Source organism: Mustela putorius, unplaced genomic scaffold, assembly GCF_011764305.1.
Source record: "Mustela putorius furo isolate JIRA1106 unplaced genomic scaffold, ASM1176430v1.1 tig00000129_pilon_pilon_pilon, whole genome shotgun sequence".
In the NCBI taxonomy this organism is placed as follows: domain Eukaryota; kingdom Metazoa; phylum Chordata; class Mammalia; order Carnivora; family Mustelidae; genus Mustela; species Mustela putorius.
In genome coordinates, this window is record NW_025421290.1 from 52412692 (window position 1) to 52534587 (window position 121896).

Here is a 121896-nt window from a genome sequence, read left to right on the forward strand (position 1 = left end):
CCGAACCCCCCGGTGCCCCTGCGGCTTCTACACCTGGTTCCTCCTCCAGTGCTGGGCGCCGGCGACAACAGAAGACCCGGCCGCTGAGACCGGACCTCCACAGGCGGGCCATGCCCTGCGCCCCACCTGAGGGTAGCTGGGTCCTGCACGACGGACGGTTTCACACTGAGAAGGTTTCACACTGAGAACGCGCGGCGGCTGTGGCGTCCGTGCTGCGAGCCGGGCTGCTGCCGACGACCCCCCCGGGTCCCGCAGGGGCTCGCAGGAGCCTGTCGACGGGCAGAGTGAGTCTGTGCCCTCCGGAGAGAGGAGGTATGTGAGGTGAGCCCCGTGTCTGCCTCTTCTCTTTCTCGAGTTCCTTCTGAGCTGCGGAGAGACGGAGCCAAAGCAGGGTCGGCGGCCTCGCGGGCTGCGTGGGGCTCAGCGTAGAGCCCGCCACTTCCCCCGCTCCCTCCGGCTCTGCCACTCTGTCTCTCCAACGAGAAAAATGGTTTCCCGGGGATCCCAGTGGCCCCAGCGGGTGGAGTGTGGGCTCGCCAGACGACGTGCAAAATCAAACAAGTCTACAACAAACAAATACATACATTAGAAATCGTTGGAAACCCTTGTGAGAGCGGCCCGTTGGCTGTATGGGGCTTGACTTCAGTGAAGAAAACACGTGTCAGATCCCACCAGAGGCCTCTCCAGACACGGGCAGGTGTCTCCTGACCGCGGTCTTCCGACCGGTCCGCACGACGCCGCGCGCCAGGCCCGCGTGGATCCAGAGCACGAGTCCTTCAGGTGCTTTTTGGTCCCGATCACCAACGTTTCGGTGCTGGCGTTCACGAGGCTGGTCTGTGATCTCACATCCTCAGGGGACGAACCGCGATACTTTGCACAGCAGTGGCGCCGCCCTTTCCCCGAAATGTAAGGATCCCTCAGGACACCGGAGGACCGATGGCTTTGTTTGAAAAATGGTCTGTTACATGGTGCACTCAGATTTTTCAAAAAAATTTTCTAAGGCTCTACACCCGGCATGAAGTCCAGGAAGGGGCTTGAACTCAGGACCCTGAGATCAGGACGTGAGCCGAGATCCAGTCAAACACTGAACCGACTGAACCAGCCGGGCGCCCAGTGCACCGACATCTCCTTGGGTCTCTGTTACAATCATGATGATTAATCATTTTCTTAGAAAATCATGTGTTCCAACCTTGATGCGCTGGCTTAGCGCTCATCAGAACGGCTCCTTAACACACAAACCACGCTCCGTCTCTCTGTTGGCTCTTCTCTTCCCCCCTTCCTGTGCATTTTAAACTTTCTTCTTTTCTTGATGAGGACTTCTGATTCTTTCTCTACTTCGTTGTGATTTTTGTCCCCAAAGAATTAGCTCTTACGATAATTTCTTGGTCCCAACCATCTTCTCCTGTTCAAATCCGTTTTGTCTTTACTTGTGACTCTTTAAAATCTGTCCAGCATCAGCATCGCGTCGGCCCCGCCCCAGACGACAGCCCCCCGCCCCAGGTCACCAGCCTTTGTCCCCTGTGCCCCTCGGGGCCTCGCCAATGGCAGGGAGCTCAGGGTCTTCGTGGGACCCCGTCGGGAGACCAGTGACGTCTTCCTCCCTTAGGGGGGCTCCGGCCTGCACCACGCCCGGCCCTCCAGCTGCACGGCCTCGCCGGTGGGGCTGGCTGGGCTCAGGTTGCGTCAAGCACCCCGGGAGAAAGCGCACGCACCTCCCGCTCCTGAGTTCCGAACCTCTTGGAACCACCTCACACGCCCCGAGTCACCTGACAACAGAAGTGACAAATCTTGCCAATCTTTTGATGGGTCAGCCTTCTTTTCCCAAGTCAGGTGTGTAGTCCTCCCCCCGGGGAGGATCTGATGTTAACTGTAGGTTTGGAAGCAGCGCGGATGAGAACCGTCACCTGCTTGCAAAGGAACCGCATCAGGCGAGGTCTCAGGAGTCTTCAGAGGAGGCAGGACCGGCCCCATCCGAGGGCAGGGAGGGGCGCGCCGATTCTGCGGCTGTGGCGGTCTGAGTCTCCCTCCCCTGCGTCCGCCTCCCGGCGCCGGGGTCCGGCTCCGTCCCATGAGGGCCCCAGGTTCCCAGAGAGACGCGGGGAGGTCAGCAGCCCTCCAGGTGAAGGTGCCTCTCCTTCGGGAGCACATCGACGCGACAGCCCGGAGAGGTCAGAGCCCTGGGGTGCTCTGCTCACGCTTGCTCTCCGACCGTGCCTTGAGCTCGAAACTCAAACAGCCTGACGGCGTCACGTGGCCTCCGTCACCCTGCGGTGCGGCCCTGAGCCCGGCCCACCGGCCCACGCCGCTGGCTCGCATCGCCCACGCACGCCCTTTGTGCCCGTCGCCGGTCCACTACGTGCCTGGGCCCCAGATGTCCCAGCACCCCGCGTGCCTGGATTCCCAGAGCGCAGTCCTGTGGACCGCCCCAGAGGCCCCCGAAGGTGTGTCGTCTGCACTTACGGTGGGCGTCGTCGATGTGGAGGTTGGAGGGAGGCATGAAGGGTGCAGGGACCTGGCTGCGGCGGTGACCTCGAGACCACAGCCCTCGCAGCTCCGCCAGGCAGGAGGGCCCGCTCCTGGCGTCGAGACCAGCCTGCAGACTGCTGTGGCTGACGGGCCGTCGAGGCGGTGTGCGACATCCGCTCTCACGCTCTTGGGGAGCGGGCGCCACGGGATAGGGAGCCCGAAGAAGAAGCCACACACCCGAGCCCAAGACCTGTCGGCTGCCAGGCCCTCGGATGAAGCGTCAGAACCGCCAACCCCGCTGGGCCCACGAGTCCCACAGACGCCTCCCTGGGGAACCTGGTCCTGGAGGTGTCCCTTCCAGCGAAGGACGCATTCCTAGGTGCCCGTGGGGTCCACGCATCCGACCACACCCTCCATGCAGCCGGACTCAACAAAGCACACACTGTCTTATCCACCAGCTGGACACGCAGGTTGCATTTGCTCCCAACTCTGGAGGGAAGAAAGGGCACGAAGTGGGCAGCCCCCGGGGCCATGGAGAGAAAAGCCAACAGACCCGACAACCTCTGACCACGGAAGAGCCACAGGCACACGCGGAAATGCTCCGTGCCACGCCTGCCCGAGGTGATGGACAGGGCTGACCACGTAGGATGAAAACTTACATCCAGCAAAAGGAACCACAGTCAGCCCTGAACCTGCAGAAATACTCACAATGTACATTGCGGAAGAATCAACAAATCTGGGGCGCTTGGGTGGCTCAGTGGGTTGAGCCTCTGCCTTCAGCTCAGGTCATGATCTCAGGGTCCTGGGATCGAGCCCCACATCGGGCTCTCTGCTCAGCAGGGGGCCTGCTTCCTCCTCTCTCTCTGCCTGCCTCTCTGCCTGCTTGTGATCTCTGCCTGTCAAATAAATAAATAAAATCTTTAAAAAAGAATCAACAGATTTAAGCCTGTAAAAGTAAAAGACTCTCATAGGGAAAGGTTCCACAGACAAGCCCACCAGGGCGAGCTGCCCTGCTCCTTGGGGCCTGCAGGAGTTCCTATATTTCTGCTCCGCCTGGGAGCCCCCCCAACTCACATTGTTGAGACCTCTCCTCGCGCCGGCCACTTTCCATGGGAGCACGGCCTCAGTGCCGAGCGGCTGCCTGCCCCGCTGTCGTCCCGAGCGTGTCCACTCCTGCCCTGATGCCCCCAGTGACACCGCCGACCTCCAGCACCGGGCCTGGCGGCTGAGCGGCGGGGCGCCCAGAGTACGCCGAGGGGCTGTGCTCTTCCGCCCCGGGGCCGCCGGCCATGCCAGGCGGGCGCTCGCGAGCTCAGGCTGAGCCACCGCCCAGCGTGCTCTGTCCCCGCCGCACGTGGAAGTGCTGAGCTTCCTGAAGGGCGACGAGGAGGCTCGGCCGGGAGGGAGGGAGTAACCGCACACATGTGGGCCTGGAGCCGCAGGCACCGGCCGTTGGCGCACGTCCCAGCACGTCCACAGGGGCTGGGGCTGGGTTCCAGGTGGTAGTGACCCACAGCCGCCGTGAGGGTCTAAGAGGGGGCACGGGTGCCAGGTGCAGTCCCTCCGACTGAGAGTCACACCCCTGACGGTGCTGGACGCTCTGGTCGCTCCGCCTGTTTTGTCCCCGGGGCCACTCCCGTAGAGACCGGATCCACGCTGAGGAGAGAAGCGCCAGCCTGGGGCCGTCCTCTCAGGACAGGCGGCCTGGCCAGTGCCATTGCCCTACAGCTCGTGCTGGCCCCAGGTCCTGGGCCGCTCCCTGACCGCTCTGGGCCTGGTTCCTTACCTGCGCCACGGGAACGGTGGCTGCACGCCCACACGGCCATAGCAGGTCATGGGGACGGGGATGGAGCACGAGTGAGTCCCTCCGTACAGGGTTTGGAAGGAGGACTTGCGACCGGTGAATTCCACTGAGCATCTGGGAAGTCACTGAACAAAGCTGGCCCGTCCCCTCGTGTCCGTGTCTGCGCTGGGCTCTGAGTCAGCCCCGTCTGGGAGGAGGGACGAGGCCACGAGGGGGGCGGGAGCCCAGGAGGGGCTGACAGCCCCCGCCCCCCAGTCCAGCCCTCCTCTCTGCACCCGCTGGGCACCGCAGACCCGCAGCCCAGCCCGCCAGGGGACTCTGACAAGGCAGCGGGCCTCGAGGACAGCAACCTGACCCAGCCGATGTCCCCCTCCATGGATGAGCGCCCCAGGCCAATGTCACCCTTCGACTGTGACCCCAGGCATGCCGGGGCCTGAGTTCTGAGTCCAGACAAACAAGGTGGGCTGGGGGCCTCAGGACAGGTCATCACAGGACGGTCGTGAATGCAGAGGGACAGACACAGGGCTCCCCCTGCCCACTTTGGACACAGCCCGGGGTCCCCGAGACCATCCTCGGATTTGATAGCTCACTTCCAGGGCTGGCGGAGCTCAGGAGAGCGGATGCCATCAGGGTTACCGCTCCGCCCGCGAGCAGACCCCAGCACACGCCAGCGAGGGGCGCAGGGCAGGGCTCCGATGGGGCCTCACCCACGTCCCACGGCCCGCCGGCCGGGGTCAGACACAGCGTCACTTTCCCGATGCGGACATGCGCGGGTCTGCTGTGCTGCTCGAAGGGCGGCCCGCCGAGCGCTGGTGTCTGGGGTCTTTGTGGGGGCTCCGAGGTTGGCTGACCCTCTGGGGACACACCGATCGAACGCTCCCCAAGGCCCCACCCTGCATCCCACTGGTAGACCAGCTGGGGTGGCCCCAAGCCCAGATAAGAAAAAGACCACCTTATCAGGCAGAACGTTCCTAGAGGCCAACCAGGGGCCAAGGGCAAGGCCGGACCTTCCCCAGGCGGCGCTAAACCGTCTCCCACACACAGGCCAGTCGAAGGACGGCGGGTCTACACAGACAGGAGGAGGCCCCGCTCAGCCGGCCAGAAGCCTGGTGATGGGCGCTCAGATCTCCTCAAGCCCACCTAACGCTCCCCCGGCCCCAGGCCCCCAGGCTCACGTGCACCAACACACCCGGCAGAGCTCGCGATTCCTCCTCCAGATGCCTGTGCCTCCTGGGGGCCGCCGTGGTCAGAAAGGCGGAGCGGCAGGCGCTGGCCAGGCGCGGACGGCCCGGGGCGGGAGCCTCGCCAGCTGCCAGCAGACACGCGAGACGGGCCGCAGGACGGCTGTGTCTTCCCGCGCGGCCGCACGGCCCTGCTCCAGGCATCCTCCCGAGGACAGGACGCGGCGCGACTGCCCTGGCTCCGCCCTGGAAACAGCCCCTCATCCACACAGGGGAGCGACACTCCACCGTCGTCCCCAAGACGTCCCCGTGACGCCCCGGTCTCAGCGGGGTTTTGAGAGGCCTTCTGAGCAACGACGTCCTGACGGGGCGGAGGCGGCCACACAGAGGGGACCGCGGGTGGCACGGGAAGGTCCAGAGAAGGCGAGTCTGCAGACCCAGAGGGAGATCAGCAGCGGCCGGGGGCCAGTCGGGACAGCACGTGACTGCTAGTGGGCACCAGCTTTCCTTCTGGGGTGATCACCGGCCGCTGTAAGTGCGAGAACTGACTCCCCGCACACGGAGGACGGAAGAGACACCTCCGAAAAGCTGATGAGGAAGACGCGGACAGGAAGCCCCAGCGTCTCGGCAACATCCCGCCCCTCGGCGGCAGCGGGAATGAGTCGGGGGCGTCTGCAGGGGCGGGACCTGCGGCCCAGCCGGTCCCAACACCGCGCCGGACGGTCCACCCCCCAGACGCGTATGGGACCATCCCCACCAGCCAGCCCTGGGGAGACCTGCCAGGGGAGCCCTGACCTCAGGAGCCGGAGCCGCGGTGGGCGGCAGCTCGTTACGCGGCCGGAGCCGATGGATACACAGCGACCGCGGCGGGGGGAGCGCAGGGAGGGGCTGTCCCATCCTGCCGGCGCTGGCACGAGGCCCTGAGGACCGCGGCCCCCCGCGGGCGGGAGAGCCAGGCCCAGAGCACGGTGAGGCGCCCGGCTCCCCGTCCTGGGTCTGGGAGCTGACTCCTTCCCCCAACCCTGTGCTCCCCGCACCCTCCTGCCCCCCCCTCCAGCCCCGCTCCCGGCCAGGCCTGTGACCTCCTGCTCTGAGCCCCCTACACTGGCACACTCCAGCCCATGTACTCACCCCAGTCCCGGCCCAACCCCAGTCACCAGCACAGCAGCCGTTGGGTCCCTCTGTGCCACGCACCCTCCTTGAGAAACATCGCCCTCAGCCACAGACGGGCCCGTACCCCTGGTGCCTGAACTCCTAACTGGCCACCGTCAGCCTATGCAGCTGACCCAGCGCCGGGGGTCTTCTCTTGGAAGAACTTGGGGGGCTTCACACTGAGTCGGCCTTCTGTGGGCTCTGGACATCTCCCACAGACAATGTGTACGGAGCACAGAGCCACCAGGACCCTGCAGGGCCAGTGTGCCCGCCACGGCAGCTGCCACAGCCGGAGCCGCTTCTGGGGAAGGGGCTGGGAGCGTGCGCTCCGACGTCTGGTCCCTGTGCTCGGGGAGTGGTCCCGGAGCCACCATCCCACCGACCCCTGGCCCTCCGGGCAGAAACACCAATGCAGCCCAGGAGAGAAGCGGCCACCCCAGAGGTCCCCACATCAGCTTCTGCGCGGGAGCACAGCGACTTCTCTCTGCAGACGCGGGATGCAGCGTGAGAGCTCCCACGACCTCGTTTTACAAAAACACCTGGTGGGGCGCCTGGGCGGCTCCGTCAGTGAAGCCTTTACCTTCGGCTCAGATCATGTTCCCGGGGTCCTGGGATCGAGTCCCCGGTCGTGTTCTCTGCTCGGCGGGGAGCCTGCTTCTCCCTCCGCCACTCCCCCTGCTTGTGTTCCTCTCTCGCTCGCTGACAAATAAATAAAATCTTCTTTAAAAAACCTGAAAACCCACGTGGTGCTGAAATTGAACAAGCGCAGAATTGGAGGCGTCCGGGGTGCCCGGGTCACCCGACTGGGCTCGGCCTCGGCCCAGCAGAGTGGGACCACACAACACGCTTCCGTTAAAGAGGGCCTGATATCTGCAGTCGTCCGAGACGTCCGACACACTGGCCCGTGTCCCACTGCGGGCAGAGCTTGGAGAAGCAGCCGCGGCGCCCGCTGTTCCGGAGCGGGGGCTCAGAGGCCGAGACACCACGGGCGATGCCGCTGTGGGTGCCTCGTGGGGCCGGGTGCCGTGGCGGGGGCTGAGCAGCGGCAGGGGCGGGGGTGCTGGGGCCGCATGAAAGCCTGAAGGGGAAGGGTGTTGGCTAGTGCAAAGGCCCTGCGCAGGCTGCGGGCAGCGGCGGGTGCGGCTTCGCGGGGAGAAGCAGGGGGTGACCCGGGCCGCTGTGGAGAGCCTGGAAGGACTGGCTTTTCTCAGGATGGCTGAGGTGGACGTGAGACCTCTCTCTCCTGCTTTTAGTAACTTCTTGGGAGTTTATAATTATTTCAAAATGAAAAGTCAAAAACCAAAACCCAATCCCAGCAGGCCTGGGGGGGGCGGTTTCTTGGTAGAAATTGACAAACTGATGTTAAAACTCATCCAGAAACACGAAGAGCCCAGAACTGCCCCAGCAACGCCGGAAGAGGAGGACGGAGGGGGACAGCTCAGCGACCTGACTTGAGGACGCCTCGATATAAAGCCACAGGAATCACAGGAAAATGTAGTTTCGGCCTAAAAGTGGACAAAACGTCCCCTGATTTCTAACAAGGGCGTAAAGGGGCGGCAGCGGAGAAAGCCTCGTCTCGGATGCGGGCAGGAGCCGCCGGCCGCGCTCGGGCAGGGGAGTGAGCCTCAGGCGACGTGTGTTCTTGCACGTAGGACAGTGACCCAGAACGGAGCGCAGCGGAGGCGAGGTCTGGCCCCACACAGGAGACCTTTCCGCCGTGGGGTTAGATGAAGAGTCCTCACTGACGGCATCAAAGGATGATTATCTCTGAAGCCAGGAACGGGGTCTCGCCATTCGCCGCGACGTGGCTGGAGCTGGAGGGGGTTGTCCTAAGAGAAACACTTCCGTCAGAGAAAGACCCGTGTCCTGTGACCTCCCCCCCGTGTGGAATTTAAGAAACAAAACAGAGGAGCATAGGGGACAGGAAGGACAAAGAAGATGAGATGAAACCAGAGATGGAGACGCCAGCAAACAGGCTGAGCTTGGGCCCTGGGGGCGGGGGCGGGGGCGGGGGCAGGGCACGGCCGGACCAGCGCGGGTGAACCACCGACCTCCACTTCTAGAACTAATGATCTTCTCTGGGTTAAGGAATTGAACTTAAATTTTTTAAAAATTAAACTTGGGGGCTCCGTGGGTTAAGCCTCTGCCTTTGGCTCAGGTCATGATCCAGGGTCCTGGGATCGAGCCCTGCATCGGGCTCTCTGCTCAGCAGGGGAGCCTGCTCCCCCCACCTCCGCCTGCCTCTCTGCCCACTTGTGATCTCTGTCTGTCAAATAAATAAATAAAATCTTAAAAACAAAAATAAAAATTTAAACTTAAAGAAATAAATGGGCCTCGAGGAGAAAGAGCATCCGCAGACGAAGAAACAACGGCTCATTGTGTGTCCGATAAAGGGCTTGTATCTCAAAAGTCAACAATTAAAATAAATAAATAAATAAAATAAATGGGCAACGATTTGAACAGACATTTCCCCCGAGAAAGCGTGCGACGGGCAGAAGACTCCCGACAAGATACGCAGCGCGGTTCGACCCCGGCGGACCTCGCAGGTGTTGGTGAGGACGTCGGTCCCCTCAGGCCGTCGGGAGAGTGTGGCAGTTTCTGTGAAGCCAAAGGCAGGACGCCCGCCTGACAGGCACACTCGCAGGGAGACCCCGAGGAGAGACAGACACGTCGTCGTGACGGTCGCCCACGGCTGCGGCTGGAGCGTCCACACGGGCGCCGAAGCACACGCCCACCGCGGGCCGTGAACCCACTCCCCTTGGCGGCCGTCCACGCGCCGGGACACGGGTCAGCGACGAGAAGGACGAGAGACCGACCCGAGAGACGCAGGTGGGTCTCGAGGCGATCAAAGCTGAGCGCGGGACGCCGTCTGCGGGGACGGAGGCGCCGGGGGAGCCCCTGGGCCCGGGGGCGAGCGCAGCCCTGTGAGGCCGTGCGTCCGAGCGAGGCGTGCCTGGCGGTCCCCGAACGTCATCCACACACGAGCGCGTGCTCGTTCCTTCTGTTCCGAGGGCTCCCCACACGGTTCCGACGGCGGAATCGTGTGGCTCCGAAGCGCGTGGTGTGTTGGCGTCCCCGGACCCTGAGCCGACGCTCCGCCCGTCCTCAACACGGCCCCATTCTGGGCCACGTCTCCGTTTGGGGCACGTGGAGGGAGGAGACGCACCGCCGCGTCCGGCAAAGCCTGCGGAGCCCCCAGCCCCTCCAGGCCTCGTGAAGGCCCGCAGCTGTGGCGGGGCCGGGCCTTGCCGTGCGACCCGCGACACCCGCGGCCCCGCAGTGGTCGTCGGCAGAGGCTCATTCACCTTCTGTCTGAAAGTGAGCTCGAGAGAGAAGGGAAGTGTGTCCAAACACCTTCGGGGGCTGGGTGGTTTACGATCCTCCACGCGTTCGTCAGCAGAAGGGAAGAGACAAGACACCCGGACTCTGAGGAAGGGAATGACTGAATGCGGTCTTCCGGGCGTGCGGGTCCACGGCACGGTCGGACGGGGTCAGAGGGCAAGCGACTTGTCCCCCCGTGATACCCCGCTCCTGAAACCAGAGTCACACCGTGCGGGAACGGGACTGGAATTAGAATTGTTGAAAGGATGAGCCGCCCTGGGACCCCACATGCCCTTCAGCCCAGCCGCGTAGAGCGGAGCGGAGGGCGGTGGGCAGGTCCCCAGAGCTCTGTGACCGCCACCACCTCCAGTATCAGACGGTTTCATCCCCCGGAAAGAAATCTACACCCGTTAGCGGTCGGTCCCCGTCTCTCCGTCCCCAGCCCCGGGTGGCCACGGCTCCGTCTCTTGTCTCCGTGGACTTGCCCGTCTGGACGTCGCCCGTGAAGAAGCCGTACGACATGCTGCCCTTTGTGGGTACCTTCTGTCACCGGTCACCTCTCAGGGTTCGTGCGCATCACCGTTCCTTTCTGCGGCGGGAGGAGCATCCCCGGGCACTGGGGAGCGTGTGTCAGCCCGTTCCCGGCCGACGGACGTCTGCGCAGCTCCCGGCGTGGACGATGAGGTGAGCCGCCATCAACATGTCCATAGGAGCGTTTTGTTTCTGTTTCTCCTGAGGAGACACCAGGGATGGGACCTTCAGGTCACCAGTAACGCCGTGCTCAGCCCTTTGAGAGACGGCCAGACTGTTCCCACCAACGGCACGCACGGCCCCGTCTTTCCACTTCCCCACCGCGCCCTGTTGTCCACCCTGATGCGCGTGAGTCCACCCGGGGCAGTTCCGACGCGCACGGCCCGGTGGGGAGGGCTGCTGGCGCCTGTCCGTGTGCTCCGGACCACCGGGACGTCCTCCCTGGGGGAACGTCTGCGCAGACACTCTGCCCATTTCTCAAGGCTGTGCTCCCAGGCGTTCTGCCTCCTCGTCACCTCTGATTGCACTGACGTCTTCCACCGATTCTGAGCGAGCCTCTGTCCACGGTGTGAGGTAGGGATCCAACCTCACTCTCGGACGTGCGGACGGCCACGGCCCCGGGACCCTCCTTTCCCCTGCACTGGCCGCACCCGCCTCGGACCCTGGCAGACGGTAAAGGTCAGCGTGTGTCGCGGGTGCCCAGCCCCGCGGTCCGTCCTCACACCGACACCACAGTCCTGATAACGGTCACTTTGTGGTGAGTCTTGAAATGATCACGTCTGTCTCCCCACATCATTCTTCTTCTTCTTCTTTTTTTAACTTTACTTATTTATTTGACAGAGAGAGGAGGAAGCAGGCTCCCCGCTGAGCAGAGAGCCCGATGCGGGACTCGATCCCAGGACCCTGGGATCATGATCTGAGCCGAAGGCAGAGGCTTTACCCACTGAGCCACCCAGGTGCCCCTTCATTCTTCTTTTTCAGGCTCCTTTTGGCCACTTGGGGGTCCTGTGCAAGTCCATGTACATTTGGGATCCGCTGGCCCCTCTCCGAGGGGAAAGCACATCTGGGATTTGGGCAGACTGTGTTGAACCTGCGGATCCACACGGGGAGTCTCGTCCCTTCCGAAGCATGAGGTCTTCCCACTCGGGAGCGCAGAGTGCCTTCCGCGGAGGACCTTCAGTTTCTCTCAGGGGACACCGGTCTTCTTAAATGGTCGGTTTTCCGTCTTTGAGGCACCCCCAATCCTCTCGTATTCTGTCCCGACCATTCCCGACTCTGTGGTTTCGTGTCTGCTTCTCTCCAGCTCCACGACTGTGCGAAAGTCCAAGTCCGTGCACACTCGAAGCCGGTCTTTCTCCCCGGCCTGGCCAGTCCAGCTTCCCCTCCAACCTCGTCCTCCCCCCGGACGCCCCCCGCCCCTTCACTGTGTCCTCCCCCTGGAACCTGGGTGCCCTTCTCCGTCTTGCGTCCGAGACTGTGAGGTCCCAGCTAACACACACGGGTGTGCGCGCACGTGGGACTCGCGCAGCCTGATTCCTCTCGAACAACCTGGATCGTCTCAGCGTTACTGGTCAGTAGAGAAGGAAAGCAGAACCACTCACACTCGAGAGGGGGCCGCTGGGCATAAAACACCAAGCAGGAGAGAGAACCATCAGCGTTGATGAGGTCGTGGAGAAATCAGAACCTTAAGCCTTGATGATGGGACGTAAAATGGTTCAGCCGCTGCGGAAGCCAGGACGGGGTCTCCTCAAAAAAACTGGACATAGAATAACCACGTGTCCGTGGGGCATTGATCTAAAAGGACGTCTGTGTGTCTTGACGCTCTGTCTATCCATGTTCACAGCCGCGTCGCTCCCGCGAGCCAAGAGCCAACGTGCGTCTGGATGTGCGTCTGGTGGGCGGACGCCGCGTGGTGCGTGCGTGTGGGACGGCACAGCCCACGGGAGGCCTGACCCCGCGACCACGGGGGTGGACCCTGACGACGTCACCCCAAGGACATGGCCGGTCACGGGAAGACACACGCTGCGGGATCCCACTCAACAGCCGCATCGACAGAAACAGAATGTCGACGGCGGCGGCCGGGGGCCGGGGCTGCGGGGGCGACGGGCAGTGGTTTCATGGACCGAGCTGCGGACTGCAGGGGAAGCTCTGGAGATCCGCTTGTCCGCTCTGTGGGTTTTACCCACAGCGGAAGTAAGAGTGAGTGAGGAGACCAGCCGGCAGCGGGACTGGGCTCCATCCCTGACCCGCCCGCTCCCCAGCCCTTGGGTGCTCAGTGACCTACGCAGCGCCACGGCCACAAAGGAGCAGATGAGGTAGCGACCCCTTTCCTGAGTCTCTCCAACCCAGCCGTCCGGGGACGTCTCCGTGGGTCTGCGGACCCTGGTGCTGGCGTGGCCCGCCGATGGCGGGGGTGGGGTCGGCTGTGTCCCCACAGGCCACGCGCACTCTGGCCTCAGGACTGCCCGCGGGGTGCTCCCACGCGCCAGCCCCGATGGGCTCATGTCCTAGAAATGCCAGCGGACACGGGGGGCTCTCCCCAGAGCCTCGCCTGCCCCCATGTCCTGGCGTCCTCCTGCCCAGGGCCCGCCCCACCCGCGCCCGCCGTGGGTCTGGTTCTGAGGGAGTCAGAGGGCTGTGGCACCGGCGCCTAAACCAGCAGGTGTCAGACGCTCCCGGAAGGTGTCGGCTCTCCCTGCGCCGGGGGCTCCCCACGGTGGCCAACAGCCAGAGGCTCCGTGGCCACGATGTACCCTTCTCCCTGTCCCAAGGGCGTGATCCCAGCACGGGTCCCACCGGGTGACAGTGGAGGTGAGGCAGGCTGTTGCTCCTGGCCGGAGGCTCTGGGAGACCCCGGACCCATCTCTCTGTCCCGCTGGAGGCTCTGGGCTCTCCTCCGTCTTCCTGGCCGGCCGTCGCGTCCGCCTCACCGCACGCAGGAGACGTTTCTCTAAGGCTTTGCGAGACCCCACGGGGTCGCTGCGCGGCCCAGGACCTCCTCCTCAGCGTCCCCCACCCACGGTTCCGGGTTCTTCACCCGTCCCCACGGTCCCCACAAGGCTGCTCCCGGCCGGGCTCCGGGAGTGTGGAGCGCGGAGTGACCCGCCGCGCTGTCTCCTTCGCTGCTCCCTGGAGAAGTCCTGGCGCTCGTCTTCCCCGGCGCTTCTGTGGGACGTTTGTCGTCTCCTTGCTGGATCGTGAAAGGCCCCGAGGACGGCTGTGCAGACTTTCCGTCCCCTTTCCTGCGGGCGGTCAGCCCTCGCGCCGTCCTCACGCTCTCCTGAGTGACGGCCTTCAAAGCCTCCGTCCCCTGCTCCTCGGGAGCCCTGTCCGCCGTCTCGTGCCCTGTGAGCAGGACTTTCCTGCTGTCCTGGGCACGCGCCACACAGGGGCCTGGGGTGCACCCTCTCCGGGCGATGAGCCTGGGGACCCCGTCCTGCTCAGGACCCTGAACAGCGCTGCCTTCCCCCGACCCTGCCTCCAGGCCGCAGCGCTGCTCCCTGCGGCTCCCTTCCTGCTGGTGACCGTCCAGCCGGCCCTCAAAGCCGTCACTCCCGCCCCAAGCCTGTCCCTCCCTCCAGTGCAGCTGGACAGTCGGCCGCAGGAGCAAGAGGGGGCGGCTGGTTCCTCTGCCTGTTCCCTACACCAGGGCCTCTGCCAAAAGGAAGGCCTTTGCTTGCTGCCCTGTGGGCCTCTCCTGACCGCGCCTGCCGGCCACTGCGCCATGATGGCTCTTGGGGGACACATTTGAGTTCCTTGGAGCCCCTACCCCAGGCATCACTGACTCAGCTCTCCATTCTCTCTGGCCCCCGGCCACTGGGACGCAGGGTCCTCCCCCAAAGTCCTGCCCCTTCAGGCTACGCGTCCGTCCATGAGGCCTGCCCACCCCCACCCCATCATCACGCTGTGGGTGTCAGCAGGGCTACTGCTGCCCGCCCTGCTCCCCCGGCCCGTGGCCCAGCCGCTCCCCGGTGCCCCACCTGACCCCACAACGTGGGTTCACCCCCGTGCCCTCTCCCTGTCCCCCGCCTCAGGGCTGTGCATCTGGCCTGTGAGGTCTGCAGCCAGGTCCCAGAGGGTGGGCTCCCCTCCAGATGCCCCCCCCCAGCACAGGGCCCAGCAGGGACGACCGCCTCCTCTCCCTGCTCCCCACGGCTCCCCACAGGGGCCTGTCGGGGTCGGCGGGGCAGGGGCCCTGTGTCTGGAGGCCCGCGGCCTCTCTGCAGGCGCGCAGGACAGGCGGCTGGAGAGAAGAGCTCTCCGGCTGCTTCTCCGGCGCCGTGGCTGCGGTCTCGGGCTCGTCCCAATGCTCCGGCCCTTCGGCTGTCTGTCCTTGTGGGGACATCTCCCTTCCGCCCCCCGCCCAAGTGTGTCCCGTCCACACTGGCAGCAGCCGGAGCCTGCAGGACCCGGCGTGGCCGAGTCAGAGAGTGACCACAGCCACCCCACTTGGCTCTCCCGGGTCCCGGACCCCGAGAAATGCCAGGAGATGAACAAGGTTCACCATTCCAACCCCTGCGTGGGGGGTCACGTGTCACCCCACAGCAGGTAGCCAGTGCTGGCGCTCAAGACCAGTCTGAGGGTCCCGTGTGCCCGTGGAGTGGCTGCCCGCCTTGGGCCTCGGCGGGCGGCCGGTCCCGCTCACCAGGTGCGTCGCGCCAGCCTCAGCAGGTGACGCGGGGAGCAGACCCGGCTCCACAAGCCCCCGCCCCGCCGACGCCCCTCCCTGTGCTCCTTCACCCACCGCAGCCCCCGCCCGCAAGGAGCTGCCGGCCGGCCGACGACGCCCACCGCAAAGCCCCTTTTCCTTTATCTATCAGCCTCGCTCGGCGCCTGATCCCGAGAACGCCCCCACCGCAAGCGCCCGAGAGCGTCTACGGCCGAGCGGCTCCCGTGGACTCGGGCTGTGGGTCCGGGTCACTGCTGCCCCATCCGCTCCTTGCGCTCCGGGAGCTCCTGGGGCCCCCGCGCACACTCCAGCTCCGCCGCGAGATCCGTCTCTCTTCCCTTGTGATCCTGGCTGCGGCGCTGACCCCCGCTCCTGCCGTCCTCGGCCGGACTGCTAGGATATCGTGTTTTCACCCCAGAAAGTCACTTTGTGCCACCCTTGGCCGCCTCTGACGCTCTGTCCCTGAGAACCAGCTCTGGGGCCGTGCTCTCCTGTGCCTCTGTCTCGGGGGGCAGGGGCTGGGGGTCCCGACCGAGCCACTTGCTGGCCACAGGGCCAGGCGGCTGTTGCTGGCCTCCTGGCTCCTGGGCCCCGGCATCCAGAGACCTGCGGGTGTGGAGGGCGCAGCCACCTCCCCACTCCCCCCGCCAGCACCGGAGGGCATCCAGAAGGGCACGGGGAGCTCAGGGCTGGGAGGCGAGGCTGTCCCCCCTGCAGGGACACACTCCCACACTCGCTCCTGACCCAACCCAGTCTCCTGACCCGGTCCAGAGGCCTGGCAGCCGCGCCGGCCCCCTTGCCGGTCTCAAGCCCCTCTGAATGGCCTCTGTGGACAGGGGAGGGGCCAGCCAGGCAGGGTCTTGGGATGGCCGGAGTCGGGCCACCACGAGGCCACCACCACCCACCTGTAGCCCGGCCCGCAGGGGTTAATGGGCCCAGCCGCCCCAGGGACACGTGCAGAACCCCAGCCCCCGCCCGACTCCCCAGGGCTGGTTTCTTCGGAGACTCGGCTGTCAGAGCTGTCTCCAGGCAGAGCCAGCTGGTGCGGTCCCCGGGGCCGAGTGCCAAGGACGCCGCCAGCAGCACCAGGGCGGCGGGCCCAGGAGGTGCTGGTTCTGGTCTGAGAGCTACTCACCGCACAGAGTAGGTCTCCTGCCAGGGCCCTGGGTCAGCCCGCTGGGGTGAGACGTGCCCCTCAGTGCGGGCCCTGCTCCCTGCTCAGACCCCGTGGGGACGGGAGGACTGTCGGGCCTAGAGGAAGCAGCATCAGCACGGGAGGCCAGCAAAGATGCCGGCTCTGCCCACGCCACAGACCCACATCCGTGGCCGCGGTGGATAGCCCACCCTCCAGCCAGTGGGGGCAGTGGGGCTCTCGGGGTCCCCTGCCCTCCGAGAGAGAGCCTGCCACCCGGGGCCGCCCCAGCTGCACAGCCTAGCCAGGCACCACCTGGGCCCTCACGCCGACCCCACCCCAGTGTGCACCGGAAGCCCCTTCCCTCCAGAGGCCTCCTGAGTCCTACCGCTGTGTCCTCTGCACTGCACAATGTCTGGATCCTCGGTGCAAATGAGGGAATACAAGACTCTGCTGGGCCCGTGCAACCTCCCCTGCCCCTGGCTGGGACCAAGTCCAAAGGCCCTGGCTGGGTTGTCAACTCAGGGTGGGTCATGTCCCCCGTGCCCGTGCCTCTGAGCCTTGTGCCCCAAAGTCCACTGTCCACCAGGTCTGGGAAGGCCCAGACCTCTCCTTAGTGACCGGCACCCCCAGAGACGGTGGAGGGCTTCCGCAGTCGAGCTCTCGGGCAAAGCCTCATGCCTCTCCACCTGGCTGTCCCAGAGCCGGCAGCCGGGAGGAGCAGAGCTCAGCAGGCTCAAGGGAAGGCAGCAGCACAGGGCACCCGGTGGCCAGGAGGGCCCCACTGGTCCTGCACTCCACCTCCTTCCGAGCGGCTGGGCCTTCCAGCGGCAGGATGGCTGACAGGGCCCACGGCTTCTTCCTGCTCAGCCGGAGGAGTCCCAGCACTGGGCTCCCACCCCGGGCCGGGTAACAGCAGGTGCCAGCGTCCGGGGCATCCGGAGTGTGTTTCCTCTCTGCGCACCTCCTAACAGCGGCTACCCCTCTGGGGGCTGAGCACCTGCCCAGCTTCCCCCACTCAGGAGAGCACAAGGTACAGGCCAGGGCAAGACAGGCGGCCCGAGGGTCTTGGCCTCAGTTCTTGGCCTCACTCTAAGCAGAGAGTGAGGCTGCCCGGGTAAGTGGCGTCCTGGGGTGTAGATGTGGCTCTGGAGTCCGCAGGGTGGGTGCGGGCCACATTCCCGGCCACGTTTCCAGCCACACCAAGAACAGGCCTGGAGAGAGGTGCGGAGCCCTGCTGGGCATCAGGTCTCCCAGCCAGGCCCAGCGGGGAAGGGCCTGGGGTAGGGGCGCTCAGGACCCCGGCAGCGGGGCCTGGGGTAGGGGCGCTCAGGACCCCGGCAGCGGGCTCAGGAGGGCTGGTGCACGCCCGCAGCACAGATGTGTCTGCGCGACCACTCACTCCTGTGACCGCCGCCTCCCCTGGGCCCGCAGCGTCCCGTGAGCCCCCGAGGCCCCGAGTCCAGCCCGCCCCTCAAGGTTCCGGGGTCCTCCTGCATCTCCGTCTCCTCCGACTGGGCTCTAAGCAGGCTCGGAACAGCCCACCCGGTCTTCTGCCTCCCGCCCCGCGGCTGACCCTCTTCCCACCGTCGGTGTCTCCCGACTGCATCCCGGGTCCTGGGCCTGTGCTCGGGTTTACGAGCTCTGCCCGCTGCAGGGCTCAGGCGGCCGTCCGCATCTTCGTCAGGGACGGCGTCACTCTGGAAGCCCACATGTTGTCTCAGATCTCCTCGGCGTTTCTCTTTTTTCTTTTCTTTTAATGCTGAGAGAGCATTTGTTTCGCTGTGTTCCCAGGAGTCTGGCCCCTAAGCTCAAATACCAACAAGGAGCCTTGGCCCTCCTGGCTGTGGCCGCTAGAGCAGTAGAGCCCGGGGACGAGGGCAGGGATGCCCCAGAGCCGGAAACCGCCAAGAGCAGCAAAAGGGTAGGAGACGGGAAGCGGGCACACACCCCGATCCCAGAGGCGCCACGGCCGGGGTCCCACCACCAGGCTGAAGGGGGGCCCAGCTGGCGTGCGCACCGGTGGGAGACGGGGAGGTCCAGTCCGCCCCAGTGCCCGCTGACCCGTCGGGGAAGGGGCCCAGGCCTTGCCGGCTTGTGAGGCCAGGTGGCCCGGGGAGAGCCAACACCGTCAGTCTGCGTGCCTCCTACGGGGAGGGTTTCCAAACTTCGGCACCGGTGCCTGCTTCCCTGGCCGCCGGCCCCTCCGAGGCTGGTGTGGAAGGCTCTGTGCGTCAGGAGCCAGGCCAGCGGCAGCCAGCTAGGGGCTGAGGGGGGGGGGGCTAGGTCCCGGCCCAGGCTCCAGTCTTGGCACAAGTGCCCATGGTCCTGCCCTGACAGCAGGGAGGGCAGGGACAGGTCGAGCAGCCACAGCCCGTCTCCCGGCGCAGCACGGCTAGCGCCCCGTGGAGACCGCGGACACAGCGCAGGCTGGGGGGCTGGCGGCAGGCTCTGCCCGCAGCAAAGCACGGCCCACTGGGGACGTGGAAGGTGCCGCTCAGCGGGCAGGTGGCTGGCTGTAGATGCGCCCCAGCTCCCTCCAGGAGCCGTCTGGGGCCACGGGGTAGTGTTGGGACCCAGCACCTCGGTGGAGGGTGGTCCACTCGTGGCCCTGCTGGCACACACGGCGATACTGGCTGCTTCCCTTCCACACTCCGTCCACAGGCCCAGGCCGTGCTTTGTTCCTTTCTTGACCGCGGGAGCACGTGTGGCTCCTGCCTGGGCCGACCCCTGACTACACCTGACGCGCCGGGCGGCTCCTTCTAATGGCTCTGCTCGCTGTGCCGGGCGCCCGGGCGTAGTCTGCTCCGTGGGCTCCCTGACCTTGAAATGTAACTTCCGATGCATTTAGAGATCTAGAACAAAACCACTCGCACAGACGTCGACCAGGCACCGAGGGGCCTGAGGTCCATGTCTGCAGGGGTCGGGCCAGAACCAGGCCTCCTCCGAGGCAGACGTTCCACCGGCTCATCCCACCCGAGCCGTGCGGGACGAGCCCCTGGAGGTGAGCGGGATGAGGGCTTGCCACTGCCCTGTCCCCGTCCAGAGAGCAGGATCTCCTGCAGAGCTGGCCTCGCACACGGCACGGGAGCAGACGGGCCGACTGGGTCTTCGAGAGACCGCTCCTCATGTGGCCCCTGGGGAACCGGGGACCGGACGGCTGTGGGACCCGTCCCCGTGCAGCAGGAAACACGCAGCCCCTCACAGTCCACTCCCGGGCCGTCCGCAGTCGTGTCCCCCCGCTGCGGCCCAACACCGGGTCTTGGCTCTGCCTCTCGGCTTGTGCCCACCCACTCCCTCGAGGGAGAGCAAACAGCGCGAGCTCGGTGCACGGTGGCATCTGGGTGGGTCTCCCACGGCCGCCGCCACGCCACCGGCCAGCCACGCCGACGCAGACCGACGGTGGCTGCCAGCCTCGTGTTTTCACTCTCTCGAGGCTTGACTTGGGAATTTCCTAAAACTTTAAGAGCTTTTAATGGATAAGCAACTTAAAATGGTTTTATAAAGCTTTTTTTTTTTTTAGCAGTTTTAGTGGGGACTGCAGAGCATCTCCTTGCCTCCGCTTCCCGGGAAGCTCCCCCCAAGCCCGAGTCGACCACACAGGACAGCGACATGTTCACGGCCTCAGGCGCCCGAGGGAACCACCTCCCTGCCTGTGGCCGCCACCGCCTGCGCCCGACACGCGAGCCGGAAAACACGTCCAGAAAACAAGCACCAAAGAGAACAAGGAAGGCCAAAACATTTAAGTTATTAAATCAAATATACAGAGTGATTCATTTAATATGTACATATTTACAAAAACGCACTTTCGCGAGGAGGGGGCCGGGGCCGGCAGGGGGGCAGCGGCCTGGAGCCCACGGACGCTGGCAGCCGCCAGGGGAGGGTCTGTGTGAAGGCACTTGTCGCGGGCTCCGTTCTGCCCCCGTGCCGGGGAGAACAGAGCAGCCGGGAAGGGCACTTCCGGAAACACAGTTGAAAGATCTCTACGGGCCCAGGCGGAAGCGGGCCAGGACGGCGCGGGGAAGGGGCTGCCAGCGAGCCAGCGAGCTGCCAGCGAGCCAGCCAGCGTCTGCCGTGGGCCCCTGCGAGGACCTCAAGCCCCACTGACCACCGCAGGTGCCGCCGACAGCCACTGGCCGTGCCACACAGCACAGGTCCCACCGAGAGCCTCGGGCCACACCGACGACCACAGGCCACACTGTCAACCACCGGTCCCACCGATGCCCCCGGCCACACCAGTAGCCTTGGGTTGTCCCACCAAACGCCACGGACCACACGGACACCACCGGTCCCACCGACGCCACCGGCCACACCAACGACCACAGGCCACTCCGTCAGCCATGGGTCCCACCTACGCCACGGGCCACGCCAACAGCCAAGGGTCCCACTGGCTCTTTGGCCTGGAGCCACTGAGACACCAAATGAGGAATAATAAGATTCTGTAAACAGTGCACCACCGTGGTAACAGACAACCTGGTGGGGACACAGACACCCTCTGCGCTCTCCTGCCACACAGCGCGTGCCACACACAGAAACGTTACAAAAATAGCAAGTATCCGAGAATACTCCACTGTTCTCCGCCGGACAGTCACCGAATAATTTATACAAGGTTAAAGAAACGTAGAAAATAAACATTTGTTTTTGGTTTTTGGTGTTTTTTTACACAAAATAAAGAAACTATGCACACGGCCTCGGCCTCCTACGGCTGCGGGTGGCCCTGGGCCCCGGCCCCGCTGCGGGCTGCCCTACTCCTTGCCCGCGCGGCGCGCGTCACTGGCGGCCCTGACCGCACGGTTGTCCACTTTGGGGCCTGAGGCCCAGGAGGCCGGCCTCGTGGGAGAGCAGCTGGGGTCTTTGGTGAATTGGTGCGAGAGGAACTTCTCGGCCTCCGGGCAGTCTCCCTCGCCGCGGCCGGGCTCCTCCTCCTCCTCCCCGACGTCCCCACGGCCCGCGGGCCCGGGCAGCGCCTCGCCCGCCCTACGCGGCGGGGGCGTGACGTTCTTGCAAGGGTAAAGCACGTCTTTGTGGCCCCCACACAGGCCGCCGCCGCCCCGCCGCTCGATGGGGTTGCGGATGGGGTTGAGGGGGGCCCACTGGTTGTTGGCGCTGCCCTCCCGCGGCAGCCGGCTCCTCTCCCGCTCTTTCCTGCGCTTGCGGGTCCACCACACGCAGACGGCCACACACGCCAGACACAGCACGCTGAACACGCCGCACAGCACCGGCACCAGCAGGCCTGGGGGGCACGAACAGGGTGGCCGGGTGCGGGGACCGGCACACGCCCAGGCCTGGGATGCCCGTCCTTTGGCTCCTGCCTGAGGGGGAGGGACCCAGGGGAGGGGCTTGGACAGCAGGTGCAGGGGCAGCCGGGGGGAGGGGGCGGGGCCCGGGAACTGGCAGCTCCCCCGCCCCCCCGCCACCTGCGCTCAGCCTGGCCCCGTCCCTCTGAACCACGTGTGTGGGACGAGTCCCACTAGGCCCAGGCCCCCTCGCTCACCCACAGAAGAGCTGCCCACGACGACCGTCTCCACTTTGACCTCGGTGACCGCCAAGAACAACGAGCTGTTGCCCCGCTGGGTGATGGCCGCCACGATGGCGTGCGCGGCGCTCTGGACCAGGCTGCTGTCCGGCAGGTCCCTCGCAGGGCTGAAGGACTGCGGGGAGGACACCACAGAGAGGCCCCGCTGGCCACAGGCGCCAGCACGGCCTGCCCGCCCCGTGCCCAGACCGGGGAACACCAAGGCTGGTGGCCAGCTGCCAAGAGGGGTGCAGGTGGCTGAGGGCCCCGGGGCTTCTTGGGGCACCGGCCGGAGGACAGGCCTGCAGCAGGCACGACCCCGACCACGTGGCTCCGAGGTGGCAGGTGTGGCCTCGCCTACCCTTCCTCCAGACCACCTGCATCGGGGACGAGCACAGGCAACCAGCCTTCCTTCCCCGGCAGGCAACTATCCCCACTGGCCGCACCCAAGGGCTCCAGGGTTCTGTCCACACATCCCTGGCCACAGTACCCGCCTCTGCCTCCGTGGCCCAACAAGCCAGTGGCGGCCAGCGGCCAGCGCCCTGAGGAGCCGCCCTGCCTTTTCTCCCCCCTTCCCTGCCACGCCCTACTACCGTCCACCCTGGACCCTGGACCCTGGGCTTCCCTCTCCGCGCTGCCCCTGAGCCTCAACCACAGACCCTGGGGGGCCCCCCACAGTTCCAGAGACCCCTGCTCAGAGCCCTGGCCTCCAGGGCCTCAGACCGAGTCCCGTGTCACAGCTACCACTCTGTCGACACTGCCTCCGAAATCCCCGGCCTGCGAGCCGGCCCTGGGTGACTCCTGGCACCTGCTCCTGCAGCTGAGCCTGGCCTCCGAGGACCCCGCCTCCCCGACCTTCCCTCCACGCCCCTCACCTGCAGATCAGCTTTCCCTGCTCTCTGTCTGCTGCTCCGGACCTGTCTTTCATTACGGCAGACGGGAGAGGTGACCCGACCCAGCCTGGCCCCGCCAGCCCGCAGTGAGGGCACAGAGTGTCCTGGACTCCCAAGGCACAGGCACACAGGAACAAAGTCCTGGGTCCATGAGTCACCTTTTGCCTTCAGCCACCTGGGGACAAGCCTGGCCTGGGCCTCTGTCCCCAGCACCTCCCAAGAAGAGAGACAGAACGGACTCTGGAGAAGGGACGCGGGCAGAAGTGACGAGCCGTTCGCCTAGTACTCACCACAGCCACCTCCACCGTGCTGGCCCCCGAGGACGGCCGGTCACAGAGCAGCACGAGCAGGCGGTCCCGGGCCACTGCCCTTGTGGCTGGCAGGGCACGGATCCCAGAGCAGATGGCGCCCACGGTGGTGCCCTGGGTGGGGACAAGCAGCACGTGAGCGGGGTCCCGGAGGCACGGACCCGAGGCGGCCCATCCTGCCGCTGGCCCCACAGGCACACGGCAGGTCACACCTTCGGGCCCATGAGGAGCAGGCCAGGGATCGGGGGTCCAGGAAGGAGCTGACTTCCCAGCCCGCCCAGCAAGCAGACCGCCAGCCCAAGTCGGGTCGGCTGAGGCCTGGTGGTGCCCCACGGCCCCGTCTTCCTTCCTTGCCGGAGGGGAGCGACCTGCAGGCCCGAGGCGGGCGGGGGCCTCACCTGGTCTCAGCCCTCCTCCCCTGACCCCGAGTGCACACGGGGCCCAACTCTCCCTCCTCTGGACCCCACAGGGCCCGACTCCCTGCGCGGCCCCTTGGGCCCTCCGAGAAAGGCTGGCGGCGCTGGGGGGCTGCAGCCGGTCAGTGTGCCCCTCCCGGGACCACTCACCTGGGGCACTTGGTCGCGGTTGAAGTGCAACGTGAGGCGGGCACAGTTGTTGTCCAGGTGGCTGGAGTGCGGCAGGCACAGGGTGCCGGGCAGCAGCGGCTCCTCGGTGCCACACTCCCCCCAGGCTGCACACGGCGGCTGCAGGCACTGGCCTGGGGCCTTCTCTTGGCACCGCTGCCCCGGCGGGCACTGGGCACTCAAGGTGTCAGGCCGGCCGGCCAGCAGGCAAGGCCTGCGCCCACACCACACCTGGGTCAGGCACGCACACAGGACGGACGCAGGCGTACGCAGACGAAGACCCCCAGACACACACGGACACCGTGCAGGAGAGAAAGACACGGCTGCGGTCAGCAAGTCCCAGGGTGCCCTGCCTCTCCACAGCCTCCCGGGACAGACTCAGAATAAGGACAGGCCTCCCCTGGAGCAGGGGGTGCCCCAAGAAGGAGGAGGCCAGTCAGGGCGCCCAGCTCTGTCTCCCCGTCTCCCCAGCTGCATGAGAGGAAGGGCCTGCCCCAGAGCATTCCTCCCGGCAGGCCCAGCGGAGGGAGTGGACGCGGCTCCCCACAGCCCCGCAGCGGCAGCCCTCGGGGCTCCCAGGCCAGGGGGAGGCTCCCAGGCGGCCCCCACACCTTGCTGCAGTCCTGGCGGCCGTCCACACAGCGGCAGCCGTTACAGTCCTCCACCCAGGAGCTCCCGTGCGCGAAGGGCACCCCCTGCGACCAGCAGGGCCTCCCAAATCCAATCACTGTGGGGAGAAGGAGTTGGGGGCGTCTGCAGCTGGGACCAGAGGCCAGGTCCTCCCCACGCCCCTGGTGGCATGGCCCCCCTGGGGCCGGTGCCCCCCGCCTACCATCCTGGCACCGTGGACCAGCCCTGCCCGGCGGGCAGCTGCAGTGATAGCCGTCGATCTCGTCCACGCACGTGGCCCCGTAGGCGCAAGGCGAGGACTGGCACTCATCGATGTCTGCGGAGGAAGTGGCCGGCTCAGGAGGCCGTGAGGGGGGCCAGTGCCCTCACGCGGGGCCCAGAAGGACGCTCGGGCCAGCACAGGAAGCCGTGCAAAGTGGCGGAGACCCTGCCAGCCCCAGTCTTGACGAGTGTGCCCCTTGGGGGCTCTGCCAGTGGTCAAGGGTATTGATGAGTGCCTGTCCCCGTCCTCCACACGCCTCTGGCATGGGACCTGCCAGGAGACCCTGGGGACCGCTGCTGTCACAGGGCCACCCCAGCTGAGCAGAGGGCACTGCTGGCAAGGCCCAGACATACAGGTGGGCTGGGCCTGGCGGCACCCCCCTCCCACCCCAGGACCCCCCCGGGGCCCCTCACCGATGTGGCAGTCGGGACCCACGGCACCCCCCCTCCCTGCCCAGGCCCCCCCGGGGCGCCTCACTGATGCGGCAGTCGGGACCCGCGAAGCCGGGGGCACACTCGCAGCGAAACCAGTTGATGCCGTCGACGCAGACGCCGCCGTTGTAGCTGCGGGGCAGAGAGCAGGTCTCAGGGAGGGCCCCCCGCAGGCCGAACTCCCCGGGGTCAGCCGGACTCCGGGGCTGCCACTCACCAAGGCAGGGGGTTGCAGTCATTCGTGTCTGTGCGCAAGAAGAGAGAGGAAGGTCGGCAACACCTCCACCGGCCCGCACCCCCAGGGCCAGGCCTGGACACCGGCCCGCACCCCCAGGTCCAGGCCTGGACACACTGCCTGTGCCAGCCCACTGACGCCGGACAGGGAGGCTGAGGGCGGCGGGGCCCAGGGCGGCTAGCTCCAGGAGGACCTGTCACTCGGGCAGACAGGGGCGAGGAGCAGGTCTAGGGGCCGGGCCATGAGGCCCAGGTTCCCACCCCCAGGCTACGGCCCACCCCCCGGGGCCTCCCTCTGCAGCCCCCAACCCACGAGCTCACTGTGCGTGCAGGTGCGGCCCTCCCAGCCGTCCCGGCAGATGCAGGAGAAGGAGTCCCCGCTGCCCACGCACGTGCCCCCGTTCTCACAGGGGTTGGGCAGGCAGCTGCTGTTCTGGGCTGTGAAGGGGAGAGGGGCGAAGAGAGCCGTACTGTCTGCCCGTGGACCTGCGCGGAGCCTCTGCTGCAGATCCCCAGGGGCCAGGGCAGACGCGACCAGGGGCAGGACCCGGCGGGTGGTCTGGGGCGCGGGTGGGGGAGTGTGGTGCCTGACCCCCGGCTCCCCCGCCTGGTCACCCACCGATGTTGCAAGTGCTGCCCTTCCAGCCCGGGGGGCAGGCGCAGCGGAAGGTGTCCCCGCTGTCGTAGCACGTGCCGCCGTTGCTGCAGGTGTAGGCGTCGCACTGGAACTCGCCTGTGGGCACACGGCTGCTCAGTGCGCATGCGCGCGGCGGCGCCCGTGCGCCAGGGGCCCAGGGGCACTCACGCGAGTGGCAGGTCTTGCCCTTCCAGCCGTCGTCGCACGCGCAGTAGAAGTCGTTGACCAGGTCGTAGCAGCGGCCGCGGCTGTGGCAGGGATCGGGAAGGCAGTCGTTGGGATCTGGGGGCGAGGACGCCGGTCAGCGGGGGTCGCCGGCGCTCAGGGGCGGTTGGGGGGTGGGGTGGGGTGGGGGCAGGGAGAGCAAGAGAGGCGGGACCAGAGACACCTGCAGGGCACCCCCCCCCCGCCCCGTCCAGGTCCCTTTGGGGCGCCAACTACCCAGAGCCGGGACCCACTGGGCACGGGACCACCGGGCGGCGCGGGCCACTCACTGGTGTCGCAGAGCTCGCCCTCCCAGCCGCTGGGGCAGAAGCAGCGGAAGGCGTCCACCTCGTCGATGCACGTGCCCCCGTTGCGGCAGGGCTGCCCCAGGCAGTCGTCGATGTCTGCGGGGCGGGGCGGGGCGGGGCGGGGTGAGCAGGGGGTCCCGGGGCCGTCCCGCCCCGCCCCGCCCCTCCCGGGCTACTCACTCTCATGGCAGTAGGCGCCCGTGAAGCCGCTGTCGCAGGCGCAGGAGAAGTTGCCCCCGGGCAGGCTCACGCAGCGCCCGTGCGGGCCGCACACGCCGGGGGCCAGGCCGGCCGCCCCGGGCCCCGCCTCCAGCCCGCAGCTGTCAATCACTGCGCACACCGGGGCGCGGTCAGGGCGCCCAGGACGCCCCACACCCGCCCCGACCCCACCCCAACGGCAGGGGTCGGGGCGCGGGCGCGACCCCGCCCCCGGACCCCAGCTCCGGCTGCAGGCCCCGCCCACCTCCCTCGGGCCCCGCCCACCTCTGCAGGCCCCGCCCGGGCACGGCTCCCGGGGCACCGAGCAGTTCTTGCCGCCCATGTCGTCGGGGCACGCGCAGTAATAGTCGCCCTCCAGGCTGTAGCAGCGGGCCCCGTTCTGGCAGGGGCTGGGCTCGCACAAGTCCGTGTCTACCTGTGGGGCGGGAGCAGCCGTGAGGGCCCAGGCCCCCGCCGCGCCGGCCGTCCCTGCGAGGACTCCCGGAGGCCCGGCCCCGGCGCACCCAGGCCTCTGCCGCCAGAGCCTGCAGGACCGCCCACCCGAGACGGTCCAGGCCCAGCAGCTGGACGGAAACACCTGCAGGTCACCAGGCCCCTCCCACCACCCTCCGCCGCGGCCGCTTCCTCTGGCTCACCAGGCAGCGTCCGGCCTTCGGCCCTCCTGCGGCAGGAAAGCCGGCTCCTCACCCCCTCCCCAGCCAGCACAGCCGCCCCGGGCCCAGCATGCGGGGCTTTCCCAAAAGTGTCACCACCAGCTCCACGGCTGGGGGAGGAACTTCTACCAAGGGCCCCAGAAAGCCTGTTGGTCAGGAGCCCTGCCCCTGGTGTCCTGTACCCCCAAAGGCTAGGGCAGGTCAGAAAAGGTGGGGCTGTGAGGCGCTAAGGAGGGACACAGGCACCCTCAGGCACCCCGTCCCCCCCAGGGCCCCTCTTTGACACTGCTCCCATGCTCGACTGCATCAAGACTGTTCCGGCCAACTGGCCAGCCAGCCCACCCTAGCAGGAGGCACTTGTCATGACGAGAGTGACCTTGTGGCCCTTCCCCAGCTCTGGGGCCAGGTCTCCATCCAGAACCAAGCCCAGGATGCCCTGTACGGCCAACCCCACCTGCAGGCTGTCCCGCTCACGGGGGCGGCCTGGGGATGACGGTGTGCCCTGCAGCTCCTGGGGCTGCGGCCTGGGCCTCACCTCGCACAGGGGCCCGGACTTGCCCTTGGGGCAGTGGCAGCGGAAGCCGTCCACCAGGTCTTCGCAGAGGCCTCCGTGGCAGGGGTCGCTGGCACACGCGTTGAGCCACACCTCGCAGTGCCGGCCGGCGAAGCCCCGCGGGCACACACACTGGTAGCCGGTGGTCAGGTCCTGGAGCAGGGGGAGGGAAGGCAGGGGACGGGGAAGGGGGCGGGGAGCAGGGGGTTGAGCTTCCCGAGGCCACCCCTCCCACCCCAGGGGCAGCACCGCCCCCTGGCCCTCCCCGACGCGCGCAGGGCAGGGGGACCACGTCTCACCTTGCAGGTGCCACCATGCTGACACTGCCCACGACAGTTACCGTTGATGTCTGGGGACAAGGGGCGGGGTCACAAGGGTCCTTGCGCCGCCGGCCCCGCCCCCGCCACCGCCCCCCAAACTGACGGATGTGGCAGTTGGCGCCCTTCCAGCCCGGAATGCAGTCACAGTAATAGCCACCAATCAGGTTTTTGCAAGAAAAAGCATTAAGGCACGGCTCCCCTTCACATTCATTGGCGTCTGCGGAGGAGAAGGGGGCCATGGGGCTCAGCGCCCCCTGCTCGCACACCTGGCGCCCGCAGCCCCGCAGCCCCAGCAGCAGCCGCCACACGCCCGCAGCACACAGGCCATGCACGCGCCAGCCCCGCGGGACCCTTACCCAGCTGGCAGGTGGCCCCCACCCACTGCTCAGGGCAGACGCACTCGAAGCCGTCCACCTGGTCCACGCAGGTGCCTCCCGCCGCACAGGGGTTGGAGGCGCACTCGTCGATGTCTGTGCAGGGACAGGGAGGGGCGTGGGGTTGGGCTGCGAGGAAGGCGGCCATGGGCCTGGCCCTCCACCCCAGGCTATCAGGCGTCAACCACCCTGCCCCATCCCGGCTCCCCGAGGCCAGTCCGGAGCCCCCATCTCACGCGAGCGGGCACTCACCGAGCGCACAGGTGGGCCCGCTCCAGCCTGACGGGCAGCGGCACTCGAACCCGGAGGGCGCCTCGTGACAGGAGCCCCCGTTAGCACACGGGTTGGAGACGCAGGCGTGCTCAGCTGCACGGGGACCAGAGGCGGGGCTGGGGTTGGGCATGTGGCAGCCCCGGCTCCTCACCTTCCCCGAGGCCCCAGGGTGTGGGTCTGGGAGGGCCTCCCACACCGAGAGGCCAGAGGCACCGGTCCCCCCACGCCAGGCCGGCCAGCCGCCAGCCCAACGCCAGCCGCCGGCGACCAACGTACCCCGCTCGCAGTTCTTGCCCGAGTAGCCGTCGGGGCAGGCGCAGTGGTACTGGTCGGGCTCGGCGTTGATGCACGTGCCCCCGTTGACACAAGGGTGGTGGCTGCCACAGTAGTTGAGGTCTGGGGGCAACACAGGGTCCTCAGAGGCCCGCCCGCCCCCCCCACCCGCCTTCCCCATGGGGCGTCGCGCTCTGGCCCCGCCGGCCGCCGCTACCTTTGTTACAGAGCAGGCCGCCCCAGTTGGTCTCACAGTTGCACTGCCAGGGGTCCACGCAGCTGCCGTGCACACAGCCGGGGTACGGGACACACTCGTCACAGAACCGCCCCTGCCAGCCGTAGCTGCACCTGCGGGAGGCCAGGAGCGTGAGGCTGGCCGGGGAGGCTCCAGGCTGGCTCCGGACGCAGGCGCAGAGTGTCACGGGCCGGCCCAGGGCTGGCGGCCGCAGCCTTTGAAGCGGAGCCGGCCCCGGGCCAGGCGGGGGTGACGGCACCCTCACGGGCACTTCCCGGCCGCTGGCCTCGGATGGCCGGCCGCAGCTGCCCAGCCACTCCTCCCTGAGCTATTTTGGGCCTCACCCTGGAGCAGGGCCCCAAGAGCGAGCGCCGAGAAAGACAGGCCCTGCCGGGACCCCAGGAACAGGCGTGCCAGCTCCAGCTCGCCAGGTGCCACCGGCCAGGTCACGCCCAGAGCCAGGCAGGCCGGTGGGACGTCAGCAGAGGGCTCTGGGCTCAGCCCCGGCTCTTGAGACCTCGGGCACCGTGTGCGACCTCACCTGGAACTCAAGGACAGGAACTGTCTCCCCATGGAGCCCCATCAGGGCCCGCCTCACAGATGGGGACACGGAGGCCCCAGCACGTGCCCCACACGGGGCCACTCCTGACCCAGGAAGAGTCACCTGTCCCTGGCAAATGGCCTAGACAGGCTTCTTGGCTCCAAAGCCACGACCCCAAGGCCTGGCCCTGCCTCCAGCGATGGGCCAAGACTCTCTCTGGGAAGTCCTTCAAGAGGAGAGACCGGCGGCTGGGGCACCAAGGGCACCAGGCCACTCATGCAGGCCCCACTCCCACTGGGGCAGGCCTTCCAAGGGCCCAGAGCTCAGCCTGACTCGGGGGCACTGCTGTCCATCGTCCTGCAGCGGACTCCCTGTGGACCAGGAGGCTGCCCTCCAGGCCCTGGACAGGACCCCCCTGGGGACCCCCTTCCTGGAACCGGAAGGTGCTGAGGAAAGCAACCCCCCTCTCGCAAAGTCCCTTCCGTGCCGCCTGCCGCGCGAGCTTCCTTCTGTGAGGAGGGAGCCAACAGCCCCTTCCTGGGCTGCCCCGAGCTCCACGGCCAAGGGCTGCTGCCAGGCTCGCGGCAGGCCACAGGGAAGCCCAGACTGGAACACGGGGCTCCAGTATCCCGCCCAGACGTGCCGGGAGGGCCCACAGGCACAAGAGCTGCACATCCCCCAGGGAACCTGCCCTCCAGGTGCTGTGAGGAACCCGCGCTGGGTCACCCACCAGGACACCAAGCACAGCACCCAGACCCCTGCGGGCCCTGAGGATGTGCTCTCAGCCCTGGGTGGGGCAGCCCTCACCAGCCGCAGTCGTCCCCCCCCCAGCTTCCCTGGCCTGTGGCTCCAGAAGCCCAGGGAGGAGGCGGCAGGAAGGCAGGCCCATCTCCGCAGCAGCATCCGGTGGGGGGTGTCCGGTCCTGAAACCTGAGCCCTGAGCCACCCGCGGCAGCTGGGCTGCCCCCACCGAGTGGGCGGGGCACACCTATGGCTCCTGGGGCCCTGAGCGGCAGGGTTAGGGGAGCCAGGAGGGCCGCCTCCCTCCCGCCGCCCTCCCGCCCTGGCTGCTTAGGCCCAGCATGAGGGTGGTGCAGGCACCCGGGGCAGCAGGCCACAGTGTGCCGCCCGGGACCCAGCCCCGCAGTGCTCACCGCCCGGGGTCCTGACCCCTGGCCCCAGCTGCCCAGCGTCCCCAGGCTCACGCCTGTGACACAGATCCGAGAGCGAGGCTGCAAGGTATGGCTCCGCTCCAGGCAGCTGGCCAGTCTGGTACCTCCTGTGCCACCCAGGGTTGGCGCCTGGTGTGCCCCCCAAGACAGGAAGCAGCCCTGGGCCAGGCTTCCACCCACCAGGGGCCCCTTACCCCGGCCGAGCTCCCCGCACCGCCCAGAGGCCCATTCCACGTGTCTGAGGTACATACGAAGGCCAAGTCGGGGCCCCCCCCCACGTCCAACCTCTGCCCTCGCAGGGAAGCCTCTGCCTCCCTGCCCTGGGGCTGGCCGGGCGGCTCCTCGTGCCACCTCCCGGCCAGAGCCATCACAGGACGCGCAGAGGGGTCCCCACCCCTCCCTTCCTGTCTCCTGAGCTGGCCAGCTGCCAAACCTGCACGAGCTTCCCCGGACAAGTTACTTGGGCTCACTGTCCTTGCCGGGGGACACTCAGGCCAGCAACCTGCCTCCCAGGGTGAGGTTCTGGGGCCCACGAGCCCCTGGCCGGGGCAGCGCTTCCCTCGCACCCCCCCCAGCTCGGCGACAGGGCACAGCCACTCCGAAGGACTCGCTAAGAGCCTCCCCCGGGTCCCCCGGTCCCCAGGCCGTCCTTGTCCATTCCTGGCGCCCACCCTGGCTTCCACACTGCCCGGCACCTCCAGCTGCCCTGCTGCCCTGTCCCCAACATGGGCAACAAGCTCACCCGCAGCTCCCGCTCCCCCCACTGCCCCCCACCCAGGCCCTGCTCGAGGTCCGCAGTTGTTCCCTGCCTACAGAAGACACCCAGACCTCTCCCTCTCAGGGTGCCCTGACCAGCACCCCATCCATCTTCCTCATGTCTGGATCCCTGCGACCCCCAGCCGGTCCCTGTCCTCTCCCCATGACCCTGCGACCCCCGGCCCATCCTGTGTCCTCTCCCGTGACCGCATGACCCCCGGCCCGGTCCACGTGTTTGGGTCACACCACTCCTCTTCTCTGGCGGTGTCTCCCCGGACCAGAGAGATGTCAGCGACGCCCCCACGCCCCCTCCCTTCCTCTGCGGCCTGCTCTGCCTCAGGCGATCTGGCCTGTCGTGGCAGCTCTGCTGTGCAGCGGTTCCGCAGCAGACTTGGGTTCCTCCGTGCCCCCAGCTCTCCTCCCCAGCCCTTCTTCAAGCCCACTCCAGGGGCGCCTGGGGGGCTCAGTGGGGTAAAGCCTCTGCCTTCAGCTCAGGTCATGGTCTCAGGGTCCTGGGCTCTCTGCTCAGCAGGGAGCTGCTTCCCCCTCTCTCTGCCTGCCTCTCTGCCTACTTGTGATCTCTGTCTGTCAAATAAATACATAAAATCTTTAAAAAAAACCCACTGCAGGATGCCTGTGGGGCCCACCCAGCTCCCCGTCTCCTGCTGGTCCTCACCCACCACTGCCCAGCCCTGCGGCAGCCTCCCCACTTGGCTCTCCCCACACAGCAGCTACCCTGGACCTTCTATCCAGCCCCACCCCACCCCATCCTGTGTCCTCCAGGGGACACAGCGCTGGGCCCCCCCAGCGCCCCTCTTCTTCCCCATGTCCCACTCCCACTCGGCCTCTCTCCATGCCCACCCATGCCCTCGGTGCTCCTGTGCTCTGGGCACCGGTCATGGGCCAGCTCCTGGCCCCAGAATGAGGTGGGCTCACCCTGGCCACCTCCCCGGCCCGTTGTCCCGCCATCCCGCAGAAGCACCCCATAGCCCCACGGCCACCGCCCAGGCACGACAACGGTTGTCAGCCCTGCGCTGACTACAAGTGACACGAGAGCAAGGCCCGGGTCCCTGCCGTCCCACTCAGCCATGAGGCCCAGGGCGCGTGGGGGGTGCAGGGGAGCCGGCTGGGGGACGCCCGAGGGCAGGATGGCCTGGAAGCCCGCAGGGCCCGGCTAAGGCTCCGGCTGGGGGACCGCCGAGGGCAGGAGGGCTACTCACCTGCACTCGCCGGGCACGGCACAGCCCCCGTGGAGCAGGTTGCACCCTTGCTTGCACACGGCTGGAACGGGGAGGAGCGCGTGAGGCCGCAGAGCCCCGGGGAGGGTGTGCCGGCCCCCGCCCCCCTCACGCTCCCCCGCCCCCCTCACGCCCCCCCCTCACCCCCCCCCCCCGGCCCGGCCGCCCCCCGCCCCGCCGGCCGCTCACCCTCTCTGCACTCCTTGCCCATCCAGCCGTCCATGCAGGCCCTGTTGCCGTACTGGTCGCAGGTGTAGTGGCCGAAGAAGTCGTGGCGCGGCCGGCAGAACTTGTTGCACGTGGCGCTGTAGTAGTTCTCGTCACAGCGCACGCGGATGCGCAGCTCCAGGTGGGCCACGTGGCCGCGCAAGTGCAGGCTCTTCCAGCGGTCCTCGGGGTTGATCATGCCCGCGTGCGACACCCGCTCGATCAGCAGCTCCTCTTGGGGGGGCGGCAGAGTCAGCCGGGCCGAGGCCGCCTGCCCGGGGGAGCTGGGGGCAGCAGGGACACTGGCCGGGCCGCCGGGGGGAGGGGGGCCGGGGCCGCAGCTCCGCGAGGCTGCCCACCCTCTCCCTGCGTCCGCAGGGTCGCCCCCAGCGGCGAGCGCGGCAGCCCCCCCCCCCCCCCCCCCCCCCCCCCCCGTCCCGGGACGGGCCTTCTCGCGCCCTGAGACGCGCCTGGGCCCGGAGCTCGAGCAGCCCGCCTCGAGGCAGAGGAACCCCCTGGGCCCGAAGGCCCCGAGCGGGGAGGTTGACCACCCTGGGCACAGCGGCTCATGAAAACCTGCTCCACAGCCCCGTACCGGTCTGCGCTGTGCCCCGCTCCACGGCCCAGGGATGCCGGGTGCATCGGCCTCCGCAGCCTCCGACATCGCCCGCTCCGGCCTCTCCGGACACGGCCTCACACCCTCCCCCTCCCCCAGAGCCCGTCTGGCCAAAGTGCCTGCCAGCCTGTCCCTGTACCCGCCTGGTGCCCTCTGAGCGCTGCCCCCGGCTCGGCCCCTCCAGGCCCCAGCGTCCTCATCAGCGGGGCCCGGGGCTCAGCCTGCCTCGGCACCCTGGTGACACTGCCCTCGACCCCAGAGCGGCCATCCCCACGGGGCCCCTCTCTGCTGCCAGCCCCCGCCCCAACCAAGGTCTAGCCCAGCAGCAAGCCCTGAGCCTCCACGTGGACTCCGCTGTGGCTAGAGGCCTGCTCCCCCCGAGGCCACCCCTGGGCCCAGCACCCCGCCACCTACGGGATTCACAGCCGCATCCACACCAGCCTCCATCCCAGGCTTCCAGTGCATCCTGTGTGCAGCAGCCCGAACCCTCCAACGTCCAGGGAAAAGCCAGCGTCCTCACGGTGGCCCACACAGCTTCCACCACCTGACCTGGCCTCACGAACCTCACCACTCCCTCACCACACGAGCCCATGCTGCTCACACACACGGCTCGCTGCCCTGCTCCTCCTGCTTTGTCCACGGACACAGCCCCTGCCCTGTCACCACAGGGCCCAAAGACTCCATGCGCGGGCTGGCCGGCTAGCACGTGAGCCTCAGGGAGGGGCCCTCAAGCCCCATCCAGGACAGGCAGGCAGAGAAGGGGCCACGGAGGCAGAGCGAGCCTCTCGGGAGCACTCAGGCCACCAGGTGCCTGACGTGGCCTCAGGAGAGCTCATCAGGAGAACAGCACGGACAAAACCAAGACAGAGGAGGACACGTGCACAGCTCTGCAGGTCGCACACGGCAGAGCTCCCTCGCAGCCAGGGCAAAGAGGAACACAGCGCACGAGATCCTGGGGGTGGGGCAGCCTTCCTGGGACCAGGGCCCTTCTCGCCAGCAGGCAAAGGACCAGGAATCTGGCCACAGGCATCTCTCTGGCTAATGCGGGTCAGCCTCCCTGTGCCCTGAGGGGCCCCACAGGCAGCCGCCGCCCAGCCTCCCGCTCCCGGCGAACTCACCGTCTGGGGTGGTGTCGTTGTCCCAGTCCCAGGCCTCCACAATGAGGGTGAAGGAGCGCTGCACACACGGAACGGCAGTGAGGGGCCGGCCGCACCCCTGCCCCGCAGCCCTGCCCCCTCCCTACCGCACCCAGCCTTGGCCACCGCACCCCCACCCGTGCCCCCAAGCCTGCCCCTGGCTCAGGGAGGGTCCGCCTCTGCGCCCACCGCCACCTCACCCCTCTGCCCCGAGCAGCAGCCTCATGCCATATCCCAAGAGACCCCGAAATGACCCGGAGGAGGTTCACGAAGGCTCTGGGGACTGAAGCTCCCGCCATCCCACAGCCCACACCCAGCCGGCCGGACCGGCTTGATCGGCACGGAGGAAAGGGAGAGGGACCTGGGCAGAGCGGTGGGCGGAGGCCTGGCACAGCCCAAGTGAGCGGCCCCAGACCAGGGTCCCCTTGGTACCCCCCCAGGGTCTGGGGGGAGCACCCCCAGGCCCCTTGCTGGGGCCTGTCACACATGAGGTCCTGCTGCTAGCAGAGGCCCAAGAGGAACAACGGCCTGTCACGACCCCAGCTTCCCCCCACCAGGCACTGGGGACGGAGGGCGGAGGGCACAGCCCCCGAAGAGCCCCCGGACTAGAGCAGGTGCCCAGTGCGACACACACAGGCCACAGGCCCACCTCCTCCTAAGGACAGAAGGAGCAGGGAGGGGCCCTGGCTGCACAGACGGGGAAACCGAGGTCCAGGACTGCCCACGGCTGCCCCCCACACCCCCTCCTCCCAGGATGATGAGGCGGGTTCGTGCCACCCGGCAACCTCAGAACCCACCTCCCCACAGAGTAGCCAGAGCCAGCAAGCGGCCCCACCCCGCTACCCCGGGCCACAAGCTCCGGCAGGAGGGGAGGCCCAGCTTGCCCGGCCAGGACCTTCCGGGGCTCCCCGACACGAGCCCTTCTGTACTTCCAGCCCAGCCGGGAACATGCTGGCCACCCCTCCAACCCTGATCCCCCGGTCTGGGGGCCCAAAGCACAGGGCCACCTCTGGGGTCCCAGGCTGGCTGGCCTCCCCCCAAAAGAAAGGACCGCACTGGCGAGGCCAGCCTCATCCCTGCCCTCGGTGCCCCTGTCTCCTGGGCCTGCAGTATGGCCATGCCAGGGAGAACGCGATTCACAGCCAAGCAACCGGGGCTATTCCCCTGACACGCGGACCCCAGCCTTTGGGTCCCACCCTTGGTACACAGCTGCCGCAGACAGGCCGTGCCCTCCCTCGACCCCGGCCTCGCTCCCACGGCCTCCCTGGACCCCGGCCCCACTCCCACGGCCGGCCGCATCAACCACACCCACCACCTCCGGATGCCAAGCACAGCCCTACTTTAGGGACCTTCTCCTTGCCCCCTCCACAGCCCTGTGACTGTTGCTGCAGCAAGACAGCGCCAGGACACACTGGCCCACCCACAGGGCTGTGTGCCTTATACACCCTCCTGACCCTGCCCTGAGCACAGCCCCCCAGACGCCCCAGGAAGATCCACAGGACCTCATGCCCACCCCGGAGCACAGACAGGAGCCCTGGTAGAACACTCCCCGCCATGTCGGGCTATCTCCAGGCTCTCGGTCCCACTTCTTGAGTCTCCCATAAATGCACTTGCCACGGCCACTGCCTGGCCAGCTCCCTGCAGCCCATGGCGCCTCCACACCCCTGCCCACGGGAGCCCCAACAACCCCCAGGGCTCTGTGTGTTCCCCAAGTTCCCGAACCCCCTCGGGGCTCCCCATGGCTCCCACCCTCCCTGCCGTCCCCCAACCCCTGCTGTGCCCGCATCTCAGCCTGCCCACCCTGCCCCAGGGCCTTTGCACACACGCTCCCTCCCTCTGCCAAGAATGCTACTCTCGGGCCAGCCTTCCCCGGGTCATTCCTAGTCCTGGTGACAGCTGGAGGGCCCGCCCAGCTCCTTCCCAGGCCCCACTCTGTCCATGCACTCTGGAGCAAGCACCAGGCATGGCTCTGTCACTAGCAGATAGGTCAGCAGGGACGGGGGGGGGGGCTGCTCTAAACAGGGGTGGGGCCAGCCTTGGAGAGGAAGAGCCTGAGATGGAGAAAGCACTCGGAACAGCACGGCAGGCCCGCGGGGCTGGAGGAGCATGGCACGAGGACACAGGGAGCGGGGTCGACTGGACGGCGCGCGGTCGCCGAGGCAGAGCTGAGCAGGGGCTGCTGGTGGGTCCGGGAGACCGGAGACCGGCCCCTGTGCAGAGTGGGCCGCGAGGGCGGGCGCGGAGGACGCCAGCAAGACAAGCACCTGGGCTCGAGCAGGGCGAGCAGGGAGCGCCTCACCAGCCGCTCAGGTAGGGTTACCACCGCCTCCGTCCGCGCCCCGGGCTCCAGTTACCTATGCCCCCACCCGCCCACCCAAAAGGGCCCCAGCGCCCGCCAGCTGGGCTCCCCACACTCGCACCGCAGGGATCATCCAGAGAGAACCTGAGCCGGCAGGTGTCCTCTCCCGGCACCGGGCCTCCGCCCCTCCTGCAGGCCAGGCCCCAGACTCAGTTTCCCCAACAGCGAGCTCTCCTCCCCGTGCTTACTGACTTGCGAGCCGCTGGCCAGGACAGGCTTTTGTCAACCCCACGTTCCCGGAGGGCTGGAGAGGCAACGGGCCTGGGCTGGAGGCCTCCTGGGTGCCCTGAGGCTCCAGGGCTGGGGCAGGGCAATGAGAGCCCGGCGGGGACAGCTGAGGACCTCCCCAGCAAGCGCGCGGAGCAGGCCCGGTTCCCCGCCTCCCCCGGGCCGCCTGCCTGATGCAGAGGGGCCCCCCTGCCAAACTGGCCTGAGTCCCTGGATGCCCAGCCACGCCCCTTCCGGAAAGACCGTCCTGACCCACCTGCACCTCGAGGGCAGACCCCCCAGCCCGACCACCTGACCACCTTCTCCCCAGCCCAGACCCCCCAGACCAGGTCCGCATGCTTCGTCTGATCCTACACAGGAACACGGGGCAGCAGCCCAAAGACACACAAATGGTCCTGGGCAGACCTGGATGGAGCTACGCTGCCCGTCCCAGGGCCCAGGAACTGCCATGGCCAAGGAGACCCAGCACAGCCCCCCGGGGCCACCGCCTGAGTCCATGGGCTCCAACCTGGTTTCCTCCCATGGCACCCCGCGTCCGCAGCCCAGCCCCCCGCGGGGCAGAGTGCGGTGCCGGCGCCAGGAGCTCTAAGCACAGATACATTTCCTGAAACCTGAGCCTTGGAGAAGCCCGGGCCTCGGCTGCCATTGTCCCCAGGGAGAGGGGAGGGGGCCACCTCTCCCCAAGGCTCAGCCAGAGGACGGGACCACAAGTCCACCCCACACAGGACCCCAGACACCCACACTCCACACCAGAGAACAGCCAGGGCCTTGCCGAGCGGTTCACCCCCAGCCCAGGGTCTCCTCACGCCTTGTCACGTGGGCCTTGTAGGACCCCTGGAGCAAAGCCCACAATCCGCTGGTACTACACAAACCTTCCTTACCCGGGGTCTGCTCACCTGGGGGTCTGGGGATGGGGACCCCAGCTCAACCTGGAGATTAGAGAGGCTTGTCACCCAGCCTGGCTCCCCCGAGAAGCCCTTCATTGGGCCAGACTGCCCCCCCGGCAACCCCATCTAGATGACCCCAGAACAGCTGAAGGAGACCTGAAAATCCGCAGTCCGTCCTGTGACGCCCCCACCACAGCCCCTCCCGCAGTGCTGTCCCACTGCAGCCTGCGTCCCCAAACCACTCCCTCAAAGCCTAAGGACAAAGCCTCCAGCCCGCAGGCCAGCGCTCCCCGGCCTGGACCGTCCTCCCGGCTCCGCCTGCTGTCCCCACGCCACAGCCACGAACGAGACTCCTGACACCAAGCGGGCGACGAGGTGCGGCGCGGCGCGTGGCCAGCCAGAACTCCCGGCCCCTCCCAGGGTGTGGGAAGGATACACGTGGGGAGCCCCAGCGTGCTCCGGGGTGGGCTGGGGTGGGGGCCAGTGGGGGCCAGGCCCACCCCAGCCCTGTGCTCCTCAGGAGGGACGGGGAGCACAGGCAGGATGGTGTCTCACCCCACCAAGGGCAGCTCAGGCACCCCTGGCCACAGACCCCAGCCCGTCCCGTCTTGGGGGGACACTCACAGCTGACAAGCTCCCACGGCCTCCAGGCACAACAGAGTCAGGCCCCGTGCTCAGTACCCACCAGACCCTCCCTAACTGGCCCACGACCCCACACGCAGCCCGAAGCACACTGCAGCCCCTCAGAGACCCTGGCCTCCCACGGGGCACTGCGCGGAGAGGAGATGCCGCAGGCCGGGGAGTCAGGCTGCAGGCTCCCCCAAGCCCGAGCCTGCACCCTGTGGCGCCATTCCCTTCATGAGATCCCCTCATGGCCCTATTTCACAGATGGGAAAGCGGGGCCCCAGAACCTGCTGTGTGGCCTGAGATCTCAGCGGGCGGCCCTGTCAGGGTCTGTGCACACACGCACAGCCCTCCCCTAGGACCCACCGTGCGCACGACAATGGACACCTAGGGCTACCACGGCCGGTACCCAGGTACCACGGCCCGGCCCGAGGAGGAAAGGGAGCACCTCCCGCTGGCCCCTCCCTCAGGACAGGGCCCTGACTGCTACAGGAACCCTCTGTCAGCCAGCCCCGCCGAGTCCAGCACCCACAAGGCGCCTCCAGACCCTCCACCGGCTACCTACCACACCCAGAGAAAGCACGCACACAGACACACGCACAGAGGCGTGCACACACACGTGCACACACATGACCAGATGTGGTCTCCATCCCGTCAACTATCAGCGAGGCACCTAGGCCAATGATGGGGTCACTGAGTTCCTGGGGGGCCAGGAGTAGGCACGGGGCATCTGTGAGGCAGGTCAGGAGATGACCAGCAGCTCTACCCTGACCTCCCCGCATCCCAAACCTGGAGCCCGCTCCTCTCCTGATACAGAGCCTGACCCCAGCCCTTACGACACGCCGCTGGCAGCACAGCTCACGGCGCGGGAGGGTTAGGGACTGGCCAACGGCAACTCGAGGGGTGTGCAGGGGAGCAGAGCCCAGACTAGTTCCCTGGCCTCCTGCCTCCAGGGGCACAGGCGGGGCGCAAGAGGAGCCACTGCCCACACCCGCCTGCAGCGGCGCCCCTACCCCCTCTGGCCACTGTCGAGACCCTCCTCACACCACCTTCTCCCAGGAGCCCCAGAGTGCAAGCTGCTCCCTAGCCCGAGCCTACCCACCCCCACCCTCCCCTCCCCCCCCCACCCTCCCCAAGGAAGCCCAAACACAGTTTCCAACGCGCCCCAGCTCACGGGACGGAGCTGGACTTGCAGCAAACCAAGGCCGCGTGGCCGCGGGGAGCGGAAATACCAGGGCGCTGGCATCACAGGCCAGCCAGGCACCCAGCGGCCAGGATGCGCTGCCGTGGGCAGCAGAGAGACAGGAGCTGCCCCCCAAACAGGCAGCCGCCCGGCCGCCCTGGCCGCCAGAGCCCAAGCCCCCTCCTGGGGAAGCAGCTCACAACAGGACAAGAAGGGGTCCCAAGGGCGGCTGCCCAGACTCCAGGGCTCCCAGGAAAGCGAGGGCCTGCCCTGTCCCGTTCCAAACCAGGCCAGCCCATGGGGCCAAGAGCCGTGAGGGGCATGCGTTGGCCCCGCCGCATTCCTCCCAGGCCTTCCTGCCCCCACCCCGGCCTGTGCCAGCTCAAGCAGAAAACTCATCCTCAGGTAGCGCTCCGGAGTGCGCTGGCTCGGGCCCAAGTGCAGATGACAGGCTGCGGGCTCTGCTCAGACCTGCCTGCCCCGCTGTGAGGATGAGGGGCTGAGCTTATCGCAACTGCCTGGGGCCCTCCCAGGCCTGCCTCTGCCTCCTCCATCAGGGACGCCTTTCCCAGCCTTTCCCACCCAGGCCCGGAGGTCAAGGGAGACCCCAGAGGCCAGGCAGGCAGGGGCGGTGCCCTGTCTCAAGGGGACCCTGGCCATCCTCCTAGAGCTCAGAGCTCCGAAAGGCGCAAGAATGGGGTAGCATGCAGGGCCACCTGGTCTGAGCTTAGGAAAAAGCATCAGCACGAGACCCAGAGCCCAGGTTGGGGCAGGGGGCCCAGCCTTCCACAGGGTCGGTCCTCCAGGCCCAACCTTGGCCAGCTTGGCTAGCTCAACTCCCAGCCTCTCCTGAGCCCAGGGTACCAGGTGGACACATTCCTGGTGCCCTTCACCCGCCGCTCCAGCCAGAAGGCCTCGGTTAGAAGGCTGGACGGCCAATACCCCAGCACCCTAGTCCAGCCTCTCCCTGCTCACAGATTCTCTCCCAAGCCCACCCTAGCTGTCCCTGGCCAATTCCTGCATGGTGGGGGGGGGGGTACCTCTCCAGGTCGTCTGTCATTCCTGCCCCACCCAGGACTGCCTCTGAGACCTTGTATGTGGGGGAGGGGGCAGGCTCTGCTTCAGAAAGCTGCCCAGCTCGGGCATGGGGAGGGGGGGTGCGGGGCAGGCCCGCCCAGCTGCTCGGGCACATCCCCTGCCTGCCCCAGGGCAGTCCACAGGGCTGAGCCCCATGCCTCCCAGCAGGCCCAAGCCCATGGTTCCTGCCTGCCTGGCATGCTCTAGCCCCCCCTTCAAAAAAATGACAAACAAAACCAAAAGCGCAGGAACGGATGATGCCACAGAAGATCACACCAGGGCCGTCTCCTCCCCGGGGTGCGGCGGGGGAGGAGGAGGGTCCCGGGCCAGCAGCAAGGGCTGAGCCAACGCTTCCACCTTGGGTCCTCGGGGGCCCAGGTCCCCGGGCGCCAGCCCGAGCTGCCCCCCACCTCCACCCTCGGGCATCCAGGAAACGGCAGGGCGGGCGAAGCCTGGCCACGGGCCCGGGGCGGCTCCGCCAGGGCCTGCCCCAGACCAGCCCCAGCACGCGCGGCGCACATGCCTCCGCGGCCTGCCCGGGCCCGGGGCGCCGCGCCGCGCCTCGCCTCGCTTCCCCCCCCCGCACCTCCGCCCCAAGACAGACACGCGCAACGAGACGCAGGCACACGCCGCAGGCCGCCGCGCACGCGGGCCGCGGCCACCACCACCCCCCGCCCCGCCCCGCCCCTGCCGCGACCCCCGCGCGCCCACGTGGCCGGGCGCGGACCGGGCCCCGCGGAGCACGCGCCCCAGGCCGGCCCCGCCGCGCGGCGCCCCCTGCCGGCCCCGCCCCGCCCGGGCGCGCGCGGTCGGCACGCAGGGCCCCGCCGCAGGTGCCGGAGGGGCGGCGGGCGCCGGGGGAGGGGAGGAGGGGAGGAGGGGGCACGTACCGGCCAGGCGAACTGGAAGGGGATGACGACGAGGCCGGGGTCCTGGTCGCCTCCGGCCCGGGCCCGCGCCCGCGCCCGGTCCCCCGCGGCGCCCGCCGGCGGCAGGTAGAAGGAGTTGCCGCCCAGCACGGGCGTGGCGCCGTGGCCGTAGCTGCAGGGCCCCGTGGGCGTCACCTTGGCCTGGTACTCCTTGAGGCACACGCGCACGTACGTGTCGCACTCGTCGTGGCCGCAGCCCCCCGCGCGCGCCGTCCGGCCGTCGCCGTCACAGCAGGCGCCGCTCAGCAGCTCCCCGTTCGCGTTCCGCAGCGCGCTCAGCTGCAGCTCGAAATAGCCCATGGGCCGCGCCGCCTAAAAATAAGGCAGAGCGAGAGCGCGTGGAGGCGCGGGCCGGGGTCGGGCCGCCGGGCGCGGGCGCGGGCGCGGGGGGGACCCGCCCGCAGCCCCCGCCGCGGCGCGCAGCCTCGAGGGCCGCGAGCGGCGGCGCCCGCGGCGGAGCTGCCCGGCCCCGAGGGGCGGCCCGGTGCGCCCCGTCCGCGCCCCCCGCTCACCTGCACGCAGAGCGCCAGCAGCAGCAGCAGCCTCCGGGGCGGGCGCCCCCGGCCCCGCGCCCGCATCGCCGCCCCGGCCCGCGCCGGCGCCCCCAGCGCCCGCCCGCCCGCCCTCCGAGCGCCGGCGGCAGCGGCAGCAGCGGCGGCAGCGGCGGCGGCAGCAGAGGCGGCGGCGGCGGGCGGGGTCGGGGCGGCGATGCGGGCGCCGGCCTGGACGCGGGCCTGGGCGGCGGGCGCGCGGGGCGGCGGCGGCGCGGGCTCGCAGGCGGCCGCTCTCCGGCCCGGCTCCCTCCCTCGCGGCGGCGGCGGCGGCGGCGGCGGCACCGGCGGCGGCGGCGGCGGCGGGTCCCGGCCTCGGCTCTGCGCGCCCGCGCTCCCGGCGCCCGCAGCCAACAAGTTCGGGACGAGACTGACAGCTCGCTCGCCCATTCGTCACCCGCGCACCTGCATATGCATGAGGGGGCGGGGCCGCGCCGCGGGGTGGGGCTGGGGGGCCGGGGGCGCCGGGCTTTAAAGGCGGCGGAGGGCGCTCCTGCCCGCGCCCGGATCCGGCGCGCGCTCCGCCGGGGCCCCGGGCGGCGGGGGTTCCGCCACGCCCCCGCCCCAGCCGGTGTGCGGGGGCCGGCGCGGCCGAGCGGCCTCCCCTCGCGCGCGCCCCGCCGGGTGTCGGCAGCCGGGGGTGGGGCGCCCCTGAGGTCACCGCCGAGGTCCCCTCCCATCAGTGCGCCGCCGCCGCTCCCCGCCGTCCCGGGGGAGAAGCCGCCTCCGGCACAAATCAGGGCCGTGCCCCCACGCGGGGTGGGCGCGGCCTGGGACCCCTCCCCGGGGAAGGCCCCCCCGCCCCGCCCCGCCCCCACGGCCTCCGCGCCGGCCGCAGGGGGCGCTGCTCGGCGCCCACACCCCCTGCCCGCCCGCCGCAGGGCTCGCGGGTCCCGCCGCCCGGCAACAGATGCTCCGCGGCGCGAGCTGGGTGCCGGGTCGGCGCTGGCGCGGGGCTGAGCCGGCCACGCTCTCGCGGAACGCCCGGGCCGCAGACGGGGCTTGGGCGGGGACGCGGGGGAGCGAGCGGAGAATAAAAGGCGGCGGTGCTCGCTCAAAGGACCAGGTGGGAGCTCCCCAAAGAGGCTCCTCCTGCTGTCCCGGTCACCAGGTGCCCACGTCCCCCCCCATCACCATGCTGCCCTCTGCCGGGGTAACCTCGCGCCGCCCCCCACCCCCACCCGCGGTCAACTCCAAGGGCTCCTCGTCTGCAAACATCGGGTCGGGATCCCGAGGTCCGCAGGGGTCCGGCCCCACCCCCACGACAACTGGGCGAGTCTGTCGTGGCCCCTTGGCTGGGAACTGGGTGCTAGGAGTGCAGTCCCTGCCTGCAGCTCGGAGCTGCCGCGACTGGCGGCAGCGGGGGGCAGGGTGAGGCACGGAAGGCTTCCTGGGAGAAGCGGCTCCGAAGAAGGGGGTAGGAGCTCTTTCTCACAGGCTGTGCGGCCAAGTCGCCAAGGGGCCCGGATGTCCTGAGCGCGCACCCGCACACGGGGTGTAGGCCGCTGCCCGCAAGCAGTGCCTCCAGGATCCAGGCACCGGGGGGCCGCTGAGGGCCACGAAGAGATGGGCCCGGCTCTGCTCCGACGCCCGTCCCTCCCTGCCTGAGCCCCTCTGTCAGCCGGGGTGAAGGGGCAGGACGCCAGCCAAGGCCGCCAAATAAGAGAAGGCAAGCCGTGTTCAGAGCCTTCCATATGCGACCACGGCCGCGGGGTGTCACTGTGGGGATGCCTCCTTCTCTCCCCCGCCCAGAAGCAGGCCGCCATGTACTCCAGGCCCCAAGCCAGGAGACCCCCAACACACACACACATGCAGAGCTCCCGGGGATCAGGGCTCATCCCTGTCCAAGCCCACTACCCCACTCTCCAGGGAAGCCCTGGGTGCCTCTGCCCGGCATTCAGCCTAATGGTGAACCCTTGAGGGGCCCCCAGTCCAAGGGTAAACAGAGCTAGAACGACAAACTGTAAGAGCGAGGCAGGCAGGGCGAACCGCACGGGGGCCTGCTAAGACCCAAGGGCAGGCGAGCGTCAGCCAGGTGACGGGCTGGGAAGGGCACATGCAAACGCCCCCGGGGTGAGGAGGCCTGACCCCTGTGAAGGCCTGTGAGAAACACAGTGGCAGAGGCCGAGCAGGGGAGGGGCAGGCCTAGGCCAGGCTAAGGTGGGAATGAGTGTGGGGCCCCACGGGGCCTCTCCATGGGTCTTCATGCTAAGACCAAGGGAAGCACAGAGAGCAACTGGGCCGGGCCGGGCTGCACAGCAGTGACCTACATTTTCCCCGAGCTCCCTGGCGGCAGGGAGAGGGGCAGCAGGGGATGAGGTCAGGGCAGGGAGGCCCCAGGTCACCACAGTGCAAGTGAGAGGGGCCAGTGACCCAGCCAGGGCCTGGCAGCAGGGGGACCTGGGACCGAGCAGGGGGAATTCCTAGCGAAGCGAGAGGCGGGGTCCAGAGAACAATTCCCTGTGTGCCCCCCCTTCAACCACCCCCGAAGCTTCCTGCCGTGGCCAGCTGTGGGCGGGAAGAACAGCCCAGAGACTGGCTGTGCCGCGGGTTGCAGAAGCTGCCGTGTTTCAGCAGCGGCTCTGCCCACTCAGAGCGGCCTCGGCCTGGAGGCAGCGGTGAGGGGTGCTCACTCCATCTCAGGATTCAAGCTCAGCCTGTCCAAGGAGGCAGCCTCCCCCGGGCCCTTCCTGCTGGCCAGCCCCGCTTGGGGGTACAGAGTGCCCCGCACCTGCCCTGCAAAGCTAGGGAGACAGTGGCCTGACCCCATCTGCTTCCCTCCAGGCCTTTTGGGAGCAGGACCTGGGTCCCCCTGGCCCAGAGCAGCTGGGTCCTCCCCTTTGGGGTCCCCCCATAGGGATTTCTGTAGCTCTTGGGCTGGAGGGCTGGGGATCTGATGGGGGCTCGGGCTCCTACTTCTGCCTGTGCTGGGCCAGGTTGCTCTGCCTCTTCCAGGAAGACCCCCATCCCTGCTCTGGGGCCCGCTGGATCCCAACACCCATCTCCCACCCAGGTCCACCCGCCCCCTAGCCTGGGGGCTCCCTCTCCGAGTTCCCCAGTAAGAGGGGCTCTCAGGATGTTCCGAGCTGGGCGCTAGACAAGGCCGAGATAGGGTGGAGGCCCCCAAGCTGGCAGGGGCCCTTCAGGACCAGGCTGGGGTGCCGGCTGCTGGGGTTTGGACAGCGCTGGCTTGGCTCTGGAATGAGCTGTGCTTCCGCCCGCCTGCGATCTGTGGTGCTAAATATAGCGGCCAGGGAGGGGAGTTTCCGGTTACAAGCCCCCCCCCCCAGCCCCCAGTGCCGGGAAATCGCTGCCAGCTCCATTAGGCCCAGCAGCAGCGCCTGTGGACCTGCCCCGTCGGGCTGCAGAGCAGAATGACGGGGCTGGACCGCACCCGGGGCCGGGCGCTCTGTCCCTCACCCCCCACCCTGCCGGCTCGGCGCCTCCGGCTTGCTCCCCATGGCACACAGAGCCTCCCATACCTGCCAGGGCCGCTCTGAGGCTGTGGGCAATGCCTGCAGGTCGGCCAAGAAGGACAGAGCTCTAGAGGCAGGCACCAGGCGGGCCGCGAGCAGGGGAGGCGGGGTGGCTTGGTTCTAGGCTGGGCGGAGTCCCGGCCCTGTGACTTGGTCTCTGGACGGCTCTGGACAGGGTGGGGCAGCGCTGCTCGGGACCCCACCACAGCCCAGCCCTGACAGCCCCTTGGGCACAGGCCGCAGGCACGAGGGCCCCTCCTCGGTGGCACGTCCCTCACCTGGCCGGGCTCCCGGGAGGCCCCACCTGAGTCCCAGCCAGCATTTGCATACAGGTGGTGCTGCTTGAGTGCGCCCCTTGGGTACCGCCTCTGCGGGCAGCCTCCACCGCCAGGCCCAGGGGCGGTCTGCACTGTGCCGGTCCCAACCTGCCTGAGCCCCAAGCCCTCCCCAGGCCAGCAGGAAGGGAGGGACACCCCCCCCCACCCCCAAGCATGCTCAGGAGCAAACACCTGCCTGCATGGGGTCAGCCTGGGGCCAGAGCAGGGGGATTTCAGGGAGGCAAGTAGACCTCAGCCCACATGAGGTGCCCACACTTGACAATGGGGTCTCAGTGAGAGGCAAAGGCATGGCCCTCCCCAGCATGCGCCTCGATGCCGGACTGAGGCCCGGTCCCAGGGGACGCAGCAGCTCAGGGCACTAAGTGGGGTCTGCAGCCGAGCTCCTGGTCACTCCAGTTCCCACCTATGACAGTCACGGCCCCGGACATCTTGCCCTCTCCAAACCACCACAACTCTTCACCCACAGCATTGTCCATGGGTCTAACTGGAGAGCTGGGAGGGCTCAGGGGACAGGTCAGGCCGGCCCTTCTCCGGGAGCTTCCGTAGCCCTCAGGCCGGGCCCCCATCCTGCAAATGCCCGAGATCCCCGCACCCCCTCTGCAATGGTTCCAACCCACCCACTGCCTGTGGAGGCCTTACTGGGTGTGGAGCTGAGTGGGCACCAAGCACTCCTGTGACCCCAAGTGTTTAAGGGCCACAGAGGCAGCTCCTGTAGTGCCTGACCCGCGAGACAGGCTGGCACGCGTGGCGGGGGTCCTTCGGCCTCACAGGCCCACACTGGTTGGCAAGCAGAGCGATATCCGGGCACTAACTCCCAACAGTCCAGGGCGTGCCAGGGCTGCTGGGGGCAAGAGACCAGATCCAGAGCGGCTCTGGCTTTGGGCTCCCGGAGAAGGAACCCAGCCCCGGAGCCGGGAGCGTGTACCCTCAAGAACGCACAGCAGGCACTTCTGTCCCTCCTCCTGACGGCCGGCCCGGCCACCACCCCTACAGCTATACGGCTGCCCCGTGGCCCACCACGCAGTCTTGCCTGAGCGCTTAGCCCGGCTGAACCCCCCAGCCCCACCTCACCTGCCCCAGCAGGTAGCCTGGCCAGGCACCACCCTCCCTGTCTCTCCCTGGGACCCCGCCTAAGGCCGGACCTTAGCGCCCTGCCCACCACCAGCCGCCCACAGCCACCCCTGCCCCGCCGCAGCCAGAGGTTTCTCAGTGGAGTGAGAGGCTCTCGTGGAGCGCACACCCACCCCCAGGGCCCATCTGGGAAAGAGCCACTGTCCCTCCACCCCCCACCCCAGCCCACCCCGGTCACAGCTCGGAGCCAGCAGACACAGGCTAGAGCCACACAAGCCTTTATTTTCGTCTGCAGGCCAAGTGGCCAGAACTAGCCTTGGTCTTGGGCCCCTGGAGTCTCACTGGGGACGCAGGCCAGGGGCCACATGGCTGAAGAACCACGAGATGCCGAAGATGACGCCGAGGGTCTTGGGGACAGCTGGGTCATCCGCGAAGGAGCGGGCACCATCCAGAGGCAGGTGCACGACCTCTATGAGCTCACCCTCCTCCGCCAGGCCCCCGCCCGGGCCGTCCCGCTGGGCATCCGTCACCTCTGCGTAGAACATAGTCTGGCTGGAGCCAGTGAGTCCCACACCAGACCTGCGGGTTGAGACGGCCTCTGCAGAACCAGCCACACGGGCCTCACGGGCCGCCCTGGCCCTTCCTGCCCTCCTCCAGCCACCCCTGCCCGGGAGACCCGTCTGATAGGCAGAGCTCCAGGATATGCACCCCCCCGCACCCCCGTCAGGTTCCTGCCACCCCCAAGGGTGGCAGAACCCCGGCCTCATGGTGACTCTCACTTCTGTGGCTCTCATGTCGTGTGGCAAAGGTGGAAGCACTCCGCCCACGTAACTGAGAGCGTTCATCAGCTGACTTCCAGCTTGAGAGATTATCCTGGTGGGCCTGACCTAATTAGGTGAGCTCTTCAGTGAAGGCTTAGTTGTCAGAGACGCTGTCCTGTGGGCCTTGTAAACCAAGCAAGCTGCCACATGAGGGGGCCACGTGGTCCAGGCCTGCAGGTGGCCTCAGGGAGTGGACCATGGTCCCCGGCCAACAGCCAGCAGGGAAACGGGGCCCTCACTCAGCCACACAGCGACGAGGAGCTGGATTCTGCCACAACCACATGAGCTGGGAAGGGGACCCTGAGCCCCAGATGAGCCCACGGCCCCAGTCCACACCCTGACCCGTGTGGCCAGCCCCTGAGCACCAGGCTCCATTCCCAGGAAGCAGACAGCACCCCCACGGCAACTGTGAGCTTGTAAAGCCAGAGATCTCTGCAGCGCGGGCTGCAGCTCCCTCGTGCAGGGCCTCCCTTCCCAGCACAGACCCAGTCGGCACCCAGGGCCCCGGGCTGGCTGGAAGCCAGGACCCATGTGGCAACCGTGTGGCCCAGGCTCAGACGGCCCCCAACACCAGCCTCGCTAGGATGCCAGTTCCAGGCTGGGGACGGCTCCTGCGGAGGCAGCAGGGGTGTGGGGGGGTGAGAGGGAGCCCCTCCCTAGGTGGCTGGTGGCCAGAGGGGGCTGCCAGCCACCAGGAGGGGGACAGGCACCCAGGTGCAGTGCCGAGGCAGGCGGCGTGGGCAGCCGGGAGGGGGCAGGCCGGTCTGCAGCCCAGGACCGCAGGGGAGTCGAGCAAGAGTGCGCGTCGGGAGACGCGGACCCGAGGGTGTCTGAGGCCGCCCAGAGACCTGCAGGGTGGGGGCTGCTCCCGCTGGCGGCCCAGCACGCAGGGGGGCTTCTGCGCCCCCCTGCCCAGGAGGGGGCACCCCAACCAGTCGGGCCTCACCCGCTGACACGGTCCCTCCTGATGGCCGGTTTCCGGCAGGGGCTGCGGCCTGCACCTTTGACGGAAGCACCAGTTTGTGGGGCTTCCAGGCACAGCTTCCGCCGGCCCGTGCAGGAGACCGGTACAGACGCCGACCCGGGGCAAGAAGAACACACCCAGCCCCGCCCTCCACTGGGCGATCACGGAGGAATGCCTGGGCCTTGTCCCCTGTGACGGGCAGGGGAGCCCCCGGCTCTCCTTGGCTCCGAGAGGAAGCATCTGCTGTCTGTCCTGCCCCCAGGGACGCCTGCCCCGACCTCTACTCCAGCCCCTTCAGCCCTACCTCCCACAGGCACACCTTGTCTGCAAAATGCAAGTCTTCCCAGGCTGTTTGCTGCCCAGAGTCCTCCTGGGCTCCCCAGCACCCTTGAGATCAGGCTAGAGCCCCGAGACCCTGCTTGAGGAAAGGCGGGGGAAAGCCGCTCCTCCACGGGTCCCCCACCCCACCAGCCCCGTGCTCCGGCCACCGGCAGCAAGATTACCTGTGGACAGCAGGCCTGGCCCTCAGACCACCAAGCTCAACCACTTGGCAGCCAGTGGCACACGTGGGGGCTCCAAGCCCTGGCTCCGTCCCTTCCTTGGCCTGGAGATCGGCCCCAGCCCCCCAGCCCCCAGCCCAGGGAGCTACCCTGACAAAGCCCTTGGGCAGCTGAGGCACAGGGCCTGGACCCAGCACTGAGAGACCCCCCTGCACCAGGCTGCGAAGCAGAGCTCCCCACCGGCCCCCTCCCCGAGGGCACAGGCACCTGCCCCTGGAAAGAAGGCTGCGGGGCGCCATGCTCAGTGCCCCGTGCAGGGGGCTGTCCTCCTGCTCCCACGTTTTACCAGGCTCAGGGACCTGTGAGGGCATCCAAGGGGCAGCACGTGGGCAGGCTTCACCCTAACGTCTCGTCCTGAAACATGGTGGGGGACACCTGGGCTTTGGTGGGGACAGGCCTGCAGTCTCAGCTCCAGGCCACAGCCCCTTCCCTCCCCAGCCATGCCAGAGCCCCTGCCCCCCAGCCTCATTTCTGAGCCGCTGACAGCAGATCTGTGACTCCGCCTCCCACCACCCCCCACCGGCGCCTAATCCCACCACAGGAAGTAGAGGCTCAGTCCTCAGTGGGTAGCAGCTGCCACCCGGAGCTGGCCCCAAGTGGCTAGGGGCCGAAGGGCGGGGGCTCATGTGCCCCAGAGCTGCCCCCGTGAGCCCTGGGTTCCAGCCTGGACCCCAACCTGAGGGCCTTCTCTGTCCAACCTTCCCCCGCCTCCATGTGGAAAAACAAGGAAGAAGAGCCCTGCTTGCACGCCCCCAGGGACGGGGCGCTCACTGCCTGTCAGCTCATCCCCTCCCGCAGGCGGTGCCGACAAGACGTCCGACCCCGCTCACTTGTAGGTGGCGACCCGGCGCAGCTCGGAGGGAGACAGGCGGTAGCCGCACTCCTCCCAAGCCTCTGCGCAGGCCACTTCCTCCAGCGACAGCCCAGGCTGGTCCACGAGGCCCGCACACAGCTCATACGTGACCCCCGCTGAGCCAGGCAGAGCCACAGGCAGCTCCCGGGCTCCGTCGTGGTCCACCGCTGCCAGGGACCCTGGGAAGTGGCGCTCCACCTCGCCCGCATACACAGCTGGTTGGGGAAGGCCAGAGCACGGTCACAGCTGTGTAGCAGAAGCTAGACCCCCAGCAACGGGCTTTAGTCTGCCCCTCCCCCATCTACATTCTGACCCTAGGGCCCCAGGGGCCTCTCCCCTCCCCCCAGAGCCCACTCCCGCATGCCTCACCTGGCCGGAACTGCTTCACCAACACCAGGCTCTGCTGGGAAGAGTTGAACATGAGAATGGCCACACTGTGGGGGGGGGGGGACACAGAAGCAACACCCTCACCTCACCTCCCCGGGCCCCTGTTCCCAGCATGCCCAGCCCACCTCCTCCCCCCAGCAGTCGGGGGAAATTGGTCCCTTACTCAGATGGGAACACTGAGGCCCAGGCAGGGCCAGAGCATGCCAAGGCCCCACAGTCAGGCCAGGACACAGGCAGAAGAGGGCACAGGGGTGGGGAAGGACATGCTAGGCAGGTTGGGGGTGGCAGCAGCTGAGGCCGGCTGACTGACGGGACATGTGGCCCCCGCTGGCTGGCTGCCTACTGGCCACACCCCTCGTGCCTCCTGCTGTCCAGCCCACAGCCTGCTGCTCAGGGGAGGACGAGGGCACCCAGACAGCCTCTTCCAGGTCCAAGAGGGCCCAGCTGCCACTACGGTCCAGGCAGCCTGAGCCAGGAGCCAGAAGGGGACACCCAGAGAGCACGGGTGCATCAAAAACATGGGTGCACCCAGAGGGAGGTAGCAAGGCAGGGGTGGGGGGACTCCCGGCCCCTGAGCCCCAGCATCCCAGGGGTACCAGCCTAGGGCTTCCTCAGCAGCAGGGCCAGGCTGGGCTCTCACCTGTCATGTGTCTTCATGAAGTCCCATGACTTCTGAGTGCCATTCTGAAAGATGCGGGGCAGTGGTCAGGGGTGGCCAGAGGGCTTCTAGCATGCGTGCAAGTGCCCTGTGAACCTGGGCCAGCCAGACAGACCCACTGCACCAGTCCCTACCCGGGCAGCCCACCAAGGCTTAAGCCCATCAACAGTGGGGAGCTGCAGCAGGTTAGGGAGGGAGGTCACTGACAGCCTGATCCTCTCCAGGGGTGGGGCGGAAAATCACAGCACATGGTAGAAAAGCATCCGAGGCCCGGTGTGAGCTGCCGCCTGGGGCAGGCTGGACTCAAGGAGCTGCAAGAGATGTACGCTGTCACCAAGTGTAGGCAGCACCGTGTGGGGCATGGGGAGGGGCAGGACGGGCAGGGCAGCGGGAGCAGAGGTCAGGCTTTCAATGCTGAAGCTTCCTCAGGCCAGTGGAGACAGACAAGAAGGCAGGAGGGGCAGGCCAGCCTCCTGAGTACACAGGCACCAGGAGCGGCTGGAGTGGGAGTGCCCCAGCCGGGTGGGGGGCATCGCTCTGCCGGACATGGTGATGTAGTGATGGTGACTGGACAGGGGATGACCCCGCCCCCCCCAGCTTCTGTCTGGGGCTGTCTCTCGTGCATCCTGTCGGCCTGTTGTCTGTGGCTTGTCTCCATCATCCTGCTCCCCGAGCCAGGGCACCACCCTGCCATGGGCTCCCAGGGCTCCAGGCAGCGGTCAGTGTATGGAGGAGGCAGTGCGAGGCCGGGCTGGTCCAGGCCCACCAGGGGAGCCAGGAGGGGCATTTGTGGGGTTCCAACACGCACAGTGTGTGAGAAGCCTAGAATCCTGCCAGCCGGACACCACTAGACACGGTGGGCTCCCATCCTGGGGCTCGAGTGGACATGATCAGTGGCCACTCCACCTGGTCCTGCCTCCTCCCCAAGGGGTCTCTGCCAGTGGGGCTGGACCCAGGGCCCTGAGGATCTGCCCTATGGCCACCCATTGCCAGCACCTTTAGGCCATCTGCTCTCAGCCATTGGGTCAGCCATAAGACCCCGGAGAGCTGCAGGCCCCACCCTTGGGGCTCTGTGCAGGCCTTGAAGTAGACATGGACCTGAACGCCAGGCACATACAACGTGCAGCTGGGGCCGCAGAAGTGGGAGGACTTCCTGGAAGAGGTGACACTCTACCAGCCACAGAGGCCCCCGAGGGAAGGGCATTCCAAGCAGAGGGGCTTCACGGCCAGAGGCCCATGTGCTGGTCCAAGGGGCGCTGGACAAGTCAGTCTGAGCTCTGCGGGAAGCAGAGGGCCCTGGAGACCGGCAGGGGCCTTTGTTCCCAAGGGGAAGGGCGGGCTGCCTGGGAGGCCGTCGGGAGGCACCAACCCCAGGAGGCAAGCCCGGGCCTGCCTGCAGTCTGGCCACCGCAGGGCCGGCCGCCCGCCCAGGACGCACTCCAGAGAAGGCCTGCTCCCCCGCCCCCAGCCTGCCAAGTGCCCGTTGTGCCTCCTGCCTCCTTCAGGATAAGTGTCACCTCCTGCAAATCTCGGGGACCTTCCCAGCTCGAAATCAAAATGTCTGTCAGACCCTTTGGTCCGGCCAAGGCAGGATGCTAAGGGACGGGCCAGAGAGGCCCAGTGAGGCCCAGCCAGACCCACCCCCAGGAGCCCCAGACCAGCTAGTTGGGTCCTAGGCCTGGTTAACCTTCTTGGGCGGGGGGGGGGGGGGGGGGTGACCTGCCTCCGGTCTGTCTGGCTGCCATGCCTCCCCCGGCCAAGGATGGCTGCGGGTGTCCCTCTGCATCACGCATGGCCCAGCCCTGTGTCCTACAGCCCCTGAAGGGACACTGCCTCGGCTCCCCGAGCTGGGGCCCACCACTGCCTCTTGCCTGCCCTGGCTCTCTTGGGCCACCACCACCCACTGGTGGAGCCGCACTGACAGGCTACTGCACTCGAGCTCGGGGAGAGAGGATGGTGGCCACATGCCACATGGCCGCTGTGTGCCCCAAACCCCCGTGCCCACCCACTGCCCCCAGCCCAGCCCCAGCCCCCTGGGGGCTGCACAGCCATCATCAGACATCGCCACCCAAAGTCAATGCCAAGGAGGCAGCGACCTCCACCATCCCTCAGCTGACCCCCGCTTCGGTCCCAGGCCAGCACTGCCAACCTGGGCCCATCCCAGGGACATGAATTCCCTGTCCCCTTGGAGCCAACAGTGAGCCAGGGTGCAAGTGAGAGCTAGGAGAGGAAGGGCCTTGGAGTGGACAGGGGGCTGCCAGCCCAGGGGCGGCCGGGAAGGGGAGCATCAAACATCTGGACCACGTGTGCTGTCAGCGAGGCAGGAGGGCAGTCTCGTCCCGAAGGCGGGGAGACACTCCAGCACCCGGCAACGCGCTGGGGGCAGCCGGACCGCTGCGCAGAAGGCGAGGGGCCCGAACCACGGAGCTGCTTCTCTCTGGCCACAGACATTCCTCGGGAACTTGCTCTATGCGCGGTGCCCAGGGAGTCACGTGGTCCTGCTCTCGCCGGTGGCCGGGGGATGGGCGGGAGGAGAGGGCTGGGGGGGCGCAGCCTGCCTGCGTGCTGGGCAGCGGAGGTGCCCTCAGAAGGAAGCCCGGCTGGAGAGGCTCCCCAGTGCTCTGCCAGATCCCGCTGCTGCCTCCTCACGCCACAACCCTACCTCCACTGCCAAGAATGAAGACCACCGCCTCCAGGAAGCTTTCCCTGACCCCCGAGGCGCCCCGTACGTCCCGCTGCAAAAAGTGCTGGGGCCCCGCACAGCCTCCTCGGAGGGATGGGTCGTCCCCAGAGGTGTCCCGACCCGGTCTGGGAACCGGGCTCGAACCACCCCGCCAGCTGAGCTGGGGCGCTCCACAAGGGGCGGGGCGGGGCGGGGCCGCGGGCGGGGGCGGGGCTCCGCGGGGCCGGGGCGGGCCCGCGGACGGGGGGGCGGGGGCGGGGCTCCGCGGGCCGGGCGGCGGGGGCGCGCGGAAGGCGCGCGGGCGGGCGGCTCACCTGGCGGTAGTGCAGCGTGAGCGGCCGCAGGTAGGGCGAGGCTGCGCAGCGGCCCACCGCCGCCCCCTCGATGCGCTCCATGCCAGCGCGCGGAGCAGCCCGGCCAGGGGCAGAGTCCACGCCGGCCTCGGGCTGCCGGGCGCGTGACCCGGCCCTGGGCATGCTCAGTGCGCGCGGGGCGGGGCCGGAGCGCGCGGGGCGGGGCGGGAGCGCGCGGGGCGGGGCGGGAGCGCGCGGGGCGGGGCGGGCAGCACCTGCCTGGTTGGCGCGCAGGTGGGGCGCTCCCGGATCCGCCCAACGTGGGAGCCGAGTGCGGGGCTAGCGCGTGGAGCCGGCTGCCGGGCGGCGTCCAGCGGGGTGTGCGGGCTGGCGGCCGCGAGCGTGGCTGGAGGGAACCCACCGGACACGCGATCGCCCGTGCTCGGGGGACTTGGGACTTCGTGGGGCAGCCCTGGCGGGAGGAGCCGAGCAGCTGTCCCACCCCACGCGGGATGACCGCGGCCCTGAGACTGGGTGATGCGGGGGCGAGGTCAGGCCCCAGGGCAGGAGAGCTGGGGGCCCTGGCGGGAGCGGTCAGCGCTCGCGGCTGCCCGGTGGAGCCTGCCAGAGGAGGAGGGACGGGGACGGCGGCTGCACGCGGGACCGCTGAGCGGGCGGCGCTGGGAGACAGTGTAGACCCTTCTGGGGAGCCTGGTGGCCAGGAGGACAGCAGCTCTGGAAGAAGGGCGAGGCCCGGGAAGGGGGCGGGACCAGGGCCGAGGCAGACACAGGCCCTCCGCTCACCTGCCCGGCTGAGGAGCTGGCGCTCCCAGCCTGGGGAGCTGTGCCTCCTTCCCCTCTAGGGCCTGGGGCTATTCCCACCCTCAGGAAGGCCGGCCCGCCACGGTCCTCCCCAGCTGTGAAAAGGCCCGGGCAGCTGGACTCCTTTCTTGGGGGTGGATCTGGGGACCTCTTCCAAATGCAGCCGTTGGCTCCCCAGGGGCCTCTAAGAATGGTGGGGCAGGGGGCTGAGCCCCGCTCCTGCTCTCTGACCTGTGGCCCCACAGCGAATAGCCAGGGGCCCTGACCACATGGCCTTGAAGCTGATGCCCATGTCTTTTTATCTGTTGCTGGGTAGCGAGACACGGGGCTTCAGAATGTCGTGGCTGGAAGCACCCATCTGCCTCTCACTGTCTCGGTGTAAGGATGAGTCTGGCTCAGCTGGGCAGCTCTGCCATGGGGTTTCTCTGCATGTGTGGTCAGGAGACAGTGACCCGGGCACCTTCAGGAGGCTCAGCGGGCTTGCACATGCAGACGGCTCCGCTGAGCTGCCAGATGTGGGGCAACGCGTCTGGCAGCTCAGCTTGGGGGCCAGAGCAGCGGGGGCCGGCTGGCCACCTCCCCACGTGGGTCCTTTCTGTGCAGCATGGCAGTCTCAGAGCCATGGGGTCCCCCTGCGACAGCAGCTCCCCCAGCACAGGGTCACCGGGCCAGGCTTGCTGCAACTCAGTTCCCACATAAGGCAGCGCTCCTTCACAGCATCCTGTGCCAGAAGGAAGGTTCACAGGGTTCTGGAGCCACGGGAAGGCACGGTTCCTGGGGTCTGTTGTCAAAGAGTCACCATCACCCCCCATAAACCTAGGGGTTTGTGCTTCCCAGCCTTTCTGGGCACCCCAACCTCCAACTGCCGCTCTACGGACAGCAGCCCGGAGGGCAGCCGCACTGCCACCAGCAGGCGAGCGGGTCCACTGTGCAGCTGACCCCAAGACAGGACTACTCAGCCACAGAAAGGAACAAGATTCAGATGATTTGAGGACAGGAATGCTGCACGCTAACCGTAGCCAGCTAGCCCCTCTCCCCCCATTCCCCTCTGTCCAGGATGTGGCTGGCGCAGCCTCACCGTGGACCTTGGGCCAGGATCCCAAGGTCAAGGGTGTGGGCAAGTCTCTCGGGTGAGCTGTGAGTATGGCCACCACACAGCAGGCGGCCTGGAACTGGGGGTCCCCGTAGGAGGGACAAGGATCCCATGTCCAGGCTGTCGGGTGCTCAAGCCAAGGAGCCACCGTCCCAGAGCCCTGGAGGAAAAGGGAGCCAGTGGGCTGGGCTGCTGTGAGCCCCCATGTCCGCCCCCCGGGTGTGCTGGCCCGGGACGGCTCGCACTCTGCATCCTGCCGCTCTGGGCCGGAGTCTGACACCGGCCGCCCTGGGCCAGGGCCCAGCTGGCAGCGGCACCACAGCCTCCTGAAGGCTTCAGGGCAGGCCCTGTCCCGGCCTTGGCCAGCTCCCACATGGGCACCAGGGCTCTCTCCCTGATGCCGCTCCCGTTACTTTCTCCTCCTCCTCCTCCGAGGACGCTTGTGGGGACCTCGGGCTCACCCCAGCAATCCAGGCTTGTCTCCCCATCTCACGTCTGTGTCTGTGAAGTTCCACAGCGGCAGGCCTGGGGGTCAGGGCGGGGCCCGGGGACACCCCAGTCAGGCAGGAGCCTGTGTCAGGAGGGCCCTAGGGCTGCTCAGTGCCTGCAGAGCGTGGCAGAGACCTGCTTCTCCACGGTGGGCAGGCGTTGGCGGGACCCCTGGGTGGCTTCTGCTGGCTGCCACCTCCCTTCTCTGGGTAGGAGCTGGGGCTCATCTGCTGAGGCCAGGACCGGAGGGAGGGTGTCTGTGTGCCGAGCCCCGCGGGGCAGGGGGCTGGGAGCCTTGGTGGCCGGCAGGGCTTCCCCACAGTCCGGGCTGGAGGGCGCGCTCGAGCAGTCCCCAGCAGCCTGGGCAGAGAGATGCGGCCCCGCTTCCCCCAGGGCTCAGCCTCCTCCTGGGGGGGCAGTGGGCAGTCAGGGTCCAGAGAGGTGAGGGCATGGGTCGGGGGTCCTGCTCTGAGAGACTCCAGGGATGGAGGGTGTTGCCTGCAGGGAGAGCCAGAGGCAGTGGTGACGTCAGGGCTGGATGTACCAGGCAGCTGCAGAACTCACATCTGGACCTGATGTTTCTGCCCCCCACACCCCCGTGCCTATGCTTACAGGACTATGCCTTGGTTATGGTTATGCCCCTTGAAGGCATCTTCCTCTGGCCGTGCAAGGCCTTGGCTGGGGCAGCCAGGAGCGACCCCACCGGAGCTCACACAGCACGTGGCTGACCATGTGGCCCAAACAGCCTGGGAGGAGGAGGCCCTAGAGCGGTCCCCTGAGCTGTCCCCACACACAGCAGGTCAGCCTCGCTCACCCTCACGGTCACAGTGTGGCTCTCGTGGCCCCGGCGTTGCCTCCAGACCCAGGGGCATCAGGGAAGGGGTGGGGTTTTGCAACTGGGAGGAAACCCTTGCCCAGAAGGCACCATTGGGAGGACCAGAGACCGTGCCCTGGAAGGTGTGGGCCAGGGCGCGCACTGCCTTCCCCGAGCGAGCCCAGACTACGGATGGTGAGGAGGAGCTGAGATGGCCTGGAGGGGTCAGCCCCCCGCCCCCCGCCCCGCAGCCTGGAGAGCTCAGCGGTGGTCGGCCTCCCGTGCGCGCACGCACGCGCCCTCATGCTCTCCCAGGGGGTGTGGCTCAGGGGCCCTGCTCCGGCCCTGCTGGGTGTGGGGCGCCTTCGTGACACTGAGAAGCTCACCTGCCTGCATCTCTTCCCACATCTAACCCTCTGGTTTCGTCATCGTGTGTCTTCCCTCCTTTCGTGACAGCTCGCTTTCCCCGTCCACGTGGCTGGGCCGCGGGCGCCCAGGGGTTCAGTGGAACGGACTCCAGTGTTTCCGGATGAGACGGGTGCTGGAGTCTGTGAACCGCGTGGAGCAGACGCTGGCCCGGTGTGGGTGGGCCTCGTCCGATCAGTTGGGGTGCACACAGGACCTCGAGCAGAGAGAGAATCCGCTCCCCATGCTGTCCCGCTGGGACGCGGGTCTGCTCCGCCTGGGAGATCCGAGTGGAGCCCACGGCGGGCTCTGCTGGGTCTGTGGCTCGCCGCCCGCCAGCCGTGGCCTCGCAGCCTGCACGGGGTGACCCGTCCCTCAGAGCGACTCCCATTCCTGCATGTGTGTGTCTGTCCGCTTCTCCGGAGAACACAGGTCATCGTGCCTGGCGTCGTCTGATGGGTCTTGTGCGGTGACCACCCTGCGCCGGTGCCCCTTCTCCTGGACCTGGGGGCCTCCTCTTCCGTCCCCGCGTCATTGACCCATGCCTTTGTCTTCCCTGGTCCTTGTCCTCATTTTGCTGGCCTTCCTCCTTCGAGAGCCGTCTCATGAAAGCTGACTGCTTGGGACCCTCTCCTGATTGCTCTCTGGCCAGGTGGTCCATCCTGGCTTGGCCACGGGGCTACCTGTTCCTTCTGGCGTCACGGTAATGGCTGGACCAGTCCCTGACCCTTTGTGGGGGCCTCTGTCCCTCTGGCTGTGTCTGGGTCCTGAAATGCCATCATGTCCCATCTTGGCTGGGTTTCTGTACCCTCAGCCAGTGACCCTTCCAGTCCGTAGACATGTCTGTGTGTCCCTGTGTCTAGTATCTCCCCCTTCCCCTTCTGGTGTCTCCAAGGTGGTCCACATGCCCCGTCCTGTTCCCTTTAACGCAGGGCCATGGGAGCCCCATGTGCATCAGGGCAGGTGTGTCCTTCATGGGGGGTGCAGTACAGCTGTCCGGCCAGCCTCCGGGGGCGTAGATTTTGGTATCGGGGACACCTCGGGCCTCTGGCCCGAGCTGCACCATTGGAGCCTGCCTGTGGCTCTCCACTCAAGTTAACCGCAGAGCTGCCGAGGGCCGGGCCACCCCGGCTTCCTCTCCTGCCTCTGCGACTCCTGTGCCGACAGCCCCCGCTGTCCCCACGGTGCTTGGACACGCGTCCTCGTACCTGACCGTACGGATCCCTCTCTTTGCTGTTTTTCCCTCACCCTTCAACAGTGACCTCTTAACCATTAACCGCACTGCTCCGCACACAAGTCAGAGCGACCGTGGTGAAAGCACCGGCAGGGCTTTGGACGGGAGCGGGCCGGGTCTGCCGCGCGGCTCCCCGGGAGGACCTCGGCCGCGGAGGCCCACACTCCCCTCCGCCGTTCTCCGGGTCTCCTCCAGAGGAGCCGCATGCGCGCCTCTCTATGGGCAGGCACGCCACATCCTGTGTCGTCGCCCCTGCCGCCGCGGGCGCCCCCCGACTCGGCACCCGGCCACAGGAGTGGCATGGGGAAGCGACCACCGCTTTCCGGATGGTCGCGTGTGCCGTGTGCTGTGCCTGCGGAAGAGCAGAAGAGATCAGTTTGAAGAGAAAACAGGAGCCGGTGAAGAAAGCACGTTTTGGGCAGCCTGGTTGCTGCTGGGGGGCTGCCCCCCGGGTAGCCTCCCTGGACGCGGGACTGTTCCCCACCTTTCGCGGCTGGTGTGTGTCCCCAAGCTACACCCTCTCTGTTTTGACCAAGCGCTCGCTGACGGCCCCGGGACAAGGGAGGGTGTGGGGCCTCAGGGCCCTGGTCTGGCCTCAGCCTCCTGGAGAGGTCAGGAGCCGTGGGCGCCGCCAGTGGGCCCGGACACGGGTGATCTAGGGACACCAGGCCCCTACCGTCAGGGCATCAGGCAAGACCCGGAGGATGAGCTGCCCTGTGCTTCTGCTTCTGCCCCTTGGGGTCCTCTCACCGTCCCGTATAGGTCAGGTGCGTGTCAGAGTGGGGGCTCCTGGGAACCCGCGTCCTCCGCTGTCTGACCTGGCGGGCCAGGCCTCCCGGGGCACAGCTGTCCTGCACACCTCTCCCCCCACTCGCCCGGGAGCTCCCTTCCCCTGGCTCCCTGGCTCGGTTCACGCTCTCGTTGTAATGGAGCAGTTCCTCCGGGCGCTGGAGACGGTGCGTGGGAGGCAGCGTGAGGCCCCTGGCGCGTCTGAGGACTCTTTCTTTCCCTTTGCAGCAGGACGGCTGGGCTGCGCCTGGAACCCCATCAGAGCCGCTATCTGCAGCGCGGGGTGGGGGCATAGCTCCGCCGCCTGCCTGCCCCGTGGCCACTTCCACTTCTGAACGTGTCCTGAGGCCTCTTTGGGGACCCAAAACATGTTGATTTGGAGAACGCCGTGTGTACTAGAAAACAGTGTGCCTCTCTCCACCGCATCATCCAAACTGCTCACGTCTTTGCTGCCGGATGCCGGAGCCATCTGTGTGCAGAGACGAGCCGGAGTGGGTCTCGGGGCGTCTGTGGCCTCCTGCGTTCTGAAGCTGTGTTTGTGGTTGCGCACAGGTCATGGGTTTCTGATCTGCTGGTCATCTCCCGAGTACTGGCATTCCCTGTCCCTCGTGACGCTATTACTTTAAAATGGCTAAAACGGGCAGCCGGGTATTAGGTATGTTTTGCCGCAATGAGAAAATACAGTAAGACACGAACCGGAGACCGTGCACCTCCCAGCGGGAGAACACGCGGCTGAGCGCCGCCGGCGCATGGACCCGCACCGGACAGCTGCTCCGTGGCAGACGCGGTGGCCATGACGGGTGGGCCGGACAGTCGGGCGTCTTCGAGCAGGAGGGAGAACTGAGGCTACGGAGGGTCGAGACGCACGTCAAGCGGTTACAGCGCATGGGCCGTGTGCGGGCCCTCGGGCCGGCCGCCCCGGAGCCTGGAGCCCTGACTGGGCGCCCGTGTGCTGGTGGTGTTAGCGCTTTCTGGGCAACAGTCTCTTAGCGACCCGGGCGGAGGTATGAAGCTATACCCAGGGCTTGCTTCAGAGCAAGCGGGTGGAGGAGGGGGTGAGAAGGAAGGGGCGGGGCCGCAGGCCGGGAGGGTGCGGTGGGGTCTGCATGACCCCCGACGGCAAGAGATGGGGGTGCATGGGGACACCTCACCGACACCATCCCCACTGCCTCCTGGGCCCCCCGAAGACCCTCTCCACCCGAGTCCCGCGTCTGTAATTTCAGCAAATCCGTGGACTCTGTTTCCCTGAAGATAGCCCTTCTCCTGTCTGTCCTGCAGGGAAACGCCGTCCTGCTGTCTCCTCCCCTGGCTGCCCGGACAGGGCCGCCGGCTCCACATCCCTCCCTGTTCCAGAAGCCTCCCCATGACCTTTCCTGATTCCTTCTCCTATGGGGACGGTCCCCAGCCCCACGTCTCAGCGTCATTCAGGGATCCACGCCTCCACTGGGCTCTGTCTGAGCCTTGAGCTCCCGCCTCTGGCTTCCCGTGCCCCCATCTCTGGTCTGTCATTCTCCACTGCCCAGAACCTCAGGGCCACTTTCCTCTCAAGCCGGGCTCCTCCTGGGCCTGGCCACCCTGGCCCCACCACGGAGTTTGCCCAGCAGGAACCCTCGTGCTCAGGGCCAGGGGCTGGGGCGTCTTCCTCCTCACACAGAGGCTGTGCCCCGACCCTTCCCGAGGCCCCTACACTCACCCGGGCCCGCCCTCCTGGCTGCAGGGCTCCCTCCAGCCCAAGACCGTGCCCACCTCCCACGCTCCCACCTCTCCGCCGGGGCTCCTGCAGGCCCTGCCCGGCGCTTCTCAGCACGAGCCCGTCACCTGGCCCTGAGATGAGCTGCGGTGTGAGCCCCACACCCACTCCTGTACTCCCCGGCACCCCAGGTGCCCCTTGTGGGGCTTGATGTCAGCCCGAGGGCAGCGGTGGGGCAGAGTGTCGGGGTTGAAACTATGGGAAGGCCTGCCCCACCACTGCCCTCAGGGGCCTGGCCCGACCCTGTACCCCAGCCATGGCAGGGTCCCCCCAGGACCGTGGGGCTCATGTGGGCCAGAGCCGCGCTGGCCTGGGGACAGTGGGACAGCAGGCCCCAGCCAGGTCTCAAAGGCTGTGGGGGGGCAGGGAGGCTTCGGGGGTGGTCCTCTTTGGGCGAGGGAGGCAGGCTTGGCGTGAGCCCAGGCAGGACCCCAAGGCCTACAAGCAGGCAGAGAGCCTACCAGCGGGGTGTGTGTAGAATCCCAGTCCTGACCTCACTTGAGCCCCAACACTCCGGACCCGGGCTCCTGGGTCACACGCTGCCTCATGGGTATGCCCGCGTCTCCCCAGAGCTGACAGCTACACCCCACCCATGTTCCCAGCCTCGAGGCGACCCCACGTCTCAAAGGGGAGCAGTTGGGCCTGGAACCCCCAAAACGCATGAGCCGCAGGGCGGCCCGGGCCCACCCGGAAGACGCAACCCGGGGAACAATGCCCTTCGTGGGACAGACTTTCCCTCCACGGAGAAAATAGAGTCTAACAGAATGGCGACTTCCTGCATTTGTGCCCAAGGGGTGACTCACACGGAGACCTCCCAGAGAGGAGCCTCCGGCCAAGTCCGCTGGGCTGGGTGCTGCCGGAGCCCCGCACGCCCCAGGCCCCCAAGACAGGCAGGGCCCCCCAGCCACCTGTCCTGCGGGCCTCAGCCCACCCCCAGCAGCTGGGCCGTGGAGAAGGGCAGCCACGGGACTGGGGGATGCCGTGGGGGGCTTCCCGGAGGAGAGAGACCCAGCCAGAGGATACTGGGTGCACGAGGAGAGCTTATTGGGGGACAGCGGGTCCCTGCTCCAGAGAAGTGAGGGTCGGGATGCCTGCAGGCTGTAGGGGGGTGGGCCACGAGTGCTGGCGAGCAGGGCAGGGTCGAGGGAGCCATGAGGATGGGGCTGCCTGGGCCTCCTTCTGCATTCTGGATGAGGGGGTAAGGTGGCTGGTGGACAGCCCTGGGTACGAGGCCAGTAAGGCCCGCCATGTAGGGGCTGAAACTGACAACGCCCAGGGGCCTGGGCAGTGCGCCGTCCAGAGCGGCCCGGGCAGTCAGACCCGGACCCTTGGGGAGGTCGGACCGGCCTGCCGGGTAGGGACAGCCCCTGGCAGTAGCAGGAGGATCCTGAGGGCTCCCCCTGGGGTCTTTCCCTTACGGAGAAGAGGTGTGAGGGCAGGACCTTGGGGCAGGAGATGTGACCCTTGAACCCCTGTGGGAGGAGGGGTGAGGACCCGGCGGCCGGGACAGGCGCTGGACCAGGCTCATGCTGAACTGAAGGATGCTGACCTCTCTCCTCTACCCTTGACAGAGGCCGCAAGCTCTTCCGAGAGTCCTTCCCTGCGACCTTCTGGCGCTGATGTGTTCTGAAGGGTGCTCAGCCTGGCAGGCCATCTCCTGACCACACGCTACTTTTATTTTTTATTTTTAAAGATTTTATTTATTTATTTGACAGACAGAGATCACAAATAGGCAGAGAGGCAGGCAGAGAGAGAGAAGGGGAAGCAGGCTCCCTGCTGAGCGGAGAGCCCGATGCGGGGCTCGATCCCAGAACCCTGGGATCATGACCCGAGCTGAAGGCAGAGGCTTAATCCACTGAGCCACCCAGGCGCCCCCACACGCTACTTTTAAAGGATGTGTTTATTTTTAGAAAGTGCACACTGGGTGGGGAGGGGCAGAGGCAGAGGGGGAGAGAGGTCTCGGCAGACCTCTCTCTCAGCAGACCTGCCGAGGGCCTGGCCGGACATGGGGCTGTACCCTGTGACCCCAAGACCATCACCTGAGCCAGAATCCAGAGTCAGATGCCCAACCAGCTACACCACCCAGGGGTCCCGACTCTGTTTTACCCTTCCTGTAGTCCCCAGGGCCAAAGGCCCCATGTGACCTCAAGGAGCCCTGCCACTACCCCAGCCCACCACCCCTCTCTGTGCACGCACACGTCTCGGTCTTTCTGGGCACGGCCCTGGAAAACCACCCTCTTGCCTGTTGAGGCTTTTGCCATGCTCACACCAAAACCCCTGGCGGCCAGACCGCTGCTCCCCTGCACTGTGGGGTCCTGCCCAGACACACCTTTCTTCCGTGCCCTGCCCTTCCCCTTCGTGGTCCCCACGGAAGAGAGCGTGGGACTGGCCACCTTGTTTTGGGTGACATACGGTCCTTCTCCTTCAGCATCCCTGACACCTGTGCGGGCCTGGCCCATGTGGCCCCACAGCCAGGCTCCTGTTGGAAATCCTGCTGCACAGACCAGGGGAAGGCCTAGGACCGCATGGCATTGGCTGCTCCCAGCCTGTGTGGGGGTGCAGAGGCAGGCCCTCCCACTGCCCCTCTGGGCTCTGGGGGCAGGCACCCTGTGTGGCGTCGGTCTGGGGCTCTACTTGCCCCTCTGGCCCAATCTCCTTTGTCACTCACAGTCTCCCTAGAACTACTTGGTACTGGCCTTTCAGATGGGTTCAAGTTCAAGCATCTCCCAGACCTTGGGACCTCCAGCTGCTAAGGCCAAGGCAACAGGGTGGTAAGGCTCCCCTCTCTCCCTGGTGGGGGACTAGTCCCTTGGTAAATGCCCTCTGTAAAGTGCCTATTGTGTCCCAGCGCTGTGCTGGGTGCTGTGTGACATCTCGCTAGGTCTGCACACCCCCTGTGTCACAGCCCTGCGTTTGGAGGGGAGCAGTCACAGAGGGGCACTTCCAGCCCCTGGGGCTGGGCAGCAGCTCTCCCCTGGCTCCTCGCCCCCCCGGGGCAACAGCTCGTTTCCGGGGTGCCCCACTGTCCTTGTGGAGCTGCTCTTGTAGCCTTCCAAGCCCTCTGTTGCCTGATTAAGTCTCCCCTTGGAATGCCTGGGGCAGTTTTCTGATGGGGCGCGTGGGGACTGCTTTCCAGGCAAGCCACATGGGGGCTTCAGAGGAAGGAAGCCCAAGGGATTCCAGGGCACTGGGGAGAGGGGCAGGATGGGGCTGGCCGAGGAAGGGCCCTGCCAGATGGGTGGGACGGTGGAGAGGCTGTGACCATCCGTGTCTTCACCAGCTAGATTCTGGCTTGGACAGGAACCGGGAGCTCTGGTTCTGGGCCAGCTCCCCTCTGCCACCCACTCTGTAGACCACACTCCGGGCTGTGGGTCAGCAGGTGATCAAGGTCTGGCCGACCCACTGCCCCAGAGGCTCTGGGGAGTGGGCAGCAGAGGGAGGCCTGGTGGGGGACCCTAAAGCAGCCTGTCCCTGGTGAGCCGGACTGCGCAGTGGCTTGGGAAGGCAGGAGGAAGCCGGCCCTCCCTGGGGCGCACCTGGGGCCCTGTTTTCCCCCGACCCGGCCCCAGGCCCCAGTCCTGACTGTCAGCCTGAAGTCTCCCGGGGACCGACCCCTTCTCCCTAGAGACCAGCGAGGAGCTGGATTTCCACCCCCGACTTTTGCGTCCTCCTAACCTGCGGGGGCCTGTCCCCCCGCCGGCGACCTGGGAGGGGCACCCCTGCTTCTGAGGATATCCCTCCGGCTTCCTCTGCCCCTCCCCCGCCCTCCAGGGCCTGACCTCGCGGGCCCGGCCCGCACCCCGCCTCCCCGGCCCCGCGCGCCCTCCCCGCGGACCGGCCCCTACGACTCCGCGCCGAGCCCCGGCCCCGGCCCCAAGCCCAGAGCGCCCCCGCGCAGGTGGCCGTCGCCGCTGACCCCGGGCTGGGGCGGCCTCGGCGTCTGGGCCTCGGCTCGGAGCGTTTCCTGCCCGCGCGGCCCAGCCCGCCCAGCCCGGCCCGCAGGAAGTGGCCGCCTCCCGAACAAAGGCGCCGGCGGACAATGGCCATTGAATTGGGCCGGGGCGCTCGCGCACGCACGGGCCGCCAGCTGCCCGCGCTGATAAGGCCCTGCTCCGCGGCCCCGGCGCGGGGACGGACGCCCGGCCCGGCCCGGCTCGGCTCGGCCCGGCCCGGCCCGGCCCGGCCCGAACCTCCGCGCTGCCCCGGCGTCCGCGAGCTCGCTCGGCTCCGGGGCCAGCGGCGGCCGCGCGCGCGGCTGGCGGCAGCCCCGCCCCTCCGGCTGCGGGCCAATGGGAGGCCTGCCCCGCCCCTGCCGGCCGCGCGGGGGCCAATCCGCGAGCTCGCGGCAGAGCGGCCCCGCCCCCGGGCCGCGGACCTGCCTGTCGCCGGGCGCGCGACGTGGGCTGTTTCCGCGCGAGCCGGACGCCGCGGGAGCCCCGGGGCTCGGGCACGTGGGCGCCTCTCCGCGCGTCCGTCGCCTGGCTTGCGGGGCACGCGCTTCCGCGATGGTGGCGGGGGCTTTGGAGAAGGTGGCCTCGGGGGTCACCCCCGGCAGGGAGGGCGCGCGCCTGGTGACTCTGCCAAGGCCCCCGAGGTTGGGCTGGTGGCGTGACGGTGGGGGTGGGGCGCCGGCCTGAGGCCCTGGCGGTGGAGCACCCGCTGGGGTGGTGTCCGGTGTCCTCGCGCTCCCGGTGATGCCCCTTCGACAGGGCTGTCGCCCCGGCGCGTGGCAGCTGCGGTCACCGGGAGCGGTGCTCCGGCGCGCCCTGCCAGCCCTGGCAGCCGCCCTGCTGGCCCTCCTGCCTCCCCCAGCTCCCCACTCCCAGGTGACCTGGGTTAACACGGAGCCCTCGCAGCCTAGGCTGGCGGCACACACCTGACCTCAGGTGGATGCAGCCTGATGGTCAGGTAAACATGCACCCGCGGTGGCCGGCGGCTGTGCCCTCCCGCACCCCCAGAGCTGGCCTCCCTTTCACGCTGCCCCTGCTCTGACACCCCAGACCTGTACCCTGCTGCACCTCGCTGCACCCACCACAACGACCCCGACTACATCCTGCGCAGGCACAGCTGGGCATCATGGGTCACAATTTCTGTGGTTTTGTGGGCCATCCAGGCCACGCCGTGGACACTTGGGGCTGCATGGGGAGATGCTTGCCGGTCCCCCCGCTCCCCCAGCACCGCGCCCTGCCTGGGGCTGCAGGAAGTGGGAGGCCTGGAAGCTTTTGACTTCGGCCCTTTATCAGCTTCCTGCGGCCAGCCCAGCCTGGGCCCCCACGGCGCCGGGACGACGGGTCAGCAGTGACTCACCGGGAGCCTGGCCTGGGGACACCCTACCCGCCCGTACACACATCCCTCCCCTGCCTAGGCTCTCACCCAAGCCTGCACCTGGCTGTTCCCAGGAGCCCCAGGCTTGCGCTCCCACCATCTTCCTATGTTTTAGGGTCCAGCTCTGCCCTTGGGAAATGCTTGTTGGTCCCCCCTCCCCCAACCCCAACCCCCAGGGTTGTCTGCCCTCCCCAAAAACCCAAGTTGCCCAAAGCCAGTAGGGTGAGCGGCCAGGGTCGGGCCCACCGAGCTCAGTATATCCTCTCCCCCGCCCACCTCTTGGGCCAGGTCCTTGCTCCCACCTGCTGGCTCCATAGCCCCCCCCATTCTGCAAGAAACCTGACACCCCATCCTCTGGGACCCTGACCACTCCCACCCTCAGAAGCTTTTACCAAATCCCCCCCACGCCCTGGTTCTCTGTCACCAATGACCCCAGGTTGGTAGCCTTCCTGCCTCTTCTGTGGCCAACTGTGGCTTGACCAGCTTTTCTTCCTTCGGGTCCCAGTGTGGATGTCTCCTCCTCCAGGAAGCATTCCTGGGTAACGCCTACACCCATCTCACCTCTTCCACAAACACTGGACCCTCAGTGGGGACCCAGAGCCTGCTGTCCCCTGAAGAACCCCCCTCACCCAGGTTGCCTGGGGACACTGCAGGTGACACAGAAAGTGAAGTTGAGGGGAGAGTGGAGAGGGTCTGGGCGGTCATCTTGGTCTGATCGCACTGCCCGCATCAGGAGACCACCTGGTGCAAAGGTAATCGGCAAAGGGGCCAGCCATCAGGGTGGACTCCTTCCTCCCAGGATCAGGGCTCCTCAGGGCCCCGACCCACACAGACAAGCGCGCACACAAGACCTGCAAGGCAGGGCTTCGCGACTGTCCCGCAGCGCCGCCTGCTGGCTGGGACCCAGCGGCTCGGACCCACGCAGACCGTGTGGAGCCCACAGAGCAGGGCGGGCTTGGTGGGGAGCTCTGCATGGCTGAGAGCCTTGTGTGCCTGCGCGTTCCTTCCAGCCCTGTGTCGTGGCCGTGTGACCACCGTGCCCCCTCCCCACAACCCTCCATCCCCAGGCTGGGGTCTGTTGAAGATCAGCCCTGCCCAGGGCCAGGCCTGGGTTGCACTGAGAACTTGTACGCCACCCACCGAACCACGGGCAGAAGAGCTAGCTCCAGGTGTCGACCCCTTTTCTTGGACTCCCTGCCAGCAGCTGTGCGCACTCTCTGGATCCCCAAACCTGCTGCTCCCCCCACCAAAGAGCCCACCTGCTCAGACCCCGCCCGAGCTCCCCATCCGTCCAGCGGTCCAGCTGGTCGCACACCTGTTCTCAGCAGCAACCCCCCACCATCTGCTGGATTTCCCGACAGCGCAGACGCAGGCGCATCCCTGCCAGGTCCCCACGGCCAATGCCAATAAAAGCTTGGCTTCGAGGCTTTGGCCAACACTGGCTGAACGAAATCCTCTGTGCACCGACGGGTAGGAGGTCTGGGTTCTCCAGAGCTGTGTGTGGCTGGAGCAAACACTCTCCTGGTGAGAAGCTTCTGTGGGGAAGGGAGCCCAGAGGGGGCGAGGGCTCAGGGACATCAGTGCAGGCTGTGGGGGGCGGGGGGCTCGGAGACATCTTCCCCTGACCGACACGACACGCACCTGTGTGCACCTGAGTGTGGCGCCCACGTGCACAGGTGCTGATCCCGGCCCAGCTCTGGGCGCAGCGCCGTCTGCCAGGACCTGCGACCACCTGCCATCAGGCCCCACGGGGACACCAGCCTCATGCCCCACGGCCTCCTGGCCAAGCCACAGTACGCCAGTGGCCTGCTCAGCCCTGGGTCCCTACTGAAGGCAGTGCCGGGGCCACCATCTTAGTCCCCTGCGATGGGCCAGGCAGCTGTTTTCCCAGGCCCCACTGGGTTGGTACCTGGCAGACAATGTCCTTACTCACCGTGACCTCTGAAGCTGGGGGCGGGGGCTGGCCAATGACTCAGGCTGGTGCGAAGCACCCCCCACCCACCCCGGCCAGGACAGGGCAGCCCTCGCACGGCCCGGCAGAGCAGGCCGGCTCTCCGTCCAGCTTCGGCCTCCCAGGCAGCGGCTGAGTCCCCATGGCCTCAGCAGTTTGTTCCCTGTGGTGGAAGGGGACATGTCCCTCCCTGGCCACCCACGAGCTGACCAGGGCTGGTGGGTGCCTCCTCCAAAGCACCCCCTACCCCCGCCGGTTTGCTCCATGAGTGCCAGGCCACCCATCACCCCTTCCCTGGTGCACTAGTCCTCGGATGGGAGCAGCTGTCCACTTTCCTGGCCAGGGCTGGCCGCAATGGCCATGAGAGAGTGCGGAGGACTATCGGTGGTGGATCAGGGTCAAGGTCAGGTTCCACCGATCTGGAGCCCCTGCCCTCACAGGTCCCAGCCAGGTCCATTGTATGGGGACAATGGCTTCCTGAGCCCGGTTCCTCTGCTGGCAGGAAAGCCATAGAGCCCCACGCTGCTGCTACCGCCCACGACCCTTTGAAGGGCCTGCGACTCTGGAGCCTGTCCCTTGGACCCTACCCCTTGCCAGCCTGGCTGGGGCCCAAGCTTCCCCAGGGAGCAGCCAACCCTCTCGACACGTAGGCAGAGAGGCACTGACCGGCCGGCCACACGCAAAGCTTGGAAGCCCCAACTCAAGAGTCCCTCCCCCAGAAGCCGACCAGCCCCTCTGGCGTCCCCCTGGAGCCAGGCTGCAGGTGGGGGTGGGGGGGTGTGTGTGTCCTGTTGAAGACCGCATGGGGCCTGGGCGATGGCAGGCTCTTGGTGCTGGAGCTGGGGGTGGGGGCCACAGGAAGGACCAGCAGTCCTCCTCCAGGACAGAGGACAAGCAGTGTCCCAACCCCCACAGCCTGGCTGGTCCTGGGGCACCCCTGCTGCAGGATGGGGAAGGGGGCCACAATCCGGGGCTGTCTAGGGCCATAGGCAGCTGAGGTGCAGCGTCCAGGGGGCTGCAGGCTGAGTGCCCACGGTGCCCTGGGCACGGCTGCACATGCAGGGGCGGTCAGGGTCCGGGAGGCAGCAGGCCTGGGGCTGCGAGGAGGGTCCAAGAGGCCTAGCAGATTCCTAGGCTCCTGCTGAACCCCCAGTGCTAGGGGCTTGGGTCACCTTTTCTCCAAGCCAGTCTTTGCTGCCTTGCTGGGCAAGGGGGTCCTCAGACCCAGGAGGGGAACAGGGCCAGTGTATGAGATGGTGAGCCTTGGATGCCTGTGTGGTGGGAGCCCAGCCAGGCAGGCCCTCCAACGACATGCTGGTGGCCTTGACACGTTGTGGACAAGGACCGCACACCCACTTGGAGGCTTCTAGTCTTTATTACTCGGGGAATACAGCGTTCCCAAGGGTAGCGCCCGACGGTGCGCAAGTGGCCGCCAGGGGGCAGGGAAGCTGAGCAGAGGCCCAGGACACTTGGCCGGGCCCGTCCCCCGGCGGCTGCATGTGTGCTCTGCAGTCCAAGTCCCTGAGAGCCCGGCTGGACTGTCTGCAGCCTCGGGGTGCCCAGGCCCCAGCTGCATCCACAAAGGACTGGGCACCCATACCCGCAACGGCCACCCCGCACTGCCAGCCTCGCACCTGCCAGCGCCTCCCCACCACGCAGTCTGTCAGGGCTGCAACCTCCCAGAGGTGGACGGAGGGGGACACTGTGACCCTGGGAGAAGAAGGCGGCGGACAGAGGTGTTGCTGCCCAGTTCCGGGATGGCCAAGGGGAGGTGCTCACCCCAGCAGACCCCATGGGGCTCCCGCTGGGTTCCCTGAGCCGGACGCATTGGAGGCAGCCCCGGACAGAGCAGACACTGCCCCGGGGACCTCAGTCCCTGGGGGATACCCAACCCCTGCCCCTCCTCCCCAGAGCCCACTGCCCTTGGGCTGCGCTGGTACCCACGGACGGCCGCCAGTCCCACCTCCTGCTCGGGCCGTGACCCAGCAGGAAGCCACCGTGGGGCCGGAGGAGGGCACCTGGCGGGGGGCGGGTTGTGTGGGCCCAGTACACACGAGGCTGGAGAATGAGCAGGCTGGTGTGCCCATGGTTACTGGTGACAGTGGCCAGCAGGTTGGACAGGTGTGGGAGGGAGGCCTTTTGGAGCCACTGCGCAGATGTCAGTCACCAGGGACAGCTCTGGAGAGCACTCCTCCCAGCCTCCCCCTGCCCAGCTCTTCCCGCCCTCCGGGCCCCGCTGCCTGCCTGGGACACCCCGGAACGGCTGAGGAGGCACCAGGCAGTGTGCTGGCGGGCTGGGTGCCGCTGCAGACCTGGCCCCATCCTCGGAGGAGCCATGGCCCAGCTGCCCGCTGCAGCCCTGTCCGAGGGTAACTGTGGTTCCACCCCCAGGGCTCGGGGATAGGAGGTATCGGCCCCACGGCTTGGGGCGGGATGGGCAACCAGCGGGTGCCGCACGCAGACACGAGCCCTGGGTCTTGGGTGACCCTCCTCTCTGGGGAGCAGGCCCCATCGGGCCACAGCCCCACTGCAGCCCACCTGCCTGCCGGGGCCTGGCACCCAGAAAGGAGGGGTCCGGTAGCTGCAGACGGTGTGTGTGACACGCGTGTGGCACAGGGAGCTGCACACACAAGCACGAGGGCGGCACGCGTGGGGACATGCACCGCTGCGCGGGGACAGGTGTGTCCTTGCGCACTGCCCTCCGTCCAGGCTGGCGCTGGTTCGCCCGTCCCGCTCCACCAGCGCGCGAGCCCTCCCTACAGGACACGGGGAGGGGACCCGCTGGCCCGCGGGGCTGGACGTGCCTGCTTGCTGCCTGGGACCCCCACACAGGGACCCCAGCCTCGCTTGCGTGCTGGCCTCGGGTTCCAGCTCTGCAGGCTCAGGGATGGGCACGGGCATGCCAGCGGGCAGACATGGGCTCCTCAGACGGTCAGCACAGACAGGTGTCCAGGGCTCTGAGAACCCCCTCACCACCTCCCCTGGCTCCGCCGTGTGCCCTTCTCAGGACGAGCCTGTGGTCGCTGGCCAGGCCTCGGCACCCAGAAGGGAGCTGGCTGTCAGGACACGGCCCAGGGAGGCCCCCTCCACGCCAGCGCCTGTGCCCTTTGACCTCCCGTGGTGCCGTCCAAGCCGGCAGGCGGCCCGCACGCATCCCGCCCGCAGGGAGTGCCGCAGAGCCCAGGCTGGAAGCAGCCTCACCAGCAGGCAATGGCGTGCAGCTGGGGGGACGTGTGCTCCGGCTGCTGCCCAATGCTCCTCCTCGGGGCTGGACCCGGCCTGAGTCAGGCCCCTGGCCCTTGGAGCATCTCAGGGACACTGACCCTTGGACCTTGGACCGAGGGCTCCCAAAGGCCCTGGCCCTCTCCCTGGCCCAGGCGCCCAGGCTCTCCAAGCCTCTAGGGTGCCCATTCCTGCCGCCCACCCCGCAAGAACACAGGTCAGCAGGTGAAGTGGGGGTCTGAGGTCCTGTCCTAGCCGCGGCAGCCGTAACCGCAGATGTGGGACAGGCGCAGACAGGCCTGCGTGTCCCCCTCAAGCCCACACATGTGGCCGTGGTGGCTGGCACACAGGATACGGGCCGTGGCCCAAAGGGACCCTACCGGCTGCTAGCCTGGGCCTTGCCCCTGACCAGCACCTTGACTACCACCCAAGCATGAATACCCCACATGCCCCTCCACACCACACCCTCTCCGGGGACAGTCCTTCTCACCAGCCCTTCTAACCTGACCCCTCTCCAAGCCATGTAGGAGCCTGACCCTTCCTGCTTCAGCCAGACTCCCGCTCGCTGCCATCCGCCCCCAGACCTCACGTGCCAAGAGCCCCACCGGCCCATGCAGCCTCCCCGGGCCTCTTCCCCATGAAGTCCCCTCGCCTCCGGGCCTCGGCCCCATTGGCCACCCTGAGCGCCTGCCTCTTCTCTCAAACCCCTTCCCCTGCCGACGCCCCGTGGGACCCCCTCCCTCCCCTGCTTTGCAGGTGCAGCTTTCCCACTAGCCTCTGCCGGGACACCCGCTCTGGCCCCGGCTCCCAGCGGAGGCGCCTCCCCCTCACTGAGCCCCGTCTCAAAGCCTGCCACATACACCATGCTGCACCGGCGGCCCTGGGTCCCAGAAGGTGACCTGGTCACTTCCAAAGCCACAGCTACCCCTCCACATGGGGGTCCTGTCCCTGAACGGCACAGCAAACACCTCAGAGCCGGTGCCTGGGGCTCCCTAAAGAGCCGCTGCGGCTCAGTCCTCCCTCCCATGAGGGGCCTTGGCCGGGACAACCCACACCACACACAGGCTCAGGCACTTCTTACGGGGGTGGGCGTGAGGGGGGTGAGGATGAAGCCCGAGCCACGTCCCCACCGTGCTTCTGACAACGGGGCCAGGGCCCTGCTATGTGCCTCTCCCACCCCCACGGGCCAGGTGCCCTGCTGCGGCCTCCCTCCTCCGGGGCCGGCCACGGAGCCCAGCCGGGAAGCCCAGGCCACAGCCTCAGTGGGTGTCTGCGCAGGTAGGTCTTCCTGTCCCACCGACCGCACAGCCCGCTCTGGCTCTCCAGAACCCAGGACGGGTATAGCCAAGGACCTCAAGATTCCCTGCTGCAGACTCGGCCACACTCTAGCCTGGACACAGAGGGCTGAGCCCTGGGCAGGCGATATGGCCTGGCTTGGCTGCTGTCAGGGGGGCCGAGGCTGTGGCCACGAGGGACAGGAGTTCCTGCCCTGTCTCCCTGGCCATGTCCAGAACAGCGATGTCCACACTGAGGCCCTCAGAGTGGTCCCTGGGCCTTCAAGTGGCGGGGCTGGGCCCCTAGCTGGACGGGAGGGCAGTGGTGCGGCCAGGATGCTCGGTCTGCCATCCGTCTACAGACTGAGCCAGGCCCCGCTCAAACAAGACCCCGCTCTCCTGACTCCGGCTCAGGGCAGGGTCAGGCCAGCCGCACAGGCTGCACAGGGCAACCCCACGGCCTCTGGGCACAGACGGTCCCTCATCTGTGGAGAGCACTGCTGGCTCAGGTCACCGGCGGCTGGGCCATGCCCAGTGCAGGAGAGGCCGGTCCGGCTTGGAGACACGGCGGTGGGAAGGCTGGGTGCGGCACTTCTCAGCCCGGGGAAGGGTGGGGCCGAGGCCCCCAGCTCCGCAGGGGCAGTGAGTCCAGCACTCACTTCCCAGAGTGGGCCTCCTCATGCCTCAGTGTCCTCCCGTGGGGCAGGACGGTGCCGCCTGCCAAGGTTCCTGGGCCATGAGACCCACATCGGACCAGACGCGCAGACACCGGCCCAGTCCCCTTGCCGGGCACTCGCCCCTCACGGTGCTCCAGACGGGGTCCCGGCAGCAAGTGCCGCAGAGGTGCGGAGCTGCGTGGTGCGGGCTGCGGCTCAGTAGCCTTCGTCTTCCTCGCCGTCACAGCCGTAATCTGCGGGCGCAGAGGACAGCTGTGGACACCCTGGGGCGGGGCCCACCTGGCCGCCCCTCCTGGAGGGGCTCAGGCCCCCTCTTCACGTGCTGTCTTCCCGTCCCCAAGGCCCTGAGGCCTGGTTCCCGCCGGCCAGGCAGCGCCCCTGCAGCCTGGAGCCCACGGCCTTCACAGCGCTCGGGCTCCCCACACGGACGCACCGATCTGCATCTCGGTCCCAGCCTCGCCCGGAGTGAGGGAAGGTTTCATTCAAAGCCCAAAGCTCTGAGTTTAGGGCTGGTCAGGAGCAGAGGATTTGTGCCTTTTTCGAGGAAGTAAGCCCTGCCCCCACCCAGGGCGTGTCACCCCCAACCAGCTGCAGGGTCCCCTCACCGCTGCTGCCCATCATCTGCAGGGCGCTGACGCAGGGCTCTCCGTCCTCCTCGTCGGGGTCCTCCTCGTCGGGGTCCTCCTCGGGGGGGTAGGACACAGGCCCACTCTCCACCACCGCTGTGGGCCTGACGGGCTCGGCTCCCAGGCTGGGTGAGCTCAGGAGCAAGGTCTGCAACCGGGGCACAGGCTCTGGGAGGCCGCCTGCCCCGGGGGACGGCATCACAGCGCCAGCCTGGCACCCAAGGCCCACTGGCCCCTCCCGTGTCCTGGACGCTTCCCAGCCTTCGGAGCCCCCACAGCTCCCAGGCAGCCCCTCTGTCCAGCCCGTCCACACTCACGAGCACCCACGAGGCTTCCATTTCAAGGCCACGGGCCTTGCCCAGAGGATGTGGCCCAGCCCCACAGCATGTGGCTGGGGCTCAGGCCCACTCTCCTGCCACCCGTGGGCCTAAGGACAGCTGTGCATGGGCCAGGAGAGCCCACGCTCCCTCCCTGCCATGGGCTGACTGCTCAGTGGCTCACAGACACCGTCCCCAGGCCCGTCCCGGGCCATGGCCACACAACGTACCTCCCCTACAGCTGCCCTCTTGGCTGGCTGGGCGGACACCATCGGCCGCAACCTGAAAGAGAGCACAGCGTGGCAGCCTCAGTCCAGGCTGCAGCCACGGGTCAGGGGACAAGGGGCCTGCTGAGGGGCGGCGTCTCTGGCGGTGTCTGGCCACCGAGTGCCTGGCCCGACTCTGCTCCCCCAGACCCCACACCCAGAAGCCGACCCCCTCCTCAGCGCTCACCCTGATGTCACTCCTCCCAGCGGAGCCTCCCGGCCTCGTACTCCTAACCCGGCCTGGCCCAGTCGGCATTCTGCCCCCTCTGCTGGGGCTCACGCCCACCCCGTGCCCCTCCGCTAGGGCGTGTCCTATGTGCACACACGCCCCACGTACGTGCCCCACGGAGGTGCGTGAGTGACTGCACCTGTGCCCTCCTAACAGCACAATGGGCCCCAAGTCGCCACCCTATGGGCCAAAAGTGATAACAAGCCTGAGTACCACCCGCCCTGGGGCCGCGGCACAGAGCTGGGAGCGGGGGTGCGACGGGGGTGGTTGCCGAAGCTGGAAATCAGGGTTTTTCTGTGAAAACTTCCTTTTGAATGTTGGTAACAAAGCCAGTTTTAGCTCAAAAGCTATGCCGGTCGATGGCAGATAAGCCCGGGCAGATCTGATGCTCCTCTGTCGTCTGACAAGTAAGAACCTAAACTCGGGGGCACCAGGGGCTCCACATGTGGAGCGTCCTACTCTTGGCCGAAAGGCTCCGGTCGGGACCCCAGGCTGAGGGTGAGCCCGTGCTCGGCCGGCCTGAGTCCCCTCGCGGCTCCTCCCCTCCGCTCTCCCCCACTCACGCTTCTGGGTGCTCTCTCTCCCTGCCTCCCTAAAATAAGTTTTTTTAAAACGGGACCTAAAATTGTACTGCCCCGGGGCTCTCCAGGCGGCCGCCCAGCTGCTGCTGGCCAAGGTTCTGGGAGGTCTGCTTCAGCGGCGGTCCCCGGGGCCGTCCTCGGCCCTGGTCCTCCCTGCCGCGGGAGGAGAGGCCAACGGGGAGGCTCTCCTCTCCCTGCTCCTCACCCTCCCAGGAAAAGAGGCTGGCTCGCCCCTCCAGAGACAGAACACAGCCTGCAGGGTCGGACCCCCTCCCCAGCCGCCCGCCCCACACACAGACACGGGCCGGCCAGGGCCGCAGGTGCAGCAGGGGACCCAGACGTCGGCTCCCAGCATCCGGGTGGGGAGCGCACCCCCCAGGCCCCCCCTGCCCGCGCCCACACGGTACCTCTTCCCCACGCTGCTCACGGGGTCAGCCCCACTCCTGCCTGCGGGCGTCTTCCTCCGAGACAGCTTCCGGGCGCCGGCCCGCTCCTGGGGCTGCGCGCCGCCCCCACGCAGGCTGCCCCCGCCCTTGCTGTTGAGGTCCTGGAGCACGCTGTAGTTGATCTTGCTGGAGATCTTCTTCTGCTCCAACATCTTTTCGATGGCCTCCCCAGCTGTGCTGGCCTGGATGGGCTCCCGTCGCTTACAGGACTTCTTGGGCTCAACAGAAACAGGGGAGTTACCGCCTCCTGGGGACCTGCTAGGTGTCTCGGGTGAGGTGGGGACCCTGCTAGCTGGGCCCCGACGGGGAGGGGCTGGGCAGCCAGCATCTGCCAGGGAGCCCTGTCCCCAGGAGCCCAGGTGTACAGGGCGCTGGTCCAGGCCCCCCACGGACGGCTCCGACCTCCTCCTCTCAGACGGGGTGAGGGGGCAGCCTACATCCCTCTGCTGTGGAGCCAACGGCAGGGCTCAGGGTGTGAGGTCTCTCGGGAGGGGTCACCCGCAGCAGCACTGGGAGCCGCCCACAAGCCCACCATACGGACACCTGGCTGCGCTGGACACTGTCCCCACCTGAACAAGGCAGAGCAGGGTGCCGTGCTCTGGACAGATCACCCAGCATGGGGAGACCTTGTCCTGGTGTGTGCCACCTACAGAAGCCTGAACTGTGCCTCCTGCCGGCTCCTCCCCTGCCCACCCGCCTGCTGACCACGCTACTAGAGGCCTCGAGCCCAGACCCCAAGCTGCAGGCCCGCCCCCCGGAAAGGCTCTCAAGCAGACCAGTGACCCACACTGGATGCATGCCCAGCTCCTGCCTTTGTTGCTCGGGGGCTCGACCACTCCCTCATGGCCAGAGTCCCTGTCCGGCCACACAGAAGCAGCAAGCCGTGTCTCTGTGACTGCCCACAGGTCACCTGCGACAAGCAGGCTTTCCCAGGGCCCAGAGGGGGGATCCCAGAGCTGGGGCAGGGCCTTCAGTGGGGGTCCCGATGCCTCGACTCAGCCTAAGGACCTCCCAAAGCTGAGGGTGATCCGTCCAAGGGGAGGCCAGCACCGTGCAGGACTGCGTGGCCGGAGCTGCCACCCTGGGAGACCTCGTGTGACTGGGGGAGGGGCAGGCGGGTCTCCGAGCGCCGGACGAGCCTTACCTTGTGCTCCTTGTAGATCCCCAGCTCCTTCTCCTTCGCGATTCTCGCCTCCTTCTCTGAAAAGCCCCCACCGCAGGATGAGCAGGGGCCCCGCGGCCCCGGCCCCCCGGCAGGCGGGCAGGCGCTTACCTCTCTGCTCCCGCAGGTACTCGGCGTTCTCCCGCATCCACAGCTCGGCCTTCACGCGGGCTTCCGCCTCGTTCAGGATGTACTGGGCAGAGCAGAGCGCCACACTCAGGTCTCGGCTGCCAACACGCTTCCCCAGGGACGGGCCGGTCAAGGGCGGGCCTCTGACCCGCGGGCCACGGGCTCCTTACTGGGAGCCAGTCAGCGATGCCTGTCCTCGCCCACCCCTGCCGAGGCTGGGAGCGGGGCCGGGTCCACACACCGGCCCGCGGGCACAGGAGCGGGGCGGCCGGCCAGAGTGGGCGGACATGGGTTCCAGGGGCCATGTGGCCGCGAGGGGGTGCCCCGCTCCCGCAGCCCGGGGCCCCGACCGTGCAGAGTTCAGTGGAGCTCACCCTGTCAATCTCCAAGTCGTCGATGCCGCTGAGGTCCAGCTCTCCGTCCCCACGCGCACCGGCTACGGGGAAGCACAGGGCCGCAGCGTTTGGGTCGGGTTCTGCTGAGCAGGCACAGACGGTCCCGGGGAGGTCTTAGGACCCCTTCCAGGATAGGAGCCGCCTCCTCTGGGACCTGGGCTCTGGCCAAGGGCTGATGGCAGCCCCTCGTTGCCGGCAAGCCCAGCCCCTCTGTGTGCCACTGCGTGGCTCACAGCCCAGGGCTGCGTGCGGAAAGGACACGACGCTAGCCCCAGCAGACCCGGAGGCTCCCTACGACACAGGCGCCTTCAGTGCGGAAGCGTGGCTTGTCTGGCTCTCTGCTCACTGGTCCAGGAGATGGGCCCTCAGCCAGTCCTCAGTGATGCACTCAGGACACCCCAAACCCTGCTGGCCACCCCCCATCCCCCCGGGTCAACAGCACAAGCCGAAAAGCCCAGCAGCTGGGGCAGCCTCTGGCCACGGCTGGCCCGCCCACGCCCAGCAGCCGAGCACCCCCATGCTGCAGCTCTACACTCAGGCTCTAAGCAGGGGTCCCCCCGGCACCCCCACACTGCTCCTACCCTCCATGCCCTGCCTCACTCCCTCAGCTCCTGCAGAATGGTCTCTCCTGGCCCCAGGGCCTTTGCACAGGTCCGTCCCACTGTCAGAACAGGGGTGTGATACACATATGTACAGAGCACCCTTGGGGAGGCCCCGGCACATGGAGCCAAGCCCTGGGCGCCCAGGGGCAAGGCAGGGCCTGTCTGCAGCCGGGAGTACTTGGGGGAGCCAGTCCTGGCACAGGGCCACGACCCGCTCTCTGCAGCAAACACGGCAGAAGCAAACCGGTCTTCTTCCTGCTCAGGCCCCCCCGCTGCGGCGCCGGAGCCCGGCGAGTGAGGCTGCCCACACGTGGGGCTGTGCCCAGAGGCAGCTCAGACAGACGCAGAGGGACAGGCAGGAAGGAGCCTGCAGCCACCACCCAACCAAGCTCGCGTCTGGCCCAGCCCTGAGCCAGGGGCTGGCGCAGGAGGGGTCTGGGGGCAGCGGCAAGCCCCGCTGGGAAGCAGGGTGTCCTCACACACGGGGTGGGCGACGGCCCGCTCCGCCTGGCACGGGGGAGCTGGCAGCATCCTCCCAGCCTGCCCTCCCCGAGGCCACATCCGGCGGCACCTCTGCCCCCGCAGAAGGGGCGGGTGACCTGGACCCAGAGCCCGCGGCCACAGCCCCCACCCCAACCTCTTCCCTTTGACCCTCCCCAGCACTCACTGGGCTCCTGGCTCTGGGAGGAGATGCACTCCCGGATGGAGTCCGAGATGCCCAGGCTGGCTGCCGTGGGCAGGGGGCCGAGCAGGGACTCCAGGGCGGGGGGTCGGCTGCCCCCCTCGGGGCCTCCTGCCTCTCCAGAGCTGGAGGAGACGCCGGCGCCAAGCAGCTCCCGGTAGAAGTCCTTGTTGAGGTGGCTGGCGGCGGCCTGCAGCTCCTCGTCCTCGGGGTCCTCCTCGCCAAACAAGCTGGACGCAGAGTCCTCCACGGAGCCTACGGACGCAACGCCACACACCCGTGAACCCTGCAGGAGCCGCCCCGCCCCGCCCCGTGCCAGCAGACACGACCGTAGGGCGGCAGGAGGCACCCGTTCCACTGTGCCAAGAGGCGGAGCCGCGCGTTGCCGGGAGGCGGCCCCACGTCCAGGTGCCTGCAGGGAGCCCTCGGGCTTCCACCCCTGACGCTGCACAGAAAGTCACTCAAAACAGACACGACGGCTAAGAGCACCAACGCCTCAGGAACCAACAGAAAACGTTTGTAGCTTTGAATCAAGCAAAACTTCCGAGTGGGACACGGACAGCCCCCTCCACGCCCCCCGGCAGGACCGCGGCAGACGAGGGAGCTCTGTCCCCCATGAGTGCGCGTCCGCAGCATGCCGGGAACACTCAGGGCTCCACGAGAGAACACACGACCAACCAAGGCACATGGCGCGGCTGCGGGAAGAAGCCGGGGCGGCTTCTCCAAGACCCGGGCCCGTGCCCTGCAGCTGACCCAGCAAGTCTGCGGCTCGGTGCGCCCGGACACACCCACGTGCACATCCACACAGACGCCTGCACACAAACGCTCCCAGCACCATGTGTGCAACGACCCAAACCTAGAATCACCCCAAACGTGCTCGACCAGCCACCTCTCCTGCACCATGGACAGGGGCTGCACACGCCGACCTGCACCGTCCACCAGAACCGGGCAGCCGGAGGGCAGTCAAGACACGCCATGCTGTCCGTGGACGCGGAACTCCAGAAAGCACGAGGGGCTCCGGGGGCGGAGACTCACCAAGGGCTGCATCTTCGCGTCACACTTTGTCGAACTAAACTTGTGAACGTCGCCCAACGTTCCAACGATCAACATTCAGGACGTCCGCCCCAGAACGCCTCCCCCTGCTCTCCAGCGTGAGCGCTCGCGGTAAGCACGGAGCCTCACGCGGGCTCACGCGTCTCTGTGAACTTTTCTCCGCGGGCAAAAAGCCGTCCGGTTCCTCGTGCACAGTAAAGTCGTGCGGGGCGATGACCCTTCCTGGTACTCCGCCGCGCCCCCACCCCAACGCCTGGGCGCCCCCGCCCTAGGGCCAGACCTCAGCAGCCGCGCACCCTGCACGTCCGCACTCCTGTCCCACAGGCTGGGCCTCGGGACCACCTGCAGAGTCCGGCCTCCCCACTGGCCTCCGTGCTCCCCGCCCCCGGCCCCTTCAGCCTGAGTCAGACCGTGTCATCCCTGGGCCCCCACTCGGGACCTCCACAACCCGACTGCACCCCATGTAAGCACCAGCCTCCCCCACGCCGCTACAGGGCCCCTTCCTTCCCCAGGCCTCTCCCGAAACGTCGCCTGTCCTGGCCAGTCCCTTCAGCACCGCGTGGGCAGGGAGCCTGGGAGCCGGGCAGGAGGGGTGGCACGCGGGCCTCCTGGGTCCCATCGCCGCTGGTGACCCCACCTAGCTTCGGGCTTACTCCAGACAGGAGGAAACGTCTGCCGTCCCATGCCATAGGAGGTCCGGGTCAGCAGACGTGCGGAGCCGGGCAGAGGGAGCGCACCCGCGACGATCCCGTCAGAACAGGTGTGGGAAGCTGAGCCTGGGGCAGGAGATGGGGGGACCCGCTGGTGGCAGACCCCCGGCCGGCTTCCTCACGGCGGGGGCAGTGCACCAGGTGCTGTGCGGGAAACGGCAGTAAGAAGACACGGGTGCAGAGCCAGGCCTCCCCAGGTGCACAGAACGCCGCCCGAGTCACAGGCACGCCGGGAACGGGCTCCGACTACCAGAGAAGAGTCTCCGGCTGGGGCACCACAGAGGCACACGCTGCACACACGCCCCCATGTCAGAGCACAGCAGTCGCCACACGGGCAAGCGGACACTGGCCACCTCCGTCCTCAAGGCATCACCGGGCAGAGTGAGGACCAGAAGGGCTAGCGACGCCCTGGGGGATGCAGGGGCTCACGGTGTCCCCAACCAAAGAAGACCACAAGGGGCCCAGCACCAGTGACACCCCCACGCGTGAGGACAGGTGTGGACACTGGGAGCAAGACCGTGAGACAGACGGCGCTGCCCCAGCTGCGGACCATATGCCCCTCGGGAGCCTCGGCCTCAAAGGGAAACACAAGCAGAAGCCTGGGCAGCACAGAGCTCTGACGAGGCCCACGGGCTCCCTCGCATGCCCCGAACTCCGGAGCAAACCCCTCGGGCAGCGGCTCCGGGGCCCAGAGAGCGGGCGGGGCTGAGGGAGCAGGGCGGGGGGTCACCGACGCAGCCACCGGGGCGACGCGATGACCGTGCAGTGCAGACGCGGCACTCACGGGGAACCAGTAACTACTTACAGACCAGAGAGAGCCAGGGAGACAGAAACACCCCCGCAAGGACACGAGCGAACACACAGACCATGGGGCCACCCGGCTGGGGCGTCCCTGCGGGGGCGGGGGGGCAGGTCGCATGGAGCCCAGGAAACCCTACATGCTCTCCACGGGCCCCACAAATGTCGAAGCGCTCACCGATGGCCCAGACAACACCCAGCGAAAACCATGCGTGGGCACGGCCCTCTCAGGACAAGGTAGCACCCAGCCCCAAGCCAGCACCGTGTCCTGGGAGGCACCTGGGCCACATGCCCGTGGCCACCACTGCCACTCATCAGGGGCTGAAGGGCCAGGCCATGGCCTGGGCGTCAGGAGACGTCAGCAGGCCGGACGTCGGTGGCGAGCACAAAGCAGCGGTCACTCACGTGGAAGACCCGTGATGGAGCGCACAGAAGCAGGCCTGGAAACCTGGGGCTTGGAAACCTGGGGCTTCCACACCTGGCAGCAGCGGAAGACTGCGGAAGGACACTGCTCAGGGCAGCAGCACCGGGCAGGTGGCCTGGCCCAGAAAGTGGTTCAGGAACACCCACAGGGCGGGAGATGTCCACTCTTGGAGTGGGTCCACGGGGCGCTGGGCTGGGGCTTGGGCCACGGAGCAGCGGCATCTGCCCTCCAGATAGCCCGAGGCAGGGGTGGTAAGCAACAGGCCTTGCTGAACCAGAGAGACGTACAACAGGGCCCCGCGCAGACCTAACAACGGGGCCCCGAGGACTGGGCAGGAAGGCAACATGGGAGCGTCCAGGAGCGCAAGAAAGACCCCGTGTGCGCGGAGACCCGTGCACAGATACAGCGGCTCTGCGATGCCCCCGGCTACGTGGGAGCCACGAAGGGGAGCCAGCGGCCGCAGGAAGGGGTTCTGGGGGCAGTGGCAGAACAGTCCGGAATGAAGATCTGGGTGCTGAGGACCAGCTTCCCCGAAGGCTAGAACCTGGGGGCACAGAAGTCCCAGGAGCAGCTGGACACTCAGCACAGCACGTCAGGGTCAAGGGGTGTCCAGGGCGGGGACCCTGTGAAGGGGCGCCCTGCAGCCCTGCACGGGGTGGCAGCAAACAGGGCCAGAGGCTGGCCAGCAGGGAGTGCCTGGCGCAGGTGACGTGAGCAGGGCCAGCCCCTGGAGGCCGTGGGGGACGCGGCTGTGCTCACCGTCTCTGGTCAGGCTGGCGAGGGTCCCCTTGGCCTTCGGCCGGCTGTTCTCCAGCTCGCTCTCGATGGCGTCCTGATAGCTGGAGATCTCACCTGGAGGGGGCGACCGCGCACACTGAGCTCAAACCCACTGCTCTAGGGGCCGGAGGCACCTGTCACGGTGAGGCCGGCGGGTTACCTTCGACGTCCTCCAGTTTCTTGGACAGGACCTGTTCGAGCTGAAACAACAGTGGAAACAAAGACGTCATGTGGGGAAGCGGCTGCACGGCGCTTGGGTCCCCAGCCCCGACACACGCCGACTCCCACGCCCAAGGAACTGGACTGTACTGAGCCCGCCCAGGGCAGAGCCAGGGCTGACCCTGATGGCTGTGGGGAAGATGTGGGGGCCATCGAGGGACCTGGCACCCCACGTCCCATGCCCCGAGGGCTCAGCCCCTAACCCCACCTGACCGCTGGGGCACCGCCCACCTCTCCCTGCATGCCGTGGAGACACAGACCCGACCTGGCCCGTTTCAAAGTAAAAACAGGACACAAGACGTAGTAACGCCGCAAGATGCCGGCGTGCTGCACGGCCAAGGCCCGGCCCGCCCGCGCGGGGCGCACTCACCTGCTTCATGCGTAGCTTCCGCTGCCCGGCGGTGTATGATGGGGGGTCGCACTCCCCCTCCAGGTCGATCTTCATGAACTCGTCCACAGTGAGCTGGCTCGTGGGCGTGTCCTCAAACTCCGTCAGCCTGGAACAAGAAAGCCTCAGGAGAGAGCCGCCCGGCGCCCGGCCACCCTCGGCTACGAGCCCTCCTCGCCGCGGCCACCAGCGGGGCCCCAGGGAGGAAAGGTCGCACTGGTCGCTCCCGCGGGGAGACTCGGAGGAGGCCCAGCGCAAGGAGACCAAGCCGGCAGCCCTGGGTAGTCGCCGGCTAGAGCTTACCCACGTCACGCGACCTGCGGGGCGTCTAAGAATAAAAAACTTATTTCAAAAAAACTTCCAAAGAGAACTAGACATCAAACGTGCAAAATACTTTATCTGCTTCAGAAAGCGCCGCAGGCTACGATCTCAGACGAGAAACACCTTGCACGTGGCAGATTCGAGTGAAAACGGCCCCGACAGGGACCGGTGATGGGGCTCCTGACAACCCCGTCCAGCCCACCCGCGGCTGACGCTGCAGCTAGCTCGGCCGCCCCACAGACACCGCAGCCCAGAGTGGGGGCTTGTGGACACCCGGGCTTCCTGGGAGGGCTCTCAGTGCACCCCAACCTACCTTGGGGTGTGGGCAGAAGGGCCACTGCAGGCGCAGCTCGTGGGGGCCAGGAAGATGGACCAAGACCCTGGACAGAGGCGGGCAGCCCCTCGACGACCCAGGCCGTTCTGGGTCCTGGCCAGACCAGTGGACGGGAGGGCCGCAGAGGCAATTGTGGTCAGCACACAGAGCAGGTGTCTGAACCCCAAGCCACGACCGAAAGCCACCTACCTTTTGCGCAGTGTGGACTCACACACCTTGACCACGCTGATGACCTCTTTGACGGTTCTCCGGAAATCATGCATCCTGGCCGCAACCAGAAGTGCTGGAAAGAAGCATGACGGGGCAAGGAACAGGGGAGGTCAAGCCTCAGGACGGGCCAGGGTGGTGACCTGGGCAGTGGGAGTCCTGCCCGGGAGGGCTATGGGGTCTCACGGCCGGTGACCGTTGCCCAGTGCTCGTGAGGTCCCACACCCGAGAGCCGCGTGCTGCTTTGCGTGCAACTACGCCACAGCGGGGAGTCAGAAAGTGCGGCGTCGCGCCTTCCGTCTCAAACTCAGAAAAGAAAAACGCATCTTCTGAGAACCTTGTGGGACCCCTCAAAGCTGGTGAGCGAACTCTGAGGTGACACCCAACAAGCACCGGTTGGCAACAGAGGTAAGGACTCTGGGAACACGGCCCAGAGTGGGCCCCGTGCCGCGGAGCACGGGAACGCAGGCTCTCGGCATCCCAGGAAGGACCGGAGCCAGGAGTCGGGGAGTGGGGGTGTCCTGGAGTAGAGGCCACCAGACAGGCGTAAAGGCCTGCTGGGGAGGACTCCAGGCCCAAGGGCTACATCAGACCCCAAGGCGTCAGGGACAGAGCTAGAAAACGCAGAGGGAGACCAAACAGCTACCCTTTGGGAGGCCAAGGAGCCAGCCCAAAAGGCCAGGGATCGTCAACAGTAGTGACTTGGCACTAGGGACAGGGCTGGCCTCATGGGAGCCCTCGAGGGACAGGACAGCTCTGGAGACAGTAACCCCCACAACCAGCAGAGCCTGACCCTCCTGACCCCAGCTGTCCCACCTGCCCCACAAAGACCCAAGGGGACCTGGCGCTCCTGACCCCGGGCTATCCTACCTGCCCCACGGAGACCCGAGGGGACCCGTCCTGCTGACCCCATGCAGTCCTACCCGCCCGATGGGAGACCCAAGAGGACCTGGCCCTCCTGACCCCAGGCCTCCTGACCCGTCCTACCTGCCCCGCAGAGGCCCGAGGGGCGCCGGCCAGTGTGCATCCAGTCTCTCTTCATGCGCTGCAGGAGCCTCAGGGCTGTCATGGACACCTCGTGATTCTTCTCTCCAAACTCCAGCAGGTGAGCAAAGCGCGGGATGTAGAGGCACGGATCTGCCGCAGACGGGGGTGCCTCAGTGCCGCCCAGGGTGCGTCCCCTTCCCCCAGGCCCCATGGAACATGCGTGTTCCAGCTCTGGGTGGCGCACCAGCACCACCTAGCAGGATACCCGTCCTAGGGGTGACCCTCCTGCTCCTCCAACTGCATGGCTTCCCCGGCCCTTGGTAGGGGCTGGCGGCCCCGTCCCTCCCACAGCAGCCGCAGGGGTCGGACGCTAAGCCTGCACGGGCACTTGCGTGCTCGTGGACACACGCGACACCTGCGGCTGTGTCTGGCACCTGCCGGATGGCCACTGGGACGGAGCCTGCTTGCTCCCCACTCGCTGGCTGAGTTCACCATCCGAAACTCAAGCCACGGCTTCCCCCCGCTGTCTGCAGGTGCAGGGGCAGCTCAAGTGACCATACTCTTCCGCGCAGGGGAAAGCTCAGGAGGGACCCGTGCACACACTCTCCCTCCCTCAGCTGACCCAATCATGCGGGGCCGTTGGAACACCAGGGGCCAGACTTGCTCTGGACGGGGTCGTCAGGAAGTCCTTGCTGAGGCCTGAAGAGGGAGCTCCCTGAGGGGGCCACAGGCCAGCCAGAGAGCAGGCGTGTGGGGCAGGTGGTGATCGGCAGGACCCTGCTGTCCACCAACATCAAGCACCCTCCTTTGGGGGGCCGATCAGTCCACGTCCACGAGGGGCCACCGGACTGAGCTCCAGACCCTGGAAGCCCCACGTGGGCTGGCACGGCAGTGCCCTGCAGCCCGGCGGCGGCCAGCAGAGCCTGGAGACACCGCGGACACGGAGCCCTCCCAGGACGCTCTGCCTCAAGCGCCCGAAGCGCAGACTGGCCACAGAGAGACCAGCTCGGCCCGCGCCTCTAAACAGCGACCTTCACCGACAGCCTGTCCGGGAAGCTGCAAACTCAAAGGCTCAGCGGACCAGCAAGGACCGGGGTGCCGGGGAGGGCGCTCTCTCCGCTCAGGACCTGACTTGGGCTCAGGTCACGAATCCCCCTCCGGGTCGGGCTCCTGCTCTGCCCCCGCCTGGGGTGAAGGTGGAGCCGCACTGTCGGCGGAGCGCGGCGAGCCCGCGGGGGCGCAGGGACGGTCCGGCCGGGGCGCCCAGCAGGCCCCGGGAGCGACCGGCGGGCGACAGGGCCCGCGGGGGACGAGGGCAGTCCCGGAGACCAGGGCAGCGCGCGCACACGAGCGGCCTCCCGAGGGCTCCTGCGCGCCCCGCACCGACACGCACGCGCGTCTGCGCGCAGCCAGCGGAGGGAGGGGGGGGCGGCGCGGGGGCGCGCACGTCGCCCGCGCGAGGGCAGGGGCGGGGCGGCGCGGGCCGCGAGCGCGCACGTCGTCCGCGCGGCGGGGTAGGGGCGGCGGAGAGGCGTGACGCGACGTGACGCGCAGGCGCCGGGCGGCGGGGCGAGGGCGGCCGGGACGGCGCCCCCTGCTGCGGGCTGCGGGCGCGCCGGCGGGCGGGCTGCGGGCTGCGGGCGGCCCCATGCTGCTGCCCCTGGCCTGCCTGCACGGCCGGGTGGCGCAGTGCCTCACGGCGCTCCTGGTGCTCGCGGAGCCGCCCCCCCGGCCCCGGCGCGGCGCTCGGGCGCTCGGTCCCCCGCCGGCGCGCGCGGAGGCCGCCCTGCCCGCGAAGATGGCCGCGGAGCTGTACCCGGCCGCCGGCTCCGCGGCCGCCACCGCCACGGACATCGCCAACAGCAACGCCGCCGCCGCCGCGGGCAGGAAGGGCCCGCCCTGCGCCCCGCCGCCCGCCCCGCCGCCGCCCGCGCCCGCGCCGCCCGCGCCGGACAACAACAACTTGGAGAGCCCCAGCTGGCAGGCGGTGCACCCGACCCTGCGCGAGCGGTGAGCCCGGCCCGCCCTGACCCCCGCGCCCCGCCCCGCCCTGACCCCCCGCGCCCCACCCCGCCCCGCCGCGCCCCGCTCCGCCCCGACCTGACCCCCCGCGCCGCGCTCCGGCCTGACCCCCGCGCCCCGCGCGTCTGCCCTTTGCAGGAACGCGCTCATGTTCAACAACGAGCTCATGGCCGACGTGCACTTCGTCGTGGGGCCCCCGGGAGCGGCCCGCAGGGTGCCCGCCCACAAGGTGAGGGCTCGCCCGGCCCTTCCCGGGGCGCCCTCCCCAACCTGGGAGGGAGGGGGTCGCGGCTTCCAGGCCTCCGCCGGGGGCGGGGCGGGGCGGGGCGCGGCTCAGCTCAGGGCAGCTCGGGTCTCCTCCGCAGTACGTCCTGGCCGTGGGCAGCTCCGTCTTCTACGCCATGTTCTACGGCGACTTGGCCGAAGTGAAGTCGGAAATCCACATCCCCGACGTGGAGCCCGCGGCCTTCCTCATCTTGCTCAAGTAAGCGCGCCGCCCGGGGCGCAGGGAGGGGCGGCCGTGGGTGCTCCCGCTGTCCAGGGCCACCCCGAGCATCCCGTGACGCAGCCCCCGCCCCCGCCCAGGTACATGTACAGCGACGAGATCGACCTGGAAGCCGACACGGTGCTGGCCACTCTCTACGCTGCCAAGAAGTACATCGTCCCCGCTCTAGCGAAAGCCTGCGTCAACTTCCTGGAGACGAGTCTGGAAGCCAAAAACGCCTGCGTCCTGCTGTCGCAGAGCCGGCTGTTTGAGGAGCCCGAGCTGACCCAGCGCTGCTGGGAGGTCATCGATGCGCAGGCCGAGATGGCTCTGCGGTCTGAAGGCTTCTGTGAGATCGACTGGCAGACGCTGGAAATCATCGTGACGCGGGAGGCCCTCAACGCCAAGGAGGCGGTGGTCTTCGAGGCCGTGCTCAACTGGGCCGAGGCAGAGTGCAAGAGACAGGGCTTGCCGGTCACCGCGCGCAACAAGAGGCACGTTTTGGGGCCCGCCCTCTACCTGGTCCGAATCCCCACCATGAGCCTGGAGGAGTTTGCCAACGGCGCTGCCCAGTCGGACGTCCTGACCCTGGAGGAGACCCACAGCATCTTCCTGTGGTACACGGCAGCCAACAAGCCCCCGCTCAGCTTCCCCCTGACCAAGAGGAAGGGCCTGGCCCCGCAGCGCTGCCACCGCTTCCAGTCGTCCGCCTACCGCAGCAACCAGTGGCGCTACCGCGGGCGCTGCGACAGCATCCAGTTCGCCGTGGACAGGAGGGTGTTTGTCGCGGGGCTGGGCCTGTACGGCTCCAGCGCCGGCAAAGCCGAGTACAGCGTCAAGATCGAACTCAAGCGGCTAGGGCTGGTGCTGGCGCAGAAGCGGACCAGGTTCGTGTCGGACGGCTCCAGCAGCACTTTCCCGGTGTGGTTCGAGCACCCCGTGCAGGTGGAGCAGGACACCTTCTACACAGCCAGCGCCGTCCTGGACGGCAGCGAGCTCAGCTACTTCGGGCAGGAAGGCATGACGGAAGTGCAGTGTGGCAAGGTGACCTTCCAGTTCCAGTGCTCCTCGGACAGCACCAACGGGACCGGGGTGCAGGGTGGGCAGATCCCCGAGCTCATCTTCTACGCCTGAGGGGCTGAGGGGCGGCGTGGCCGTGCTAGGTCAGGCACCAGGAAGAGGCCTCTCTCTGCGGCCGGCCCCGCCGGGAAGGGACGTGCGGGGGACGGTGCGACCCCGTTGTCCCCTGCCGGCTGCCTTACTGACATCATTAAAGGCTTCGCTTCTTTCTATCTCTCTTGTCCGTAGTCGGCGGCGGTTCGGAGCGGGAGCCAGAGGCTCTCCCGCACGCCGAGGGCCGGGGGTTCTGAGTTCTGGCTGCTGGGCAGACCCGGGGGTACAAGGCTTCGTACAGGCCCCTCCCGCAGGGCCCACACCGCCTGCTTTGTGGGCTCTGCCATCCCTCCCGCCCGTGAGTTCGCGGCGGTACCACGCTTAACCTAAAACCTTCCCTTCAAACCAAAATTGGGAAAAGTCACCTAAAGTAGTCCACATCTAACTGCGTCTCCGTAACAAGGTTTCCACGAAGCAGGAGCCACCGAGAAAGAAGCGAGCGAGGGACCGGGAAGCGGAGACCCACGCTCTCCCGCACGCCTGTGGACGGCGCGTCCCTTCCAGCACACAGAGAAGCCCCCACAGCTACGCCAGGCTTCCTGGTTCGAAACAAACTGCCTCCCGGGGGCCGCCTGTCCCTGTGGGTGTCGGTCAGCTTCCGCGTGGGGCTGGCGTGCAATGCTCTGGAAGAGGCCCGGTGTCTGCTTGCGTCGCGCTTCCTGAGGCCTCCCAGCCTCTCGGACCGAGCCCTACTGGAGGACTCCTGGATCTGAGGGTGGTGGGTGCGGTGGGGCTCTCTGCCGGCCTCGGGCTGCAGGCCCCAGATGGCCCCGTGCAGGCCGGCCTCGGGGTAAGACAGGCTCTCTGGGCCCTCCCAGGCTGCACACACTCTGGACAGTTGCTCTGTTTCTGAAAAACCTCAGCTTGACCCCCAGAGGGAGGAGCCGTGTCACTCGGCACAGGGACGTGGCCTCTTGGAAGGGGACCTAGCCTGGCCTAGCTCAGCCGCCACGCCCCTCTCCTGACCCACACCGCCAGACCCTGGCTTCCCAGCCCCAGGGGACCACCCTGCACCCCCCGCCCACCCCTACCCAGCTGCACTCTGTTCCGTGAGATACGCGTGTCGAGGCCCCCGCTGGCGACTGACCACGCTCCCCTCGGGAAAGCCCCAGGGAAGGTGGAACAGCCTAGGGAAGCCCCCGCTCCGTCCATCGGGGTCCTGCCTGCCCCGGAGCATCTGCCACTGGCTGTGTTCCCCAGACAGTAGACAGATGGGGCCTGTTTCCCTCTGTGGCCTGCTCTACACCTGCCAGGGACTGACCACGGGCACGCTGCATTCAAGCCAGAGGTAACCCCCAAACCGTCGGGCTCTCGGCTCCCTTTCAGAGCTCCCTGCCTGCCTGCGGAAGCTCCCGTCCCTGCACAGGACCCCCTCCCACTCCGAGCTCCGGCCAGGCTGCGGCCCCCCTGCCAGCCCCGCCGTACCTATTGCCGGCGCGTTGATGCACAGCTCTCTTGCCAGGAGGAGGAAGGTCTTCCCCAGCACATACACGTTCACCTGTGAGGAAGAGGCCACAACTGAGGACGGCATCGGGGTTTCTGAAACGTTTGCTCGGTTCCCTCAGTCCGACAGATCCCACGTCAGAGCTGCTGGTGCTCCTGCCTGCCCCCATCCCCACGCCCACCCCGGTCCCCATGCCCACCCGCCTCCCGATCCCCGTCAGAGCTGCTGGTGCTCCTGCCTGCCCTGGTCCCCACGCCCACCCGCCTCCCGATCCCCGCTACCCCTGTCTCCACAATGACTGCATTGGTAAGAGAAGCCGCTGAGAGCGGTGGGTGCGCCCCAAGTTCACTGTAATTCACACCGGTGTGCACCCCTGCATGCTCCCTGCGGGCTGTGGCCTCGGCCCCTTGTTGGAATCCTTGTCTGTGTCCCTGTGGACCTGCTCCCGGCTGAGGCTCTCTGCAGGTCTCAGGGGCTGACCTGCCCCCAGCTGCTCCCATCAAGCCCAAAGCTGCTGTGGAGTCCACCGCCTGGCCAAGTTCCTGGCAGGTGGACACGGGGTCTAGGATTCTGGGGTGCAGACCACCAGCATGGCCAGCCTGGGGTTTCATGCAGTCCCGGGCCGCATGAAGGCCTGGCAGGGGGCCTGTGGGTAAGGGGCTTCTGAGCCGTGTTTGATGGCAGGCATGGGAGAAGCTGTTCCATGTGGATGAGGCGCACAGTTGGGAAAAGCCTGGGCTTAGCCCCTTCAGCCCAAGCTGGAGAGAGGCCTGGCCCCTGCCCCTGCCCCTGGGGCTTGCAGGCCTCAGTGTCCTGGCCCTGGCCCCCTGCCGCTGGTCTCCCCAGAGTTCCTCTGCCCCATCAAGGCTGGCCCGTGAGCTCCTGAATGAGGGCCCCTGAGCCTCGTGCCCAGGAAGCTACCAGAAAAGACCAGGAAGAAGAGCCAAGAGCGCCCGCCAGGGGCTCCCAGGCAGCAGAGACCGGTGCCTGCGGAGAAGACGGAGGGGTGGGGGACGCTGCACTTCACATCCAGGCCACCTTCTCCAAGCCCCCTTCCCAGGGCTGGGGGCTCCCAGAGCTTGCCTTCTGAGAGGAGTCTGGCCCGGCCTGCCCACCGGGGTGCGCGCGCAGTGAGCCTGTCGGTTGTGCGCGTGTGGAAGTCTCCTAGCGGCACCCCGAGCTCCTGCACCTCCTCGCCTCATGCCCGTTGGGACCAGGGTGGCACTCACCTGCCCCTCCCCACCGCAGCAGAACCACCCTGACCCACCGCCCCTTCCCATCTCCCACCTCCCTGGCCCTGGCCCAGGCAGACGGAGACCCGGATGCGACAGGGAAGGGCTCTCTACGTTAGAAACAGTGACACGGACCCTGAGGACCCCTCGCTGGGTTTATGGCTCAGCTCCGTGGAGGCGGCCGGTCACAGCTCGCTGTGGCTGGCCAGTCTTCCCGCTCCTGTCCACCGGGCAGATGGGCTCTGCACGAAGACAGCCAAGTGCCCCTGTGCCGGCCACAAGTTCGTGGGGTGTCAGGATCCCCCAGTTCCTCCAGGGGGTGCTCAGTGGGAACTGAACTCTGAGCCTGTGTCAGCCCTTGGGAGCCCCACGCCAGCCTCCCTCCGTCCTTGCTGGGAAGCCCAGGAAGGGGCACAGCCGAGGAGTGCTGGGCTCCCGCGTCCGACAGGTCTGCTTCAGCAGGACTCCCAGGAGGTGCCGTTTACACACGCACACGGGCAGCCTCTGGTTGCGCAGAAGGCCAGCTCCGTCAGCGCGAGGCCCTGTGGCGTGTGGGGCACCGGCACCTGACCAGCCTTCCTCGAGGGCATGGGATCTCTGTGGGTCCCACACACCCTCACACGGCAGTCATGCCTGTTTTCCGTGCCCCCTGCTCTTTCCGAGCCCTCTGGGGAGTGATCCCCCCGCCGGCCCCAGCGCTGCCCCCAGGGACAGGATGCAGAACCCCGCTGACCCCGCCCCCGTGAGCCTCCCGTCCGCACAGGCGGCCCCATGCTAGGTCCTTCTATCATCTTCAGTAGTTTGCAAACGGGGGAAGCAACGGAATATGCTTTCCTGGTGCCACACAGGGTCCCCACGTAGACACAACGTGGGCTTTACTGCTGAAGAAACCCGCGTTTCAGTGCTCTGTTTCTGCTAAAGCATCTTCCTTCCCTCAGACCACGTTCTCCAGGGCCTTTCCGCTGCTTCGGAGACCGAGGTCGCCCGGCCCCCAGGACAGCACGGTGACCCCGTGTTTACTGCCCCCCACCCCGGTGTGTCCTCTGTTCTGAGGACCGGCCTCTGGGCTGTGGGGTGCAGCCCCCGCCCCCACGGGAAAGGGGCTGAGGAGGGAAGCCTGGATACCTGGAGCAGGTCGCTGAGGTCGAGGAGCATGTCTGTGGCGGGGGTCAAGGAACGTCTGCACTCGAGCCCCCGGGCTCCAGGACCCGACCGCTTCCCGAGGCGCAGACCCACCCCCGGCCACAGCACCTTGTTACGAATCCAGGCTCAGCGCTGGGTCTCCCCGGACGGGTGAGGGGCCGGCGGCAGGCGACCAGAGCCTGGGAACCACGCCACGGGACCGGCGAAGTCACCCTTTGCGGAGCACCCCTGTCCCCTGTGGACACAGCCCAGGAGCCCGGGACACTCACTCCATCCCTCGGTAGCTATTGAGAGCCTGCCAGGCGCTGCACGGGGCCACAACGTGTGGCTCTGGGGGACAGACACATAGCTAGTCCCCTTTGGTGGCGGGCGGCACCTCCACAGTGCTGGCGTTTGAGGGGACAGCTGTGGGCACTCTGGCATGGAACCTGTCCTCACTCTTGAGCAGATGATTAAAGACTAACCAGATCATGTCCTCCGTGACCTGGAACCCAGGGGGACACACACAAAACACAGGACATCGGCTGCTGAGGAAGGCACCCGGTCAAGTGTGCTGAAATGTCCCATCACTCACTTTCTGCTGCGGCTTTGAGACGGTAACAGAGAGAGATCAGAGTAGACCACGTGTCAGGAGGGAGACCCTGGGTCCACGCACAGAGGAAGAAAGAGTCCCCCGATGCCACAGCCCCACGAGGTCCCGGACACCCCACCACCACCTCGCAGGGCCTGGACTGAGGGGCAGGCTTGCTTCTCGCCGTCTCCGAAGGCGTGCCCTCGGGCAGTAGGGTCACCACCAGATGACAGGGTGCCAGCTGTTGGGGGGGAGTTGGGACCACGTGCAGAGATAAGAGCCAGCCGGGGAGTCATAGGCGCCGTCCGCAGGAGCGAGCGGGAACCCGCGGTGTCGGGACAGATGCGCAAGACGCAGCAAGCCTGGAGGCAGAGCTCCAGGGATGGTCGACATGTCGGGGCTACCGGGGGGTCGGGTCGGGGTGGGGTGGGGCCCAGGGATGGACAGGGGAGTACAGGGGACCCTCGAGGCAGTGAGGCCTCCGCCTGATGTGACGGGCAGGGGTGGGACAGGACAGACACAGTGTGCCGACGTGGGTGGGGTCGGGGACGCGGGGGAGGCTGCACCGGTCTTGCCTCTAACCTGGAACTGCTCTAAAACAGGAAGTCTGTTCGGACGATTATCATAAAATAAAGGCCAAGTAACAGCTGAAAGTCTCGAGCAGACACGTGGAGGAGAAGCACGGAGCTCCCACGCGCGTGAGAACAACTCGCCCTCGGGAGCTACCCTGGAAACGCAGACAAGACGCCCCCTACAGCTCCCAACGCTGCCAGAGGCGGGGGCCGCCCCAACCCAAGCACCTGCTGGCGGGGCCGCCATGGAACAGAGGCCACAGCTTCCTGTCGCACTGACCGCACCTGCCTCTGACCAGCTTCTCCATACCCAGGGACGTACCCTCGGACATGCAGGCTGCATCCACACACGAGCCTCCCACAGCCAGAAGGCCGGCCTACAGCTCCCTGCCACACCCAGGACAGACCACGGAGTCGGACGGACCTGTGGACACAACCGGAGCGCAGAAATGGACAGACTCACGGAGAAGGACAGACCCACGGAGACGGACCCAGGGAGATGGACAGACCCACGGAGACGGACAGATCGCAGAGAGGGACGGACCGCAGAGATGGACGGACCCTCGGGGAGGTATGGACCGCGGGCTGCGGCTGTCTCCCAGGCGGCATGGCAAGGGCCCTGCGGTGCCGTGGGCTCTACCGGGTCAGCTGTGCGGAATGTGCGCTTCATCTCCATAAAGCCATCACCCAGAAAAGAAACTCCTAAAGCCGGCAGTGTCCACCGTGGCAGCAGGTGCCAGCAGGGTCGAGGGCTCTGTCAACATGCAGGGTCTGCACCGCGTGGACAAGATGAGGCCGTGCAGAGCTGACACAACAGGCCCGAGGCCCACGTGCTGCCGTCCCGGTGGCCGAAGGAGAGTCGGCAGTTACGACACTCGCACAAGGACAACGCTGAAGGCCCAGCCGTGGAAGAAGAAACGGTGCCAACGGTCCCCAGCCCACGGGTGCCGTGTGGCCTCGACAAGGATGTGACCGGAGCACAGGCCGACTGCACGAGCCCCCACTAGACACCGGCACACACGCCGGCAGCACCAGCAGGGGGGACACAGCGCGGCCAAGGCTGCTTCCGCATCTGGAGGTCAGCGCGGCTCACCACAGCGGCAGCAAAGGGCTGGAGCCCGCGTGACCGTCCAGACGCCGAGACCCACGCCCGTCCTGACAAGAGCCCTCGGCAACAGGACAGAGGACACGAGCTCTGGCCGATGAAGGGCACCGGCCGGAGCCCGTGGCCTTGCACACCGGGCGTGGACAGCGCCGTTCCCAGCACACACCACGCAGCCGCATGGGCGTGCAGACGGGCAAGCAGACGGCGACGGGACACAGGCGGGGAGGGACGCACCGCAGCGGGCCGCGCGCCATCGCCAAGGCAGCGAGATCCCGACAGTCAGACAGCAGGACTGACAACGGACTCGTCGTATCGGACGTGACATCAGTGTGGGAAACCGGACCGCGCTTGTGCGCGTCCGCGAGGGGCCGTCTGCGATCGTGCGGAGCGCACGCTGGGGACCGAGCTAACCCAGCACGGCAGAGGCCCCGCGTCAGCAGTAACACAGCCGCAAGCGGGGGCAGCAGGAGGCAGCCGCGATGGTCACTGGCGGGAAGCCTCGGCGTTGCTAACAGCAAGTCACTTTCCACCCCCACACGTGGGTCCGTAAACCCGACCCAAACATCTCGCACGGTTTCTCAGAGGAATCGACAATCTGGTTCAAAAGCTTCCCGAGAACAGAGGCTGAGGACGGCGCAGACACCCGAGGAAGGGGCACCTGGGAGCGCAGCAAAGCCCACCCCTCGGAAGCCCCGAATTCCCAGGGAACCCGTAAAACTAAAAGCTTCTGGAAGGGACCCCACAAGAGCGTTTCTACGAGCCGGGCAGAAAAACAAGTGCACACATGAGCCGTAAAGGACCAGATGCGAAGGCGGCCCGTGGCCAGAGTTCAGCCCCAGGGAAGTCCCACCATGATGGCCACAGCTGGCGGGGAGACTACTCGCCGCACAGACACCTGGCCCGGACCTCGACCCCAGACACAGCCACACACACCGGTCAGGGCAGGACGGACATGCTGGCCAGCAGCCCCCAGAGGTCAGAAGCCCCCAGGCGGCCAACAAATCAGTGCGTAGTCTTTGAATCTGCAACTTCCTGGGACCCAGTGACACCGGCCACCCCTGACGTGTGCCAGCCTGGAGCAGGAGGGCTGCAGGCAGTGGTGTGCCGGGCACATCTGTCCCTCCCACTCGGGCCCCCGGGGTTGGTGACCAGTCGCAGGGGACGGCGGCCTCCCCACACACACAGCTTCCAAGCTCAGGCCTACCGGCAGCTCAGCAGGATCCGTGAATGCCACAGGCTCCGGTGGCAGCGAGGACCCTCCCACGGGTGCACGTGGGCCCGCCCAGCAACAACAGGGCTGTGTGGCTGCCCCCTGATGCTTCTGTCCAGGGACAGTGGGCTAGACAGCAAGACCCTTCTGGCCTGGCCCCTGTCCAGCCTCCCCTTCGGGTGACAGTGACGGTGCTGCCATGGGCACCGTGGCCCAGTGTGTCTGAGGGCACTTCTTAGGAGGCCGAGGGGGAACTCTGCCGTAATGAAAAAGGGTCCCCCACAGGGGCCATGCCCTCTCCCTCCCACCGCAGCCCACAAGGCACAGCACACCTCCCCCCGTGGCCAGCGAGCTGGGTGGCTTGTCTACACCTACTTCTCCCACGGGAGCATCTGCTCTGAGCCCCCGCCCTCCGGCCAGATTCCAGAGCCTGGCCTGCACACTGCGTCCAGCTCCCCAGCACTCCTGGGAACTTGAGCAGCGCCAGCTCAGTCTCAAGCTTCGTGCACCCGCTCAGGGACATCCACACCACACACGGGATTGGGGGGGACAGAGCACAGCAGAGGCAAGACAGGTGTGTCCAGGTAGCGGCGGCATCTGGCGGATGCGGTGACCAGAACCCGAAGCCCACGCCTGCTTCCAGCGTTCACCTGCGTCAGGTACTCTGTGCTCAGATCCTAGGTTTCCCAAATCTTACACTTTAATGAAAGATTCTTGTACCGAGAACTGCCCAACCGGAAGGGCAGCCAACACTTCGAGCCATGCACCCTGCTACCAGGACCCTTCCGGTGGCCCCCACATACCTACAAGAGCCACGGCCAGTGAGGACAGCCTGTGAGGGGGACACAGATGCCGCGAGAGGCACCCAGAGGGCGGCTGTGGCCCCAGAACAGGACATCACCAAGACGCAGCGCTCAGAGGACACAGAGCTCCTCCGGGTGCAAGTGTGGGAGCAGAAGTGAAGCCGTGGCGGGAGACGGACTGCCCCGCCGTGGAAGGGAAGTGGGAGTGCGGAAGGAGTACACACGGGAAGGCAGCTGGCGGCCGCGCTGTGAGCCAGAGTGACGCCCAGGGAGGAAACACGAGCAGCTTAAGAGGCCACGTCAGGGACTCTGGGTGCACAGCTTGGAGAGCAAGGGCCTCCGGGGAACAGCACAGTCACCACAGATGCAGGCCCAAGGGTCAGGGCGCCCAGCTGCTGGACAGAGGAGTGGGCACCGCTGTCCACATCCTGGAAACCAGTGCAGCCTGGGGTCCACCGGCCCGGCCCCGAGAGCACACACGGAAACCACCTGCAGGAAACCGCTGGAGGCTGTGCTATGCAGAACAAGAACACGGGGCCCGGAGCAGGGCCCGTGTCAGAGAGGTGAATGGAACCCAGGGGACGGCAGGTGCAGAGGGGGAGGGGCCCGGGCGAAGGGCGAGAAAGCCCCAGAGGTTCTCCCGGGGGGGCACACGGGACAGCCTGCCAGGTCTGTGCAAGAGGGCCGGCAGCCCAACCGCAACGGTGGATCAGACCCCGTCCTCTCCTAGAAGGGCCGGCGGCCGGCGGGGGCGGGAGGACAGCAGGACAGCGGCCGGTCTCAGGCAGAGTGCTCCTGCCCTCCCCAATGGCCACGGGGGCCGGGCACCTGGCTGCCCCGTTCCCAGCCAGTGAGGGGCCACGAAATCCAACGTGACAGTCCGTCCCCAGGGCCAGAAGAGAACACAGACAGCAGGTCACGGCGGCAACTGAGCCCAGTCGGGGGGACCCGCGCAGAGCCGTCCCACACGAGGAGCCCGAGGCAAAGGATACGGGGGGTGCCCTCGGTGCGGCACACCAGGTAGAGGCAGGCCGCGATCACGTGTGCCATCCTGCGGCCGCGGGTCAGGTGCTTGCTCACGGCCATCTTGAAGAAGTTGAAGGCTGTGTCCAGGCAGTGCTGGTTGAGCTGCAGCTGGCTCCCCAGGTGGTGGATCTGGCGTCTCCCTGGGACACAATACGAGACGTTACCACTGGCTCCCGGCACCAGAGACGTACGCCGGCTCGCGCCCTTCTGTGGCGTCAGGTCCACTTCTCGTGGGGCCCAAGCCTCGTGTGCGGGCACCGGGACCCACGACGTCCACTCCCCTCCTCACCCCGGCGGCTCCAGGGCCGGCAGAGGGCCGTGCGTCAGCCAGCCGGAAGCCACTCCTCGCCACTGAGTATCACCACGTGCTCCGCACAGACAGGGACGGACAACATGGCTGGACGGTCATGGCCCCACGGCTGAGTGCCTGCCTCCTGCTCCGGCACCCGGGAGCCTGGGTCGTGGCCCCAGCCCTCCCAGCAGGGCCCTGTGTGCATCCTGGCCGGCACCCCCACGCCAACCCCCACCCCAAGAGCTGCGGCTCCAGCCCACTGGGGCCCCAAGGACGGGCGCAGCACCTGGCAGATTCGAGGTGGGAAGGGGCTGCTGGGCCGTGAGTGGACGCCGAGACTTGATGTGCACACGCCCGGTCCTGGGTAAGCGCATCCCAGAAGCTGGGAGACGGAGGACACAGGAGTCCTGTGTGTGTGGACAGGAGGGGGACACAGGAGTCCTGTGTGTGTGGACAGGAGGGGGGACACAGAAGTCTGTGTGTGGACAGGAGGGTCGCCGCAGGCCACGTGCCCCACAGCACAGAACCAGGAAGCCAGACACCCACGTCAGAGCACCCCAAGAGCTGCACTGTAAGTACCCGTCTACACCGCACTCCCAGCTACCACACTGGACCCCGGCACACAGGCTCCCCAGATCGATGCTGTCCGGGCAAGGGCCCCCTGAGCTGGGCCCGGGAAAGCAGCAGGCTCGTGCTCTCTGACAAGGACAGCAGGCTGGGGAAGGTGGCGGCTGTGGGCCTTCTCCACTCCCGAGGCCCGGCCTGCCCGCCCCACACGCACGGCGAACAGCACCCACTGGCCACAGGCACCTGGGGAGCCAGCGCCCCAAGGGACCGGCAGCCGGGGGACCGCATGGTCAGCGCCCTTCCTGGCAGAGCACCCCGGCCAGCCTGGAGGCCTCCCGTCAGCTAAGCCGACACGGGCGGGGGTCACCGTCCCTACAGCCACAGCCCTGACTGGACAGAAAGGGGCCCAGCACAGGCTCCCCACTGGCCTGGGAGTTCTTGGAACAAAGCGGGGCTCCCTGGTGGCCTGAGGGCTCAGAATTACTGCAGGAAGTCACCTCATAACATCTTCACTGGGTGCAGCCCACACTCCGCCCACTCTAGGGACACGACTCAGTGTTGTTAGGGGCGCCTGGGGGCTCAGCCGGTTGACCGTCTGCCTTCAGCTCAGGTCATGGTCCCGGGGTCCTGGGATGGAGGCCTGTGTCAGGCTCCCTGCGGGGCAGAGTCTGCCCCCCCCCCCACCCCTGCTGCTCATGCACGTGCCTGCACCCTCTACCTCTCAAACAGAATCTTTAAAAAAGCGGTTTTTGCATATTCAGCGCAATTCAGACTATTTCATCACCCCAAAAGAGACCCCGCTCCCGTCAGCAGTGCCCCCGCCCCGCCAGGCACCCCCTCCAGGTCAGAGTCTGCTGTGTGTGGGGTCAGCAAGCCCAGCAGGCAAACTGGAGAGTCCCGGGCCACGCGCTCCTGGGCGCGCGACCATGTCAACAATAGAAACTCCTGCCGGACCCCTTCCTCCTTGGGCCTCCTCCCCACACGGGAATGGTAAAAGCGAGCAACCCTGGCAGTCTGGAAACTAGGCCCCCCTTTCCACTCGCACCACTGGCTGAACAGCATCCCCCGGGCCCGCGGCAATGGCGAGGGCAGCAAAATGAGCGCAGGGCAGGGCCCGGGCCGGGAAAGTGCCCCAGGAACACGCAGAAGGTGGGTCTCGGGCAGAACCGCTCGAGTCTCAGGCCCTCTGTCCACAGGACAGGCCCCCACAACACCCCAGGCCAGGAGGACCTTGGTGACACCAGCCAGGCCCCACGGTCAGGCCAGTGCCGTGGACATGATGGGGCCCCAGCAAGGCCACGCGTCACAGTGACTCCCCTGACCGGCTCCGGGGGCACCTGCCACAGAAGCCTCTTTGCAGACGTGAGAGGGGACACCGAGAATCAGCGACTTCATGGGAAAAGGCAACGAAAGCAGAGAAACTCCGGGCCCCACAAGCCGCCGGTAACAGAAAACGCTTCCGAAGCCCCTGTCGCCCTCCCGAGTGTCAGGAAGATGCCGTTCCACACTCGTGTGTCAGGAGCAGGCGCCTGGGGGGCTCAGGCGTTGAGCGTCTGCCTTCGGCTCAGGTCACGGTCCCGGGGTCCCAGGATCCAGCCGCACATCAGGCTCCTGCTCGGCGGGGACCTGCTTCTCCCGCTGCCCCTGTGATCTTCCTCTCACTCTCTCTCAAATGAGTAAAGAAAAATGGTTTTTTTCTAATTGTTCTAAAAAAATAAAAAATAAGATAAAACTCAAACTTAGGGGCTTCTTGGTGGCTCCGTCAGTGGAGTGTTGACCCCTGACCTCGGCTCAGGTCTCCGTCTCAGCATCGCGAGTCCAGCCCCGCGCCGGGGTGGGGCCTACTTCAAAACAAACCAGAACTCAAAACCAAGCGAAGGGCCGAAGGGCCGGGCAGACACAGATCAAGACCTTGGCACTGGGCTCGGGGGCGGAGGAGGAGCGGCTGCCGGCGGGGTCCCCAGGGAGGCTCGCAGCCGCCTCAGAGGCCTCTCCCTGCAGACCGGCGCAGACTCCTGCAGGAGGGTCATCCGAACGACAAGGACACAGCAGGACCGCGGGAGGCCACGGGGAGGCACCCCGGTCCTGCGGAGCAGAGCTGAGGGCGCGGACACGGGCGCGCACCGTGGGGCAGAAGGGAGGTGCGCGGCGAGGCCGCGGGGCAGCGCCCCACGCGGGAGGAGCGGGACCCTCCCCGCGGCTCTGCCGGTCGGGGCGCAGCCCCCGCCCGCCGGTCTCAGGAACCGGCCTCTAAGGAGCACAGCTCGGGGAAGGGAGGGACACGGCAGCACACGAGGCTGGGGCACACCAGGCTGGGGCACACCAGGCTGGGGCACACCAGGCTGGGGCACCAGTGCCAAGGCCCGGGAGCCCGGACAGCCTGGCGTGGGGCAAAGACGAGGGATCGCCCCAATCCACGGCCAGGACGGCTCGGATGTGCCCAGGGAGAGTCGAGGGCGGGAGGAGGCTGGGGACGGCGAGGCGGCTCGCAGCCCCGGGACAAGCAGCCGCCCGGCAGCCGGGCCGCGGGAGACGCCGGCACCAGGGACGCTGGTCGAGGGCGCGCTCCAGGGCCCGGTCCGGCAACTGCGCTGGGGGACCAGAGGTCGTTTAAAACCAAGCGTGAAGAAGACCACGGAACGAAAAGGAGAAAGCGCCGTCTCTGAGCCTGAGGGTCCCGGCTGCGCAGAGCCCACGGCCATCCACGCTGTCCCGCAAACACCACCACGAGAAGGCCTGGAACGGTGGCCAGACCTGCCAAGCCGAGAAGCTGCAGAGGACAGGAATGAGTGAGCGAGGACTCCAGCCGGGCAGGAAGCAAACAGGACAGAGGCACGAGCGGACGCTCTGCCGAGGTGAGCACAGCTGCCGGCCTGAGCGGTCCCCAGCGAGACCGCTTGAGGGGGACGGGGGGAAGCACAGACCAGCACGGTCAGGAGCGGAGAAGGGTCTTCCTGCGCCAGGAGGCCCCGGAGCCCAGGGCGAGGTCTTACCAGCGACCCCGACAACAGTCTGAGTCTGAAAATGACGTCTTACCAAATCCGACAAGGGGAAGAGAAAAACCAAAGTGGTCCCAGTAAAACCCAATGAAAAGGCGTCGCATCCGAGAAGCTGCTCCCTCCAACTTTAGACTTAAGAAAGAAAACTGAAGGCCCAGACGAAGGCCCAGACGAAGGCCCAGACGGCTTCGTGTCCTCCCCCACATGCAGGAGGACGCTGGGGCCCTTACAGACAGTGGACAGGGCGCCCCGGGGCCCCAGGGGGCTTGTCCCAGAAGCACGAGGGGAGCCTCACATCCACAGAATCAGGGCAGTTCAGCCCAGCAACCAGATAAAAAGAAAACCTGTACCAGTACTTCAACAGGCCACACGGACACGTGACGAAATGCGAACATCGTGCTTGCGGACAACACGCCCGTGGCCACTGTCACGTCAAGGTTAGGAGCCGGCCAAGAACACACACGGTCACCACCCTGCCCCACGGCGCCGGGGACGGCAGCCACACGCACACGGCAGGAACACGCACGGAGCCCGGGACATGAGCGGTGCGTGAGATGGGGAAGGGGCAGGAGTCATGGCGGCCACAGACCACGGGACCGCCCACGGGGCAGCAGCTACAGGCGACCACGTTTCCGAGGAAATGGAGCCATCCTGCACCAGCTGATCCCAACCAAACTCTGGGCAAGTCTCCCCGCGGTCGCGTACTCGCCACACAAGGGAGCCAGAGAAGCCGAGACCGGGCTGAAAGGGGACAGAGCAGAGAGCCTCGGTGAACGCGCCGGGCCCAGCACACGCCCACCCACAGAGCGCCGTTCCAGAGACACGACAGACCCTGGTGTCCCAACACAGGCTGGGGCCGACTGTCCCACGTATGGTCCCTGGGGACAAATGGACCCGTTCAGCATCCTGCGGAAGGACAGCCTTGCTGATGGGCGGGAACCTGGACTTCCGCACTGAGAAACGGAAACCTCACCGCAACCTCACGCCCCCGGCACGAGACCGACCCGCGGTAGGTCCCAGCCCTAACTGCGCACCGGAAAACAATGCCTCCGGGTGCAAAGCCGCGGGGTCCTCAGATCTTGGAGGAGACACAATTTCTTAAGTCACAAAACCCCCTAACCATAAAAAACCAACGTATTCGGACTCCACGGAAATTCGGGACACTTCTATGCCTTAAGAGACAGGACCGTGAAAAGCCAAGCCATCGGCTAGGGACAGGACCCACGGTGCGCCTTCCAGCGAGGACTCAGACCCAGGATGTGTGAAAACATCGACCAAGCAGGGACAGAATGGCAGCTCAACTTCTCAAAACACGCAAGCAAAGGCACAGCGGGCGGGCGCCTCCCAGGAACGGGCTCTCCCGGCAGCCCAGGTGCGCACACGGTGGACGCCAAGGACCGCGTGGCCCTGCGCTCACAGGGCTGCGGGTGGCGGGCAGCGGGCGGACAGCTCAGCCGTGCTCATGTGAGACACTCCCCGGCTGCCCCAGACGCCCCTCGCGGGCACACGCCCACCAGCAGCCGCCACCTAAGGACGACACGTGCGGCCGTGGCTAGCGGCCGGAAGGGAAGCCCCGAGCGGGCAGGCTGCGTGGTGCCCCCACACAGCACAGGCCCCAGGGCAGAGCAGTGGCCTGGCCCCCAGGAATACAACCGCCGTGACCGGTGAGGCCCACGTCCGCACGGACGCTCAGTGGGCAGCGTGCTGATGGCCATGCGCCCGGGGCTCCACACTCTCCGTGTACTTAACAGAGCAGACAGACACACGGAAAGGACAGAAGTGTGTCCCAAGAAGAGGACCCGTCAAGCCACGACTCCAAAGACAGACGGAAACCGCAAAGGGCCCAGTTAGGAAAGATGCCGGCCTGGGGTCACCAGCTCCTGCCTTCTGCGGGGGACCTGCCGGGCCCTCCGCACGTGCCCACAGCGAGGACAAGGGGCCCGCAGGGTCTCTCTCGCTGGCCTGCTTGCAAACCACACCCGGAGTCCACTGCCAAAAAACCAGAGACTGGCCTGGGAAGGTGTGGGCAGCAGCGCCATTCGGGACGGAGGCCAGGACATGGCAAAGCCCCGTGAGCGCAAACCTCGGCCAGGGCCTGCGCTGTCAGGCAGCTCACTCCCCAGCTCTCCTGTTTCCTAGAGCGGCCAGCAGCGCCTAACACACCTACGCCGACGGAAGCTCCGCTCCCAGGCTGCACCCAAACCTGGCAGGGGGCACGGCACCCGGCCGGGGCTCCCACGAGCACCTCTCTGCAGCTGGTCAGCGCACCGGTGCCCACGGGGCAGGAGGGGCACCAGCACCCAGCAGCAGGGACGCAGCGGCAGGCATGGAAGGCACAACCCACAGCCGGTGGGAGGAGCCCTGACACATCAGAGACGCGCCAAGTACGCCTTCGACGGTGTGTGTGGACCCGCGGCAACGGGCCACGTGACAGGAAGGAGATGAAACGCCCTCTACCCGCCAGCGCCAGGAGAGAAGGAAATCTCCAGGGACAGGAGGGCAACATCGCGCAGGCTCACTGCCAAGCAAGGACCACGCCGGCCCCCAGCGCTGTGTGGACAGCTCTGGTCGGAAGCAACAGGAAAGGGGCTGGACCCGCTGGCCTCCCTGAACCCCGCAGCCTCGACTCAGGGGGCAAAGATGTGATGCTGACTGTGGCAGGAGGGGACACCCACCCAGGCTGCTGGAGGGGCAGTCAGGCTGTCCTGCAGGCCCCAGGCTGCCGTCCCCCCACAGGAGCCCCGCGGAAGGGTCTGCAGAGGCCCACAGCAAGGGTCTCAGGGCTGCAGGCTGCCTGGGCAGCAGAGAGCTTCCCCATGGAGCTCGGCAGACGCCCCTGGAGCACCCTGCACAGTCGGCTTCACTACTGAGCCAAGGGGTCAGCACTCCTTGCGGGACGGACTGCTTCTGCGGTCTTCCCACCAAGTGTGTGAGCACCGAGGCCGCTCTTACGATGCTGCGGGCTCAGACACACGCGCAAGCCCGGTGGATGCAGCGTGCTGGCTTGTTGGAGCAGACGCTCTGCACCGGGGAATGTCCTGCACACACAGGGGACCTTTAGGTCCACTGAGGAGGAAGCACACAGTGTGGCCGCACCAGTGGGAAGCAAGCGGCCGGAGCTAGGCCGGAGCCACGGGGTCGAGGGCAGAGCACTCCTTGTGCACCAGAGGCTCGGGCTGCCTGCCAGGACCAAGTCCAAGTCTGTGCGCACCCGGTCAGACAGAAGCCTGACCATGCTACGGGGGACCCACGGTCACCGTGGGGGTCTTCATGTGCCCTTAGGGGACAGAACGAGCCAAACCGAACTCCGCAAGCATCGCGAGGAGCCTGGCCTGAGGGCACGCACACGTGTGTGCAGAAAAACCTTCCTCGGGGCCCCTGGGTGGCTCAGTTGGTTAGGCAACTGCCTTCGGCTCAGGTCATGATCCCAGGGTCCTGGGATCAAACCCCATGTTGGGCTCCTTGCTTGGCGGGGAGCCTGTTTCTCCCTCTGCCTCTGCCTGCTGCTCTGCCTGCTTGTGTTCTCTCTCACTGTCAAATGAATAAATGAAATTAAAAAAAAAAAAACAACCTTCCTTTCATGGGCCCTGGGGCCCAGACGCGACCATGTGCTGGCCGTAAGGCAAGCATCCGCCATTTCAAAGGATGGAGGGCCTGCACACGGCGTCACCGCTAACGAGAAAGAGCCACGCTAAGAGCAAACCATGGCTGTGAAGGAAGGAGCACGCGTCCAAGGTGCTGACCACACGCCTGGGCCGTGGCCGGAGCGGGTCCCACACGTACCCACAGGGATGGGGGGCCCCTGAGCGCGAAGCTCACCCAGCCGCCTTCCCAGCAGGCGGGCGTCTTGTCCTGCAGAGACGCCGCGCTCCTCACAGACGGAAGGCTCCTGGCACCCTGCTGCCAGCACCTCTGTGGGCGCCATTTTTCCAACCACACTTGCTCACTACGTGTCTCTGGGTCACACTTTGGTAATTCTCCCAACATTTCAAAACTTGACTCATTGTTTGGGTCATTACAGTCGTCTGTGAGCCGTGATCTTCGGTGTTCCTGTTGCAGTGGCTTCCGGCCACGGCGAACCACGCCCACGGAAGACCATGAACTTCATCAATGTCGTGTGCATCCCGACGGCTCCCCACACCGGCCGTTTCCCCACCCTCCCCCTCTCCTCGGGCCTCCCTGGTCCCTGAGACACAACAGTGTTGGAATTCGGCCAGTTAGAGAAGCCTGCAGTGGTCGCTAAGTGGTGTCCGGTGAAGGAAGAGCCGCGTCTCTCGCTTTACGTCAAAGCTGGAAGTGAGTGCGGAGAGGAAGGCATGTGGAAGGCGAGAGAGGCCGACAGCTTGGCCTCTGGCCCCAGACAGGGAGCCTGGCCGTGGATGCAAAGGAAAAGTTCTCGAAGGAAATGCTGCTCAGAAAACAAGAGCTCCCCTGCCAGAACTACTGCTCGGGGCGCCTGGGTGGCTCAGTCGGTTAAGCCTCTGCCTTCGGCTCAGGTCATGATCCCAGGGTCTTGGGATCAAGTCCCGCATCAGGCTCTCTGCTCAGCGGGGTCTGCTTCTCCCTCTCCCTCTGCTTCTCCCTCTCCCTCTGCTTCTCCCCCTGCGTATGCTTTTTCTCTCAAATAAATAAATAAAATCTTAAAAATAAAAAGTCCAGCGAATATTAGTGCTCACTGGCAGGGCACCTGGGCACCCAAGAGCCTGGACGGAGGTGGACGATGAGATTAATGTTGGTTCACGCCTGCTGCCGCGACAGCCAGCCTACAGATCAAGGAATCACTTTGATCTTTAAGTCTTATTATCAAGAAACGCCTGTCCTAAGGCTGGAGCTGCCATCAGAGTGATTCCTCTGATGGATCGGGGCAAAGTCGATGGAAACGTCCTGAAAAAGATTCTCCGTTCCAGATGCCGTCAAAAAGATCCGTGACATCTGGGAAGAGTCAGACTATCCACGGGGGTTCGGAGGACGTGGATTCCAGCCCTCGTGGGTGACGGTGAGGGTCCGAGTCTTGAGTGGGGGGCGTCCCTGCCACTGTGGTGGAAACAGCGAGAGAACCAGAGCCAGAAGCGGGGCGGGAAGACAGGACTGAACGGCCACAGTCTCCCGATCAGTCTTGAAAGACGGCGGCGAGGCTTCTTGCGGGCAAGCAGAGAAGGTGTGTTCCTGACACGGAGACTGCTCCCGGGGGAGAGGCCGTGCGGGCGGCCGAGATGACATCAGGGGACCTAGACTGTCCCGCACACCGAGTCACAGAGCAGCGGCAGGCTTGGGGAGGACCGACTCCCGTTTTGGAAGAAGTTCTCCCGTGGGTCAGATGCTGTCCAGCAGCGTCGCCTGCTACCGAGAAATCGTTCGTGCAGGGAAGAGCCCGTTGGTGCCACAAACGTCCTTCCTGTCTCGTTTTAAGAAATTGCCGCGGCACCCCCGCCTCCAGCCCCCGCCACCGGTCAGCAGCCGGCGCCGTGGGAGCCGGACCCTCCTCCAGAGAAGACGGGGATGGGCTGGGAGCCCAGGCCGCGGTGCGCATGGTTAGCAAGGAGGAATTTTTAACGGAGGCACGCACAGTGACTTCCCAGACGTGATGCTACCGCGCGTGTAACAGACCACAGCAGAGTGCGAACTTCCGCACGCGCCGGGAACCCTGCAGTCGTGTGACTCTGCGCCACGACGCTTTACTGTGGAGTCTGTGCAGAAGCTGCGGGGTCTCCTTGAAGACCACAGAACACAGGGATGCAGCAGCAGGAGGCACTCTGCTGTGCCCTGACGTTCCTGAAAGTGTCCTCACGCAAACACCCAAGAGGGCCTGGCAGAACGGGTCCCTGCCTGAGCTGACCACAGCTAACGTCCTACTTACTGGTGCAAGACCGGACACTTTCCCCGGAAGTCAGGAGCAACACACTCCTGTTCGGCGCACTTCAGAAAGCACGAGCCAGGGTCACTGCAGGCACCCACTCCTGCCCTCCCGCCCCGAAACCTGCCGTCCTCCAGAGCGCCCGCCATGGGGAATACCGTTCTGCAGGGTCTGCGCTCTGGACTCCTTTCCCAGGTTCACGTGGAAGCCGCCGCCCAGCGCTGGGGTTTTGCCAGCACCTAGAGAAACAAATGAGACGGATTAGTCAGACCCTGGCAGGAAAGAACCACACCAGCCGACCCTCACAGCACGGGGCGTTTCTGAAGCAAGGACACCGTGGGATCAGCATTCGTGGCTGCAGAACTGGGGCCTCCCCTGCCACTCTTAGCAACTGGCAAACCTCCCCACCCTCAGGCCTGCCAGGACACGTGTGGCCCTGACCTTGAGCCATGGCAGGGGCCACACCCACCCACACTCTCTGACCGTGTTCCAGAGCGCACGCTGCCCCGTGGCAGCTAGAGAGAGCACAGCTCACCCGCGGACTACAGCTCACCTGCCCCGGGGCCCTCCGCGTGCCCCGCCTCTGCCCACGGCCGCTGGTCACTGCACCCGTCCCCCCAGGCATAGGACTGTGGGCCTCTGTGGTCCAGAGCGTACGAGCCAGCCGGCCTGCAGGAGGCACTCCTCACCCACCCGTGTGCAGCCCACCCACAGTACGGCAGCCTAGGGGGCCCCGGTCCCAAGGAGTGGCCACAGGCAGGCCTGCAGGCACTCTGCCTTGGGGCCTGCACCGATGCCGAGATGCCCCGGGACGGGCCATGCACTCCACTCTGCACGGCCCTGGGGCTGGGACTTCGCCGTTACACTGCGAACAGCCAGGCGGCCATCTGCTTGGCCCCAGACTGAAACGCCCCACCGTCGGGTGGCTGAGGAAAGGCAGCAGAGCGGGGAAGCGCTGTCCGTCCTACGGGCCAGTGAGTCTGTGAGCAAGTGTCCACGGCAGGCTGAGAGGCTTCTGCACGCAGGGGATGCCTCAGCTGCAGGACGTCGGGCTTGGACGAGGACACACGTGACAATGAAATGGAAACTCAGCTGGGAACCCAGATTGTGTCCGGGAACAGCCCCCAGGGAAAGCACATGACCCATGTCTGTGGCCAGCAGAGACCTCCAGATCACCCACGGGCAGCCAGCAGCACGGGCAGTGCAGAGCAAGCACGGCGTCCGGCATACCTAGGACCGCACCCGAACCCCAAAGCAGCACCCACAGATTCCTTAAAGCTCTCAGCAAAACATGTCCTAACTTCAGTCAGGAATGAGAACAAATAAGACACGAGAACATGGAAAAGAGCAACTGGTGGGCTCTGCTGGGCCACAAGCTGGGCTGGGCTGGCCAGGAGCAGAGCCAGGAGCCTGCTGCCCGGGGCCCGGCACTCCCAGCCCCACGGCAGAGCAGAGGGGCCTTGGGAGGGCAAGACTGCAGCCGGTCAGCGTCCTCACCTGCCTCCTGCGTGGTAACCATGGTTACCAAGGCCCCAGGACCCTCCCAGTGGCCCCGTCCAGTAGAGTGTGGTGCCCAGGACAGGGGTCACCTACCACCGGGGGATGGATTTGCTGCCACCCAGAGCTCTGCTTTCTACTGCTGCCCCAGCAGAGCACCACCGCAGACGTCCTGTCCTCAAGAAGCTGGTCACCCAGGACGGGGAGGGACAAGGACCAGCATTGAGTTCTAAAGGGCCTGGAGAGGGTCAGGCTGGCCCTGTTGGGGGCTGGAGAGCCGCAGGGCCCAGAGGACATTCAACCACCTGGACGGGCACCCAGGGGCTTCCCAAACCACCAGCAAACCACCAGCCAGTCCCCTAGAGCCTGACCCTGGGCTGCAGGGCTGAGGTCAAGGCTGCATCTCCCACCCTCCAGTTGCGGTGATGGTGGCTTCTTCCAACCTGGGGATCTCTACGTTGGCAATCTTTTCGTACGGGAACCAGGAGGAAGGCCCACACGCTCAAAGCACCTGGCCACGGCAGCCACACCTTGGCCTGTTTGTCTCCAGCACCTCCCCAACTTTTAATTTACGAAAAGAGAAACGCCACGTTGTCGTACTTAAAACGCATGTGTACTTTTAATAAACAACTGGACTCCTGCATTAGAAGGAGAGTAACAGGGTGCCTCGGGGGCTCAGGGGGTTAAAGCCTCTGCCTTCGGCTCAGGTCATGCTCTCCGGGTCCTGGGGTCGAGCCCCGCGTTGGGCCCCCTCTGCCTCTGCCTCTCCCCCTGCTGGTGCTCACTCTCTCTGTCTCTCTCTCCCTCTTTCTCAGATAAACACTGCCCTTAGAAAAGGGGAAGCGAAAGGACACTGAGGCGCCGGGAACCCTGCAGAGCCCCGCCTGCAGGCACGAGAACCGGGGCTGTCCCGCCGGCCCCCCCCGCCCCACTCCCCGCTCAGACACAGAAGGGGGCCAGGCAGACCCCACCGAGGCGCTACCTGATGCTATTGGGGATCCCTGCCCCCCCCACCGTGCTCTCTCTCAAATAAACAAAATCTTGAAGAAGAAGAAGAAGAAGAGGGACCGCACTCCGGGGGGGTATTAGTCGCCGTCTCCTTCCTCCTCGGAGTCTCACAAAACCGCCGAGGCCTCCCCCTTCCGCTCTCCCCAGACTTGTACTTGCTGTCCCCGTGCTGCTCCTGCCTGCCTCTCCCGGAGGACCGGCCACCGTGTCCCACACGGCTCCGTCCCAGGGCGGTCTCCCGACCGGTTCGCACACGGGGCCGGTGCACGCGCACACCCTTGCCCTGTGCTCCCCGAGGTCCCCAGAGTAGCCTCAGGGCATCAGGTGCTCTCAGGACACTCTGGGATCCGGTCCCCTCCAGACTCAGTGGCCCCGGCAAGCATGCTGGCCACCCGGAGGCAGAGTCTGGCACCCAGCACATAACCCCCACCAGGGCTGGGTCACAGGAGACCGAATCTGGAATGCGCACGTGCGTGGTACAAAAAGTGCGTGTTTGGCGGGTCTCACCGGTAAGGCAGGAGGCCGAGGGGCTCTGAAACCGGAAGCTGAAGGACTGCCTGTGCCTGGCCGTCAGACCCCATCAGGCTATTCCCGCCACTTCTCAACACACCAGAAATCTTCCCTGACTGCGCCTGCAACAAAAGCGCACCAGCGGGTTGTCACGGACAACTCGGCCAAGACCGCCCCCTCGCGGACGGCAGCAGAAGGCCCGATGCCACGCCCCGCGCCACCGCCACCTGCACACCCAGGAGCCGAGGGGACACCGTGAGACAGGGACCAAGGCCAGCAACACCAGCACCTCAACACCGGGGACAGGAGGCCGGGCTGCGGGGCCTCAGCACCCCAGAACCACCCCTGTTCACCCACACACTCCAACAACACGGCTGAGCACAGCTTTTAAGGACCCGACTCACAGGGAGGGTCTCTGTCGCTGCTGCGTGAGCCCTTCCCCAGACGCCCTGGAGGTGGGCTCAGCAGTCGGGACACGAGCCCCTCGGGGCCTCCCAGAAAACTCCGGGCCAGGCGATGGCAGTGCTGTGTCCCGGGACGCCGCCAGGACACGGACACAGGGTGACAGGGGGAGCTAAGCGGAGACCCCTCTCCACCCGATGCAGCACCCAAAGACCCTGTTCTGAAGGGATTAACCCCCTGATTCTGGAAGCCACTCAGCATGGAGCGCGGCGGCCGAGAAAGGCCGAGAAACGCTGCCAGCGACATCATAGACAGAGCAGCCCTGTCCAGCCTGGGCCTTGAGCGGAGTTCAGCCGACGTCTCCTGAGAGCAGGCACTTTGGCCAGGACACCACCCTGCGCTCAGAGGCCTAAGTCACAGGCGGCAGGGCCGGGCACGGCCAGGCAGGCAGGCGTGGGTCCCACCGTTCCCCAGGGCAGAGGGACCTTTCCCAGCGAGCGAGGGCGGCCCCGCTCCTGGGAGCCCTCCCCGTCCAGGGCTGGGGGCTGCAAACCTTCCTCGCGGTGTTACGGCTGCGGGGGGTCACCAACACAAGCGTGCGGAAAGTACTTCACCGCTCCCGTCTGTGACAATGCGGCGCTCACCGACGCCGCGACTGGCAAGCGCACGTCTGCAGCCGTGAAAAGCTGTGAGTACGGGGACCACGGCAAGAGCTCCCGGGGGAGAGGGGAAGGACCCCAGGGAGCAGGAACCGCAGGCGGCCTGGAGCTCCCTCCGCCTCCAGGCCGCGTCTGCAGGGAGCAGGGCCGACACCTCCAGGGGGAGGTCCACAGCAGGGTCGGCACCACCGGCGGCAGAGGGGACAGCCGGGGGAGGGCTGCTGCCTCCCTCAGGGTGGACACACGGCACCGCACACGCACTCCTACCCTGCTGGGAAGCCACACATAGGGCGAGCCCCTCCCCAGGGCAGCGGCAGGACCCCGCCTCAGGACCCCACTACGGCCCCAGCCAGGCTGACTTTGCCCACCGACTTGCCACTCTGGCCATGCCGAGCGCGTGCCGTCCTCACACAGCCGCCCCTCGTCTCGGCTGGCCGCCTTCCTCACCCCCATGCCCACCGGGTCCCCAGTAGCACTCACGCCACCAGCACTGGACCCCCGCCTCACACTGGGCTGGTCCAAGAGTATCTTCCAGGGACTCGGGGACAAGAGCTTCTGGGCCCCAGAGGCCAGGCCTGGCCCACAATGGGTGCTTGCCGGAAAGAGCCTGGTCGGGAGCCCCCAGAGGCAAGGCTTCTGGCCCCACGGTCCTGGCGCCTCATCTACAGAGTCCCAGCTGCCCCACTGTGCTGACTGTCCCTACGCAGCTCTCGAGGAGCAGGGAAGAGGGCTCAGGAGAGACAGTGACCGTGGGCCCCTGATGAGGGCCCATGGGAGGGATCTTGGGCCTTGAGCGCTGAGAAGCAAGCTCGGCCTCCAGGTGAGGCTGCCGCGGAGGAGGACCCCAGGGGAGCCCGCTGGCACGCGCTCGTCTGCCCGGGAGCTGGGGGAGCCCACGTCAGCAGGTCATGAGATCACGGCCCCCAGCGGGCACGGGGGCGGGGGGACGGTGGGGCACGGGGCCGCGGGCCCAGGAGCGGCCTCTCCGCCAGCCTGGGGGCTAAGAGCCCACGCAGCATCTGCAGCCCCCCCCTGCGGGTCCCCCGGAGGACAAGCCCTGGGACAGAGTCGGGCTGGGCTGGGGAAGCATCTTCACACCCGTGGAACCGCGCCTTCCCGGGGCACCTGGCTGTGAGACCGGCTTCACGGCACGCCGGCGGGGCGCCCTGCGCACGTCCGCGACTCTCTCGCGTGCCCTCGCCCCTGCAGCCTGTGTCCCCAGCTGCCGGGAGGGCGGCCAGTTGACAGGTGCGGGGTGTGGTCAGCACAGCGCCCTTCCACAGGGCACCCTAAGTGTCGGTTCCTACACCCGTCTGTCCTTCCTGTTGACCTCACTCTTCCCAGGGACTCGAGGGACAGTCTGACAGTGTGACAAAGCCACAACACAGTGCTGCGCAGCCCTCACGCCGGCATCCCAGGAAGTCGTCCCGGAAGAGCACGCAGACACGCGCCCTGCGTCAGAGAGGACCGGCGGAGAGCGGGAGGGAGAAGCCAAGCAGACCCCAAACCGCTGTTTGCTAAGCTCATCTGAGGCGGTAACCTCCCCGCAAGACAGGGAAGAAGAGAGAAGACGGGAAAGGAAGTGTGGGGCCAGGAAAAGGGGCACCACCAGAGACCCCACAGACCTCAAAGGATGAGGGAAGGGCAGCCACAGCTCTGCAGCTTAGAGCAAATGGACCAACCTGGACCCAGCCGTCCCGGGGAGGGTGACCGCGGATAAACTACAGCCCACACTGCCCAAGATCCGGGACTTGGGGCTGCGAACCGTCTGGAAAGAAAACCTCTGGGCCCAGAGGTGTCCACGGGAGAATGGCACCACCGCTCAAGGAAGCAGGAACACCAACGCTCCGACCCTCGACCGAAACACGAGGGACCGGAGCGGGTCGCCATGGGTCCTACTGGAGCCATCGCCTCGGTACCCACACAGCACCCAGCAAGCCGCGGGCACAGCGACTCCCGCGCGACAGCAACGCTCGAGGACCAGGCGGGCTTCCCGGGAAGGAAGGGCCGGTGGGCCGGGAAGCCGGCGACTGAGGACAGCGGAGCCGGGCGCGACCCCGGGCGCGCAGCAGCCGGTCCACCGCCGCTCGCGGTAGCGACTGTCGGCGAACCCGGCGCGGAACCGGCTTCCGCACCTCCGCAGCGGGAAACCTCGGGCTGCGCGCACAGTCCGCGGGCGGCACCGGCGGCGGCGGGGACTCGGGCCTCACCGACGGCAGCGGGACGCGCAAGCGGAGCCCCCGGACCCGGCCCAAGCGCTCCTGCGCGAACAGCCGAGACGGCCGCGACGGCCACGACCCGCGCCGCACACGCGCCCCCACGACGGCGGGCCGCTCCCAGGGCCTCGGGCCGCAGAAAGGACAGGGCGTGCGCCCAGGGCGCCCCGCGGGCCTGCAGCGGCGCCGGCCCGTCCAGCGCCTTCCGCAGCCCGTGCTCCGCCTGGGGAGGGTGAGGGTCACGGCGCAGCCACGGCAGGACCCGCCGCGGACGCCCGCGCCCTCCAGGGCCAAGTCCGCCGGCAGCGGCCGACGGGAAGACGCCGGCCCCAGACGTGGGCAGCCGGACACAGCCCGCGCGGAGCAGCGGGGACGGCGGCTCGCGGGACGGGGCGACCGAACTTTTCTTTGTGCTCGCGGGGCGGGCGCCCTGACCGCCGGAGCCGCCCCGAGCCGCCGTGCGAGCCGAGCTCTGGAGGGACAGGGCGGCCGCGTCCCCAGCGTCCGTCCTGTGAACTCCGCTCTCCGCTGCCCCCGATGCGCGGCGGGGACGGCCTCCGCTCGGGCACTGGGGACCGCCGGGCTACGGGACGGCTGCCACCGGGGACCGCACGCCAGGGCCCGCCGTGCCCCCGTGTCGCCCGCGTCCCCCGCGCCCCCGTGCCCCCCGCGAACCCCGTGACCCCCGCGAACCCCCGCCCCCCGTGCCCCCCCGGTCCCCCCGCCCCCCGCGACCCCCCGTGTCCCCCGGGTCCCCCCGCCCCCCCCGCGTCCCCCGCGCCCCCCCGTGTCCCCCGCGACCCCCGCCCCCGCGCCCCCGGCCGCGCGGACCCACCGTCCAGCGACACGAACTGGCCCACGGCCGACGAGCCGCCGCCGCTGTTCTCCACGAACTGCACCTCCGACACGATGATGTTGTCCTCGAGCACCGACCCGCAGCCGGTGCACACGGCGTCGCCGCGCGCCGTGTCCAGCTCGATGTCGGTGCCGCCGCAGCCGCGGCACACGCGGCCCGTCATGACGGCGGCGCCCGCGCGGGCCCGTCCGCCCCGGCCCCGGCCCCGGCCCCGGCCCCCGCCCGCCCGCGCGTCCGCCCGCCCGACTCTCGCGAGGCCGCCGCCGCCGCCGCCGAGCCCGCCGATTCGCCGCGGCAGATTCGCCGCGCAGGCTGCGGCCGCGCCGCCCGCAACGGTCGTGCCCGCGCGCCGGGGACGGGCACCGGGGCTGCGGCGCGGCCGCGAGGACTCGAACCCGCCACCTCCGGACGCCGGCGCCGCCGCCGGACCTCAGACCCGCGGACCCGCAGGCCTCACGGGCCGCGCGCAGGCGCCAGCGGTAGGCGGAGCCGGGCGGTGGGCGGGGCCTGGGTGGGGAGCGCCGCCGGGGACGGACTGGGAGCGGCGGGCGGAGCCAGGCAGGTGGGCGGGGGCCGGGCGGCTGTGGGCGGGGCAGGGCGGTGGGCGGGGCCTGGGTGGGGAGCGCCGCCGGGGACGGACTGGGAGCGGCGGGCGGAGCCAGGCAGGTGGGCGGGGCCGGGCGGCTGTAGGCGGGGCAGGGCGGCGGGCGGGGCCTGGGTGGGGAGTGCCGCCGGGGACGGACTGGGAGCGGCGGGCGGAGCCAGGCAGGTGGGCGGGGCCGGGCGGCTGTAGGCGGGGCAGGGCGGCGGGCGGGGCCTGGGTGGGGAGCGCCGCCGGGGACGGACTGGGAGCGGCGGGCGGAGCCAGGCAGGTGGGCGGGGGCCGGGAGGCTGTGGGCGGGGCAGGGCGGCCGGCGGGGCCTGGGTGGGGAGCGCCGCCGGGGACGGACTGGGAGCGGCGGGCGGAGCCAGGCAGGTGGGCGGGGCGGGGCGGCTGTGGGCGGGGCCGGGCGGCCGGGGCGGGGCCGGCGGCTGTGGGCGGGGCCGGGCGGTGGGCGGAGCGCGCGCTCTTCCCGGAGTCCGCCGGCGGTCCTGGAGGCTCGCCCCGGCTCCCCGGCTTCCGCCTGACCGTACGCGGCCGCCTGCGCCCCGGCCCCTGTAGCGTCCCCGCAGGGGCCCGCCGTGGCGGCACTTAGGGGCGCCTCTGGGTTCCCCTGGGCCCGACTCGCGACCCGCGCTCCGGCGCTGCAGGGGCGGCGCCCCCGGGCGGACGCGGACACGCGCGGGGCCGCGCTGCCCGGACCCTGAGGTCTGGGGGGTGGGGGACGCGGCCGCGCTCAGGCCCCCGGGACGCGCGCGCTCGCAGCGAGAAGCCGGCGGTCGGGTCGGCCTCGCCCCGGCGCAGCGCCCGCGGGTTGCACGTGGCCCGGGAAGCGGATTCCCGCAGCCCCCGGACCGGGCCGTCGCGAGCGCGGTCAGGACCGTGGGACACTGAACGGCCAAACGCCGGAGGAGGGGCCGCCCTGTCCCCCTGCGGGTGCTGAGCCGTGGCGGATCGCGCAGGGACTTCCCCGCGGCACGACCCCGCCGGGGGGCAGGCGGCCCAGCGCCCGCACAAGAGTCCAGCCGGGCCGGCCGGATGGCATCGGGCGAGAGCAGGTGCCGGCCGGGCTCTGTGCTGTGCGGGCCGCGGGCTGGCCTCTGAGCCTGGCCTTGCGTGGGCGCTCCGGCTCTCCCGCACCCGGCAGCGCCAGGCCCACTGCCCTACTGCGGCGCCGGGCATCAGGCCCATGCGGCCCATGCAGGTCCTGGGTGAGTCCCAGCCACAGGCAAAGATGCCTAAGAGGCCAGAGCCCGAAGAACTTATCTGAAAACCCTAAAGCACGGCCTTTTCTTCATAAAAATGTCTCACTCATGTCCAAAACAGGCAGACGATAGGAAAACGTTCCTGAAAAACCACCGGCCGCGCCGCAGCCGGTTGCCGTCCTGCGGGCTTGGCTCACCTCCCTCATGGGCCACCAGGGGAATGGCGGCGCTGCTGGGCTCACACCCGTCCCTCCCTGCCTGCGTGGACGTGAGCCCGCCCCAGCCCCCAGCCCCCTCCACCCACGCGGATTTTGTGCTGCTCCTAAGCAGTGCGGTGGGGTGTCTGTGAGACACGCGCACGCGCCATCCTCTTCCTCCTCAACACGGCTGGATTTGCTCACTGAGACCTTCTATTCGCCGCCGCTGCCGTGTCCTCGATGGCGCAAACTGCAGAGATAACAGAAAGTGCGAGATAACAGAGGGGATTCTGCATGGCATCTCCTGCTGAGGACGTGAGGCTGTTGCAGGGGTGAACCTCGTGTTCGTGGGCCCCCCCGCACGTGGGCAAACCCCACAAAAACCCCCGGGGTGCGTCTGGGGCTGCAGAGGTCGCACACCCTCCGCGCCCCGGGAGAGCCAAGTGGGGTGGCTGTGGTCACTCTCTGACTCGGCCACGCCGGGTCCTGCAGGGAGCGGAGGGCCGCCGCCAGGCTCCGGCTACTGCCAGTGTGGACGGGACACACTTGGGCGGGGGGCGGAAGGGAGATGTCCCCACAAGGACAGACAGCCGAAGGGGACGGAGCATTGGGACGAGCCCGAGACCGCAGCCACGGCGCCGGAGAAGCAGCCGGAGAGCTCTTCTCTCCAGCCGCCTGTCCTGCGCGCCTGCAGAGAGGCCGCGGGCCTCCAGACACAGGGCCCCTGCCCCGCCGACCCCGACAGGCCCCTGTGGGGAGCCGTGGGGAGCAGGGAGAGGAGGCGGTCGTCCCTGCTGGGCCCTGTGCTGGGGGGGGCATCTGGAGGGGAGCCCACCCTCTGGGACCTGGCTGCAGACCTCACAGGCCAGATGCACAGCCCTGAGGCGGGGGACAGGGAGAGGGCACGGGGGTGAACCCACGTTGTGGGGTCAGGTGGGGCACCGGGGAGCGGCTGGGCCACGGGCCCGGGAAGCAGGGCGGGCAGCAGTAGCCTGACCCTCATACAGAACTGAAGGCTTGGGGTCCTTGGGGTCCTTGCCATTCAGCTCTTTCAAGACATCCTTCCATTGTCTTCCTGCTCCCATCATTTCTGCAGAAAAATTCTGTATTATCTCTTTCTGTTGCACCCAGAGGATAAGACACCAGTTTTCCTGGATGCTTGTAAATCTTGACTTTCAGGAGTTTTATTAGGATGTTCCTAGGTGTATTTGCTTTGTACTTATGCCAATTAAAATTCATAGAATGTCTTTAATCTACCGTTTTTGTTTTTCATCTTTTTAAAAAATTCTTGGCCAATATCATTCAAATATTGCTTCTGCGCCATCGTCTGGGAGCCCTCTGCTCTGGGTCGGGGCGACACCCAGGCCCCATTAGCAGCGGGCACCGTGCCTCCCGCACGCAGCTCTGGATCTGTAGTTTCCATCGCCCCTGCCCTGCCCCTGGGTATTTTCTACTCACCCAGGCTCCACTTCACAAATCCTCTTTTCTGCTCTCCAGAACCTGTGGTTGAAATCATCTACTCGGGGGAGGCCTGGGTGGCTCAGTGGGTTAAAGCCTCTGTCTTCGGCTCAGGTCATGATCTCAGGGTCCAGGTTCTCTGCTCAGCAGGGAGCCTGCTTCCCCCTCTCTCTCTGCCTGCTGCTTTGCCTACTTGTGATCTCTCTCTCTCTGTAAAATAAATAAAATCTTTAAAAAAAAAAACCTTAAAAAAATCCATTTCGTTGCTGACGTCACTTCTCCAGCGTGCGTCTGGTACTTTCTCTTCAGACCTCCGTTCCCTGAATAAATTCTCCCTTTTTTCCATTTGTTTTCTTGCACATATTAACATTTTCAGGTTCGTTGCAGGGATTCTCCTATCTGGTGACCCATGGAGTCATGTTGACTGTTTATTCCTGGTTCGTGGGACCCTGTCTCCTGGCACACCTGATCATTTTGGGATAAATGAGGATCCCCCTGCTGGAAAACACTGAGGCTCGGGGAGACGTCTTGCAATTCAGAGAGAAATCATTGTTATTCTGCCACTCAGAGAGGGTAGGGGTCCGCTCCTTGATACAGTCAGGCACTGAGAGGGTTCCCGCTCTGTTTCGGGCTTGGGGAGGGTGCTCTGTTTTCTTGCTTGCAGGCATTGCCTCCTAGGGGCGGACCCCGAGCCCGAGGAGTCACCGGGGACCCCGGACCGTGCGGGGCAGTCCTGGACCTCCACCTCTGTGAGACTCCCCACACCTCGGCTTGCCTTCCCCCCCCCAACCCCCGCCCCTTGACTTTTATTTAGGTCTTTCTTAATTTCTCCCAAAAATGCTTTTGGGTTTTGTTTACAGCTTGGTGGAGCTGTAGCAGGGATGGAATACCCACACGTAATGATGTGTCTGATTTCATGAGTTTCCCTTCCGGCTTCTTCTTCGGCCCAGGGGCCACTTGCTGGGTTTGGCGAGTGCTGCCGCCCATGACCACAGTCAACACCATGACCTTCCTCCTGCCCCACTTGCGTCCGCGGCTCTGGAACTGGCCGTTTCTGCCTTCTGTCTCGGGTCTCCGGAGGTTTCCCAGTGTTCCCGACCCTCTCCGAGAACCACAGTGGGTTCACTGGATCTCTTTAATGCTTTTGTTTTCTGTTTCACTGATTTCTACTCTTGGTGTATAATCAGTTCTTTCTCTGCCTGGTTTTGTAGGGGGGAGACGAGCTCACTGACACGGCTTCCTTGCTTTATGATGCGGGCCTTGCAGTGCTAGACATCTGCCTCTAACCACCACTTTAGTTGAATCCCACAAATTTCAACGTCTTCAGATTTCATTTTACTCAATCTGCTGTTTTTTCTACTTTCTCTCTCGATTTCTTGGTGGACCAAGGGTTATTCGGACGCCCAGTGTTGAGTTTGGGGAACGGGATGGGGTGGTTGGCTTCTGGACGCCCCACCTGTTACACTCCCTGGGCGCACACCCTCTCCGCACACGGCCACACTCAGCCCTCGCGGCCACGCTGTGCGGCTGCAGACCCTGTTCCCTGCATTTCATGGAGCCCCTGAGAGTCTGAGGGGGGACAGCCCTAATCCACGTGCCTACAGCAGACAAGCCGGAATCCTGCCTGGATCCGCTGAATCTGTCCTCACTCTGGGAGCCGGCAGGGCTCACGGGCAAACTCCCGGAGGAGAGGGTGCAGAGACCCCCGGGGCCCTCCTGGCCCCTGCATGTGAGTGGGGAGTTTCAGGGAACACAGGGGCAGGGGTTGGGGATGGCAGCACCCACGAGGGCAAGAGGTTTGAAGAGTGTGGCTGGTTTGGGTGATGGGGAGAAGGGGGTGCCGTCAGGGCCAAGAAGATTTTTTTTTTTCATTTATTTATTTGACAGACAGAGATCACAAGTTGACAGAGAGGCAGGCAGAGAGAAGGGAGAGGAAACAGGCTCCCCTCCGAGCAGAGAGCCCGATGTGGGGCTCGATCCCAGGACCCCGAGATCACGACCTGAGCTGAAGGCAGAGGCCTAACCCACTGAGCCACCCAGGCGCCCCGAAGATTTTTTTTTTTTAAGATTTTATTTATTTACTTGACAGAGAGACACAGCGAGAGAGGGAGCACAAGCAGGGGGAGTGGGAGAGGGAGAAGCAGGCTTCCTGCCGAGCAGGGAGCCTGATGCTGATGCGGGGCTTGATCCCAGGACCCTGGGACCATGACCTGAGCCGAAGGCAGAGGCTTATTGACTGAGCCCCCCAGGCACCCCTGGGCCAAGAAGGCTCTGCTCAGACGGACCACAGAGCGAGTGAGCCACCCGAAGGTGGGTGCGGACACGAAGAACGGAGTCAGTGAGCGAGAACGCAGGGAAGCTGCCCCCTGGGGCACCTGTCAGGCCCCCCCGGGCGGCCCCCAGCAGCTGGCACACAGAAGATGCTCACTCAGCCCCTCGGATGGGCTGGGCCACAAGCTCAAAGGGCCAAGCATGGGGAGACAGAGGACATGACGCCCGCCCCCGAGCACGCACGAGGGCGC

General features: G+C 67.1%; 6 protein-coding genes across 17 annotated transcripts; 3 read left to right on the forward strand and 3 right to left on the reverse strand.

The window, feature by feature from the left end:
* Positions 1-19984: 19984 nt before the first annotated feature.
* Positions 19985-46245, reverse strand: JAG2 (jagged canonical Notch ligand 2). Of its 5 annotated transcripts, none has more exons than XM_045074551.1 (26): positions 46149-46245; positions 42077-42427; positions 34811-34868; positions 33059-33310; positions 32852-32912; positions 29145-29275; positions 28931-29050; positions 28634-28747; positions 28364-28477; positions 28111-28224; positions 27987-28036; positions 27670-27840; positions 26746-26896; positions 26443-26592; positions 26245-26358; positions 25919-26032; positions 25733-25846; positions 25435-25551; positions 25097-25124; positions 24926-25011; positions 24389-24502; positions 24168-24283; positions 23539-23787; positions 22955-23086; positions 21751-21907; positions 19985-21489 (listed from the first exon to the last, which is right to left on the reverse strand). In XM_045074551.1, the coding sequence occupies exons 2-26, from the start codon at positions 42413-42415 to the stop codon at positions 21002-21004; spliced, it is 3654 nt and encodes a 1217-aa protein (XP_044930486.1). In that variant the 5' UTR covers positions 42416-42427; positions 46149-46245; the 3' UTR covers positions 19985-21001. The 5 variants fall into 5 exon arrangements, with proteins under 5 accessions (XP_044930486.1, XP_044930483.1, XP_044930487.1 ...); XM_045074548.1 differs by lacking the exon at positions 46149-46245 and adding an exon at positions 42628-42693; XM_045074552.1 differs by lacking the exon at positions 42077-42427 and having other exon boundaries at positions 46149-46234.
* Positions 46246-47813: 1568 nt separating this feature from the next.
* Positions 47814-54965, reverse strand: NUDT14 (nudix hydrolase 14). Of its 3 annotated transcripts, XR_006605073.1 has the most exons (6): positions 54792-54964; positions 51777-51820; positions 51119-51183; positions 50727-50964; positions 48331-50250; positions 47990-48130 (listed from the first exon to the last, which is right to left on the reverse strand). XR_006605073.1 is itself a non-coding variant. In XM_045074554.1 (5 exons), the coding sequence occupies exons 1-5, from the start codon at positions 54951-54953 to the stop codon at positions 48029-48031; spliced, it is 564 nt and encodes a 187-aa protein (XP_044930489.1). In that variant the 5' UTR covers positions 54954-54965; the 3' UTR covers positions 47814-48028. The 3 variants fall into 3 exon arrangements, 2 of the variants coding, with proteins under 2 accessions (XP_044930489.1, XP_044930488.1); XM_045074554.1 differs by lacking the exon at positions 48331-50250 and having other exon boundaries at positions 47814-48083; positions 54792-54965; XM_045074553.1 differs by lacking the exon at positions 48331-50250 and having other exon boundaries at positions 47814-48130; positions 54792-54962.
* A 317-nt stretch (positions 54966-55282) lies between these two features.
* On the forward strand, positions 55283-61111 carry LOC101682312. The gene is made up of 6 exons (XM_045074622.1): positions 55283-55516; positions 56649-56722; positions 58445-58562; positions 59046-59096; positions 59413-60123; positions 60645-61111. The coding sequence occupies exons 1-6, from the start codon at positions 55283-55285 to the stop codon at positions 60789-60791; spliced, it is 1335 nt and encodes a 444-aa protein (XP_044930557.1). The 3' UTR covers positions 60792-61111.
* Positions 61112-70798: 9687 nt separating this feature from the next.
* On the reverse strand, positions 70799-116129 carry BRF1 (BRF1 RNA polymerase III transcription initiation factor subunit). Of its 6 annotated transcripts, XM_045074560.1 has the most exons (20): positions 115893-116129; positions 108924-109004; positions 102621-102648; positions 100426-100463; positions 99045-99182; positions 93749-93780; positions 91373-91445; positions 86269-86418; positions 85264-85357; positions 84402-84528; positions 83973-84012; positions 83795-83887; positions 80036-80305; positions 78746-78807; positions 78354-78435; positions 78225-78280; positions 77042-77298; positions 75789-75840; positions 75221-75389; positions 70799-74848 (listed from the first exon to the last, which is right to left on the reverse strand). In XM_045074560.1, the coding sequence occupies exons 1-20, from the start codon at positions 116074-116076 to the stop codon at positions 74811-74813; spliced, it is 2064 nt and encodes a 687-aa protein (XP_044930495.1). In that variant the 5' UTR covers positions 116077-116129; the 3' UTR covers positions 70799-74810. The 6 variants fall into 6 exon arrangements, with proteins under 6 accessions (XP_044930495.1, XP_044930492.1, XP_044930491.1 ...); XM_045074557.1 differs by lacking the exons at positions 100426-100463; positions 102621-102648 and having other exon boundaries at positions 99020-99193; XM_045074556.1 differs by lacking the exons at positions 100426-100463; positions 102621-102648 and having other exon boundaries at positions 78746-78846; positions 99020-99193.
* On the forward strand, positions 87875-90066 carry BTBD6 (BTB domain containing 6). Its single transcript, XM_045074561.1, has 4 exons — positions 87875-88278; positions 88429-88519; positions 88656-88774; positions 88876-90066. Exons 1-4 carry the CDS (start codon positions 87917-87919, stop codon positions 89906-89908), a joined length of 1605 nt encoding a protein of 534 aa, XP_044930496.1. The 5' UTR covers positions 87875-87916; the 3' UTR covers positions 89909-90066.
* On the forward strand, positions 116075-119168 carry LOC123390512 (formin-like protein 5). The gene is made up of 2 exons (XM_045074623.1): positions 116075-116392; positions 117841-119168. The coding sequence occupies exons 1-2, from the start codon at positions 116075-116077 to the stop codon at positions 118066-118068; spliced, it is 546 nt and encodes a 181-aa protein (XP_044930558.1). The 3' UTR covers positions 118069-119168.
* Positions 119169-121896: the final 2728 nt, after the last annotated feature.

What these genes read in the sequence shown, in the direction of transcription:
- JAG2 (XM_045074548.1), bottom strand. Translation starts at nt 42,693, where the DNA reads ATGCGGGCGCGGGGCCGGGGGCGCCCGCCCCGGAGGCTGCTGCTGCTG. An exon ending in TGCTGGCGCTCTGCGTGCAG is followed by an intron (nt 42,428 to 42,627) that starts GTGAGCGGGGGG and finishes CCTTATTTTTAG; the next exon opens with GCGGCGCGGCCCATGGGCTA. An exon ending in GGGCAAGGAGTGCAGAGAGG is followed by an intron (nt 32,913 to 33,058) that starts GTGAGCGGCCGG and finishes TCCCCGTTCCAG; the next exon opens with CCGTGTGCAAGCAAGGGTGC.
- NUDT14 (XM_045074553.1), bottom strand. Translation starts at nt 54,953, where the DNA reads ATGCCCAGGGCCGGGTCACGCGCCCGGCAGCCCGAGGCCGGCGTGGAC. An exon ending in TCACGCTGCACTACCGCCAG is followed by an intron (nt 51,821 to 54,791) that starts GTGAGCCGCCCG and finishes CGCATCTTTCAG; the next exon opens with AATGGCACTCAGAAGTCATG. An exon ending in GGTGAAGCAGTTCCGGCCAG is followed by an intron (nt 50,965 to 51,118) that starts GTGAGGCATGCG and finishes TTCCCCAACCAG; the next exon opens with CTGTGTATGCGGGCGAGGTG.
- LOC101682312 (XM_045074622.1), top strand. Translation starts at nt 55,283, where the DNA reads ATGACCGCGGCCCTGAGACTGGGTGATGCGGGGGCGAGGTCAGGCCCC. An exon ending in ACAGCAGCTCTGGAAGAAGG is followed by an intron (nt 55,517 to 56,648) that starts GCGAGGCCCGGG and finishes CCCTCTGTCCAG; the next exon opens with GATGTGGCTGGCGCAGCCTC. An exon ending in CTGTTCCTTCTGGCGTCACG is followed by an intron (nt 59,097 to 59,412) that starts GTAATGGCTGGA and finishes CCGGGGGCGTAG; the next exon opens with ATTTTGGTATCGGGGACACC.
- BTBD6 (XM_045074561.1), top strand. Translation starts at nt 87,917, where the DNA reads ATGCTGCTGCCCCTGGCCTGCCTGCACGGCCGGGTGGCGCAGTGCCTC. An exon ending in GCAGGGTGCCCGCCCACAAG is followed by an intron (nt 88,520 to 88,655) that starts GTGAGGGCTCGC and finishes TCTCCTCCGCAG; the next exon opens with TACGTCCTGGCCGTGGGCAG. An exon ending in GCCTTCCTCATCTTGCTCAA is followed by an intron (nt 88,775 to 88,875) that starts GTAAGCGCGCCG and finishes GCCCCCGCCCAG; the next exon opens with GTACATGTACAGCGACGAGA.
- LOC123390512 (XM_045074623.1), top strand. Translation starts at nt 116,075, where the DNA reads ATGACGGCGGCGCCCGCGCGGGCCCGTCCGCCCCGGCCCCGGCCCCGG. An exon ending in GCCGCGCGCAGGCGCCAGCG is followed by an intron (nt 116,393 to 117,840) that starts GTAGGCGGAGCC and finishes TGTCCAAAACAG; the next exon opens with GCAGACGATAGGAAAACGTT.
- BRF1 (XM_045074555.1), bottom strand. Translation starts at nt 116,076, where the DNA reads ATGACGGGCCGCGTGTGCCGCGGCTGCGGCGGCACCGACATCGAGCTG. An exon ending in ACCTCAGCGACCTGCTCCAG is followed by an intron (nt 91,446 to 93,748) that starts GTATCCAGGCTT and finishes TCTTCCTCACAG; the next exon opens with GTGAACGTGTATGTGCTGGG. An exon ending in GGATCTACAAGGAGCACAAG is followed by an intron (nt 77,299 to 78,224) that starts GTAAGGCTCGTC and finishes GTTTCTGTTGAG; the next exon opens with CCCAAGAAGTCCTGTAAGCG.